The 144,179-nt window shown below is 40.6% G+C and overlaps 1 protein-coding gene and 1 long non-coding RNA gene across 8 annotated transcripts; both read left to right on the top strand.

Moving 5' to 3' along the window:
- The first annotated feature begins 33,909 nt into the window (after positions 1 to 33,909).
- On the top strand, positions 33,910 to 57,838 carry LOC117071581. Its single transcript, XR_004432364.1, has 4 exons — positions 33,910 to 34,084; positions 39,781 to 39,844; positions 55,128 to 55,222; positions 57,384 to 57,838. It is a non-coding gene; the product is annotated as an uncharacterized LOC117071581 (long non-coding RNA).
- Positions 57,839 to 59,503: 1,665 nt separating this feature from the next.
- ZFAND6 (zinc finger AN1-type containing 6) lies at positions 59,504 to 142,048 on the top strand. Of its 7 annotated transcripts, XM_033189237.1 has the most exons (8): positions 72,830 to 72,914; positions 101,341 to 101,503; positions 114,536 to 114,667; positions 123,951 to 124,121; positions 125,320 to 125,428; positions 126,287 to 126,387; positions 134,742 to 134,855; positions 141,147 to 142,048. In XM_033189237.1, the coding sequence occupies exons 4-8, from the start codon at positions 123,968 to 123,970 to the stop codon at positions 141,293 to 141,295; spliced, it is 627 nt and encodes a 208-aa protein (XP_033045128.1). In that variant the 5' UTR covers positions 72,830 to 72,914; positions 101,341 to 101,503; positions 114,536 to 114,667; positions 123,951 to 123,967; the 3' UTR covers positions 141,296 to 142,048. The 7 variants fall into 7 exon arrangements, with proteins under 7 accessions (XP_033045125.1, XP_033045124.1, XP_033045129.1 ...); XM_033189234.1 differs by lacking the exons at positions 72,830 to 72,914; positions 114,536 to 114,667 and adding an exon at positions 59,504 to 59,746; XM_033189235.1 differs by lacking the exons at positions 72,830 to 72,914; positions 114,536 to 114,667 and adding an exon at positions 59,882 to 59,900.
- Positions 142,049 to 144,179: the final 2,131 nt, after the last annotated feature.

Genomic DNA, 144,179 nt, shown 5'->3' with positions numbered 1-144,179 from the left:
AGTGAAACTCCGTCTCAAAAAAAAAAAAAAGAATAGCAGAATGTTGAGTTTTATTAAGGCTGGATGATGTATGGGTGGGAGTTTAATAAATTATTCTCTTTATCTTATATATGTTGAAATTATTTCTCCAATAAGATGCCTTTCCAAAACATGTGATTTACAATAGCATCAAAAATATCAATATCTAGCAATAATCTAACAAAAGATATGCAAAAGCTCTCTGCAGAAAACTACTAAATATTATAGAGAGAAATTAAAGAAAACTTACATAAATGGAGAGATATAATGTGTTTACAGATTGGAAGATTCTATATTTTAACAATATCTATTCAATGTAATCTCAATAGAAATCCCTGCTGCTTATTTAGTTGTGTAAATTAACAAGTTTAGGCCGGGCACAGTGGCTCATACCTGTAATCCCAGCAATTTAGGAGGCCGAGGGGGGCAGATCACCTGAGGTCAGGAGTTCGAGACCAGCCTGGCCAATATGGTGAAACCCCACCTCTACTAAAAATACAAAAATTAGCTGGGCATGGTGGCGCATGCCTGTAGTCCCAGCTACTTGGGAGGCTGAGACAGGAGAATCACTTGAACCTGGGAGGTGGAGGTTGTAGTGAGCTGAGATCGCACCACTGCACGCCAGCCTGAGCAACAGAGACTCTGTCTCAAAAGAAAAACACACACAAACACACACACATAAGTTTATTCCAAAACATATATGGACATGCAAATGACCTAAATAGCCAAGACAATGATGAAGAACAGAGCTGAAAGATTTGTACTACTAGATTTCAACGTTTACTGTGAAGTTATTAGGGCAGTGTAGCATTAGTACAAAGATAGGAGAATGAATAGACCAACAGAATAGAATAGAGTCAGAAATAGATTCGTACGTACACATCCCTTGATTTATAACAAATGTGCCACCACCACAATTCAATGGTGGAAAGGATGATCTTTTAATTCAATGGTGGTGGATAAGGTAGATATTGTATAGGGGGAGGAAAGGAGAACTTTGACTCTTACCTCATAACATACATAAAAATAACTTGAACTGGATCATCAACCTAAATATGAAAGGCAAAACAATAAGGATTCCAGAAGAAAACATAGGAGAATATTTGTATGTCATCAGGGTAGGCAAATATTTCTTAAATAGGACACAAAAAACTCTATAAAAAGTAAATTGACAAATTATACTGTATCAACATTAAGAACTTCTTTAATCAAAAGACACTATCAGGAGACCGAAAAGAGAAGCCATGGATTGGGAAAGTATATTTGTAAAACATATTTCCGACAAAGAACTCATAACTACAATATATAAAGAACTTCTACAAACCATTAAAAAAAAAATCAGCCCTAGCCGGGCGCAGTGGCTCACACTTGTAATCCCAGCACTTTGGAAGGCCGAGGCGGGCAGATCACGAGGTCAGCAGATCAAGACCATCCTGGCTAACACCGTGAAACCCCATCTCTACTAAAAATACAAAAAAATTAGCTGGGTGTGGTGGCGGGCATCTGTAGTCCCAGCTACTTGGGAGGCTGAGGCAGGAGAATGGCGGGAACCCAGGAGGTGGAGCTGGCAGTGAGCCGAGATCGCGCCACCGCACTCCAGCCTGGGTGACAAGGCAAGACTCTGTCTCAAAAAAAAAAAAAAAAAAATTAGCCCCATTTTAAAAAATAGGTTTGGTCAGGAACTTCATAACCAATAAATATATGGAAGAGTGCTTCACATCATTACTCAATAGGGAAACGTGAATTCAACCACAATATGATATCACTATACACCCCAGAAGAACAGCTAAAATTAAAAAGTCTGACAATATCAAGCGTTGGTGAGGAGTGGAGCAACAGGAACCCTCTTACATTGTTTTTGGGGTGTAAATTTGGAAATGGTTTGGCAGTATCTACAAATAAATCAATACCCCAGCCTGGCAATCCCATTCTTAGTATATACCCAAGAGAATCTGTGCTATGTGCATCAAAAGACACATACAAGAATGTTCACATCAATTTATTTGTAATAGCCTCAAAACTGAAACAACCCAAATATGCAACAACAAGGAGAAAAGATGAACAGAAGTTAGAATAGTGATGGCCTTAAGGATGGAGTTGTAATTGATTGGGAAACCTTATGGTTCGCTGTAAATATTCAACTTGTTCTGAATAGAGGTTCTCTGGGTACAGACGTATGTAAAAATCTACTGAGCTGCGCACTTAAGCTTCATACAATGTATGCACTTTCTGCATGTTATATTTCAATTTTAAATATTTTTATAAGCTTCTACTAGATACTATAAAAGAACATATTCATGACAAGTATTTCTTAAATAGGACATTAAAGCACTAATGGTAAGGAAAGAACTGGTAAAATTTGACCATGTTAACAATTAAAAACTTCCCTTTATCAAAAGATGATGTTAAGAGAATGACAAGCCTCTGAGTGGTGGGGATATTTGCAATACTTGTAACGGACAAAGCATTATATCCATATTATATAAAGAGCTGACTCTATGTACATGTTTGTGTACGTGTGTGTATGTCTACATAATAAGGAAAGAAAAATACAGAGCACACAGTAAATAAATGAGCAAAAGACATGAATAAGCACTTTGCAGTAGAGGATACTAAACGGCCAATAAACATAGGAAAACGTGCTCCATCTCAATAATCATCAGGGAAGTACAAATAAAAACCATTTACGGGCCGGGCGCAGTGGCTCACGCCTGTAATCTCAGCACTTTGGGAGGCCCAGGCGGGTGGATCATTTCAGGTCAAGAGTTCGAGAGCAGCCTGGTCAACATGATGAAACCCCATTGTGGTAGTGGGCGCCTGTAATCCCAGTTACTTGGGAGGGTGAGGCAGGAGAATTGCTTGAACCTGGGAGGCAGAGGTTGCAGTGAGCCGAGATCATGCTGCTGCACTCCAGCCTGGGCAACTGAGCAAAACTCCATCTCAAACAAACAAACAAACAAGCAAACAAACAAAACTATTTACACCCACCAAAATGACTAAAATTTAAAAGACCATGTTACCAAGTGTTGGGACAGATATAGAGTAGCTGCTTCTCTCGTATACAGCTGGTGAAGTGTAAACTGCTACAATCACTGCTTATGCTGTATTTATTAAAGTTGATGATATGCACACTCTTAAGATCAGAAATTGCACTCTAAGGTTTGTACCTAGCAGAAATGCATGCATGTATAGTGCAGGAGACACGCAAAAAAAAACATATTCATAGCAGTATTATTCAGAAACACCACAAACTAGAAATAATCAAAATTTTCAAAAAAAAAAGCAGGAGCTGAATATGGTGGTGTGTGCCTGTCGTCCCAGCTACTCAGGAGGCTGAGGCAGGAGAACTGCTTGAGTCCAGGAGTTTGAGTCCACCCTGGGCAACATAGTGAGATCATGTCTCTTAAAACAAAACAAAACAAAACAAAAAAACAGGAAAGTGGTAGTGGTTTCCTTAAAGGTCAGTGTTGGAAATAAGAGCTCGGAGTCACAGGGAAAACAAGCATTCAAACAAAAGGTTTCTCAGCAAAGCAAGCTTACTTCTGCAGAAGGCTGCCACTCCTCCTTCTGGCCACTGCCAGAGCACACCTAACAAAGGAGAGAAGGAGTTTTTATCCCTAAGGCAGTCCCTATTCCTGTGTCCTTCCCCTATTGGCTAGGACTGCACAATCTAAGCTAACCCCAGTTGGCTAAGACTTAAACTTTTCGGCCAGGCATGGTGGCTCACGCCTGTAATCCCAGCACTTTGGGAGGCCGAAGTGGGTGGATCACGAGGTCAAGAGATCAAGACCATCCTGGCCAACATGGTGAAACCCCGTCTCTACTAAAAATGCAAAAAAATTAGCCGATCGTGGCAGCACACACCTGTAGTCCCAGCTACTCGGGAGGCTGAGGCAGGAGAATTGCTTGAACCCGGGAGGCAGAGGCTGCAGTGAGCTGAAACTGCACCACTGCACTCCAGCCTGGCGACAGAGCAAGACTCCGTCTCAAAAAAAAAAAAAAAAAAAAGACTTACACTTTTCCAATTAGGGTAAACGTGTGAATCCCAAGGGAGGGTGGGTGTTAGGAGTGGTCCCTCTGCTACAGCAGAAGGCATATTCGGACCTGTCTGGGCAAGTCAGGGCACAACAAGAGCGGGAGGGCTGCTTGCAGGCTAGAAACAAGAAAGTACAAGGAGGTGAGGCCTCCGAACCAAGGACAAGGACATTACACAATTAAACCCTTTGAAGAGGAATTCACCACCTCTGGCAGTCGGAACGATGGAGGGAGAGGACTGCAGATAGGACAAGGCCTTTGGGAGAAGGGGGAGTTGAAGTGGAGGAGGTGATGCTGGAGTACTGGGAATGTTCCATTTCATGATCTGAGTGTGGATTACTTTGGTATTTGCTTTATCGCAGTTTATGGAACTGTGAGTTTATGTTTGATAACACTTCTCCAAGTAAGTGTTACATTTTGCAATATTAAAAAAAAGAAGAAACTTTAAAATTAACAGGGAAGGCGGGGTGCAGTGGCTCACGCCTGTACTCCCAGCACTTTGGGAGGCTGAGGCGGGTGGATCACCTGGGGTCAGGAATTTGAGACCAGCCTGACCAACACGATGAAACCCCGTCTTTACTAAAAACACAAAAAATTAGCCGGGCACAGTGGCAGGTGTCTGTAATCCCAGCTACTCGGGAGGCTGAGGCAGAAGAATTGCTTCAACCTGGGAGGCAGTGGGTGCAGTGAGCCAAGATCACACCACTGCACTCCAGTCTGGGCGACAAGAGTGAAACTCCATTTCAAAAAAAAAAAAAATTAACAGGGAAAAATCAGTCACATGTAGGACTTGACCAGATAGAGAAGGGAAGGAAGGCTTTTATAGACAGGGCAGAGAGCACAAGGGAGATACAGGGCCTGGGGCCTACCAAGCTAGTGGATTGGCGGAAGTATGGAAGGCTGTCTGAAGGCCCCACAACAAGGAAGGGTGCAGTGGGAGACAAAGCCAGGACAATTCAAGCCAAGCTATGAAGGACTGTGAATAGAACCACCACACATGACTATGAAATTCGTGCCCTGCATCCGGGTACCAGCCAAGAGGGCAAAGGCATGTGCTGGTTCTGCTGAAGGAAGAGTAATTCTTTTCTAATTGCACAAAACTTCACCTCATGGAGAACACAGTATTTCTTTATATGGTTTTTTCCTGTAATTTGAACGCTTAAAAAAACATATTTTATATACGTATATGTAATATATATTTATAGATGTATATATTATAGATGTATAAATATATGTATATATTATATATACATATATAATTGTGTATATACATATATAATTATATATGAATGCATATATTATGTATATTATATATGTATATATTATAGTATACATATACACATATTAATATATTATATATTTATATATTTAATATATATATATGAGAGACAGAGAGAGAGGAAGGATGTGGGACTTTATCCTGGAGGCACTGCTGAATGATAATATGCATCAGGCCTCCTCCCAGCATCAGACTCAAGTCCCTGTAAGGCTTCTTCCCTATCCAAATTAGAGGGCTGTGGAAGAGGAGCCACTACTAATTCTTTGCCTTCTTTCGCATACCCTCCAGCAGCCTCGGAGCACTCTGTGCCTGTGAGGTTGCTGAAACATAGCAGACTGACTGCCTCCAGGCTTCTACCCATCACCATTACTGAGGCTGAGCCAACAATGGCATTTTAAAGGATTCAGCAATTAAGGTCATTAGTGGGATAAGGTGATCTCACAGGTGGAGCAGGCCTCAGCTGCTTCAAAATACACAAGATCAGACTGTCTCCTGAGGTTTTACACAGGCAGGCTTTGCCGATTATGGTGTTGAAAGGGGCAGTAAAGTCTTAAACTGGGTGCCAAAGGCCTGTGGCAGTCCAGGTGGGTTGTTTCCTCAATTCCTCCTTCCACTCCACACCCTTGCATCTCTTTTTTTCTTCTCTTTTTTTTGAGATGGAGTCTCGCTCTATCGCCCAGGCTGGAGTGCAATGGTGTGATCTCGGCTCACTGCAACCTCTGCCTCCTGGGTTCAAGCAGTTCTCCTGCCTCAGCCTCCCCAAGTAGCTGGGACTACAGGCATGCACCGACACACCTGGCTAATTTGTATTTTTAGTAGAGTCGGGGTTTCACCATGTTGCCCAGGCTGGTCTCCATCTCCTGACCTCAAGTGATCCACTTGCCGCAGTCTCCCAAAATGATGGGATTACAGGCATAAGCCACAGCTCCTGGTCCATTCTTGCATCTCAATTCTTCACCAAAAAAATTCTTGAATTGGCTGAATATCTTGGAAAACGTCCTCTCACCTTCATCAGTGAGTAAGAACACTAATATAAACAAACATCATTCAAATTAGCTGGAAGGTGAACTAATGAGGACGAGTACTGGGCAGTAAGTGGGAAGTCCTATCGTGTTGACCATTTGTCCTGGAGCACAGCAGCACCTGCCCGGCTCCCTGCCGGCCTCCTTTCCTGGGCCTGTGATTCTCTGACTCTGTTCTACAGACCCTCTAACTGCCATGTCCCAGGCTTCAAGACTGGGAGAATTAGGGGGCTCCAGAAGCTTTGAGGGGCTTCAGCAACAAGGCAGTCTGGCTGCTGGTCCCTGTGTCATAGAGACCTGAGTCTCTGTCCTGAAAACCCATCTGGCCCTCAGCCTTCTTAGACCCAGTGTACTCAACCTGGGTTTCCAGATAATGCCAGCTCCGAACTTCCCATTCTTGTGTGCTCTTACTGATAAGGACACCTGCCATTTCTTGCAGGGCAAAAGATAATATTCAGAATTTGTCTCTGCTTCCAGTCTTTATCATGATTCAATAAAAGCAAAAATGTGATATTTACATACGCTGAACAATAGACTTCAGTTGCATGGCTGATACCATATTCTATCATGTTTAATGTCCAAACAATTTTTTTTTTTTTTTTTTTGAGACAGGTTCTTGCTCTGTTGCCCAGGCTGGAGTTACAGTGGTACAATCACAGCCCACTGCAGCATTGACCTCCAGGGCCCAAGCAATCCTCAGATCTCAGCCTCCCAAGTAGCTGGGACCAGACGCATGCACCACCACACCAGGCTTTTTTTTTTTTTTTTTTTTTTTTTGTAGAGAGAGGGTCTCCCTGTGTTGACCAGGTTGGTATCAAACTTCTGAGTTCAAGTGATCCTCCCACCTCCAACTCCCAAAGTGCTGGGATTACAGGCATGAGCCGCCATGCCTGCCCTCCCATCAAATTTTTTTGCCAATACATTCCATCCCTGCTCTGCAAAGTCGGGATATTGGTGTGACGTGAGTGAATTAAGCTGAAATACTGAGAAAGACACGTTATGAATACAAGGATATGTGCGGCCTCGTCCATGCTACACTGCTGTTCTCAGAGGTAGTTCCCCTGGAACTACCCCCACCATTTGCAAACATCCTCTTTGATTTCCACAAGCCAAGTGTCCAAAGAGCACATCTAGCTGCAGATTCCTGACCCTTTCAACTACTCCATTTAGTTGGAATTAATTGCTCCATGCTCCGTCATATCACAAGAAAAAAACCAGAGGTGATTATTATATAGTCCAAAAACCGCCCTTTTCTAATTTGATGTATGAACACGTTTTGTATGACATTTAGGAAAATGAGGCATAAGTGGCTCCAAATGAAGCTCGGTCATATATAATTACCACGTAACAAAAGGAATATAATTCAAAACTATTAAATAAAAAAATTGTCGGCCGGGCGCGGTGGCTCAAGCCTGTAATCCCAGCACTTTGGGAGGCCGAGACGGGCGGATCACTAAGTCAGGAGATCGAGACCATCCTGGCTAACACAGTGAAACCCCGTCTCTACTAAAAAATACAAAAAAAAAACTAGCCGGGCGAGGTGGCGGGCGCCTGTAGTCCCAGCTAATCGGGAGGCTGAGGCAGGAGAATGGCGTAAACCCAGGAGGCGGAGCTTGCAGTGAGCTGAAATCCGGCCACTGCACTCCAGCCTGGGCGACAGAGCGAGACTCCGTCTCAAAAAAAAAAAAAAAAATTGTCCACATTTGAGAGTTAAAGATCTTCCACTAAGGATAAATCCTCTTTAAAAATATGGGTTATTGTGGCACAGCGGTCTCACTTAAACCTCAACAAAGGTAAGTACAATGAAAAGTTCATTTTAACTTCACATTTTATCAAGCCCTTGACTGCATTAATATTTCTTTTTTTTTTTTTTTTTTTTTTTTGAGACGGAGTCTCGCTCTGCCGCCCAGGCTGGAGTGCAGTGGCCGGATCTCAGCTCACTGCAAGCTCCGCCTCCTGGGTTTAGGCCATTCTCCTGCCTCAGCCTCCCGAGTAGCTGGGACTACAGGCGCCCGCCACCTCGCCCGGCTAGTTTTTTGTATTTTTTAGTAGAGACGGGGTTTCACCATGTTAGCCAGGATGGTCTCGATCTCCTGACCTCGTGATCCGCCCGTCTCGGCCTCCCAAAGTGCTGGGATTACAGGCGACTGCATTAATATTTCTAATAGCTCATCTCTCTCATTTTGAACCTTTCAGGCCTTAGACCGCTTGAGGGTTTTTGTTTTATTTACCTCATATCATTGGAGACAGCAGTATTTTAGTGACATATAATAATGTCTCAGGCCAGGTGCAGTGGCTCACGCCTGTAATCCCCACACTTTGGGAGGCCGAGGTGGGCAGATCACCTTAGGTCAGGAGTTTGAGACCAGCCTGGACAACATGGTAAAACCCATCTCTACTAAAAATGCAAAAAACATCAGAAGGTGAAGTGATGCGCAACTGTAGTCCCAGCTACTCAGGAGACCGAGGTAGGAGAATCGCTTGAACTGGAAGGTGGAGGTTGCAGTGAGCTGAGATTGCGCCACTGCACCCCAGCCTGGGTGACAGTGCAAGATTCTGTCCCAAAATAATAATAATAATAATAATAATAATAATGTCCCACTGAAAGGCGAAGCCAGCTAAGCTTCTGGGCCAGGTGGGGACTTGGAGAACTTTTGTGTCTAGCTAAAGGATTGTAAATGCACCAGTCAGCAGCTCTGTGTCTAGCTAAAGGATTGTAAATGCACCAATCAGCACTCTGTAAAAACACACCAATCAGCACTCTATAAAATGGACCAGTCAGCAGGATGTGGGCAGGGCCAAATAAGGGAATAAAAGCTGGCCACCTAGCCAGCAGAGACAACTCGCTCAGGTTCCAGTTCCACAGTGTGGAAGCTCTGTTCTTTTGCTCTTCACAATAAACTTTGCTACTGTTCACTCTTTGGGTCCACACTATCTTTATGAGCTGTAACACTCACCGGGAGGGTCTGCAGCTCCATTCTTGAAGTCAGCGAGACCACGAACCCACTGGGAGGAACAAACTCCGGACACACCACCTTTAAGAGCTGTAACACTCACCGTGAGGGTCTGGGGCTTCATTCTTGAAGTTAGCAAGACCAAGAACCCACTGGAAGGAATAAATTCCAGACATCCCACTTCCCATTTTCTAGTCTGTCTCTGTTATTGTTAACTCTTCATCTACAGATGCTTAGATACAGCTATATTTTCTAAGATGAAGAAGAAGCCAATACTATCCTGACATTATGAGAAAAGAATAAGCTCAAAATATACAGACTTTTCTCATAGCTTAAAAGATAACATGAAAAAACTATTAGTCTCTTCAAGTGACTTTTTGAAATATGTTCACTGTGTGTCATATTTTCACATCCCTAACAGTAGCCAGCCACCCAACCTACGGAAGTGGAATCATGGGACCTCCTGACATTCTCTTACTCCTTGCAGCTCTCAGCCTGCAAGGAGTGAGTAGTGGGATGGGGAACTTCCATAAAGGCCCCTCAGAACTGGGCACAAACAGGATCAAAGGACCAAAGTGGTACTAAAGGGCTGGAGGCACAGCCAGAGACAGGAGATGCAAACAGAGGTGCCATGCCCAGGATGCGGGACAGTCCCAGCAGGCATGGAAATGGACTTCACAATGTGGAATATTAGACATAAAACCCCATGAGAACCTTCCTAGGGGCAAGTCAAGAAGCAGAATCAGAGGTCTGTGATCTTCACACCATATTTTTTTCTTCTTCTTCTTCTTCTTCTTTCTTTCCTTCCTTTCGTTTCTTTTGTTTCTTTCTTTCTTTTTTGACAGAGTCTCGCTCTGTCGCCAGGCTGGAATGCAGTGGTGTGATCTCGGTTCACTGAAACCTCCGCTTCCCGGGTTCAAGCGATTCTCCTGTCTCAGCCTCCCAAGTAGCTGGGACTACAGGTGCCCGCCACCATGCCCAGCTAATTTTTGTATTTTTAGTAGAGATGAGGTTGCACCATGTTGGCTAGGATTGTCTCAAACTTCTCACCTCAAATGATTCACCTACCTTGGCCTCTGAAAGTGCTGAGATGACCTCGTGATCCACCCACCTCAGCCTCCCAAAGTGCTGGGATTACAGGCATGAGCCACTGTGCCTGGCCTCTATTTTTTTTTTTTTTTTTTTTTTTTTGAGATGCAGTCTTGCTCGTTGCACAGGTTGGAGTGCAGTGGCATGATTTCAGTTCACTGCAACCTCCGCCTCCAGGGTTCAAGCAATTCTCCTGCCTCAACTTCCCAAATAGCTGGGATTACAGGCGTGCACCACCACACCTGGCTAATGTTTGTATTTTTAGTAGAGGCAGGGTTTCACCATGTTGGCCAGGCTGGTCTCAAAACTCCTGACCTCAAATGATTCACCTGCCTCGGCTTTCCAAAGTGCTGAGATTACAGGTGTGAGCCACCACGACCTGTCAGACACACCCTGTAACTTCTTTTTTCTTTTTTTTTTGATACGGAGTCCCGCTCTGTCGCCCAGGCTGGAGTTCAGTGGCGTGATCTTGGCTCACTGAAACCTCCGTCTCCAGGGTTCATGCAATTCTTTGCCCCAGCCTCCTGAGTAGCTGGGATTACAGGCGCCTGCCACCACACCCAGCTAATTTTTTGTATTTTTAGTAAAGACGGGGTTTCACCCTCTTGGCCAGGCTTGTCCTGAACTCCTGACCTCGTGATCCACCCGCCTAGGCCCCGCAAAGTGCTGGGACTACTGGCGTGAGCCACCGCGCCCGGCCAGACGCACCCTGTTTCTTCTATGAGTTCTGTATTTTTGTTTGCCACACAAGGTTGTTTTGCATTTGGTAGTACCAGAGGTTTAGGTTGGCACCCCCTCAGATGATGACTGAACAGCTCATTGGCACAGAAACCTGGGTGGCACTCTGGGAAGGATGCCAATGGACACTCAAACAATACTCCTGCTGCAGATTATTTTCAGCCTACTTGCCTGACACTTAAAAGTCAGCAGCCCCACAAGAAGAGAAAACCAAACACCGCATGTTCTCACTCATAGGTGGGAACTGAACAATGAGATCACTTGGACTTGGGAAGGGGAACATCACACACTGGGGCCTATCATGGGGAGGGGGGAGGAGGGAGGGATTGCATTGGGGAGTTATACATGATATAAACGTCATGCACATGTACCCTAGAACTTAAAGTATAAAAAAAAAAAAAAAAAGAACAAAAAAAAAAAAAAAGAAAAAAAAAAAGTCAGCAGCCCCACTTGACCAATGTAATGGTTAAAAGCAAGGAGCCACATTGTAAGGGTTTTAATCCTGACTCTGCCACTTACTAGTTAGTTGCATGACCTTGGGCAGGTTACTTAACCACTCTGTTTCCCTGTATGCAGAATGGGGATGATAATAGCAACTATTCCACAGTGGTGTTGTGAAGATTGCATAAGTTAATACAAACGAAGATCCTACAAGGCCTGAAACATAGTAAGCACTCACTAAATATTAATACTATATATTATTTTTGTTTCCACTCTTTTGGAACCTTCCACCTAATTTTTCCTGCCTCCCCAGGATCCTCCAAATTCCTTACCCACATTTCTTTACCACTGTTGACCAAAAGTCCTTATTCTCTCATGTTACCTTACAGTAGCCCTAGAATTCCTGACAGAAGAGCCTTTACAAAAAAAGCCAACCCATCTCATAAACTATAAAACAAAAAAAATTATAAATTGGTTCTATCAAACTTAAAATATTCAAAGGATACTGCTGAGAAAATGACAAGACGAGTCACAGATTGTGAGGGAAAAAATCAAAATCTGTATATCTGACAAAGAACTTGTGTCTAGAATATGTAATGAACTATTGTCCTCAGTAACAAAAGACAACTTTTAAACTCAACTTCTAAAAATGGGCAAAAGATGTAAATAGGCATTTTGCAATAGATATATAAATGACTAATAAGCAAATGAACAGAGCTCAACATCATTAGTCAACATGGAAATGTAAATTAAAACCACATTGAGAGGCTGGGCTAACTGTAATGCTAACACTTTGGGAGGCTCATGCCTGTAATGCTAACACTTACGGAGGCGGAGGTGGGTGGATCACTTGAGGCCAGGAGTTCAAAACCACCCTGACCAACATAGTGAAACCCTGTCTCTACTAAAAATGCAAAAACAGGTAGTCAGGCGTGGTGGCGGGCACCTGTAATCCCAGCTACTTGGAAGGCTGAGACAAGAGAATCGCTTGAACCCAGGAGGCAGAGGTTGCAATGAGCAGAGATCACACCATGGCACTCCAGCCTGGGCAAGAAGAGTGAAACTCCATCTCAGAAAAAAAAAAAAAACCACGCATTGAGAGACTGCCTCTCAATATACCCTCTAGACTGGCAAAAATAAAAAAGACTGAAAATACCAAGTGTGATGAACTCTCATACACTGCTGGTGGGTGTGTAAAATGGTACAATCACATTGGAAAAGAGTTTGGTAGTTTCTTATAAAGTTAAACATAAACTTACCATACAACCACACAATTCCACTGTCAGTATTCTACTCAAGAGAAATAAAAATATGTCTACCCAAGGAAGTCTAATCAAATTTTCATAGCATTTTTTTTTATAATAGCCCAAAGCTGGCAACAATTCAAATGCCACCAACAGGAAAATGGATAAACAAAATAGTATATCCATACATGGAATAATAATCAACAATAAAAAAGAATGACTTACTAATACATGCAACAACATGAATAAATATTTTTAAATAATGTTAAAGCAAAAGAAGCCAGACGCAAAAAAATTCCCTATCACATAATCCTGTTTATATGAATTTCCTGAATAGGCAAAACTAATCTTGTAATGGCAGAGAAAGCAAATGAGTGGTTTTCTGGGGCTGGGGTATGGGAATTGGCTGCACAGGGGCATAAGGGAACTCTTTGAGGTGATGGAAATATTCTATATCTTGATTGTGCTGGCTGGCGGTTACACAGGGGGTTTACGCTTGTCAAAACTCATTGAATTGAAAAAAAACCCCACATCAAATGGTACATTTAAAATGAGTGCATTTTTTATATGTAAATTTTTCCTCAGTAAAGTAACTTTTTAAAAACAATCAGCCCCTTTCTTTAGCAACAAAAAAATTAGTTCTGCACGCCCAGAGTAGCAGGGGACAAGATAGCTAGAGGCAAGAGAAGGAGTCAGTTGGGGCTGAGTCAGAGGGACTCTTTCTTAAATAGATTTTATTTTTTAGTAGTTTAGGTTCTCAGCGAAATTGAACAGAAGGTACAGAAATTTACCATTCACTTCCTGCTTTTATATCCTCACAGCCTTTCCCACTAACAACATTCCACTCCAGGATGATACATTTGTTACATCTGATGAACCTACATTGACACATTATTATCACCCAAAGTCTAAATTCACTTTTGATGTTGAACATTTTGAGTTTGGACAAATGGATAATAACATGCACCCATCATTAAAATATTATACAGAACAGTTTCACTGCCATAAAAATCCTCTGTGCTCTGCCTATTCATCCCTCCCTACTCATACCTCCCTACTCCCTAATCCCTGGCAACCACTGACCTCTTCACTGGCTCTATAGTTTTCCCTTTCTAGACTGTAATATAGTTGGAACAATACAATCTGTGGCCTTTTCAGATTGGTACCTTCCACTCAGTAATATTTAGGGTCCCTTCTTAATCTTTTTATGGCTTGATAAATCTTTTATCTTTATTACTAAATAATGTCAGTTTTTCTAGATGTACCACAGTTTATTTATCCATTCATCTACTAAAGGGCATCTTGATTGCTTCCAGGTTTGGCAATTATGAATAAAGCTGCTATAAACATTCATGTGCAGGTTTTTGTGTGGACATAGTTTTTAATCATTTGGGCAAATTAGAAGCATGATTGCTGAAACATGTAAGTCTATGTTGTGCTGTGTAAGAAATTGCCAAGCTCGGCTGGGCATGGTGGCTCATGCCTGTAATCCCAGCATTTTTGGAGGTCGAGGTGGGCAGATCATCTGAGGTCAGGAGTTCGACCTCACCTCACCAAAGAAGATATACAGGTGGCAAATAAATATATAAAAAGATGCTCACATCTGTCATTAGGGAATTACCAATTAAAACAACAATGAGATACCACTACACACCTATTAGAATGGCTCCAATGCAAAATACAGACACCATCAAATGTGGTGAGAATGTGGAGCATCAGGGGCTCTCATTCATTACTAATGAGAATACAAAATAGCACAGCTACTTTTGAAAGAGAGCTCAGTAACTTTTTTTTTTTCTTTTGAGACGGAGTTTTGCTCTTGTTGCCCAGGCTGGAGTGCAATGGGGCAATCTTGACTCACCGGCTCCACCTCCCAGGTTCAAGCAGTTCTTCCCTCAGCCTCCCGAGTAGCTAGGATTACAGGCATGCACCACCACGCCTGGCTAATTTTGAATTTTTATTAGAGATGGGGTTTCAGCATGTTGGTCAGGCTGGTCTCGAACTCCTGACCTCAAATGATCTACCAGCCTTGGCCTCCCGAAGTACTGGGATTACAGGCCTGAGCCACTGCACCTGGCCTGCTTCCCCATTTTGTAACCAGTTTGTTTGTTCCTATGGTTGAGTTTTAAGAGTTTTTTTGTTTGTTTGTTTTTATTTTGTTTTGTTTTCAGATGGAGTCTCACTCTGTCGCCAGGCAGGAGTGTAATGCCACGTCTCCGCTCACAGCAACCTCCACCTCCTGGGTTCAAGAGATTCTCCAGTCTCAGCCTCCCAAGTAGCTGGCATTACAGGCGCCCACCACCACACCCAGCTAATTTTTTCGTATTTTTAGTAGAGAAGGGGTTTCACCATGTTAGCCAAAATGGTCTCCATCTCCTGACCTCGTGATCCGCCCACCTCAGCCTCCCAAAGTGCTGGTGAGAGATGACAACGTGTTGGCAGCCCACCGTGGCTCTCAGCGCCTCCTCGGCCTCCGCTCTGGCCATGGTTGAGGAGCCCTTCAGCCCACCACTGCACTGTGGGAGCCCCTCTGTGGGCTGGCCGAGGCCAGAGCCGGCTCCCTCTGCTGGCGGGGAGGTGTGGAGGGACAGGCGCCAGCGGGAACCGGGGCTGCGCGAGTTCAGCGTGGGCGCGGGCTCGCTGGCCCCGGATTCAAAGCGGCAGGCCGGTGAGCAGGCCCAGGCAGTGAGGGGCTTAGCACCCGGGCCACCAGCTACAGAGATTGCGCAGGGTCCCCCAGCACTGCTGGCCCACCCGCACCCTGCTCAAATTCTCGCCGGCCTCAGCCGCCTCCCTGTCCGGCAGGGCTCAGGACCTGCAGCTCCCCATGCCCAAGTCCCCGCCTCAGTGGGCTCCCACCCAGATGCAGCCTCCCTGAAGGGCCCCGCCCCCTGCTCCAAGTGCTGAGGAGCGCACAAGCGTGATGTGGGACTGGCGGGCAGCTCTGCCCACCCCTGCGCGGGATCCACTAGTTGAAGCCAGCTGGGCTCCTGCGTGGGGAGGGGACTTGGAGAACTTTTATGTCTAGTTAAAGGTTTATAAACGCACCAATCAGCGGTCTGTGTCTACCTAATCTAGTGGGAACTTGGAGAACTTTTCTGTCTAGCACTGTGTCTAGCTAAAGGATTGTAAATGCACCAATCAGCACTCTGTGTCTAGCTAAAGGTTTTTTTAAATGCACCAATCAGCACCCTGTCAAAACGAACCTATTAGCGCTCTGTAAAAGGAACCAATCAGCAGGATGTGGGTGGGGTTAGATAAGCAAATAAAAGCAGGCTGCTCTGCCCAGCAGTGGCAACCTGCTGCGGTGTGGTTCCCTACTTTGGAAGTGTTGTTCTTTCTCTCTTTGCAGTGAGTCTTGTTGCTGCTCACTCTTGGGTCCACGTGGATTTTATGAGCTGTAACACTCACAGGGAAGGTCTGCAGCTTCATTCCTGAAGCCAGTGAGAGCACTCTTGAAGCCAGCGCGGCCACAACCCTACTGGGAAGAAGGAACAACTGCAGACTTGCTGCCTTTAAGAGCTGTAACACTCACTATGAAGGTCTGCAGCTTCACGCCTGAAGTCAGTGAGACCACGAACCCACCAGAATGAAAAAATGCGGGACACATCTGAACATCTGAAGGAACAGACTCCGGACACATCATCTTTGAGAACTGTTAACACTCACCGCGAGGGTCTGCGGCTTCATTCTTGAAGTCAGCGAGACCAAGAACCCACCAATTCCGTACACACCGGGATTACTGGCGTGAGCCACGGCGCCCAGCCTTAAGAGTTCTTTGTATATTTTGGATAACAACAGTTTATCAATTATGTCTTTTGCAAATATTTTCTTGCATCTTTGGCTTGTCTTCTCATTCTCTTAACAGCGTCTTTCGCAGAAGAGAACTTTTAAAATTTTAATGAATCCAGCTTATCAATTTATTTCACGGGTTGGGCCTTTGGTGTTTTATTTAAAAACGTCTTCGCCATACCCAATATCCAATGTCACATAGATTTCTCTTGTTATCTTCTAGGAGTTCTGTGATTTTGCATTTTACCTTTGGGCCTATAATCCATTTTGAGTTAATTTTTGTGAAACATGTAAGATCTTTGCCTAGATGTTTTTTCAAGCGTTTGGCCAGTTTTTCACCGCAATTTGTTGAAAAGAATAGCTTTGCATCATTGTATTGCTTTGTCCCTTTGTCAAAGGTCAGTGGACTATATTTATTTGGCTCTATTTCTGGGTTCTGTTTTGTTCCATTGATATATTTGTCTATTCTTTCACCACTACCATACTGTCTTGATTAGTGTAGCTTTAATAGTTTTGAAGTTGGGTAATGTCAGTCTTCCAACTGTGTTTTCCTCCTTCAATATTGTGTTGGCTATCCTAAGTCTCTTGCCTCTCCATATAAATTTTAGAATCAGTTTGGCAATATGCAGAAAATAACTTGCTGGGATATCGATTGGGTGTATTTGGCCATTCTTGCTTTGCTGTAAAGGAATACCTGAGACTGAGTAATTTTTGAGGAAAAGAAGTTTAATTGGTTCACAGTTCTGCAGGCTTATATAAAAGCATGGCACCAACATCTGCTTGGCTTCTGGTGAGGACTTCAGGAAGCTTACAATCGTGGCATAAGGCAAAGTGGGAGCAGGCATGTAACATGACTAGAGTGAGAGAAAGTGAGCCAGTGGCAGAGGTCCTAGATTTTTAAACAACCAGATCTTGAGTGAAGTAACTCAGCAAGAATTCACTTCTCACCAAGGGGAAAGTGATATTACGTCCCTCCCAGGCCCCACCTGCAACACTGGGAATCGTATTTTAGCATGAGATTTAAAAGGGACAAACATCCAAATCATACCATTGGGATTGCATTGCAATTATAGATCAAGTTGGCAAGAACCAGTATCGTGACAATATCGGATCTTCCTATGAATGACTATGGAATATATCTCCATTTATTTAGTTATTTGATTTCTTTCAGCAGTTTTATAGTTTTTCTCACATAAATCTTGTGCATATTTTGTTAGATTTACACTTTATTTCATTTTTTGAGGAGCTAATGTAAATGATACTGTGTTTTTAATTTCAAATTCTACTAGTTCATTGCTGGTGTATAGGAAAGTGATTGACTTTTTTGTATTAACTTTATATCCTACAAAGCTGCTATAAGCACTCATTAGCTCCAGGGAAGTTTTGTCTATTCTTTCAGATTTTCTTTTCTTTCTTTTTTTTTTGTTTTTTTTTGTTTTTGTTTGTTTGTTTGTTTTGTTTTAAATTCAGACAGAGTCTTGCCCTGTCACCCAGGCTGGAGTACAGTGGTGCAACATTGGCTCACTGCAACCTCTGCCTCCTGGGTTCAAGTGATTCTTGAGCCTCAACCTCCTGAGTAGCTGGGATTACAGGCACGCACCCTCATGCCTGGCTACTTTTTGTATTTTTAGAAAAGATGGGGTTTCTCCATGTTGGCCAGGCTGGTCTCGAACTCCTGGCCTCAAGTGATCCACCTGCCTTGGCCTCCCAAAGTGCTAGGATTACAGGTGTGAGCCACCACCCCAGCTCTTCTAGATTTTCTACATAGACAATCATATCATCTGAGAACAAAGATAGTTTAATATTCCTACTTAACCCATACATCTTTTCTGGTCTTATTACATTATTAGATCTTCCAGTATGACACTGAAAAAGAGAAGTGAAAAGGGATATCCTTACCTTGTTTCTGAGCTTAGAGAGAAAGCTTCTTGTTTCTCACCATTAATAGGTGTTAGCTATAGGGTTTTGTTAATGTCCTTTATCAAATCGAGAAAGTTCTCCTCCATTCCTAGTTTGGTGAGAGTTTTCATCATAAATGGGTATCGGACTTAGTCAATTGTTTTTTTTAATCTATTGATGTAATCTTGTGATTTTTGTTCTTTCTCTGTTGATGTGATGGATTTTAGCGATTGATTTTTTTGAATGTTGAACCAGGCCTGCATACTTTGGGTAATTCCATTCTTTTGTTTTGTTTTTGAGACGAAGTCTCGCTCTGTCACCCAGGCTGCAATGCAGTGGCATGATCCCGGCTTACTGCAACCTCCACCTCCCAGGTTCCGGTGATTCTCCTGCCTCAGCCTCCCGAGTAGCTAGGACTACAGGTGCGTGCCACCATGCCTGACTAATTTTTGTATTTTTAGTAAAGATGGGGTTTCACTATGTTGGCCAGGCTGGTCTTGAACTCCTGACCTCGTGATCTGCCCACCTCAGCCTCCCAAAGTGCTGGGATTACAGGTGTGAGCCACCACACCCGGCCTGTTTTATTTTGTTTTGTTTTGTTTTGTTTTGTTTTTTGAGATGAAGCTTCCCTCTTGTCACCCAGGCTGGAGTGCAATGGCACAATTTCAGGTCATTGCAACCTCTGCCTCTCAGGTCCAAGCAATTCTCCTGGCTCAGCCTTCCAAGTAGCTGGGACTACAGGTGTGCACCACCACGCCCAGCTAATGTTTGTATTTTTAGTAGAGATGGGGTTTCTCCATGTTGACCAGGCTGGTCTCAAATTCCTGACCTAAGGAGAGCTGCCCTCCTTGGCCTCCTGAAGTGCTGGGATTACAAGCATGAACCACCAAGCCTGGCCCTGGTTATGGTATATAATTCTTTTTACACATTGTTGTATCTGATTTGTTAATATGGTGTTGAGTATTTTTGCATTAATATTCATGAGAAATATTGGTCTGTAGCTTTCTTTTCTTTGTCTTGTTTTGATATTAAGGTAATATTGACCTCACAGAATGACCTAGGAAGTATTCCCTCTGCTTCTATCTTCTGAAAGAGATTAGAGAGTCAGAATAATTTCTTCCTTAAATATTTGGTAGAATTCACCAGTGAACTCATCTGGGTCTGATGGTTTCTGTTACAGAAAGTTATTAATTATTGATTCAATTTTTTTTTTTGAGACAGAGTCTTGCTTTATCACCCAGGCTGGAGTGTAGTGGCATGATCTCGGCTCACTGCAAGCTCCACCTTCTGGGTTCAAGCAGTTCTCCTGCCTCAGCCTCCTGAGTAGCTAGGATTACAGGCGTGTGCCAGCATGCCCAGCTAATTTTTGTATTTTTAGTAGAGGTGGGATTCACTATGTTGGTCAGGCTGTTCTCGAACTCCTGACCTTGTGATCTGCTCACCTTGGCCTCCCAAAGTGTTGGGATTACAGGCGTGAGCCACCCTGCCCTGCTGATTCAACTTCTTTAATAGATATTGGCCTATTCAGATTGTCTGTTTCTCTTCATATGCTTTGGCAGATTGTATCTTTCAGGGAATTTGCCCACTTCATCTAGGTTGTCAAATGCCTGGGCATAGTTGTTCATAATATTCCTTTCTTAGCCTCTTAATGTTCATGGGATATGGAAAAGATATCTCTTTCACTTCTGATATTAATTATTTGTCAACTCTTTTTTTTTCTTAGCCTGGCTAGAGGCTTATTTATTTTATTGATCTTTTCAAATAACTGACTTTTAATTTTGAAGTTTTTTGTTTGTTTGTTTTGAGATGGAGGTCGCCCAGGTTAGAGCACAGTGACATGATCTCAGCTCACTGCAACTTCTACCTCCTGGATTCAAGTGATTCTCCTGCCTCAGCCTCCCAAGTAGCTGGGATTACAGGCATGTACCACCACACCTGGCTAATTTTTATATTTTTAGTAGAGGCAGGGTTTTGCCATGTTGGCCAGGCTGGTCTCAAACTCCTGACCTCAAGTGATCTGCCTGCCTCGGCCTCCCAAAGTGCTGAGATTACAGGCATGAGCCACCACGTCCAGCCTTTTTTTTTTTTTTAAGAGTCAGGGTCTTGCTCTGTTGCCCAAGCTGGATGGAGCGCAGTGGCCCAATCTCGGCTTACTGCAACCTCCGCCTCTTGGGCTTGAGCGATCCTCCCAACTCAGCATCCTGAGTTTCTTTTTCGCTTTTTCAGACTATTTTTTCTTTGCTTTTTCATTTCAGAAGTTTCTATTGACATATCTTTAAGCTGAGAGAATCTTTCCTCAGCCTTATGCACATTACTAATGAGTCCATCAAAGACATTCTTTATTTCTGTTACAATGTTTTTAATCTCTAGCATTTACTTTTTATTCTTAGAATTTCTATCTCTCTACATTGCCCATCTGTTCTTGCATGCTTTCTACTTTATCCATTAGAGCCCTTAGCATATTCATCATAGTTCTTTTAAATTCCTGGTCTGGGCTGGGCGTGGTGGCTCACACCTGTAATCTCAGCACTTTGGGAGGCTGAGGTGGGCGGATCACGAGGTCAGGAGTTCGAGACCAGCCTGGCCAACATAGTAAAACTCTATCTCTACTAAAAATACAAAAATTAGCCAGGCATGATGGTGCATGCCTGTAGTCCCAGCTACTAGGGAGGCTGAGGCAGGAGAATCACTTGAACCCAGGAGGCAGAGGTGGTAGTGCGCCAAGATCGTGCCACTGCACACCAGTCCAGGTGACAGTGCGAGACTCCATCTCAAAAAATAAAATAAAATAAGGCCGGGTGCGGTGGCTCAAGCCTGTAATCCCAGCACTTTGGGAGGCCGAGACGGGCAGATCACGAGGTCAGGAGATCGAGACCATCCTGGCAAACACGGTGAAACCCCGTCTCTACTAAAAAATACAAAAAACTAGCTGGGCGAGGTGGCAGGCACCTGTAGTCCCAGCTACTCAGGAGGCTGAGGCAGAAGAATGGCGTAAACCCAGGAGGCGGAGCTTGCAGTGAGCTGAGATCCGGCCACTGCACTCCGGCCTGGGTGACAGAGCAAGACTCCGTCTCAAAAAAAATTTTTTTAATTTTTTAAAAATAAAATAAAATAAAAATAAATTCCTGATCTGATAATTCCAATGTCCCTAGCATATCTGAGTCTGGTTCTGTTGCTTGCTCTGTCTTTGCAAACTGTGTTTTTGCCTTTTAGTATGCCTTGTAAAAGAAACTGAGGTAAATAAGCCTTTAGTGATGTGGTGGCAAGGTGTGGCACTAGGGGAAGGGAAGCATTATATAGTCCTATGACTGGATCTCAGTCTTTTAGTGAGCCTGTGGCTCTGGATTGTGAACTTCACAAGTACTTCTCAGGTGTTTTTCCCCCTACCTAGGTGAGACAGCGTGGCTATAGTGGGTTGAGGTTGGGTATTTTTCTTCCATCAGATAGAAGGCTAAAGAGGGCTGGAGAGGGGCATTTTTCTTCTCCCTGATTGACTAGGCTCTGATAAAACCCCATTAGTTTAGACAATGGTGAAGTCGTTTCTCTGAGCTCAGGCCTTTATAAGGATAACAGAAGGCAGCCAGGCATGGTGGCTCAAGTCTCCAATCCCAGCACTTTGAGAGGCTGAGGCAGGAGGATTGTTTCAGGCCAGGAGTTTGAGACCAGCCTGGCCAATATGGCAAGACCCCATCTCTACAAAAAACATTAGCTGAGTGTGGTGGTGCACACCCATAGTCCCAGCTACTTGGGAGGCTAAGCAGGAGGATCCCTTGAGCCTGGGAGGTGGAGACTGCGGTAAGCCAGGATTACGCTGCTGCACTCCAGCCTGGGTGACAGAGACTTTGTTTCATTAAAAATAAAACAGAGAGAGAGAGAGAGAGAGAGAGAAAAGAATATTCTTATATATTTCAAAATGGTTTGTTTTCCCCTCTCCCTGTTAGAAGCACAAGGGGATTTTTCTCTTGATATTCATTTTGAGAACCTGTTAGAACTCCTGGAGGTAAAACTCAAAAGTGTAGGGCCCTCCCTGACTGAGTCTTCCTGGAGTTGTTAACTGTCAGACTTGCCACTCTTGAGTCTCCAGCAATTCTTTTTTTTCTTTTTTTTTTTTTGAGACGGAGTCTCGCTGTGTCGCCCAGGCTGGAGTGCAGTGGCCGGATCTCAGCTCACTGCAAGCTCCGCCGCCTCCCAGGTTTACGCCATTCTCCTGCCTCAGCCTCCCGAGTAGCTGGGACTACAGGCGCCCGCCACCTCGCCCGGCTAGTTTTTTGTATTTTTTAGTAGAGACGGGGTTTCACCGTGTTTGCCAGGATGGTCTCGATCTCCTGACCTCGTGATCCGCCCGTCTCGGCCTCCCAAAGTGCTGGGATTACAGGCCACCGCGCCCAGCCAATCTCCAGCAATTCTTGAATTACAATTCAGATTTTCCTATCCTGGTACAGTTTCCTGTGGAAGTTTCTATTACAGTGAGTTGTGATTCTCTGCATTTGCCTATCTCTCTAATTTTTGGGGCAGCAGTTTGCTATGTGACCTCACTTTTCTAACAAAACAAGAGAAGAGATTTTTTTTTTTTTTCAGTTTGTTCAGCTTTTTACTTGTTAAGACAGAGTGCTGACTTCCAAGTTCCATACATGTCAGACTGGAAACCAGAAGTCAGGAGTCAGTTTTTCAAAAACACAAGTGCTTCTTTAAAAAAAAAAAAATTGTATTTATTTAGAAAGTGTATGATGATTGAAATGTTAAAGCTAGAAAGAATTTATAAATGGGGAAATTGAACTCTGGAAAGGTTGTAACTTATCAGTCAAGGTCTTGGTGGAAACAGATGGTATACTCATTTTATTTTTATTTATTTCTGAGACATGGTCTCATTCTGTCACCCAGGCGGGAGTGCAGTGGCGCAAACACAGCTCACTGCAGCCTGGAACTCCTGAGCTCAAGCAATCCTCTTACCTCAGCCTCATGAGTAGCTGGAACTACAGGCACATGACACCATGCCCAACTAATTTTTCTAATTTTTTTGTAGAGATGGAGTCTCGCTATGTTTCCCAGGTTGGTCTCAGCCTCCTGGGCTCAAACAATCTGCCCACATTGGCCTCCCAAAATGCTGGGATTACAGGTGTGAACCACTAAACCCAGCCCTAGATGGTGTATTTTAACAGGGCAATTTGAGAAGAGTATAAAAAAGCAACTATATATACAAAAGGTATAAGCATGGTTTAAGAAGACATACAAGGCATAAATAGTGCAGTATGCCAGGGCTAGTAACAGCCTGGAGCTATAACCCCCGCTAAGGCTAAAGAGGCAAGGGTGAAGGACTAGTTATCAGAACACAGGAAGATTATCACGAGGAACAACTGATAGAAGCTATGACCCCTAAAAGGATGCAGCCAACTCACAACAATATGGTAGGGAGGAAACCTCCCACCTTCCCATCTCCTGCCAATATTGTCCACTGACCAAGCCCAACCAGAAGATGAAGGGCAAAGGTGCCATTGATGCCACCCATCCAGGGACACCAGAGTACAGCGAAGTGGAGAGTGGATCTTTATGCTGTGATATCCTTGTCTCCCAGAGAGGTATGTTTAAACCAGGATATTCTTTGCAATAAATAGCATTCAAAGTCCTTGTTTTGGTCACATCTGTTACTTTTAGAGAATACCTAATTTATACACCCTGGAGGAAAGATACCTTATTTAGTCCTGGAAAAGTTGTTCTATCCCCACCCCCTAAAAAGAGCAAATGATTTCTTCTAAGGAGCATTAAAGATAGGAGGGAGGAAAAAGGAGAAAAATCATGGCCCAACATTTATATCCTGTACCCCACAGCTGTTTTTCCCCTCTGGAACCCTCCATTCTGCTGGGGTGGCAGCAGAGGTAAGCTCGGGGTACAGGTCCTTGGTCCAAGTCTTTTCACGTCAGGGGTCTAGCGGCAGGCAGGGAAGCCAATCAACAGATGTTTTCCCACTTCTGCCAGCATCACTGAGACCCTTAGGACGAGACAGTCTGGGCTCAGGAGCTGGGCCTGGAGCTTCTCCAAGACTTGCTTCTCTGCTAAGTGTACAGCTGGTGACACAAGAAACTTGGGCCATATGGACCAAGAATCCTACTCCCCACATGCCTTGCAGAGGCTGCTGCAAGCCCAGGTTTAAACAGTGATGCAATGCAGCCTCCACTCCTCCCTCCCCAGCACTCAACAATCACCAGGTCTCGTCAATTCCAATTTCAAATAAATTTCAAATTCATCCAATTTCCTTGATCCCTCGTGCCCCAATCCCAGTCCACAGCTCTTTTGCACTTTCACACTTGTCTTCCTGTTGTTCTTCCTGCTCGCGTTTTGTCCCTTCTAGGCTTTCTCATTACTTTAAGGAAGAATTCAAAATCCATAAGATGACCTTCAAAGCTTTACATGATCTAGTCCTGCCACCCTCTCTGGAGCCATCTGATATTCACTTCTTAGTCTTGATCCCTTAGCTATCCTAACCCTCTTCTCTCTTCTAACACAACCTCTTTCCTGCCTCAGGGCCTTTGCACATGTTATTCTCACTTAGCTCATGCTTCAGATTTTGGTTTAGTAGCCACATCCTGTTTTCTTCTTTTTTTTTTTTTTTTTTTTGAGACAGAGTCTTGCCCCGTCGCCAGGCTGGAGTGCAGTGGTGCGATCTCGGCTCACTGCAACCTCCACCTCCCTGGTTCAAGCAATTCCCTGCCTCAGCCTCCCAATTAGCTGGGATTACAGGCGCACACCACCACATCTGGCTAATTTTTTTGTATTTTTAGTAGAGACGGAGTTTCACCATGTTGGCCAGACAGGTCTTGAACTCCTGACCTCAGGTGATCCACCTGCCTCGGCCTCCCAAAGTGCTGGGATTACAGGCATGAGCCACTGTGCCCGGCCCACATCCTGCTTTCTTATATTCACATAGTAACCTGTAGTGTTTTTCTTCATCTAATTTGTCGTATTTTAAAATTATATGGGGCTTTTAAAATTATTTGTTTCATGTCTGTCTGCCTACTTATACTTCTTTTTTTTTTTTGAGATGGAGTGTTGCTCTGTCACCCAGGCTGGAGTGCCGGATGGTGTGATCTCAGCTCACTGCAACCCCCGCCTCCCAGGTTCAAGCCATTCTCCTGCCTCCGCCTCCCAAGTAGCTGGGACTACAGTCACATGCCGCCACACCTGGCTAATTTTTGTATTTTTAGTAGAGGCAGAATTTCACCATGTTAGCCACGCTGGTCTTGAACTCCTGACCTCAAGTGATCCACCCGCTTCGACCTCCCAAAGTGCTGGGATTATAAGGGTGAGCCAACGCACCCAACCTGCCCTACTTATACTTCCTGTGTGTGTGTATGATGGAGTCTTGCTCTTTTGCCCAGGCTGTAGTGCAGTGGCGCAATCTGGACTCACCGCAACCTCTGCTTCGCGGGTTCAAGCAATTCTCCTGCCTCAGCCTCCTGAGTGGCTGGGATTACAGGCTCCTGCTACCACAACCGGCTAATTTTTGTATTTTTAGTAGAGACGAGGTTTCACCATGTTGGCCAGGCTGGTCTCAAACTCCTGAGCTCAGGTGATCCACTCACCTCAGCCTCCCAAAGTGCTAGGATTACAGGCGTGAGCCACCACACTCAGCCTGCCCTACTTATACTTCTTAAAGGCAGCTCCAGTGTCTGATTTGCTGATCACAGAATTCTAGATTCCTAGAATTGTGCCTGGCATTTAAGAGGCCTAAATAGATATTCTTTAAATCAGGAGTTCCCAGTCTCCAGGCCATGGACTGGTACTGTTCCATGGTTTATCAGGAACCGGGCCACACAACAGGAGGTGAGTGGCAGGCAAGCGAGCAAGGCTTCATCTGTATTTACAGCTGCTTTCCATCACTCATATTACCACCTGAGCTCTGCCTCCTGTCAGATCAGCGGCGGCATTAGATTCTCATAGGAGCACAAACCCTACTGTGAACTGCACATGCCATGGATCTAGATTTTGCTTATGAGAATCTAATGCCTGATGATCTGTCACTGTCTCCTATCACTCCCAGATAGGACCGTCTAGTTGCTGGAAAACAAGCTCAGGGGTCCCACTGAATCTACGTTATGGTTAGTTGTATAATTATTTCATTATATATAACAATGTAATAATAACAGAAATAAAGTGCACAATAAACGTAATGCACTGGAATCATCCCCAAACCATCCCCTGCACACACATACTCCATCCCTGGAAAAATTGTCTTCCACAAAACAAGTCCCTGGTGCCAAAATTGTTGGGGACCGGTGCTTTAAATGGATGGACTGAATGAATAAAGGTGCACTTTACAATGTAGGTTTTATTATTGTTTAGGTATGGCAAACCCAACAGACAACCACCACTGGAAAGATATTTTGTTATACTCCCAGATCCCATAAGAAGGGGGCATGCCGGCTGGGCGCAGTGGCTCATGCCTGTAATCCTAGCACTTTGGGAGGCCAAGGCAGGCAGATCATGAGGTCAGGAGATCGAGACCATCCTGGCTAACACGGTGATACCCCGTCTCTACTAAAAATACAAAAAATTAGCCAGACATGGTGGCACGCGCCTATGGTCCCAGATACTCGGGAGTCTGAGGCAGGAGAATTGCTTGAACCCGGGAGGGGGAGGTTGCAGTGAGCCAAGATCATGCCACTGCACTCCAGCCTGGGTGACAGAGCGAGACTCCATCTCAAAAAAAAAAAAAGGGTGGGGGGGAAGGGGAGCATGCCACACCATGGGGAACACACAGGAAAGCACCAGGGCTAGGCTGAAGGCAGAGGGAAAGAGAGAAAAATGTGGAGAAGAGCCTTTGTTGTGGTTTCCATAGTAAGGAATCAGGGAAACGGGGTAAACAGGGTTGGAATTGGCTGCTTTGAATAATTACAAGGGGTTCTGGGGTATAGGGGCTATCTCTAGCTATTTGGTACCTGGCCCTGGAGTTACTAGGACAGGGAGTGTGAGAGCCCAGTAAAGGAGATGGTTGGGAGGGGGGACTCTGGATTCGTTGGTTTGTATTTGAAAAACCCTAGGAGGGCAGTCCACCTAGAGTCAAGGAGGATCCAAGATGTCAAAGCATCAGAATACAGAAATAAAAGACATAGTTAATATAAGGGGCAAGACCCAGGACTTAATTCATACAAATGCCCCCAGGGATTGGTCTTTCATACACACACACACACACACACACACACACACACACACCCCTCCTAACCATGGGACTGCCGACTCAGAGAAAGGCGGCCTTGGGCAAGGGTTATTGAAAGAATTATTGAAAGAGGTATTCAAGTATGGTTCTCTACTTTCTTTCTAGTAACAGCATGAACACTTCATCCCTCTTGTTTCCTTTTTAACAGGGATATTAGGAAGAGTAACTACCTTCCCAGCTGAAAGCTGGTATATCTCCCAGCAGGGCTGGGCTTCTATTTCAGAAAGAACACAGCCACTTTACTGGAACCAGAGCAGTGGCACAATCCTAATCCTGGCGGAGGGGAGCAAGTCAGCTTCATGCTCAGAATGTGCTTCTCTGAAGGCCTGTGAGTTACCAGGAAGAATCTAAGCACAAGCAGATATATTTCTCTTGGTCATGGGGTGTGGGTCAGTGTTCTCAGTTGCAGACCACAGAATCTGCCCCAGCTAGTTTAAACAGAAAGGTATTTATTACGTGTTAAAGACAGATCACAGAATCATTGGAGGCCCTAAAGAAATAGACACTAGAATGAACCTTCCGGAAGGACTCCCAAAACCACAACACAGAACTGTGCAGCCAAGGGACCTTCTGTTTCTGCATGATCAAGAAGCTTCAGAAGCAGGAAGCTGCCACCCCAGCCACCCCCAGGAAGCTACCTCCCAAACCAGGAAACCACTGGCAGCCTCCAGTTCCACACAGCCTCTACCGCCATTGCTGCCACATGGCTCTCCCTACAAAATTCAGCACCACATTCAAGTACATTTGGTTGGTTGAAAGTAATTCCCATTTTGTACAGTAGTTACAAGGGGGTATGGAAAATGCCATTTGTAGTCCTAGCCTCTCAATTAGAATGGATGTCAGTATACCACACATGGTTTGGTCCTTTCCCCAGGCCTGGTGTTTTTTAAAGAAATTGTGAATTATTCAACAAAATTCTGTCCCTAAATCTCAGTGGCTATGGCTCAGCTGCTCACGGTCCAACTTTCTAGATATTCAAGGCCCACCTGCCTAGATGTCTAAAGGTTACTGTGCTCCTAGCTTCTGTTGGCATACACCATGGCTTCTAAAAACATAGAGCCAAACATTTGTCCAAACTTCGGCCTGGCACGGTGGCTCACACCTGTAATCCCAGCACTTTGGGAGGCCGAGGTGGGCAGATCTCTCTTTTTTTTTTTTTTGAGACGGAGTCTTGCTCTGTCACCCAGGCTGGAGTACAGTGCAGTGGCCAGATCTCAGCTCACTGCTTGCTCTGCTTCCCGGGTTTACGCCCTTCTCCTGCCTCAGCCTCCCAAGTAGCTGGGACTACAGGCGCCCGCCACCTCGCCCGGCTAGTTTTTTGTATTTTTTAGTAGAGACGGGGTTTCACCGTGTTAGCCAGGATAGTCTCGATCTCCTGACCTCGTGATCCGCCCATCTCGGCCTCCCAAAGTGCTGGGATTACAGGCTTGAGCCACCGCGCCCGGCCAAGGTGGGCAGATCTCTTGAGGTCAGGAGTTCAAGACCAGCCTGGCCAACATGGTGAAACCCCATCTCTACTGAAAATACAAAAATTAGCCGAATGTGGTGGCAGGTGCCTGTGATCCCAACTACTTGGGAGGCTAGGCAGGAGAATTGCTTGAACCTGGGAGGCAGAGGTTACAGTGAGACGAGATCGTGCCACTGCACTCCAGCCCGGGCGATAGAGCGAGACACTATCCCCTCTCCCACAAAAAAGGCCATGCATGGTGGCTCATGCCTGTAATCTCAGCATTTTGGGAGGTCGAGGTGGACAGATCACCTGAGGTAAGGAGTTCGAGACCAGCCTGATCAACATGGTGAAACCCTATCTTTACTAAAAATAGAAAAATTAGCCAAGCGTGGTGGTGCAGTGGCTTGAACCTGGGAGGCAGAGGTTACAGTGAGCCGAGATCACGCCACTGCACTCCAGCCTGGGTGGCAGAGCAAGACTCTGTCTCAAAAAAATAAAAAATAATAATACATTTTAAAAAATTATCCAAACTTCAAGGAGAGATTGGGATTTTGCAGTATTTTTATCTAGAACATAACATTTCCCAGCTACAGCAACCAGTACTGTCTGCTAGACCAGTGCAGGAGGCTTAGCAACTGTTCCTGACTTTCTCTGTTCCCTGAGACTTATTAAATAGTTCTCACAACTGAGAAGAAACACAGGTGGGAAATACCTTGTTGGTTTAGATAAAGGCTTAGAATTTACAAGCAAGAGTGCTAAGTTCAGATTCTGACTCTCCCATAATTTATATATGTAATTTTGGTCAAGTCATTTATCTTCATGAAATATACATTTTCTCATCTCTAAAACAGGCCTTTATGAAGTAGCAACTACTTAATAAAGCTGTTGAGAAAAGCAAAAGAGATAATGTATCTAAAAATGTTATGTAAACTGAAAAACTATTGTCCTGAGCTAGTAATCAGGCTCTATCTCATGAACTTACTCTCATGAATTTATTACAGCTGTCTGGAGAACTGTGTTGGGAAGGATTCTGAGGGGTACATCCATGTTCATTGGGAAAAAGTACTATTGTTGGGTAAAAATGCCTGCTGTGATTACCAGGGTTTGTTGGCATTGGAAGGGCACTGGTAAAGACCGTGTCACATATTTGACATTACCACGCTAGATAAGCAGGTGTTGTAATTAGCATCATAATGACAGAAGTCATCTGGAGCAGCCTTAAGAAGACAAAGAAGAAACAGCAGCATTAAAGAAGCAGAATATCAGCTAAAAGAGAATGTAGCCTAAAGAAACAAATGACTTACTTTGCTGGATGAGGAGTTTGCTGTTTCCCAAACAGCAAACTCCAAGCTGAGCCTTGGTGGATTAGGAATAGAGCTGAACATTTAGCTCCTTCTCCATCTCCTTTGTGAGTTCCCATTCATCTGCCATTTCTCAAGTATCCAGGCCAAGTCCTCTTCCATTGTCATGATGCCAACTTGCAGAGCAATCCTTTTGTTGTTGTTGTTGTTGTTGTTGTTTTGGAAACAAAGTCCCACTCTGTTGCTCAGGCTGAAGTGCAGTGGCGCAATCTCTGCTCACTGCAACCTTCACCTCCCGGGTTCAAGCAATTCTCGTGCCTCAGCCTCCCTAGGATTACAGGCACCCGCCACCATGCCCCGCTAATTTTTGTTATTTTTACCAGAGATGGGGTTTCGCCATGTTCGCCAGGCTGGTCTCAAACTCCTGACCTCGCGTGATCCACCTGCCTCAGCCTTGGGATTACAGGCATGAGCTACCGTGCCCAGCTGCACAGCAATTGTATCCACTCCCATGGCTTTAACCACCTCCATGAATATCTCTGCCCCAGATGTCCTAAGCTCTACAACTGCATATCCAAATGCTGTCTGTACATTTATATTTGGCCTATATGAGACCAAGTGTCTAGTTGCAAGCAACAGAAAACAACCTTCGTGAATTTACACAGAAAAAAAATATTAAAGATATTAAATAGTTCACAGAATCTCTGAAAGGGCACCAGGCAACACAGCAAAAAACAATGTCAAAGATCATGCCATAGAACTGTCATCAGTGGACAAAGTCATAGAATCCTGGGCCACTAATATCACCGACATTGAATACCAGATGCTGCAGCTGGAATAGCTGCCATGCCAGCCTCAGAACACTGGTAGGATAAACTCTCCTGCTGCCTCCCTCACCTGAACGGATTCGGTATGCCATTAGCTTCCAAATCAAAGTCTGAGGGAGAACTGTCTGAATGAGAGTGGCTAGGCCATGTGCCCATGCCTTGGACGCAAGGAAGTCTGAGAAAGTACCAGTTGGGCATTTTTCGCTTTATGGTAGGAGGTAGGCTCTGCCTTATAAAGTTTGGAAGAGGGTTTAAATGCTAGATGGCCCTTTTGGGATAAGATGGTATGGTGCAGCCACAAGAGGGAAGGAGTCTGGTCCCCTAAACCACCATGTCACCTTTTTGCCATGCTGATCTGAAATACCTGCATTGGACTGTCATGTGGAGCAAAGCAAAAATAAAATAAAATAAAATAAACCCAAAACATCTATTATGTTAAGTCACTGAAATTGTAGAATTTATTTCTTAGGGCAGATAGTAGTCGTATCTTAACTACCATAGTGGCCCAAAATCATTTTAAATTTCCACTTCATTGCCTCAGCAGATTCTTAAATGTAGGGGTCATCTTCTTTATCCTACACCTCTAAATTTGCTCTCCTTTGTTTCCAGCCTCCCTAGCCCTCAGTCAGAAGCTTGGCTGTCACCTTGCACTCCTTCCTCTGCTTCACCCCTGACATTCAACCAGAGACCAAATTCTGCAGATTCCTGCTGTCAATTCCCTCCTCAGCTTTTCTGCTTTTACTGTCTTGGCCCATTCACCAATTCTCATCTCTTTTCTGCCTTAACTACTGGATCAGTCTCTGAATTTGTCCTTGCCTTTACTCAGCCTCAGCTCCAGTTCATCCATTAATCCATCCATCCATCCATCCATCCATCCAACCATCCATCCATTCAACCATCCAACCATTCATCCATCTAAACATCCAATCATCCATCCCATCCATCCAACCTTCCAATCATCTATCCATCAATCTATGAATCCATCCATCCATTTATCCATCCACCCATCCCATCCATCCAACCATCATCTATCCATCCATTTAATTTATATGTATTAAATACATTACCAGGGTTAGACAGTATAAATGTTATAATAAATGAGTCCTTGACAGAGGACCAAGTGCTGGGGAGACCAACAATAATGAAATAGTCTCACTAATAAATTATAATTACAGGTGCTATGAAAGAAAATTACAGGTTGCTGTGAGAACATCATAATGGGGCTCTGAACTGGTTAAGAGGTCAGGGACATCCTCCTTGAGGAGGTGACTTTTGAGCTGAGATCTAAAGGCTAGAGTAGGTAACCTGGTCAAGTAGATGGGGACTATGATCTTTCAAGTAGAGGGAACAGTGAGTGTGAAGACTCTGAGGCAGGGAGGAGCTGAGCACATTTGGGAAGCCAAATGTCCAGTGTGGTAGAGGAACCAGTCTTTTTTATCACGGTATTCCCAGGACCTAGCAGAGTGTCTGACACATAATAGGTGTTTCAAGAGCTTGCTGAAGGAGCCAATTAATGAATGAAGAGATGGATGGTGGAGACAGATGGGTAAAGAAATGAAACTGTAATCATGGCACAATGTACCACTGAAAAATAGAGCTGCAGCCTCCTTGCTGGTCTCCTTACTTCAAGTTTGGCCATCTCCAATCCCTACTCCACCCTATGGCCCCAGGAGCTTAGGCCATTATAGCACTTATCACACTGGATATAACTGACTGGTTATTGTCTCCCTCCTCCTCCATAATGAGCTCCACAGAAACTTGTTTACCAATACAGTCCCAGCACCCAACCCACTGCCTGCAAAGAGGAAGCATTGCATATAAAAATTTAATGGGTTGGTAGGCATAGGAGGCAAATGCCCAGCATCAAAGTCAAGTGAGCAGGAGAGGGTGGAGTTGAGAATGAGTAAAACACAGTCAGCTGTCAGTGTCAGCCAGCACAGGAGGGGCTGAGAGCCAAGTGGAGCACTTACATGCCAGTGGCATTTGACAGTCATATATAGAGACAAGCCTAGAGCCTGCAGAGATGAGCAAGTAAGCAGGTGCAGGAGATGCAAGGAGGAGCTGCAGGGCAGGCCCACATCAACCAGGGGATGGCATCCTTCTGGCCTTTAAAGAGCTTGGCTTACACCTGTCAGGTCACACAATGCCCTTCAAAAGAAGGCACTCACACCTCCTGACACTTAACTTCTATTTTTTTTTTTTTTTTTTTTGAGACAGAGTCTCACTCTGTCGCCCAGGCTAGAGTGCAGTGGCGCGATCCCAGCTCACTGCAAGTTCCGCCTCCTGGGTTCACCCAATTCTCCTGCCTCAGCCCCCTGAGTAGCGGGGACTACAGGCGACTGCCACCAAGCCCCGATAATCTTTTGTATTTTTTTAGTAGAGACAGGGTTTCACCGTGTTAGCCAGGATGGTCTCGATCTCCTGACCTCGTGATCTGCCCTCCTCGGCCTCCCAAAGTGTTGGGATTACAGGCGTGAGCCACCACGCCCGGCCTTAACTGCTTTTTCTACTGCATCTTGGCTGTGTGTGTGTGCGTGTGTGTGTGTGTGTGTGTGTGTGTGTAATGCACCCCCTACGGGGACATCCTGTTTCTAGCCTCTGCACCTTGCCAATGCCCAGTCCAGTGCCTGACTCAGTGCCTGAGTAAATGTGCGTTGGAGGAATGAACAGCCAGCAAAAGAGAGAGGACACTGGGCCTGGCAGCCAGAGCAGCTGGAAGAGAGGCCCCAAAACAAACAGAACCTCTGCCAGGAAATCTAACAACACAAGGCCCCATGGACGATTGTGAGTTGTTGTCTGAATGCTTCCTGTTTGCTTGCTTGAAACCAGACTTCCTACAGTGTCTATTCTGGTCCTCTCACTTTGACTTACGGCCTTTCAAAATGATCAGTTTCACCATTCATTCTGCCCTTTTGGCTCCTAGTTTCTGCAACAGACAGATTGAATCTTTATGCATTTATTCACGAAACACTTCTGGAGTTCCTATGATGTGCGATACACTAAGTCACCAGACTCAGGATTCTATGAGAGAACCTGGTGGGAAAGTCAGCAAAATAATAAAAAATTCACAATCTAGAGTGATAAGAGAACGAAACAGCAGGGCGACACTGGGAAGCAGACACTCACACCAAAATAATACATGATTGTGTTTTTTCTGAATTCATTTCCTTATATATGAGTGACTAATGAACCGGATTGGAGGTATTTGGGTCAGGAATGCCACTAATTATTTCCCAAACACCCAGCTGTGTGGTCATTCAGGGCAGCTAGGAACAAACACCAGCCCAACAGCGTTCAAACTTGCCAGGACCAAGCTTGGGGGCTTTGCCACAGCACCAGCAATTACTCACTTGGCATGCAGCCACTCCTCACTCTTACCTGCCCAAGGACCTCAGTCCTGCACTAGAGGGGTTTCCTGGGACAATGCTAAAACCAAACCAGCCCTGGGCAAACTGGGACAGTTGGTCACACTAAAGTCTGTGTGCTTTGCTGAACTTATGGGTCTGCACACACACCAGGACAGCTGGTCTGGATTGGGGATAATAGAGGGAGAGGCGTTCACTGTTGTGTGGAATCATAGCCTCAGCACCTGCCTCTCCAATCTGGCACCCTGCCAGCCCCAGCTCCTAAGATGCAGGCCACTCACACTTCCTGCCTGCTGACTCAGCCACACGTCAGCTGCTTAGTCCTGATGGAGGCAGGACAGGTGACCTTGAGCTAGTGAGGAGGGTGGAGACCCTGCTGCTCTTCTTCATCACTCTATCCTTAGCAGCTTAGCATGGTACTCCATGGAGCAGGGGTTCAGTAATGAATGAGTTAAGAGTGGTCTTAGTCTATCTCTGTTCAGTGGGGCTTAAAGCCTCTGACTCCTGCCATGTACTTCCATCTACCCGCCTCCTAAATTCTCCTCTGTTGCAACTCACGGGACACCAAGAACCCAGGGACCAGCCCAGAAAATGCATGCTGCCTGAAACCCAGTCCTCTCTCACTTTCCCACTCCGTGGGGACTCTTTTAAGGCTGCCCAGGCCCCTTTGGCCAATTCTGACTACCGCCTGTCCCCTTTCACCCTGAAGTGGCCTTGCCTTGTACTTGCCAGACTTCCCATGTGCTGCAGTTTCCTGGGCAGATCTCCAGCATGTTGGCTGCTCCGCTGCCCACAGCCTCAGGTCTGGCAGCTGCCTAGATGGGGACCCTATGTTTTACATACGTCCTCCTGAGCAATCTGCATGCTGACTTTTCTGAACTTCTGAGCTGGCAACGCTTTTGGGTTCTATCCCTACTCCACCTGTCTGCACCCTCAAGGTCAGTCACCATCAGTTGGGTGATGAGGGGGAAAACAAGGTATTAAGGGAAGTTCCAATCTTTTATTTTTCCCCATCAACACATTTACCATCAGCTACCACCTGAGTCCCTGGAGAGCTGTGAGGAGGGTGTAGGAGGAGCACGGGGCTATTTGTAGACTCACAACCTCAGAGCTGGAGGGAACTGTCTGGGTCACTGAGCCCAGCCTCCCACCTGAGCAGGAAAGCAGATTTGCTGTATTCTGTCAATAAATGGGAATTATGCTTTTGCTTCAATCTGCCTTCATGGGTCGCTCACTCCCTTTTGGGGGGTGTGCTTTGTGGTTAGATTGTGCCTACTGTTAGGACATTTTCCCTACATCTCTTGTAGTAAAATGAGCCCCTTGTTGTACATGTCATATTCCAATGTTGCACTCTTGGATTCTGGTAAGCTTACCCTGTCGGTACCACTGTGGGTTGAGATGAGATCTCCCCCTAAAGATGTGATGTTTCCCATCACTGATCCATCGTATCAGTCAGGATCCCGACAGGTGCACTCAAGTTAGGATAACGTGAGGAAAATTTATTTACAAAAGGACTACTTACCAAGTTATGGGTGGGATACACGGGAACCCCAGAGACAGTGCAGTGATCTGCCTTCACTAGCAGTAGAGATCTTACTCGTTAGGCCTTATGGATCAGGGGATAGACTGGTACTTTCTGGAACCCACAAAGTGGAGTCATGTATAGGAGCTGCCTATCAGAACCACCTAGGGGCTTTCCAAATGCACTCTCCACTTCCAGACTCCCCAGGAGAGATTCCTAGAGCAACTGCGGGGAATGCAGGCTGGTTACCAGGGCCTGTGAAGCAGAGAAGCTGAATTTCCTCACCAGATGTGAAGGCTGAGTTTGGGGCTAAGAAAGAGCAAAGTTGCCAGATTATAACATTGGTGAAAATATGAAAAACACATGAATACAAAAGCCAATAGTAATCATCACCTATAATGCCATATATGTAAATATGTAAATATATATACACATATATAAATTTATATTGCATGTGTATATATAAATATAAACATCTATTTTCCTAGGCATATATATGTGTTTACATTTACACATGTGTATGTGTATATATTTAAATATGTATATATATTTACATATATAGGAGATATTATAGATATTTTTACATACACATATTTTTATATATACACACATACATGTGCTTATATAAACATACTTTATATCTGTTTATATATAATTTATTTTTATTATAAAAAATATATCTTCATTATAAAAAATTCAAATACTCATAAATAAGCTTTCTCTTACCACTCAAACCCATCCCTTAGAGATAATAACCCCTATTTTCTTTTTTTGTTGTTGTTGCGATGGAGTCTGGCTCTGTTGCCCAGGCTGGAGTGCAGTGGTGCTAACTCGGCTCACTGCAAGCTCTGCCTCCCAGGTTTACGCCATTCTCCTGCCTCAGCCTCCCAAGTAGCTGGGACTATAGGCGCCCGCCGCCACGCCCAGCTAATTGTTTGCATTTTTAGTAGAGACGGGGGTTTCACTGTGTTAGCCAGGATGGTCTTGATCTCCTGACCTCGTGATCTGCCCGCCTCGGCCTCCCAAAGTGCTGGAATGACAGGTGTGAGCCACCACGCCCAGCCTTGGTATCTATCTTTACAGGCATTTATTTCATTTGTAGGTATACATGTGTCTACATTTTTAACACAGGTAGGATCTTAACATAGTACTGTTCTGTGACTTCCCTTTTCACTTACAATATTATTGGTATATTCATAGAATGTTCTCTCCTGCTTTATTCACTTAACTTTCAAAGATAACTTCCAGACTTTTTATAAACTGAAATATTTTACTGAATGGCTATAGTTGTTAAACCTCACCTTTGGCACTTCTTTGTTATTCCTGATTTTAACTTATTTTTTAAATTATACAAGTAGTATGTGGATACATTCACATTTTAAAAAATTCAAACTGTAAGGAAGAGGCCAGTCACAGTGGCTCACACCTGTAATCCCAGCACTTTGGGAGGCTTAGGTGCCTCGATCACCTGAGCCCAGGAGTTTGAGACCAGTCTAGGCAACATAGTGAAACTCCATCTCTACTAAAAATACAAAAAAAACTAGCAGGGTGTGGTAGCGCGCACCTATACTCCCAGCTATTCAGAAGGCTGAAGTGGGAGAATCGCTTGAGCCTGGGAGGCAGAGATTGCAGTGAGCTGAGATCCCACCACCATACTACCACGCAGGGATAGAGCCAGACCCTCTCTCAAACACACAAACAAATTCAAACTATAAGAAAGAAAAAAGAGCAGTTTGCCTTCCTCTTTTCCCCACCCATATTCCTGTCCAGCAATAGCCACCGTAACAGTCTCTCTTTATGCATTTACATGTATGAACATATTTACTTACTGGAATCACACTGTACCTATTGTTCTGCAACCTGCTTTTTACATACACGTAGACATCTACAGTGCCTTCACCAGCCTATTCAATGCCTTTACTGAGTTTGGAAAAAGGCACTCCTTTATCAAATAAATATTTTTTAAGTTAGCACAATCTGGTAAGCTCTGCCAAGGGTGCTTTCCAGAGTGTGGCCTGGCTCTGGCACGGCCTGGCTGTGCACCACACTCACACCCACTTATACTCTGAACTCCCTGAATGCCAGTGTGCTCGAGCCTCCAAGAGGGCACAGTCCACCTCCATATGAGGAATCTATGTCAGATTTGAAGTTGGGCAGGAGGCAGGGATTGGAGCAGCAGGTGAATAAGAGACTTCAGTGGGCTCTTAGAATACATGTGGGACTGGTTTTAACTACGTATGCATGTGTGTGCCAGTGAGAGTGAGTGCATGCTCTGCCAAGTGTTTGCATGGCTATGTGTGACAGTACTAAATTATATGAGGACAAGCAAGCTGTCACATCTCAGTATATGTCTAAGATGTCAATGAAGTTCCCTCGGCAGTGGCTCCCTTGTGCAGTGAACAACCCAGACAGCAGTAGGCAGCATCCCTGGAGGTGGACTTGTTTTTAACAGCTACATAGCAATGCATAAAATGGCTGTATCATAATTTAGCTACGTGTTCCCTTTCTGATGGATATTTAGCTTCCCACCCTCCCTTCCTCCCTCCATCTACCTACCTGTCTATTGTTATTACAAACAATGGTGTTAGGAATTTCGTTGTACTCACTTCTTTGATTATTTCTGTAGTATAGACTACTAGAAGCACAATTAATAGGTCAGAGGTAGGTGCACTTAAATTTTAAACACTATTGCCTTCTGGTATTTTTGTGCTCCAAACTGAATGATTGACAGTCCTTGTTTCATCATGACCTTTCTGGCTTTAAGTATAGTTAAAACAATTTTCTAGCTTTGGAGGCAAGATGTGGTATCTCATTGTTGTTTCCATTGCATTTCTTTGCTTACTAGCTAGGTTGAACATGTTTACATCTTTGCTTGCCAATTACTTTTGGTTGCTTGCTAATTATCTATTTGTGTCCTTACTCATTTATCTATTGCAAAAGACCATCTAATTTTAGCCATGACTGGATTAGATAACTAATTAGGTAACACTTATAATTATTGTTTACTAAGCATTTTTTTTGTGTGCCAGACATTATGCTAAGCACTTTGCACAGACTATTTTTCATTTAATTAACTTAGCGAAGAAGATACTTTGATCTCCACTTTAAAGATAAGAGACTAAGGCTTAGAGAACTAGAACAACATAGATCACTCACCTGGGTAAGTTGAAGATGCCACAGTTTGAGCCCAGCACTGACTACTTAGTCCTCTAACCACTCAGTTGTATTGTCACAAGGGTGTCTTGCAACTTCTTTAACATGTGATTCGTTGACTGATCCATTCATTCAACGAACACTGATTTCCCACACTGGGGCAAGCACAGACCTTTCTGGCACCCATGCCACAGTGGGTTTGCAAGGTGCTACCTATAAGCTCTACACATGTAGTGTGGCATGAGGGCTAAGCTTTGGACTGATAGGGACAAGGAGAGGGAGCTGTTACTAGAAACTGGAAAGAGTGGCTGGGTGGAAAAGGCCATTGACAGGAGAGTGGCTTTGGTAGAAGTGTCACCAATTTTATATGACCAGCAGCGCTAGAACTGAGAATAAACACCCTATCCTGACACTCCTCCCTCTCTCCCATCTCCTGCCAGTGCTTCCCATGGACCAGACACAACTGGAGGCTAAAGGATAAGGATACTCACTGAGGAAGTCCACGTGGGTCAGCCTCTCAGGGTAGAGTTGGGGAGGGCATGATAAAATATATCTAGGCTGGTTGTGGTGGCTCATGCCTGTAATCTCAGCACTTTGGGAGGTTGAGGAGGGTGGATCACTTGAGGTCAGGAGTTTGAGACCAGTCAAGACAACATGATGAAACCCCATCTCCACTAAAAATACAAAAATTAGCCAGGCATGGTGGCAGGTGCCACCCAGCTACTCAGGAGGCTGAGGCACAAGAACTGCTTGAACCTAGGAGGCAGAGGTCACAGTAAGCTGAGAATGTGCCACTGAACTCTAGCCTGGGAGACAAAGCGAGGCTCTAACTCGAAAAAACAAAAAGAAAGAAAAAGTATATCTAGAGGGACAAACAGAAGACATCCATCACCCTGTCTTCTGCACGTGTGCTGGATTCCCAGCAACAGCTGGGGATCCAACCATTTTGCTCACTGAACCAGGTACACCTTAATAGTGGCCACTTATGGGGTCTACTGGCCCAAGGCCTAGACAAGGCAGGTCACTGATGCAAGTTCATTGGAGAGAAAATGGGTTTGCAGGAGTTATGGGGTTACTGAGAATTTTAATTTATTGTAATTTTTATTTTAGGTTCAGGGATACATATGAAGGATTGTTATATGGGTAAACTCATGTCGCAGGGGTTTGCTGTACGCATTATTTCGTCACCCAGCTACTAAGCCTAGTACCCATTAGTTATATTTATTTATTTTTGAGACAGGGTCCTGCTAACTCTATGTTGATCTTTGTAAAAAAACTGCCAAACTCCCTTCCAAGGGGCTGTATAATTTTGCATTTCCCATCAGCCATGAATGAGAATTCCTCTTGCTCCACATTTTTGCCAGAAATTTGTGTTTCAGGTTTTTGGATTTTAGCAATTCTAATAGGTACATAATGATATATCTTGTTTTAATTTGCATTTCCCTAATGACAAATGATGTTGCACATTTTTTTCCATATGCGTATTTGCATATGGTCTTGCTATGTTGCCCAGGCTGGAGTGCAATGGCATGAACATGGCTCACTGCAGCCTTGACCTCCCGGGTTCAAGTGATCCTTCTTCTTCAGCTCCCAAGTAGCTAGGACCACAGGTCTGTGCTACTATACTTGGCTAATTTTTAAATTTAGCAGTATACATTTAAAATTAATCCATCTTTTCACACTTTGATAGCTCATTTCTTTTTATTGTTGGATACTATTCCATTGTACAGATATATCACATTGTATGTATCCATTCACCTATCAAAGAGCACCTTATTTGCTTCCAGTTTTTGGCAATTATGAATAAAGCTGCCATGAACATTTGTGTGCAGCTTTTTGCATGGATATACATTTTCAAATCAGTTGGGTAAATACCAACAGGTGTGATTGCTCAATCTCCTGGGCTCAAGCAACCTTCCCACCTCAGCCTCCCAGGTAGCTGAGACTACAGGTGCACAACACCATGCCTAGCTAATTTGAAAATTTTTTGTAGAGACGGGCTACCACTGTGTTGCCCAGGCTGGTCTCGAACTCCTGGGATTAAGCAAATCCTCTTGCCTCAAACTCTGAAGATATTCACTTTGCGATTTTAGGAGAACAGGGGAGGGAAATGTACTGATGGAACTATTAGGAGGAAAGTAATTAACATAAAGTAGGTTTTTTTTATGATTTATTTATCTATTTTTTTGAGATGCAGTCTTGCTCTGTCACCCAGGCTGGAATGCAGTGGGGCGATCTTGGCTCACTGCAAGCTCCTCCTTCTAGGTTCATGCCATTCTCCTGCCTCAGCCTCCCCAGTAGCTGGAACTACAGGCACCCGCCACCTCACCCGGCTAATTTTTTGTATTTTTAGTAGAGATAGGGTTTCACTGTGTTAGCCAGGATGGTCTCAATCGCCTGACCTCATGATCCGCCTGCCTTGGCCTCCCAAAGTGCTGGGATTACAGGTGTGAGCCACTGTGCCGGCCCTATTTCGCTCATTTTAAAATTTAGTTGTTTCTTTTCTTTTTCTTTTTTTTTTTTTTTTTTTTTTTTTGAGATGGAGTCTTGCTCTGTCACCAGGTTGGAGTGCAGTGGTGTGATCTCAGCTCACTGCGACACCCATCTCCTGGGTTCAAGTGATTCTCCTGCCTCAGCCTCCTGAGTAGCTGGGATTACAGGTGCGCACCACCATGCCCAGCTAATTTTTGTATTTTTAGTAGAGATGGGGTTTCACCATGTTGGCCAGGATGGTCTCGATCTCTTGACTTTGTGATCCGCCTGCCTCAGTCTCCCAAAGTGCTAGGATTACAGGTTTACAGGCGTGAGCCACCGTGCCCAGCGTTTTTTTGTTTTTTGTTTTAGATGAGAGTGTTGCACCCAGGCTGGAGTGCAATGGCGCGATCTCAGCTCTCTGCAACTTCTGCCTCTCGGGTTCAAGCGATTCTTCTACCTCAGTCTCCTGAGTAGCTGGTATTACAGGTGCCTGCCACCATGCCCAGCTACTTTTTTGTATTTTTAGTAGAGACAGGGTTTCACCATGTTAGCCAGGATGGTCTTGATCTCCTGACCTCGTGATCCCTCCGCCTTGGCCTACCAAAGTGCTGGGATTATAGGCATGAGCCACTGCGCCCGGCCCAGTTGTTTGTTTTCTCATTGTTGAGTTTTTAAGAATGTTTTTTGCGTTTCTCAGATGTGTTTCTCAATATTTTCTCCCAGTCTGTGGCTTGTCTTATTCTCTTAACACTGTCTTTCACACAGCAAATGTTCATTTTAATAAAGTGCAATTACATAAAGTCCAGCACATAGACTGTGCTTTTGGTGTTATGTCCGAATGGATTTTCCCTTATGTTTCCTTTTAGAAGTTTTATAGTTTTGTTTCACACTTAGATCTACAATCCATTTGAGGAAATTTTTGCAAAAGGTTTAAAGTCCGTGTTTAGGTTAATTTTTTTTTCCATATCAATGCCCAATTGTTCCAGCACCATTTATTTTAAAATTATCCTTTCTATATTGAAATTGCCTTTGCATCTTTGCCAAAAACCAGTTAACTATATTTATGTGGGTACTGAGATAGTTTCATTAAATAATACAACTAAAATGCTTAGCATAGGGCCTATTGTAGAATAACCAATTAGTGTTAGCTTTTATTAGCCTATGAACCTATTTCTTTGGTAGTGTGTTCAAATTAAAATAGAATAAGAAAATTAAGCTATATCATGGAATATGTGGATGTTATTTGGCTAAGTCCCATTTTAGACATGGTTTTAAAGCACACTTTTTAAAAATTTTAATCAAGAGAAGGGTTTTACCTTATGTATAGTACTCTGATGGACACTGTGTGTTGTGATGATAAAAATTATGAGATTGTTATTCTCTAGACTACGTTTCGATTTGGTAACAATGAACATCTTTATTCAGGAAAATGGTTTACACAGCAAAGTGACAATTATTTGCAGTATTTTTAACCAAGCTCTTTTCACATGTCACTTAATATCATAGATTTTCTTGATGTTTGAATTTCTCCACAACTTCGGAAAAACTTTTTTATATTTTAAGCCAGTCAAATTTAGCAGTGGGGAGTGGAAAAACTTAAAGGACCAACATATGGGGGTATAAAAATACGGTTAGATAAAAGAATAAGTTCTTGCTTTTGGCAGCAGGAAAATTATAGTTAACAATAATTTATTGCGTATTTCAAAATAATTACAAGAGAAGGTTTGGAATGTTCCCAACACAAAGAAAACATAAATGTTTGAGGCAATGGATATCACAATTACCCTGATTTGATCATTACACATTATTTACAGATATCAAAATATCACATATACCCCCAAAATATGTGTATTATATGCTAATGAGAAAATAAAAATAGCACCCATTTTACAAGGTCACTATGATTAACTCATTTATTAGATATAATATGCTTAAAATGGTGCCTGACACATTCAATAAATTTATTACCTTTTTAAAAAATAACCAACAGACAGAGATGTTAGGAAATGATTAAACCTTTCATTATTAGCAAAAGGTAAATAGACCCTGAAAGCTGCAACCAACAAAAAGATGCAGTTGGTGCTACAAGGTCAGGAAACTTGAAGATGCCTGTCCTCTCATCTTGGAAAGCCAAATAGACTTGACTCTAATCTAGACTCTAGAAATATAGATTTCTATGTGAGACTCTGGGAACAAGAACTTAAGTAGAAGACAAAAAGCCTGGGTGGGTTCTGTTGTGACTTTGAGAGTGATCTTGCTGTTTGTAGGTATGTGTTCTGGTTTTGTGACAAGACAACTAGCTTCATTGTATTTTAAGTTGTCAAGTTTCAAGGGATAATAATACCTGCGGGGTCAACTTCAGAAGGCTGTTAGAAAAATCACCTAGTATATGTGAATATATTCATAAGGTGTAAAATGATATTCAAACGTTAGATATTTAAGAGAATCTAGCTCTAGAAAAAGCCAGGCTAAAATTCTGAAAACACAGAAAGAGGAACCTCGTGTAGAAGAAACAAAACCAATATGAAAATCAAATAGGGAGGGACCTTCATACAGAAGAAGCATAGCTCAGAGGTTAATTCTTTATCATAAAAGCTGCTGTATAAGACAGCTATAATAAGAAACAAGATAGTCACTCTGTGAATTTAGGACAACAGGGGAGGGAAATGTCCTGATGAAACTATTAAGAGTAAAGTAATTAACATAAGGTAGTATTTTTTTATTATTTATTTATTTATTTATTTTTATTTTTATTTTTTTGAGACGGAGTCTCGCTCTGTCGCCCAGGTTGTCGTGCAGTGGCGGGATCCCGGCTCACTGCAAGCTCCACCTCCTGGGTTCACGCCATTCTCCTGCCTCAGCCTCCTGAGTAGCTGGGACTACAGGCACCCGCCACCAAGCCCGGCTAATTTTTTTGTATTTTTAGTAGAGACGGGGTTTCACCCTGTTAGCCAGGGTGGTCTCTTCTGACCTTGTGATCCGCCCACTTCGGCCTCCCAAAGTGCTGGGATTACAGGCGTGAGCCACGCGCCTGGCCTAAAGTAGTATTTAAATCAATTAGAAGCCATAAGAAAGAGTAGAATTGATAAGTAAATACAAGATGGTGGCTGGGTGTGGTGGTTCACACCTATAATCCCAGCATTTTGGAGGCTGAGATGGGAGGATTACTTGAGCCCAAGAGTTTGTGACCGGCCAGAGCAACATAGGAAAACCTAGTCTCTACAAATAAAAATAAAAATAGGCAGGGTGCTATGGCTCATGCCTGTAATCACAGCACTTTGGGAGGCCAAGGCATGTGTATCACCAGGTCAGGAGTTTGAGACCAGCCTGGCTAGCATGGTGAAAACCCATCTCTAATAAAAATACAAAAAATTAGCTGGGTGTGGTGGTGCACACCTGTAGTCCCAAGTACTCAGGAGGCTGAGGCAGGAGAATGGCCTGCCCTGGCAGGTGGAGGTTGCAATGAGCTGAGATTGTGCCACTGCACTCCAGCCTGGGCGACAGAGCGAGACTCTGTCTCAAAAAAAAAAAAAAAATATATATATATATATATATATATATATAAGTTACCTGGGCAAGGTAGTGTGAGCCTGTGGTCTCAGCTACTTAGGAAGCTGAGGTGGGACGATCACTTGAGCCAGGGAGGTCGAGGCTGCAATAAGTCATGATTGCATTTCTGCACTCCAGCCTGGGTGACAGAGTGAGATCCTGTCTTAAAAACAAAAAAAAGACGAAATTTTTTTTGTTTTTGAGACAGAGTCTGGCTCTGTCGTCCAGGCTGGAGTGCAGTGGCACAATCTCGGCTCACAGCAAGCTCCACCTCCCAGGTTCACACCATTCTCCTGCCTCAGCCTCCCGAGTAGCTGGGATTACAGGCACCTGCCACCACGCCTGGCTAATTTTTTGCATTTTTAGTAGAGACGGGGTTTCACCGTGTTAGCCAGGATGGTCTTGATCTCCTGACCTCGTGATCCACCCACCTCAGCCTCCCAAAGTGCTGGGATTACAGGCGTGGATGATCTTATCTCCTGACCTCGTGATCCACCCACCTCAGCCTCCGTGCTGGGATTGCAGGTGTGAGCCACCGTGCCCAGCCCGAAATGTTTTCAAAAAGATAATGTAAACAGATAATCCTTTGAATCCTAGTCAAGAAGCAGGAATAATTACAATTAGAATGAAGAAAAGGCTATATGATTAGGTGTAGGATAGTTCTATGTGTTGAGGGTAGCTAGCCTGGTCATCACAATAATGCTGTTAGATGTCCTGCCTGAATGAACCCAGTGGGATGTTCCCTGAGAGGCATTATGGGGCAGCATTCCCTATCCTCATTTGGTTGATTTATCAAGTGCTCGGTTTTGCATCTCAGAATGCTGATTTTTGTCTCAGAGCCATTTCTCACAGGCAGACTCACAATAGCCAAGTTCATAAGACTGGTGTATAAATCCAAGTACCAATTTATAAATTAAAAATGAGAAACATAACTGAGGCTGGAAAACAGCCCAATCATATTAACTCACAACAAAGGAAGTCTGTTAGATAAACTGAGCATTTAATAACAAGATATCCTTGTGAAGAATGTAAACTAGATAAAAACGTTCATTTTACAATAAGGATCACCTTGTCAGCTAGACCAGCATATGTGAAATTCAGCCACTGAAACTGCCTATCCCCTGGACCGTGCTGAGATGAACACTGCTGATCACTGCATCTCTGACTCTCCTTTGATTCTGCTTCTACGAGGACCAACCTTCCCCTCTTTATGATTGACACTGGCTTGTTTCAGATAGGTCAGTGCATTCAAAAGTCAAATGAACAATGGCAGTCCTGGGAGTGGCTCCATCATTTTAGTTACAGAGCTCAGGGACATGGATCCATGGTCTGCAGACAGGTTCTGGGAGATACAGGAAGTTTCTCAACTAGATGGAAAACTTTAAAATCTAGTTTTTGCAATTTTCTGACGAGAGAATCTACAGGCTTCATGAGACCCTCAAAGAGGCCCACACACTAAAAACAACAATTACAATCTTCAAACATCTCTACTATGATCCTTTTGAGTTGGGTTTGCAGTTTAATTCTCAGTAGATTATTTTATCCTCGCGCTCAGAAGAAACTCACATTTGCCCCAGAGTGCTGACAGCACAAGTATACATTAACAAATAAATTTGAGGCCAGGTGCAGTGGCTCACGCCTGTAATCCCAGCACTTTGGGAGGCTAAGGTGGGAGGATCACAAGGTCAGGAGTTCAAGACCAGCCTGACCAACATGGTGAAATCCTGTCTCTACTAAAAATACAAAAATTAGCTGGGTGTGGTGGTGCATGCCTGCAATCCCAGCTATTCAGGAGGCTGAGGTAGGAGAACCGCTTGAACCCGGGAGGCGGAGGTTACAGTGAGCTGAGATTGTACCATTGTACTCCAGCCTGGGTGACAGAGCGAAACTCCATCTCAAAATAATAATAATAATAATAATAATAATTTGAAAAATATCAATGAAATAGGCAATTTTCTATAAAAATATGTATTATCAAAATTGATAAAACATAGAGTAAAAAACCTGACTGGACCAGTAAGTCAGGCAGAGACTGAGAAAGTTTTCAAGAATAATATTGGAAAGCAATCTCACACATGAAAATATGCAGTATGGAGACTGTAAGCATCATGGGGAAGACTGGAAGTCATAAACATGCTCATTTCTGGAACTGTCTATGGGCCCATGGGGCAAAGCAATGGGTATGCCTGCATCCAATCATCTTGAAGTAGGGGGAACTTGGGACCTGGAGAACAGGGGAGAAGGATTTAGTCCAAGTGAGCCTTTGAGTCCATCTTGCCCTCTTGCTGCTGGTGGAGGGAGAGTGTTTGAATACTAATCCTTTCAGGAGCAGATCTTCTCAGTCCCTCCCTCTCTTGCCCAGAGGAGCTACTGCTAAACAAGACACATGAGTAAGACTGCCGGGGACACCAGCGGATGAAGCAACAGAACTAACAACCAAACAAACAGCATAGACTCCCATGTGACTTAGTTGGCATTCTGGTTTTCTCTCTTTGAGCATAAGTATCCTTTGGCCTGAGTAAATTTCCAGGAATTATCATAAAAGGGAAGATAAAAGAGGGTAAGGGAAGGTAAAATGGGAGTTTAGAATCATTTAATGTAAGCTCATTTGATACTACTGACGAAATGGGCTCTATCAGGTAGATATAGATGAAAAATCGAAACTAAAACATTAGCAGATGTAATTAAACAAATAATGAAAGAAAAACTCACTATAGTTGTGCTACGCATATCAATAATGTAAGAAAAATTCAATAAGTAAGCCTATTAATATACTACTTTAAAACTATAGATCAAATGTAAAAATGATCATCTTTGGCTGGGCATGGTGGCCCACACCTGTAATCCCAGCACTTTGGGAGATGGAGGCGGGTGGATCACAAGGTCAGAAGTTTGAGACCAGTCTGGCCAACATAGTGAAACCTCGTCTCTACTAAAAATACAAAAACTAGCCGGGCATGGTGGCACACGCCTGTAGTCCCAGCTACTCGGGTGGCTGAGGCAGAAGAATTGCTTGAACCTGGGAAGCAGAGGTTGCGGTGAGCCAAGATCGTGCCACTGCACTCCAGCCTGGGTGACAGAATGAGACTCCATCTCAAAAAAAAAAAAAAAAAAAAGATCAACTTTTTTGGAAGGGGAAAATCAGTCAATACAATTCAATAGCCATTTCTAACAAAAATTAATTATAAAAATAGATGGTACCTCTTTAGCATCACTTTTCAAAAAATTGCAATAAAATATACAGAGTCTAAAATTTACCATCTTAACCATTTTTAAGTGTACAGTTTGGTGGCATTAAGAACATTCACTTTCTAGTGCAGCCATCACCACCATCTATCTCCACAATTCTTTTCATCTTGCAAAACTGAAACTCTGTACACATTTTTTTTTTTTTTTTTTTTTTTTGAGACAGAGTCTCACTCTGTCGCCCAGGCTGGAGTGCAGTGGCGGATCTCAGCTCACTGCAAGCTCCGCCTCCCGGGTTTACGCCATTCTCCTGCCTCAGCCTCCCGAGTAGCTGGGATTACAGGCGCCCGCCACCTCGCCCGGCTAGTTTTTTGTATTTTTTTAGTAGAGACGGGGTTTCACCGTGTTCGCCAGGATGGTCTCGATCTCCTGACCTCATGATCCGCCCGTCTCGGCCTCCCAAAGTGCTGGGATTACAGGCTTGAGCCACCGCGCCCGGCTGACTCTGTACACATTAAGCAATGACTTTTCATTCCTCCCTCCCCTCAGTGCTTGGCAACCATCATTCTACTTTCTATCTCTAAGAATTTGATAACTCTAAGTACCCCAATCTAAAAAGTCATACAGTATATATCTTTTTGAGACTGGTTTATTTCACTTAGCATAATGTCCTCCAGGTTCATCAGTGTTGTCGTATGTGTCAGAATTTCCTTCCTTTTTAAGGTGGAATAATACTCCATCTCATATATATACACCACATTTTGTTTATCCATTCATCTGTCAATGGACACAAGATACTTCTACCTTTTGGCTATGTGAATAATGCTGTTTGAATATCCATGTATAAATATCTCTTTGAGACCCTGCTTTCAATTCTTTTGGTTATATGCCCAGAAGTACAATTGCTGAATCATACAGGAATTCTAATTTTTTGTGGCTGTACTATTTTACACTCCCACCATCAACACACAAGAGTTCCAATCTCTCCACATCTTTGCCAACACTTATTGTTCTGTTTATATAGTAGCCATCCTTAGAACACATTATTATTATTATTATTATTGAGACAGAGTCTTGCTCTATTGCCCAGACTGAGTGCAGTGGCACGGTCTTGTCTCACTGCAACCTCCGCCTCCCAGTTTAAAGCAATTCTCCTGCTTCAGCCTCTCAAGTAGCTGGGACTACAGGTGCATACCACCACACCTGGCTAATTTTTTTTGTATTTTAGTAGAGACGAGGTTTCACCATCTTGCCCAGGCTGGTCGCGAACTCCTAAGCTCAGGCATTCCGCCCGCCTCAGCCTCCCAAAGGGCCGGGATTACAGGTGTGAGCCATCACGCCCGGCCAGAACACATTTTTTTTTTCTTTTTGAGACAGAGTCTCATTCTGTTGCCCAGGCTGGAGTGCAGTGCCTGCGATTTCGCTCACTGCAACCTCCACCTCCCAGGTTCAAGTGGTTCTCCTGCCTCAGCCTCCTGAGTAGCGGGACTATAGGTATATGCCACCATGCCCAGCTAATTTTTGCATTTTTAGTAAAGATGAGGTTTCACCATGTTGGCTGGGATTACAGGTGTGAGCCACTACGCCCAGCCCAGAACACAATTTTTTAAAAAGATATTCCAACTAAATCAGCATTTGCCAGAAACTAGTCTACAATGGAATGTCATATCAATATTATCATATCAACATGATATAATATCATATCAATCAATATTGTCATATCAGTAATATCAATATTATTTAATTTTGCTTTAAAACTCGGGCTACATCAGTAAGACATGAAACATAAATAAAAAATATAAATATTTTAAAGGAAGATAGAAAATACTATTTTAGTTATAATAACAAAAAACAAAGCAGGCTGGGTGCCTGTAATCCTAGCATTCTGGGAGGCCGAGGTGGGCGGATGGCCTGAGGTGAGGAGTTTGAGACCAGTCTGACCACCATGGTGAAACCCTGTCTCTACTAAAAATAGAAAATAATTAGCCAGACATGGTGGGGTGCGCCTGTAATCCCAGCTACTCGGGAGGTTGAGGCAGGGGAATTGCTTGAACCAGTGGAGTGGAGGTTGCAGTGAGCAGAGATCCTGCCACTGCACTGCAGCCTGGGTGACAGAGAAAGACTGCATCTCAAAAAACAAACAAACAAACACACAAAACCACAAAAACAAAGCAATCAACTGAAAAATTATTTAAAAAAATTTTAAGGACAGAGTGTGGTGATACACATCTGTAATTCCAGCACTTTAGGAGTTTGAGGCAAGAGGATTTGCTTGAGCCCAGGAGTTCAAGAGCAGCCTGGGCAACACAGTGGTAGCCCGTCTCTACAAAAAATTTTCAAATTAGCTAGGCATGGTGTTGTGCACCTGTACTTCCAGCTACCTGGGAGGCTGAGGTGGGAGGACTGCTTGAGCCCAGGAGATTGAGGCTGCAGTGAGCTATGATTGTGTCACTGCACTCCAGCCTGGGAGACAAAGCAAGACTGTCTCAAAATATATATATATATAAATGTATATGTACACATTTTTTTTCTAAAGACCAGTTTACAATAGATATATAGAATTAAGGTATACAATAGATATATAGAATTAAGTAGCATTGTAATATATTATCAATGACTAGCTTGAAAATATAAAAAAATTTCATCCACAGTTTCAATAAATCATAAGTGAATTATTAACAAAAAATATAATGCTCATAAGCATTTCTCTTTAATATTTCACTGTTAAGGAAACAAAAATATGAGAAGTGTTTTTTGTAAAGCTGAATAAATGGGGAAAAAAGACAGCAGATTTCTTTCTTTTTTTACTTTTTTGGGATGGAGTCTAGCTCTGTTGCCCAGGCTGGAGTGCAGTGGCACGATCTCGGCTCACTGCAACCTCTGCCTCCCAGGTTCATGCCATTCTCCTAACTCAGCCTCCCGAGTAGCTGGGACTATAGGTGCCCGCCACCATGCCTGGCTAGTGTTTTTTTTGTATTTTTAGTAGAGACGGGGTTTCACCGTGTTAGCCAGGATGGTCTCGATCTCCTGACCTCGTGATCCGCCTGCCTGGGCCTCCGAAGTGCTGGGATTATAGGCGTTAGCCAGGATTACAGGTGTTAGCCACCGCGCCTGGCCCGACAGCAGATTTCTTAATGGGCCATCCAGATACTGTGAAGATGAAAATATTTCTCCCTGCTTCCCCAAATTGTTTCTGGCAAATGCAATTCCAATTAAAATCTTGGCAGGATATTTCTTAAACAACTGACGAAATTATTCTAGTTAACCTAGAGGCATAAACAGATCAGATTTTCAAATAAAATTCAGAAGAAGAGCAATGAACAGTAAAAAGACAAGCTCTAGTAGATACTAAAGCATATTATATAGCAATGAGATTAAAATGTCATGGGTCTTGAATAAAAACATGCTGTTGAAGCAAAAATAGCAAGAATAGTGGAAAAGCTCAGATCTAGAATCTATTATGTATAAAAAGTTGACATATGGTAAAGAAGGCCTCACACAAAACCATGGGGAAGAGGAGAGTTGATATATTTGTTAGAACAATTGATTAGAAATGGCTGGGTGCAGTGGCCTGTAATCCCAGGACTTTGGGAGGCCAAGATGGGTGGATCATGAAGTAAAGAGATCAAGACTAGCCTGGCCAACGTGGCGAAACTCCGTCTCTACTAAAAATATGAAAATTAGCTGGGAACGGTAGCACGTGCCTGTAGTCCCAGCTACTCGGGAGACTAGGGCACGAGAATTGCTTGAACACAGAGGCCGATGCTGTGGTGAGCTGAAACTGCACCACTGCACTCAAGCCTGGGTGACAGAGAGAGGCTCTGTTTCAAAACAAAACAAAACAAAAGAACAGTTGGCTAGAGACTTGGAAACGGAGCAATTTGCATGCTTATCATATACCAACTTTTTTTTTTTTTAAATCACACTTCAGAAAAACAAGTTTCTGGTCTAACTAGGGAAGAGGCAAACAAATTTCTTCCTTCCTTCCTTCCTTCCTTCCTTCCTTCCTTCCTTCCTTCCTTCCTTCCTTTTATTCCTTTCTTCCTTTCTTTCCTCTCTCTCTCTCCTCTCTCTCTCTCTCTCTTTCTTTGTTTCTTCTTTCTTTCTCAGAGTCTTGCTCTATTGCCCAGGCTGGAGTATAGAGGCACAATCATAGTTCACTGTAACCTAAACTCCTGAGGTCAAGTGATTTTCCTACCTCAGCTTCCTGAGTAAGGCACGTGCTGCCACACCTGGCTAATTTATTTTTAACTTTTAGTAGAGAGGGTATCTTTCTATGGTGCCCAGGCTATACTGACAAATTTCAGTGTAACAAGGGAAGTACTATTGCAGAAGGAAGAATAAAGTGTGTGTAACACAGAAGAGGGGCGTCCTAATTATACCCAGAGGAATCAAGACAGCCTTGACCAATGAGCAGGCATTTATACTGGAATTTGAGGGATGAGTGGGAGTTTGATAGAGATAAGAGAGAACACCCACACAAAGGTGAGGTCATAAAAAGGCCCAGCATCCTGAATGGAATGAATAGAAGGAGGTGGGCAGAAACATGTCCATGAATTGAGGGAGCTGCTTGCCTGAACGCCTTCCACAAGTGTAGTACCCTTCCAACAATTTTAGGAGACTGTGTCAACATGATGATAGTTTAGACCAGCAGTCCTCAAAGTGAGATTCATGAACCCCTGGAGGCCCTTGAGATCTTTTTAGAGGGTCTGCAAGGTCAAAATTATTTTCATTGTAATGTTAGGTCATTATTTCTCTTTTTCACTGTTATTGTCATGAGTGTACAGTGGAGTTTTCTAGAGACTACATGATGTGTGATATTGTAACAGATAAAATGTAGAGGACTGGTGCGGTGGCTCATGCCTGTAATCTCAGCACTTTGGGAGGCTGAGGTGGGCATATCATGAGGTCAGGAGATTGACACCATCCTGGCTAACACGGTGAAACTCTGTCACTACTAAAAATACAAAAAATTAGCCGGGCGTGGTGGTGCATGCCTGTAGTCTCAGCTACTTGGGAGGCTGAGGCAGGAGAATTGCTTGAACCCTGGAGGCGGAGGTTGCAGTGAGCCGAGATTGCACCACTGCACTCCAGCCTGGGCAACAGAGCAAGACTCCATCTCAAAAAAAAAAATGTAGAGGAAAATAGGGGACTCAATCAAGCTGTCTTGTGCTGAGCCAAACACTAAGGATGGGCCGTGAAACCCAAAGTTTGAGAACTTTGATTTAGACTCTGATGGAAAGTTATTAGAGGAAACACTATTAACAGAAGTCAAGTTCATGAGAAGTTTTCCTAAAAGTAGCTCCTTCCCCATTAACCAGAGCCTCAAATTCTGTTTTGGCCCTATCCTTCCCTGGGGTTATGTTAGAAGTGGGTATGCCCTTGGAGATAGTTTTGAAAAGGTAAATTGGTAAAGTGAATTAAATGACCATCAATTCTTTGAAACCTGTTTCAAAAGATAGAATTTATCTCCCTACCCCTTGAATCTAGGTCAGTTTTGTATCATTCTTTCATAAAATATAGCAGAAGTGTTATCATACAACTTCCAAGGAAGACCAGGCTCATGCTATTGTATTCCTGAAAGTACTGTGCTCTGAAAGACTATGAGGAAAGAGAGGACCCAGCTAAACAGCTATCTCAGCTCATCTGTCACCTACAGCTTCTCCATAAGAGAGTCCAGGCAACAGTACCAGAAGGATTGCCCAGTCCACCCACAGAATCAAGAAAAATAATAAATTGCTGTTTTAAGCCACTAGGTTTGGGGCGTTTCTTACGGAGCAACAGATGCTTGATAGAATTGGGGACTAACTGCCTGGCCTCAAATGCATAAGTTTGTATTTTATCTTCTGGATCAGGGTTTCTCAACATGAAATGATTGACATTTTAGGCTGATAATTCTTTTTCTTGTTTGTTTTGAGACAGAGTCTCACTCTCTCGCCCAGGCTGGAGTGCAGTGGTGCGATCTCGGCTCACTGCAAGCTCCGCCTCCTGTGTTCATGCCATTCTCCTGCCTCAGCCTCCCGAGTAGCTGGGACTATGGGTGCCCGCCACCACGCCTGTATTTTTAGTAGAGACGGGGTTTTACAGTGTTAGCCAGGATGGTCTCAGTCTCCTGACCTCATGATTCGCCCGCCTCAGCCTCCCAAAGTGCTGGGATTACAGGCATGAGCCACCGCGCCCAGCCGAGGCTGGTAATTCTTTGTTGAAGGGGGCTGCCCTGTGCATTACAGGATGCTTAGCAGCATTCCTGCTGCCACTAGATGACAGTGACAGCTCCATCCAGTTGTGACAACCAAAAATATCTCCAGACATTGCCAAATGTCCTCTGGGGGACAAAATCGCACCCCTCCTTTAGAACCATAGGCTAAACCATTCTGAGAATAAGAATCACCTGGGGGGTTATTAAAACTAGATTTCCAGACTCCTCCCCTAGAGATTCTTATCTATCGTGTCCAGATTATGACCTGCAATGTGAATTTTTTAAATGCTCAAGGTATTCTTATCAGAGGAATGTGAGAACTGCTACAGTACAGACCAGGAACCAACAGAGGTCTGACCTGCTCATTTTGTGTTTCAGGAAGATCCTTCTGGAAGCAGTTGGAAGATAAATCGGGTAGGATGTGGGGGGATGCAGAAAAGAGAATAGAATTGGAGGCTATTACTTAAATTCAGGTGAGAAATAACAAGAAGGTTGTATAGGGCAGTGGTGGTGGGGTGCATTTCAAAAATATTTCTAAGGCAGAATCAGTGAAATTCATGATGAATTGGATATTGGGGAGAGGAGGGCTTAAGAAAAAAAATGAGGCCAGGCGCTGTGGCTCACGCCTGTAATCCCAGCACTTTGGGAGGCTGAGACGAGTGGATCATGAGGTCAAGAGATCGAGACCAGCCTGGCCAACATGGTGAAGCCCCGTCTGTACTAAAAATACAAAAATTAGCTGAGTGTGGTGTTGCACGCCTGTAGTCCCAGCCACTTGGGAGGCTGAGGCAGGAGAATCACTTGAACCCAGTAGGCGGAGGTTGCAGTGAGCCGGGATTATACCACTGCACTCCAGCCTGGCGACAGAGTGAGACTCCATCACAAAAAAAAAAAAAAAAAAGAAAAAGAAAAAAAAAAAAAAAAAATTAGCAAAAAGTAAAGAACTTTTATACTTCAAGTGATATCATCAAGCAAGTGAAAAGACAATGTGCAAAATGGGAGAAAATATTTGCAAATTATAAATCTGAAAAGGGACTTGTATCCAGAATATGTAAGAACTCTTATGACCGACAATAAAAAGACTAACAACCCAATTAAAAAATGGGCAAAGATCTGAATAGACATGTTTTCAAAGAAGATACCCGAATGGCCAATAAACACATGAAAAGATGCTCAACATCATTAGCCATCAGGGAAATGCCAAGCAAAACCGCAGTGATACACCACTTCATACTCACTAGGGTGGTTATAATCAAGAAGACTGATTATGACAAGTGTTGGCAAAGATGTGAAGAAATTGAAACCCTCACTCATTGCTGGTGGTTACGTAAAATGGTATAGTCTCTATGGAAAACAGTCTGGCAGTTCCACAAATGGTTAAACAGAGTTACCATATGACGCAGTGTCTACCTGCTCCTAGGTAGATACCCAAGACAAATAAAAACAAGCTGGGCACAGTACACCTGTAATCTCAGCACTTCGAGAGGCCAAGCTGGGAGGACTGCTTAAGCCCAAGAGTTTGAGACCAGTCTGGGCAACATAGTGAAACCCCATCTCTACAAAAAATAAAAAAAAAATTAACTGGGCATGGTGGTGCATACCTGTAGTCCCAGCTACTTGGGAGGCTGAGGTGGGAGGATTGTTTGAGTCGAGTAGTTAAAGTGTCAGTAAGCTATGTTCATGCTACCACACCCTCACCAGGGTGACAGAGTGAGACCTCATCTATTAAAAAAAAAAAAGTCCCTATAAGAATTTGGATACAAATATTAATAGGAGCACTAGTCACATAATGGGCAAAAAGTGGAAAATGTCTATAAAGTAATGAATAAATGTGCTATATTAAATATCAATACAGTGAAATATTATTCAGCAATAAAAGGAAATAAAGTGCTGATACATACTACAACATGATGAACTTTGAAAACCTTATGCTAAGTGAAAGTAGCCAGTCTCAAAAGACCACATATTATATGACTACGTATTTATGAAATGTCCAAAATAGGCAAAACTGGCCAGGCATGGTAGTTTGCGCCTGTAGACCCAGCTACTCAGGAGGCTGAGGCCAAAGGATCACTTGCAAAACTAAAGGGACACACAGTAGCTTAATGGTTACCCAGGGGTGGAGGTGGGACATGAATTGGGGGAAAGGGGAATGTGACTGCTAAAAGGTACAAGGTTGTTTCTTTGTTTTTTCTTTTTTTCTTTCTTTTTTTTTTTTTTTGAGATGGAGTCTTGCTCTATCACCCAGGCTGGAGTGCAGTGGCATGATCTTGGCTCACTGCCACCTCTGCCTGCTGGGTTCAAGTGATTCTCCTGCCTCAATCTCCCAAGCAGCCGGGACTACGAGTGTGCACCACCAAGGCTGGCTAATTTTTGTATTTTTAGTAGAGACAGGGTTTCACTGTCTTGACCAGGCTGGTCTCTAACACCTGACCTCAAGTAATCCACCTGCCTTGGCCTCCCAAAATGCTGGTATTACAGGCATGAGCCACTGCACCCTGCCAAGGTTTCTTTTTAGGGTGACAAAATGTTCTGAAACTGATTTGTGGTGATAACTGCACCACTGTGAATATACTAAAAACCACTGAATTGTGTAATTTATTTTATTTTTCTTTTTGTTTTTTTCTTTAATAGGAGACAGAGTCTTCCTATGTTTCCCAAGCCGGAGTGCAATGGCCACGATCTCATTACTAATCAGCACAGGAGTTTTGACCTGCTCTGTTTTGGACTTGGGCAGAGTCCTCTTTCTTAGGCAACTTGACGGTCCCCCCAATCCTCATGGACACCCGTGGGTACAGTGCATTACTGCCCAGAATTCCTGGACTTGATCAATTCCCCCACCTAACCCTCCTGAGTAGCTGGGACCACTGGCATGTGTCACTGTGCCCAGCAAATTGTATTCTTTAAAAATGGGTGAGTTGTAATGATATGTGTGTTAAATCTCAATAAAGCTTGAGTTTCTAGCTTTAATAACTGGAAACATGGTGTCACCATTAGCCAAAATTGGGACTATAGGAGGAAGAATGTGTTTGGGGGGAAAATGAGCCTTGGACCTATTGAGTGGCTGTGATAAGCACACAGTAAATGTCTTGCTCTGGAACACAGGAAAGAAGATGGGGCTGGAAATAATAATGCAAATAAACAATCATTTATCGTGCATTTGTTTACATTCCAGGTGCTGTGAATATGTTGTTTACGTACACTGCCTGGTAGGTTGCATACGTATACTGTTTATTGTTTCTGCTCCCTCTTCCCCTGTGTAAGTCAATGAGAGGAGGGCCTTCATCTCTCTTACCTAATGCTGTCTCCAGCACCTACAGCACAGGCTGGCAGAGAGTTGGCATACAGCATTTACTGGGTGAATAGAAATGCAGTATCTTTTAACTTCATAACAATCCTTTGTGGTAGGTTTTTGTTCCCATTTCACACGATTTTCTTAAGACCAAAAAGCTAGTAAGTGACAGTGGTCTGTCTGCATTCCAAGTCACAATGCAATGCTATAATCTCTCAATCTCCCAGAATGAATCTGGAACAAAGGAAAGCAGTAAAGGTCATGTAAACCCAATTTGTGCAAATTCATAATAACTGTATATGAAAATCCAACTGGGTTAGGTGCTGGAGTTAATACAATGATAAACTGGACAAGAATCTGAAGAAAAATACATTTAAGACAAAATCCATAAGACTTGGCGCATAACCTTGCTAGTTCAAGAAGCTCTTTCACATTTATTATCTTAGTTAACCCCCACAAATAGCCTAATAAGTAGGTTTTATTACCATTCCAATCAGGCTTTTGTCCTCCACTGAAACTGTACTCCCCAAGGTGACTTCTGTGTTGCTAAATGCAACAGGTACTCGCTTCAGGCACAACATTTAAGGGAGCACCAAAAAACTAAGTGATCAAGATGAATAACATTTTTATTTTTTAAAATTAAAATTAATGGAAAAAATCCATGAATAACAAAATACCAACATTTAAAATAAAGAGGATCCTCAGGACTGGGCCTGCCTACCTGAAAGCCCCAACGGAACCCCTCATTCACGATAGGATTGAATGACCTCGAACTAAAGTGTCACATACTTCCTGCTTGTGATGCTCGTGAGCCCGAACGAAGGCTGAAAAACTTCAGGGGGAGCCATTCTGCCCATCATCCCTAGTTCCAGCGCAGCGCAGCATGCACCACGCAGGTGGAAACTGACCCCGTGCTTTTGGAAAAGGCTGGAACTGAGGGTGCTTGTGCCCGTGCATGTATGTATTGCACACGTGTGCATGCACGTTTCTCGTCTTGCTTCTATTTCCAAGTCCCAGTTCAGGACAGGGCAGAGTACTGCTTTCCAGTATGCGCCCTGAGCTCGGACTTCGCGCTTGCAGACCGAGGCGCCGGCCTGCATGTGAAGACAGAAGCGCAGAATTCCTTCCTGCACAAGTGGCAGGTGGACGGCAACTCTCTGGTGCCTCAATCCGGGACAGGGACACGCCATTCCCTGCGAGGTAGCAAAGGTACCTGAACCTATCAAGCCCTTAAAAGTCTCCGCAGCACCTCTTAATCGCTTTCCCGTAGCTACTGGAGGTAGGGAAACTGCAGCCCAGAGACCGCAGCGGAGCAAGCGACGGTGGAGGCGCAGAGGGAGGAGGAGTATCTCCTTTCGCTCCGCCCCGCCTCTTCTCTCGCCTCCGGCCAATTGCCGTGCGCCCCGAGCCTTGACCCCGCCTCTCCCCGCCTCCTCCGGCCTGCGGCCCCGCCCGCGCCGGTAATAATTAGGATGCGGGCGGGGCCCACCGCGTCAGCCCCGGGAGCCGGCCAATCCAGTGGCTCTCCTCCGCGGTCGCGTCATAGGCCGAACAACCAAACAGAAAAGTTTAATAAACAGCAGACGGAGGGGCCGGCGGTGGCGGAGCCAGAGCGAGCAGGGGTTCGGCGGCCTTACCTGTCCCCATTCACCAGCGGCTACCGGCGGCGGCGGGCAGCGCGTCAGGCGGAGAGAGCCGCCGCCAGGTGAATAGCGCGGCCCGCGGGGCCCGACCTGGTCGGCCCTGCCCCTCCCCCGCCCGCTCCCTTCCCCCACCCGGCTGCAGCCAGGCGAGGCCCGCCCCCGGCCCCTCCCGGCTCCCGGGAGCCGGAAGCGGAGGGCGGCTGGCCGGCGCAGCAGGTGGTGGGCCCGCGGGGGCCGCGGGCGAGAGGGCCAGGACTCCCCGCTCCGGGGGCGGGGACCGGGGATCGGCGGGTTCACCTCAGACGCGCGCGGGCGCCCGCAGCCCGGGGCCACTTCGTGTCAGGGTGGTCGCGCTGGGGTCGGGAGCCTCAGTTCTTCAGGGCCGCGGAGGCCGCGACGCGCGCCGCCCAGAGCGGGTTCGGAGCGGTTGGCGGGTGAGGGTCGGAAGGGCCCTGGGCACCCTGGGGCGCGTCAACTCCCCCTTACCCCCCCACAGTCTCAGGTCTTGTTCGGGATGTTTTTCCACCTGCCGTGTTTTCGGAAACCAGCCGGAGGCAGCCCAGTGTTTCCAACTCCTGACTGGCACCGGAAAGGGAATCGGTCTCTTTTTTTCCGTGCTTGGGTTTAGCTTGCTTAGGATTCTAAATTTTTCGTCTGCCCTTTTGAAATAGTTATTTTCAAGTTTTAGCCACCTAAAGAAGTACAAAAGAATATTGTGTTTGAAATCTTTTAAACTTGGTTTCGAAGTCATGTGCTAACCCACACAGTTGGGACGCTATGATTTACCTTCACAACTCGGAAGTTGTGACCAGTTGTGAGGAAGTTAGGGCCTTGGGGTTACCTAAAGGTCATTTATATTAGGTTGTTGGGCCATAAAAACTGGGCAGAATTGGCCACGCACGGTAACTCAACGCCTGTAATCCCAGAACTTTGGGAGGCCGACGCAGGCTAATAACGAGGTCAGGAGATCGAGACCATCCTGGCCAACATGGTGAAACCCCGTCTCTGCTAAAAACGCAAAAATTAGCTGGGCGTGGTGCCCAGCTGAGGTGGTGCTCGCCTGTAGTCCCAGCTACTGGGAGGCTGAGGCAGGAGCATCGCTTGAACCCGGGGGGTGGAGGTTGCAGTGAGCCCAGATCGCACTACTGCACTCCAGCCTGGCGACAGAGGGAGACTCCGTCTCAAAAAACAAAACAACAAAAAAACAAAACTGGGCAGAATTAATGATTTTGATGCTCCGAGAAACAGGATTAAATTCCTCTTTCAAACCAAAGTCGGAATTTGATTTTTCAAAAGTGTAAAATACCATAAACTTTTAAGGTTAGTTGTTCAGTAACTATGTCACCAAGTTTAAGGCACTTTCTGAGTTTACGTATAGTTTCTCCAGAGCCCTAGGGGAAATGTTTTGCAAAATGTGCAAGTTTAAGTTTCCAAAACAGGTTGTCTTTTTTATTTTTACTTTTGTAAGTTTTAAAGTATATTTAAAGGGAGACAGATCACAAATGTGCAGGAGAAAATACAGGGGTCGATGGATTTATTATCTTGTAGTGATAACTTTCTGGGTGTATGCATATGTCAGAACTTACACGTTTTACAGTTCAAATATGTGCAGTTTATTGTCAACTATATGTCAGTAAAGTTTATAAGAAGTAACCAAAATATATTTAATACCACAAAAAAAAATACAGTGAAGTATAAACAGATAAAACGTCATAAATCCTTGACTCCTCCCCCCAAACCCAAAACTGGAACATTAGTAAAACTTGCATTTGTCTATGAGTTTATCTGTGCAGTGGATTTTGTGTATGTCACTTCCTTGACTTTTTGAAAAATAATTTTATCATATGTGTTTGTATGCCGAAACTGTGGCATTTAATTTGCTTTTCTTTTGAGCTTTATAAAAATAGTATGTGGCTGTAGTTTATTTCATTGCTTTGTGACATGTTAATCTGCCGTAACTCATGGGCACTTAGACCGTGTTTTTATTGTTTTTTATTTTGTTTTGCTGTAAACAGTCTTGCTCTATGAACATTTCTTGTTTCCGGCTCTTGGTACACATGTACAATAATTTCTCTAGAGTAAATACTTAATGTGGATTGCATTAGAAGGTATTAGGTAATCAGGACTAGAATAGATTGAATAACTTAGAAATAAAATGAATGAAAAACGTTAGGATTCTCTATTATGTTTAAATAGAAGATTCATAGCCATAGTGATTGAACTAGTTCAACCTATTTGAACATTTGCATGAAAACATAAAATTCCTATTAACCTATGTGTAATGACCCTCTTACTTTGAAGTCACATTGTAAAAAGTCTGGCACTGTTTGGTATCTCCTTTTCAATGCAAAAATAATAAATATAGTAGAAAAAACGCTGGATTGTATGTAAAATAAATCACCCTTTCTGCTGTTCCTCTCCTCCCCTCTAATCTCTAGCAAATTGCTTAAGAATTTCTCTTGTGCCTTAGCATACTCATGTAGAAGAAACTTGTCCTAAGCTTATTCTTCCAGTTTTGCACAGACTTTAGTTAAGGAAAACACCTGTCAAATGGCACACACCCTTTAAGGGAAAGCATTAGGACCAAGGTGTTATTCTGTGGAATTACATTTTGTATCCTTTGGAATACTTTCGAAAATGTTGTGTGGTGTTTCAGGATTTGTTAACTGAATATTTAAATATCTTTTAGATTAGAGAATGCCCACAAGGTGTGCTTCTCAAGGATCTGTTTCATTATGCTAACAGAGACACAGTGACAAATTAGGGAATAGTATCTCCTTAATATCCTGAAGATAGGTGTGTTTGTGTGTGTTTCATGTTTCATTCATGTATGTAAGTGTGAATTTACATGTAGCGTTGAATAACCTTTTTGAAGGCGTGGGAGTAAAAGATGGTTTCATTTTTTCTATATGTAGCTTGCAGACAAATATCAGGATGCTTTGTTTTGGTAGGGCTGTATTTTGCTTTTAAAAACCTCATTTTTTATTTGATTGTAAGGACAATGTGTATATGGGGTTTTCCCCCTCAAACTTTGAGAAAGAATAGAAAGTTACTAAGAAAAGCCACCTATAACACCATCATAGATAACTATTGTTAACATTTTGTCAGGTATATCCCTGGTCTTTGTGTGTGTTTTCTTAATATCCTAAACTATTAAGAGTGAATTTTTTTTTTTTTTTTTGTAGAGGGAGTCTCGCTCTGTCACCCAGGCTGGAGTGTAGTGGCACCATCTCGGCTCACTGCAAGCTCCGCCTCCCGGGTTCACGCCATTCTCCTGCCTCAGCCTCCTGAGTAGCTGGGACTACAGGGGCCTGCCACCACACCCGGCTAATTTTTTGTATTTTTAGTAGGGACGGGGTTTCACCATGTTAGCCAGTATGGTCTCGATCTCCTGACCTTGTGATCCGCCCACCTCGGCGTCCCAAAGTGCTGGGATTATGGGCCGGCGCTCATGCCCGGCCTATTAAGAATCAATTCTAAACACTCTCAGGCTGGCTCTTAAGAAATTACCAAAATGTAATCTGCCTCACCATCTTGTTTTATATAAGATGGTAATAGAGGTCATCTAACTGGTACCATTGCTTCAACTTTACTACTCTTCTGTTTCATTTAAGTGTGTAAATTAGAGTATCTTATTCTCTGACTCAAAACTCCCCAGTAGCTTTGCAATATACCAAATAAAATGGAAACCTCTTACTGTGGTTTGTATACCTCAGACCAGCAAAGTCCACTAGAAATACAATGTTAGTCACGAATGGGAGCTACATTAAGTAATTTAAAATTTTCTGGTAGCCACATTATGAAAAGAAGAGAAACAGGTGAAATACATTTTATTTAACCCAAAAACTATGAATTCAACATGTAATCAGTGTAAGAAATTGTTGATGGGATAGTTTTCTTTTTTAGACTGTCTTTATAATTTGTTGTGTATTTTCCACTTAAAGTACATCTCAATTCGGACTAGCTACATTTCTTTTTTTTTATTTTTATTTTTTTTGAGACAGAGTCTTGCTCTGTCTCCCAGGCTGGAGTGCAATGGTGCCATCTCAGCTCACTGCAACCTCCGCCTCCCAGGTTCAAGCGATTTTTGTTCCTCAGCCTCCTGAGTAGCTGGGACTACAGGTGTGCACCACCACGCCCGTCTAATTTTTTTTTTTTTTTTCTGAGATGGAGTCTTACTCTAGTATACAGGCTAGAGTGCAGTGGTGCAATCTTGGCTCACTGCAACCTTTGCCTCCTGGGTTCAAGCGATTCTCCTGCCTTAGCCTCCCCCCAGTAGCTGGGACTACAGGTGCATGCCACTACACCCAGCTAATTTTTGTATTTTCCGTAGAGAGGGGGTTTCACTGTGTTGGCCATATTGGTCTCAAACTCCTGACCTCAGGTGAGCCACCTGCCTTGGCCTCCCAAAATGCTAGAATTACAGGCGTGAGCCACCGCGCCTTGCCTAAATTTTTATAGTTTTAGTAGATACCGCGTTATCGCCATGTTGGCCAGGCTGGTCTTTTCCTGGTCTCAAGTGATCCACCTGCCTTTGCCTCCCAAAGTGCTGGGATTACAGTTGTAAGCCACCGTGTCTGACCCAGACTAGCCACATTTCAAATGCTCAGTAGACATGTGACCAGGGTTACCCCCAGGGACAGTTCCATCTTATAAAAGTACTATAACCTAATTAGTTATCTGTTGGATGTAACTTACGTTTATTATTTTTTTCTTCTTATAAGTAGTGTGATAAATATCATAAGAGCTACTTCTGTGTATTTGTCGTTGTGTCCTTAGGGTCTAGTCTGTCTTACAATCACTGAATCAAAGCATATGAACATTTCTTAAAGTCTTTTCATAAATATTGCCAAATTTGGTTCTTAAATTTTGACTGACATCAAACTTTAATATCAAATTTGACTAAAAATATGACAGAATACACATTTCTTGTATATCTTTACCAACATTATCTGTCTATCCATCTACCCACCAACATTATCTGTCTATCCATCTACCCACCAACATTATCTGTCTATCCATCTACCCTCCATCCTTCCTTCCCTTTCTATAGGAATCATTATATATTTCTTTAATTAATTATGATGGTAAATAAACATGGATCTTGGACATCTGGTTTATCTTTTGCCCATTTTGGATGGTGGTTTATGTTTGTGATACCCTTTTAAACCTTTTATATTTTTAGGGTTTAGGATAGCAACTCTGCCATATACTACAAGTATACATATACACATTTGTATATACACACGTATACATATACACACACACACACGTTTGGTTTTTTTAAAATGTTTTTTGAAACACGTCTTGCTCTCTCACCCAGGCTGGAGGGCAGTGGTGCAGTCATGGCTCACTGTGGCCTTTACTCCTGGGCTTAAGTGATTATCCCACCTCAGCCTCCCATGTAACTGGGACTACAGGCATGGTGGGGACCATGCCTGGCAATTTTTTGTAGAGATGGGGTTTCACCATGTTGCCCAGAGTGGTTTCAAACTCCTGGGCTCAAGTGATTCACCAGCCTCGGCCTCCCTAAGTGCTGGGATTACAGGTATGAGCCATTGGGCATGGCCTACAAATATTTTTCCTAACTCTTCATTTACCTTACAGTGTTTTCTTTTCTCTTGCTCTCTTTTTTTTTTTTTTTTTTTTTTTTTTGAGACGGAGTGTGGCTCTGTCGCCCAGGCTGGAGTGCGGTGGCCGGATCTCGGCACACTGCAAGCTCGGCCTCCCGGGTTTACGCCATTCTCCTGCCTCAGCCTCCCGAGTAGCTGGGAGGCGCCCGCCATCTCACCCGGCTAGTTTTTTGTATTTTTTAGTAGAGACGGGGTTTCACCGTGTAGACCAGGATGGTCTTGATCTCCTGACCTCGTGATCCGCCTGTCTCGGCCTCCCAAAGTGCTGGGATTACAGGCTTGAGCCACCGCGCCCGGCCTTTTTTTTTTTTTTTAACAAAACAAAAACAGGCAATGGCTTTTACCTTTTAAGAAAATTAGGTTAATACTTTCTTTCATGGCTTCTACTTTGCTTTTATATTTAAAGGTTTCTCCTGCCCAGATAAATTTTTTTCTAGTTCTTTTACAGTTTCATATTTCACATCTGTCTTTTTCTGTTCATCTGGGATTTATTTTGATATATATGAAGTGAAATAACTTCCTTTATTTTTTCTTAAACATTTCGGCCCCACTAAAAAAAAAAACAAAAACTTGTCGCCTTGAAATAAAGCTGCCTTTATCATATGTTAAATGCACATATTCTTGGTTCTTTTTAGGTTTTATTGAAATATCAATGATTTGGTACCAGTGCATACTTGTATACACTGGGCATAGTATTTTCATTTTGTAAACAAATGTGTGGTTTTTTTTTGTTATTTAAGTCTGTCCTCTATCCCCTTTTTTTGGTTGTTGCTATGTTAGTCCTCAGATTTTTTAGTTTATTCTTTTTGGGCTTCAAATTAGTTTTGGTTTTGATTTTTTTTTTTTTTTTTTTGAGACAGTGTCTTACTGTGTTGCCCAGGCGGGAGTGCAATGGCATGATCTCGACTCACCACAACCTTTGTCTCCAGGTTCAAGTGATTCTCATGCCTCAGCCCTCTGAGTAGTTGGGATTACAGGGGTGTGTCACCACACCTGGCTAATTTTTGTGTTTTTAGTAGAGATGGGGTTTCACCATGTTGGCCAAGCTGGTCTTGAATCCCTGACCTCAGGTGATCTACCCACCTCGGCCTCCCAAAGTGCTGGGATTACAGGCGTGAGCCACTGTGCCCAGCCAGTTTTGAATTTTTTAACTTAAAAAAATTGCAACTTTTACAATATTTTATGTTTTATAATGAAAATATGTAATGCTGTTGAATGTTCTTCTGAGCATAGCTTTAACTATTACTTAAATTTTGATGAGTAATATTTTTATGTTTATATATTTAAAAATCCCTACAGTTGCAGTTTTTATTTTTTCAACAAGTATTTAAGTACCTGCTGCATCTAGACGTTGTGCCAAGTACTGAGGACACAATTGTGTGCAAGACAAGGTCTCTTGACTTAATGCAGTTAGTCTGTCAATATAGACAAACCAACGAATAAAGAATTTCAGATTTCGACAAGTGCCTAGGAAGTAAATAAATAATAGAAGGTGCTAATCGGATGATCTGTGACTGTCTCTCTGAGGATGTCACATTTAAATTGATCAGTGGCACCAAGGTGTGTATGGGAGTTTCTTTAGCTTTCCCAATCTATCAAAACATTAAAAAAAAAAAAAAAGAAAAACGAGTCTTGCTCCGTTGCCCAGGCTGGAGTGCAGTAGTGCAATCTTGGTTCACTGCAGCCTCTGCCTCCTGGGTTCAAGCAATTCTCCTGCCTCAGCCTCCTGAGTGGTTGAGATTACAGGCATGTGCCACCATGCCTGGGTAATTTTTGTATTTTTAGTAGAGATGGGGTTTCACCATGTTGGCCAGGCTGGTCCCAAATTCCTGACCCCAGGTGATCCACCCACCTCAGCCTCCCAAAGTGCTGGGATTACAGGCGTGAGCCACTGCACCTGACTGAAATGACTAAGTTTTTTTGGCAAAATATTTTGTGAAAATTGCTTTGCAGGCGTGGTTGAGATCATCTGAGGTCAGGAGTTCAAGACCAGCCTGATGACCAACGTGGCGAAACCTCATCTCTACTGAAAATGCCAAAATTAGCTGGGTGTGGTGGCCGGTGCCTGTAATGCCAGCTACTCGGGAGGCTGAGGCAGGAGAATCACTTGCATCCTGGAGGCAGAGGTTGCAGTGAGCCGAGACTGCACCACTGCACTCTAGCCTGGGCGACAGAGTGAGACTCCATCTCCAAAAAAAAAAAAAAAGAAAAGAAAGATTGCTTTGCAAACAGTTTCAGGCCTCTTCCCCATCTTCCAACTGGATCACTGCTCCAAAACTTGTCCTGTGTAGAAAATTTGGAACTGTGATTCTGAGTTCTAAAATCAAGAAGTTGGAGGAAGTTTCCCAAGTGAAGGGATCTGCTGGCACAAATGGCACGTATGCAAAGTGCTTGACTTGACTTTGAATTTGACAGAAGATTGGAATGACTACTGAGTGAGGACAGTGGGACAAGCTTTGTTTCAGGACTTGTTTGGGAGACTTTTATTTTTTATTTCCAAATGGTAGGGCTGCTTCCACCCCTCCTGCCTTCCTGTGGAGTTTCGATTTGTGATCCAAATCAGTCTCCTACAAATAGCATATATTATTTTACCCCTTTTACTTTTCTTCATTATTTCTACTGTGTTTTCAGTTTTCTCTACTCAAGACCTTTGCATATGCTTTTGTTTTGGTTAGTTGTGATTTCCTTGAGGAATCCTTCCTTGATGCCACAAAATAGGTTAGGTCTTTCTGTTGGCTTCATGTGCTCATTTTATATTGGGCTTTTCTTTCATAAACATTTGTAACAACTCCAGTTCATTAAGTTTGTGTGAATTGTTTTAGCGTCTATTTCTTCTTTCAGATCCATACACTCCTGTAGCTGCCAGCCACTTGTGGCTATTTAAATAAATTTAAATTTAATTTAATATTAAAAATTCGGTTCCTCATTTGTGTTAGTCACATTTTAGGTGCTCACTCAGTGGCCTTATGTGGCTAGTGGCGATTGTGTTGGACAGCAGAGATACAGAGTCTTCTGCAATAATAGATATTTATCTTAATTTATAGTCCTGTGGCTAATGGCTACCATGTTTTATTTAAATAGTCACATTTGACTATTGAGATGTGGCAAGTCTGAATTGATGTACTGAGTATGAAATAGGAACTTGATTTCTAGTACAAACAATGAAAATATCTCAATTTTTAAAATATTGATTACATATTGAAGTAATGATATTTTAAGTATATTGTGTTAAAATATACTATTACTGTTTTTGTTAATTAAAACAATTTTTTTTTTTTGAAACGGAGTCTTGTCGTCCAGGCTGAAGTGCACACAGTCTCAGCTCACTGCAGCCTCTGCCTCCTGGGTTCAAGTGATTCTCCTGCCTCCGCTTCCCAAGTAGCTGGGACTACAGGCGAGCACCACCGCTCCTGGCCTATTAATTTTTGTTATTGTTGTTGTTTGTTTGTTTTTGAGACATGGTGTTGCCTTTGTCGCCCAGGATGGAGTGCAGTGGTGTGATCTTGGCTCACTGTAGTCTCAACCTCCCTGGCTCAAGAGATCCACCCACCTCAGCCTCCCAAGTAGCTGCGACTACAGGCGCAGCACCACGCCCGGATAATTTAAAAAATTTTTAAAACTTTTTTGTAGAGATGGGGTTTCACTGCGGTGCCCAGGCTAGTATTGAACTTTTGAGCTCAAGTGATCTGGCTGCCTTGGCCTCTGAAAGTCTTGGGATTACAGGCGTGAGCCGCTGTGCCCAGCCAATTTTTATATTTCAATGTGACTACTGGGAAATAGAAAATCACATATGGCTCTCATGTTTCTGTGAGACAGCACTGGTCTGACTTGACCATAAGTTTCTACCATGGTAGGGACTATATCCATTTTATTTACTGTGGTATCTTCAGCACATAATAGACGTTCAAAAGATTTGGTGAATGAATAAACTAACTCTATTAACTTTTGAATGTTATTGTATAGTTCACAGAGAATGTTACCTATTCAACTTTTGCTTTTCAGAATTGTTCGTTTTCTTTGTGACTGATTAAACTGGTTGAGAAAAGCTCTTTTGGTAGCTATATGAAGAGTTAGCCTTTGTCTTTTATGTAATATTTTTTTTTTTTTTCTGGTTTAGGCCTCCAAGGAGAGAGAGGGAATTTAAAGTTGGCCAGTCTATTTTCTCTTCGTTTTTGTATGTCTAGCACTTTTTCTTAGATGATCTGTGGTATGTTATTTGGCACATGAAAATGTATGACTCTTAAAATCTTAATAGTTGAGTATTATAAATGTCTTCTCTTTTACTTTTGTCTCACTATTGTGATCTGGGTTTCTTTTTATTTTGTATGAATCGTAACCTTGTTTATCCCTTGAGACCTAAAACAAAGCAATTTACTGTGTTTTTTGTAGAAAGATACCTTATCCTATCAGCTTGGTTTATGCTTTCTTATCTGTATGTTTCCTTAATGTTTCCTTTGTGTTCAGTGTTGACTGAATGGCCTATTCAGTCAAACTCCCCAACTCCTCCTACACACCTTGTAATCTTTTCCCTAAGGAGTCAGGAGACAGACACCAGGAATTGCAAGCTCAAATGTATCTTACTTTTGTAGGCAATGTGTATTGGCCAGGGAAATATTTTTTATTTTTATTTATTTATTTGAGACAGAGTCTTACTGTGTCACCCAGGCTGGAGTGCAATGTCTGCAACCTCAAGCAAATCTCCTGCCTCAGCCTCCCAAATAGCTGAGATTACAGGCGCCTGCCTCTGCGCCCAGCTAATTTTTGTAGTTCTAGTAGAGACGGGGTCTCACCATCTTGGCCAGGCTGGTCTTGAACTCCTGACCTTGTGACCCACCTGCTTCTGCCTCCCAAAGTGCTGGGATTACAGGCTTGAGCTACCACACCCGGCCATTTTTTTTTTATTTTTTATTCCCGATTGAGGTGTTTTTCAGTTTATCCTTAGTGATCCCAGTCATGTTTTGCTAATGTCAGGGTGGTCTTTTTATCAACTACTACAATAAACCACCAGCTGTGCCAGAGAAAGTGCCCAGGATTAATTTCTTTTGTAGGAAGAGCAATTTGAACTATCCGGAATCCTTCAAAATTCTAAGAAAGTGTTTGCCCTGCTCTGTATATATTCTGCTAAAAGTTGTTCCTAATAGTCTAGATACTGATTCTTTATATAAGTAGGGTATTTTTAATCAAAAGTGAAGTGGGACCAAATTGTTCAGTGGCTTGTTCTCTTCTAAATTGTTTTTAGCTGATAAGATTTGGGAAACTTTCTGGGCTCCCACAAATAATGTACAATACATCCTTTGAATACTTGATGCTTAAAAAGTGTTGTTACTGCATGCAGTCAGGGAGCTCCAGAGCTTTTTGCAGGCTCCTTGTTTTCATATTATCTCGGTTATAAATTTTATGGTTGTGACATTGCTTTCTTTTTATTTATTTTTGCTGTTGTTTTCTGCTGCTGCTGATTTAGAAATGGAATAAACTACTCTTAACTTTAACCTGTTTGCTACCTAAAATGATAATCACCTTGATGTTCTTTCAAGCAGGTCCCAGAGATCTTTAAACAATCTGGATTCACTAAGTACACAGTTCTCTTTTCTCTTGGTTGTATATAGATTGGGAGTGGTCTTGGTGTTATATTAGTGTACGATTCATGTTTGTTTCGTAATTAACTTCGAAGTGAAAAATTGATGCGAGAGCAAAGGTTTATTTGGTTTCCATAGCTGTCTACTAATTTTATGCTTGCCAGATTTTAAGATTAAAATGTTTGCCAACTCTTTTTTTTCTTTTCATAAAACTTTTGGCCATCTACAGTCACTTTTCCTCAAGTCTTATGCTGTAATTCAAGCTGTGTATTCTTTTTGCTGATTGCTTCTGTGCCTCCACTGCTTCCAGTGTTCTTTTGCAAGAGTGTCCACACAGTGGGAAGAAAACCTGAACTTGACTCATGAAGTGCTGGGCATTCAAAACAGTGAATCCTTGCAAAGGATCCTGGGACTAGACCTCTGTGAATTGGCTCTTTCAATTTGTCCACTTAAAGGGCATTAATAGATTATGCAGCTGTTTGGGCTTCAGCAGGGTATTGCTCCATATTCATGTCTAGTTGCAATTATGTGAATTTTCAGTTTGTTACAAAGACTTCCCTTTGTATTCAAAACAATTTTGTTGGCTTTGTGTTCTAATATGTGAGTTTTCTCTGGGGAAAAATAGTTGCAAGATTTTGAACTTTGAAAACTTTAAAATGTTGAAAGGTTTTGTCACCGTTTTTATTTTCTGATGCAAACCAAACATTGAAAGCATATTTTAAGAAGACGTCACTCTAATATGCTTTAATTTCGAGTTTATGAATCACAGGATTTTTGGTAGAGGTAAAAAGTATACTTACACAGTTAATTAGACGTAAAAAGCCATTGAATCAGTCAGGTAATGATAAATGTCAGAGTAATATTTGATGGGCCAAGCTGCTAAAAACATAAGCAGTTCTAATTAAAATATATAAACTTACAATGTAAAAATAGCAAACCTAGTAGTGTATAAAGTGACAGTCTGTCTTTTTTGCTTAAAAATCAGAGTTCCTGGATAGTATCTCTTTAGGATCTCTGTAGTGAAAATACAATTTAATGTAGCTTAGTGAGACGTTTAAGAGGAATATACCTTTCACTTTAGGGTGCCCATGCCACTTTGAAGTTATAGAGTGCAAAGTAGTTTCCACACATTAAAAAAATATATGAAAAATACTTAAACTTTTCTAAATTTTATACCTGAACAGGTCATTAGAACATGTGCCTTTTGCTTTTAGATCTCTGTTTGCAAGTGGTTAAGCATTAATGTTGGCAAAATACTCACATGTCGTATCTGTTAAATGTAATATTTCTGCCCAGTCTTCAGTTTTAAGTAGAAATATCAACCTTTGATGTCACTAACATTTCTACTCTATTGTGATACTGAGAACATAAGTGTCAGTGAATTTGATAGACAGCTTAGAAATGAATCTTTTGCATTCAATATTTTAGTGCTGTATATTTTCACTTGTTATAGTTTTCTAAGTCTTAGAAAAAACATTAGTTTGTTCCTCTTAGCAACATATTGTAATGAATTTTCTGTTGCCCTTTTACAATTTTCAGGTAAAATGTGAACTCTATTAAAAATAATCTGTCTTTAAAGCATAACTTCACCTTCATTGCTCCAAAAAAAAATCAAATGATTTAGATTAAAAGCGTTGTATTTTAAACAATTGGTAACAGCTGCTTCTGTGAGATTTTCATTTATGTTACTTAGTTTATTTTTCACCTAGAAAAGGGTAAGCAAACAGTATATGATGGGAAAACTGAAACCTTATCTACTGTTTCTTTAAGAAACCAGCTTATCCAGGGGGTTTTAGTGTGTCTAACCTAACCTGCTAGCAAGGAAAAGTTCTTTAAAATAATGGATATTAGCAGTATCCAATCACAATTATCAGTTTCACTAACAGGGAGGAGATTTTACTCTTCAGCCACTAGAATTGGAGAAGGTGGAGCTTGGTATTCAGGTTTGGTTGCTTTGGAGTACAGCTTCAAGTGAAGTTAATCTGAGGTGAAGCAAACAGAAAATTGTGGAGGTTTTGTTGGTAGGATTTTTGTTCTAATCTTTTTATGATCCTTTATTTTATAATTTTGCTTCTTTATGATTCTGTGTGTGCTAGGTTTTGTCATTGTTTTTATTTTCTGATGCAAACTGAACACTAAAATTAAGCAGGGAAGCAGAACAAAAGGGCTGTTTGGACAGGAAATAGGTGTTCAGAGAATCAAACTTGACTTTCTCCTATCATTATTTTTAGTTCAGAATATGAGTGTCATCAAAAAATCTTAGACTCCAAATCATCTTCAATAACAGGCTTTTCTTTGGGATTGGTTGTTCGAACAGTCAGTTGTCAGTTTTCATAAATGACATCTTGAGAAGGTTCATTTGATATGTCATTTTCCTTAAACTTAAAATGTTAAGTTGCTGAAAGATAAATGTGATAGGCTTAAATAAGTCTTTTTTAATAAATTGAAATGCTAACTGTTTAATTTTTTTAACCCCAGCACAATCCCCCCTTTAATTTCAGTGTGTTTTAACAATATGTTGACATTTTTAATATGCTCATAATTTTAGCTTTGTTTTTAAAAAGGCCATTGATGAACAAAGTAAAACTGCTTTCTTCTTCATTCACTCTTCATTTCTTTCAAAGGTGGAGATAAGTAATTAACATTTTGAAACAGGATTTATATTTTTAAAAGCTATAGGTAGGCTACTAAAACTTTTTTAAAGTATCTGATTCTATTTACATTTCTTATTTATGAAGTAATTGTAGTGTATTTCAGTACAAGAATATTTTTTTAGAGACTGTTTTCTTTATATTGTTGCTCTTTGTTCTCACAGAAATTAAGGTATAAATTGCAATAATCATTGCAGTAATCAGAACAAATGCCGGCTAAGCATTTTCAGCTATTGTATTTGCTATGCTGCTTGTTCCGGATCATGCAAAGGTTTTTAAATTAATGCTTTTCTGCTCTATCTGTTGCTTAAACAATAGTGTAATAATAATGAAATCGAGAAAAGTTACCTATTTACCCACCAGAAGATCATTGTTTGGTCATCTCATTTTTTTCCTGTTCCCTTCTCTATCTTATATTCTTGCATTTTTCCAATAATTATGAATTTGTGCAGTTTTATGTTTTCACTTAACTAACTGTTGAAATTGTTTTCATTTCAGTAACTCTGTAATTCTCCTAAATTGATGTGACCTTAATTAACCTAGTTTTTTGACTTGTCTACTTTTAGGTTACTAATTTTTTTGTCATTTTTAGTAGTATTACATTGAACACACATCTGTGTGTAGCTGCAAACTATTTTCCTTTTTAAAAAAGATTTCTTTTGGAAAAATCCTGGAGTGGCCTTACCTAGATCAAAGGATATGAACACTTCACTGGCCAAATTGTTTTTCTAAAAAGTTACACCAGTTTATATCGACACCAGCAGAATGTGCTTCAAAGTTTTTCTAATGTGTAGCCTGAAATGTTCTGTTAAAGTGTGCCTATGGAGCTCTCTGACTTGTTGATTAGTTTCTGCCTATTTTCAACACCATTTTCCAATATGTAGATGGATATAAATAAATTTTTCTGGATATGAAAATCAGCTGAAGGAACTTGGAAAAACTTTACCCACTTAAGTGAGCAATTGTATCTCTGTTAGATATTTCATATACTTATTTGTATGTATTGCTATTAGTAAGTATGGGACTTAATGTTTTACACTGGCTTTGTTATTCAGGCTGGCTTTTCTTTTTCTTCTGGTAAGCACATGTCAGAAGAAATATTTTCTTTCAAGAAAATATATCAGAAACATTTTTAGGAGGAGACTGGAGTAGCACCAGTTAACCTTAGTTTACCTGCCTCAAAAACATGTCATTATTTGTGCATTTCTTAATTTTGAGTTTTTAAAACTATGCTTCGGAAACAGATAACTGTTATGAATAATTACAGGCTTTGAAATGGTATATCAGCATCTTTCCAGTATTTTATAGGTTTCAGTTAAAGGTAAGAACTTAACTTTACACACATACAGTGGTGCTAGACATACGTTGTTTCTATTTGTCTTTAAGAGCATGCTTTGTTGGCATTGACCACGGATTATGTATACTCTTACTAGCTAGTCTGTTAAATGAAATAGGCGTAACTGGCTTATAAATGAGTAACGTTCCAGAATAAACTTAAGTTGTGTTAAAATCAAAGACAATCCTAATTTTTCTTAGAAATGGGGCGTAATGATAAGCCATGGGCTGAGCTATAACTCATTGATACAACCAGTAGTTGAGCATGTATGGTATTGAGTTAGTCTAGCTCATTTTGCAATTTAAATAATTTAACTTACTTTGTGTCAACTTTTATTTCAGTTAACTGATAATTTAGTATCTCTGACTTTCAGAGCCAATGCTGGTATGTTGTTGTGTTTGTTTCAGGGGAAGGTTTTTTTTAATGTCTACTTTTATGGTTTGATTTTTTTTTTTTTCCAGATACTTTGGTGTCTGGAACATTTGAGATAGAGAGAAGTTTAAAATTTTCCATATTTATATCATGAATATTGGTAATTTGACATGTAATTTGTCTTCATAAAATGTAATGTTATTGCTATCAAATAGAGATAAAGATAATTGTAAATACTGTAGTGAAAGTTATTTCAAGTTTAGCTGTTGATGACATTTTGCTGGGTACCCCAGGGTAAAGAAATTATGTTCTTTTAGTGGTTTCTGTAACTGTAACTCTGCAATACTACTGATCTTATGTTGGCAGATTTAGGGAATATCTTCTTGGTTTCGTAGGGAGAGTAGAAACTAGTTTTCTACAAGGAGAAGAAAACTTTTAAATTGACCTAGGTATTTGGGTCAAGATACGAAGAGTGATGGTTGCGTTTTATTCCCTTACATTGGAGATGAAATAATGTATTCGAAGTCTGTGTTAGTTGCCATTCAAGAGGAACATAGTGATTTCTTTCCCTCCAAGTAATACGAGGAAAAAATTTAATGGGCAGTAAGTTGATAAAATTTGAAAGAACCCAGAGCCATTTTTGTCGAAACCTGTTAATGCTAATTTTTGAACTGATGTGTCTGTGAACTTGTTTGACTAAATATGGCTTTCCGTGTTTGTATGCCATTAGAGAAAATGAACTCGAGACAGTTTTGTGGTTAGTAGCGCTTTGGTAGAAGAGAGAAGATCCATCTATCACTGTTTATACCTTTTTTTCCCCTCCCCAGTATAAATACCCTGTGTCATGTGCTACCAATAGATTTTTGTAAGTACTAGATTTCTCAGCAACATTTAGTGCCATTGACTACTTTTCCTGCTTGAAACTCTTCTCATTAGTTTCATGATACCATCTATGCTTTCCTCATTAGTGATTTGTGTCCTTTGCAAATTTTTCTTCTTTACAGCCATTAAGTAATAGAAGTTCATAGGATTTTGTTCTTAACTCTTCTCTAGACTTCCCTTTTGATAATCTCCAGTCCCATATCTTTAATTAACATACTATACATATTAATGGTTCCAACGTCTGTATCTAAAATCCAAAATTTTTTTTTGTACCTGAGAGCCATATTTATCCAGCTCACCAAAAGTCACAGTAAATGGGTGATACTACCACCCAAGCCAGAATCTGATTGTCATTCTGATTCTTCTCCTTCATCACCAGTTGGCCACAATTAGCCTATACATTTTAAATTTAGTGTCTCTAGAATCGATCTTTTTTTTTTCTTTCACATGTTAGCCTAAGGCCACGGTATGATTTCTTCCTTAGATGACTAAACAACCCCCTAATTGATCTTCATTTCCATTTTAGGCTCTATATAATACATTCTTTACTGTGCAGTCGTATTTGTTTTTCTCTGCTTCATATTCGTCAGTGAATACTAGCATACTAGCTAGAGTGAAGAATAACACCAGCTAATTCTGTGCTAAATGTTCTTTCAGATGGTCCCCATGCTAAGTACTGTTACTATCATTGAACCAGTAAGTCAATTTAGAAAGGTTAGCTAATTTGTCTAAGGTCTCCTTGGCTGGTAAATGGCTAGCATACTTTAAAACTGAGGTTTGTCAGATCAGAAGTCCTTTCCCTTACGCACTGAGCTGTGTGCTTTCCTGAGCTTACTTCTCTATTCCTTTTTTCCCACACATCATTCCACTTTACTCTTTAACCAGCTATTTGTAGTTCCTTCTTCTAAGGCATACTGAAAACTTGCTGCCTGTCTAAAAATGCTTTAAGGGAAACAAACATTTAAAAAAAAGTATTTCTGACAGTTTTTGAAACACTTTGAAAAAGGATATTAAACATTTTAGCATCCCCAGAATGTAAGAAGATAAAGAATGAGAGACAGGGAAAGGAAAGGTAGTTTCCCTTATGCACATAGTTTTGAGTTTCATAGCTGTTGAATTCCTCACATTTAATAAAAGCTTGAGACCAACCTGTGTAGTAGGAAGATCAGGCAAAGTGCAAAAGCACTTTAAGCTATTTGAAATGCTAACAAGTCCTTAAATAACTATTGGCTTGGACCTTGTGCTCATTCTGCATGCAGATATATAAAGCACCTGTGAACAAAAGTCAGCTAACTTACTAAGTAACTTATACATAGGGTAGAGAAGCTACATAGGTTATTTTGCATCAAATATTATATCATCAAAAAAGTTAAATACTGCAGCCAACATTACTTGCAAATGAAATTGACGTGAACTGAAAAATAGTTGATTTGGAATCATTTTCATTTAAAATATTTTCTCTTTGTCCTCTGTGCCATTACCCCTCTAACATATTTTAAAGCAAAAGGACCTCTATTGGACCAAAAAAAGAAAAAGTAGCCTTTCTATTCATAGCTTTGAAAGCAACTTGGTGGTAAAGGAAAAAGATCAAATTGATGAAACTTTTGAAATGGAGGTAAATATTACCAGTATTTCTTTATTTAAAGGGATCAAATTCTTAACTATAGTTGGGAATTAAAGGTAATTATAAGCATAATAAAAATCCATGAATTATCCATTATAAGAATAGGAGTGGTTTTCCTTTCTTTTTTTTTTTTTTTTTTTTTTACCAATTACAATTTTTTTAGAGGCAGGAAGCGCCATGCTGTCGTAACTCTTTATCTTTTTTTTTTCTTTTTTTTGAGACAGAGTCTTGCTCTGTCACCCAGGCTGGAGTACAGTGGCCTGATCTCGGTTCACTGCAGCCTCCACCTCCCTGGTTCAAGTGATTCTCCTGTCTCAGCCTCCTGAGTACTGGGACTACAGGTGCCTGCCACCACACCCGGCTAATTTTTGTATTTTTAGTAGAGATGGGGTTTCACCATATTGGCCAGGCTGGTCTCGAACTCCTGACCCTTGTGATATGCCCACCTCGGCCTCCCAAAGTGCTGGGATTACAGGTGTGAACCACCGCGCCCGGCCTTCAAAACTTAATGTGACATTATTTACTATCCAAAATAGTCTTTTGCTATATTTTAGTTTTTTAACTTTTATTTTAGGTTCAGGGGTACATGTGCAGGTTTGTTACATGGGTAAATTGCCTGTCACTGTGGTTTGACGTACAAACGATCCCATCACTCAGTGAACATAGTACCTGATAGGTATTAATAGTTTTTCAACACTTGTCTCTCCCCCGCCCTTCCCTCTAATTGTCTCCAGTGTTTATTGTTCTCATCTTTATGTCCTTGTGTACTTAGTGCTTAGCTCCCATGTATAAGTGAAAATGTGATATTTGGTTTCCTGTCCTGCATTAACTCAGGATAGTGGCCTCCAGCCCCATCCATGTTGCTACAAAGAACATAATTTTGTTCTTTTTTATGGCTACATATAGTATCCCATAATGTATGTGTACCACATTTTCTTTAGGCCACTGTTGATGGGCACCTAGGTTAGTTCTGTGACTTTGCTATTGTGAATAGTGATGAAAATAAATGAGTGCACATGTCTTTTTGGTAGAATGATTTATTTTCCTTTGAGTATACACCCAGTAATGGGATTGCTGGATCTAATGGTAGTTGTGTTTTAAGTTCTTTGGGAAATCTCCAAACTGCTTTTCGCAGTGGCTGAACTAATTTACCTTAACACCAACAGTGTATAAGCATTCCATTTTCTCGGAAACCTCGCCAACATGTGTCATTTTTTTGACTTTTTAATAATAGCCATTCTGACTGGTGTGAGATGATATTTTGATTTTGATTTGCATTTCTCTAATAATTAGTGATGGTGATGTTGAACATTTTTTCATGTATTTGTTGGCTGTATTTATGTCTTTTGAGAAATAATCTGTTCATGTCCTTTGCTCATTTTTTAATGGGATTATTTGTTTCTTGCTTGTTGAATTGTTTTATAGATCCTGGATATTAGACCTTTGTCAGAGGCACATAGTTTGTGAATATTTTCTCCTATTCTGTAGATTATCTGTTTACTCTGTTCTTTTGGTATACGTTAAATAATAAAAATGTAAAATAATGACTTAATAGATTTTGAATGTTATAATAGATTAATAGGATATTTGAAAAGAATGTTTTCCTTAGCCTTTTTTTTTTTTTTTTTTTGAGACAGTCTTGCTCTCTTGCTCTGTTGTCCAGGTTGTAGTGAAGTGGCGTGATCTCTGCTCACTGCAAGCTCCGCCTCCTGGGTTCACACCATTCTCCTGCCTCAGCCTCCCGAGTAGCTGGGACTGTAGGCACCCACCACCACCCCCGGCTAATTTTGTTGTATTTTCAGTAGAGTCGGGGTTTCACCATAGCCAGGATGGTCTTGATCTCCTGACATCGTGATCTGCCTGCCTTGGCCTCCCAAAGTGCTGGGATTATAGGCATGAGCCACCACACCCAGCCCTTAGCTTTGAGAAATAGAATACACAACCTTTTTTATGGGTTTTTTTTCTTTCTTTCTTTCTTTTTCTTTTTGAGATGGAGTGTCTTACTCAGCTGCCCAGGCTGGAGTGCAGTGGTGCAATCTCGGATCACTGCAGCCACCATCTCCGGGGTTCAGGCGATTCTCCCATTCAGCCTTCGAGTAGCTGGGATTACAGGCACCCACCATCATGACCAGCAAGTTTTTGTATTTTAGTGATAATGGGGTTTCACCATGTTGGCCAGGCTGGTCTTGAACTCCTGACCTCAGGTGATCCACCCACCTTGGCCTCCCAAACTGCTAGGATTACAGGCAGGAGCCACTGCACCTGGCCTACACAACCAGTTTTCTTAAATTTTTTTAGATAATTATTTCAAATATATACAGTAATTGCCCCTTATCCGTGGGGGATATGTTTGAAGACCCTCTATGGATAGTACCAAACCTATATGTGCTGTGTTTTGTCCTATGCATACATACATACCTATGACATAGTTTTATAAATTAGACATAGTAAGACATTAACAATAATATAAGAATTATACTGTAATCAAAGTTATGTGAATATGGTCTCCCTCCCTTTTAAATATCTTAATATCTTCAGGCTGTGGTTGATCTCAGGTAACTGAAACAGCCAACAATGAAATCTTGGATGTATTCGGTCATTCTTGCATTACTCTAAAGAAATAAGGGAGACTGAGTGTAAAGAAAAAAGGTTTAATTGGCTCATGGTTCTGGAGGCTGTGCAGGAAACATGGCACCAGACATCTGCTCAGCTTCTGATCAAGCCTCAGGAAGCTTACAATCACTTTGGAAGGCAAAGAGGGAGCTGGTGTATCACATGACAAAAGCCAGGCGCTAAAGAGAGAATGAGGTTGGGGGAGGTGCCACACACTTTTAAGCAGCCGGATCTTGTGAAAACTATCTCAAGGACAGCACCAGGGGGATGGTGTTAAGCTATTCATGAGAACTCCTCCATCCCCATGATCCAGTCACCTCCCGTCAGGCCCCACCTCCTACACTGGGGATTACAATTCACCCATGAGATGTGAGTGGGGACAAATACACAAACTGTATCAGTGGATAAGGGTGGACTACTGTAAGATTATCTTTTCTCTGAATGAATACTGAATCTCAGTAGGTTAGGAATTTTAAAAATACGTTTACTTTTTGTAGAAAAATTTGTTCTTTGCAGACTTTCAAATGAAAACCTACATTGAAAAGGTGACATTGATTGCCTAAAATAATTGTTTCAGTAACAAATTTGTATTGAGTTGTGTGCATATAGCCTAGTCAGGTAGTCAAACTAGTTACATAGTCAGATGAGCTTGCAGAGTACTGTAAAATGGTCCTTTTCTGGAGGAAATTCACTGTTTGATAAAACTAGGGGATATGAATATTTCCTATCTGATAAGTCAGTGTTAAAGACTTTAGACAAATTTAATGGAATTTAGTTGAGCAAAAAGCAATTCAAGAACCAAGAAGCTCCCAGAACCAGAACAGTTCAAAAGGACTCCAGAGTGTACTGTATTGTCAGATAACATTTATGGTCAGAAAAGGGGAAGTGACATACATACAGCAAAGGGAAGTGAGGTGCAGTAACAGCTGGATTGGTTACAGCAGCCTTTGCCTCATCTGAACACAGTTTGAACAGTTGTCCACCTGTGATTGGCTGAAACTCAGCTACTGTGATTGGCTGAGACTTGGCTACTTGTTACAAGAGTAGGTTACAGTTTGCTTACATATCAAGTTAGCTTTATAGTTCACTATGTAGGGAGAAACTTTGGGCCAAACCTAAAATATGGATGGAGGCAGCCTTGGGCCAGACTTAATTCAGTTTAATGTCAGGATCATGTATTACTGAGTGCAAAATTGTATTTTGTTATAGATGATTGCTGTAGAAGTTCAAGTGGGGAGAAAGGTAAGCAAAGATCATAAGAAAATTAGAAAAAGTAAAATCTGAGACATTCCTTGAAGGTTTGCCAGATAGGTTTGAGACTAAATGTACACTAAAAGCTTTATTTTATTTACCCGGAAAGAGGCAATCCTGGAATGGCAAAATGGAAGGAGTAATAGATTCTGGATACGCCAACCAAAATTTTGCTGGTTTAGCAGGTGCCATTTCATTTCTCACTTTTCCAGTAAGCCCAGGTGGGGAAGAGGCATGGAGTACATACAGGATATGGGAATGGTGTGACTGAGCAGTGGTGAATTATGAAGGCTTCTATGCAAATAAGTGGAAAAACAGAGTTTGGAATATTAATTTAACTGCATCTCATATTAGACATTGTGAGACACGTTAACTTTTTAAGTTCTTGCAATATCATGAGGTGGATATTATTATTGTGCCTGTTTCACAGATGACATTGCTAAGTTATAGAGAGATGGGACAAATTAACAAAGGTTATGTGGCAGAGCCTAGATTGAAAATGGGAAGGCTAACACAGAGCATGATCTTGCTATTCAGGTTTACTTGGAGAGGGAAGGTTTACTTGGGAAGAGGAATTCAAGGCAGGGAGACTACTGGTGGCTGTTTTTGAAGCTGCATGATAACCTGAGTAATTTTACGAATGTTCCTAAACCTTTGGGTTTGGTATCTCAGTATCACTGTCAAGTGACTTTCTGGGAAAGGTAGGAAAGATGCATGTAACAGGGATTATTCATTCTTATTTTAGTGAGTGTCAAATGATGGAAATTGGTAAGAGTTCCAGATACTTAAGGATTTTATGAGGATTGGACCATGCTTCCCTCCTTGTTTTGCTGAATTTATATTTTCTGGTTCTTTGATTTCCTATGAACTAAAAATCAGAATTCCATCTTAGAAGTTTGTTATTCAGTTGAACTGTCCTCACCTCCCTTAATTTTCTTTTATAAAGTCTTCTCTGAGGTGGATATGGTATAGAAAAAATGGTGGACTGAGCACCTGCTATGTATCCTATACATATATACGTATTTTATTTATTTATTTTTTTGGAGACGGAGTCTCCCTCTGTCGCCCAGGCTGGCGTGCAGTGGTGTGATCTCGGCTCACTGCAAGCTCCGCGTCCCGGGTTCACGCCATTCTCCTGCCTCAGCCTCCTGAGTAGCTGGGACTACAGGCGCCCACCACCATGCCCAGCTAATTTTTTGTATTTTTTAGTAGAAACGGGGTTTCACCATGTTAGCCAGGATGTTCTCGATCTCCTGACCTCGTGATCTGCCCACCTCGGCCTCCCAAAGTGCTGGGAATACAAGCGTGAGCCAGTGTGCCCGGCCTATACATACGTTATTTTAAACCTCCCAGCCCTGTGAATTGATGGTGGTATTATCCACAATAATAAATTCTTCACAAGTTTCTTAACCACCTACTAACTAGGTACTATGTTAGTAACTTATATGTTGGGGAAACATGCAGAGAATTTATGTTAACTGATAATGAGGGGAAAAAAGAGACCAGATTATCACTGGAGCAGAGTCAGAGAAGACTGTAAAGTGAATGTGCTAAGACTTAGAAAATAAAAGTTAACCAGAGTGAGTGAAAGGGATGATAGGTAAGCCTTGTAACTTGAGAGAAAAGCCTGTTCATGGAGATGATTAACCATGAAAGGCCAGGCACGGTGGCTAATGCCTGTAATCCCAGCAGTTTAGGAAGCCGAAGCAGGAGGATCACTTGAGGTCAGGAGTTTGAGACTAGCCCGACCAACGTGGTGAAACGCTGTATCTACTAAAAATACAAAAATCAGCTGGGCATGATGGCAAGCATCTGTAATCCCAGCTACTCAGGAGGCTGAGGAGGTTGCGGTGAGCTTAGATCATGCCATTGCGCTCCAGCCTGGGCAACAGAGCGAAATTCCCCCTCAAAAGCATGGAAGTTGAGAGCTTTAGGGCCTAGGAGGAAAAGTGGCAGGAGAATGAATCTGGATAGACAAGATGAGCTAAGCCTATTCTCTTAGTGATGGGAAGCCTTTTAATTATTGATCTGGGGAGTGGTCTGATCCTCCTGAGAGGATTTAAGTATCCTCTTAGGCAGTAAAGTGATGTGGGTTCAAGATTGCACAGCTAATACGTAACAGCTGGGATTCGAATCCAGGCCTTATCAATATTATAGCACTCTGCTTCTTACAAAGTCTGTTTAAGCCTAGATCAGGGAACACAGGCAGGGGGAATGATTACAGCACACACATAGTTACTGCAAATCAGTTCAGAGAGGCAAGAGATTAAGTGAGATTTATGAAGTGTAAGTCAATCATCCCAAATTCAAAATTTGAAATACTCCAAAATTGGAAACTTTCTGAGTGCAGACACGATGCTGAAAGGAAATGTTCATTAGAGCATTTCAGATTTTGGATTTTCAGATTAGGGATGCTCAACTGTTAAGTATTTAATGCAGATATTCCAAAATATGAAAAAAATTGAAATCTGAAACTCTTCTGGTCCCAAACATTTTGAATAAAGGATATACTTCCTAATAACTGAGGCCTAACTGGACAAGAAGTGGGAGGGAGGAGGGCCTAAACCAGATGTAATGGCATAAAAGGGTTAGATGAGGAGTATTGATTCAATTACTAATTTACATGGGGGCAGTGTGTCAGAAATGACCAAGGCATTAAGCCCGGTTGGCAGAGGGATGGTAGTGTCCTTGAAAACAACACTAAGTTAGGCAAAGCTATTTCTTGGAGCAAGTTGCTGAGCGATGCTAAATTTTGCTATTTAGGATTTTCTCTTCAAGTCAAGTCATTGACGGTTTTTGCTTTTACTAACCTGCAGATTTGACTCTGCTAGACTCTGAGGATACAGTGATAAATAATATATGCTGTCCCAGCATCTGGGGACCAGGTGATTGTCATCTTGCATCATCATCAAGCCTCAAAATGCCTTGTAAGCTGCAGTCTGAACCTAGTTAAGAATTTTGAAGTCAGTTAATCCTGCCACGCTCCCTTGGTTCCTATACCAAATATAGTTTACTACTCATCCTTTTTGCTCTAAAGCTCTATTCTGTAGTGAACAAGATACTTAACTCCTCACAGAATCTTTGTCTCCTGCCCTAACTGAAGCTTTCATCTTTCAAAGGATGCCACTTTACTTCTAGTCCTCAAGTGTTGGTTGCTGATTCTTCCATACTTCTTACAAGGAAGTTAAAAAGGGAGTGAGGTCTGTGTTTTCAGGCCGTTACTCTTCTGTTAAGTATCAAGGCTATTCCTGTTCATTATCTCTTTTTTTTCTCTCTATCGTTCTTTCACATTCATTTAGAATTTTTGTACCTGGTTTAAGTTCTTCACCCCGTTCAAGTGACTTTCCACTTCTGTGAATGCTGGGATTTGGGTCTGTTTTATTCGTTGCTGTATCCTCAGATCCTAGAACAGTAGCTGGCACATAGGAAATGCTTAATTTTTATTCAATACATAAATTCATTTAAATTTCAAAGTAAATTAATTTTTTTAACTCCTATGACCGTTGTCTCCAGAACTTTCGCAATCAGCTCCCAAAATCAAGACCTTATCGTTGCTTAAAACAATTCCACTTCTGAACTTTTCTGATTATACAATTAAAATACATATTAATTGGCTGGGCGCGGTGGCTCATGCCTGTAATCCCAGCACTTTGGGAGGCCAAGGTGTGCAGATCACAAGGTAAGGAGATCAAGACCATCCTGGCTAACGCTGTGAAACCCCGTCTCTACTAAAAAAATATAAAAAAGTAGCCAGGCGTGGTGGCGGGTGCCCATAGTCCCAGCTACTCAGGAGGCTGAGTCAGGAGAATGGCGTGAACCCGGGAGGCAGAGCTTGCAGTAAGCCGAGATCACGCCACTGCTCTCCAACCTGGGCGACAGAGTGAGACTCCATCTTAAAACAAAACAAAACAAAAAATACATATTAATTATGGAAAATTTGGCAAATGGATAGGCAAAAACAAAAAATACTCATCATCTACTTAGCAATAAAAATGAATAAAAATTTCTATGTATCTGTCTAGCCTTTTTTCTATAAACATGCATACCTAGGTTTAATTTTTTTAATGGGGGATCATATTGTACATACTGTTATAAAAATCCTGGTATATTTTGTGTGTGTATTTAACTTAAGGATATTTTGTGAAATCTTTACATGTATAGTCATGTGCCACATGATGTGTTGGTCAGTGATGGACTGCATATAGACTGTGGTCACGTGTGATTATAATACTGTATTTTATTGTACCTTTTTTATAGATACACAAATACTTACCGTTGTGTAAGTACTATACTCTCCGTCTCCGGACCTATAAAAAAAAAGGTGGTTCATCTGCACCCATACCAGTAGATATACTAATTTTTTTTTTACTGATTGGCAATTCGATCAGTGAAAAAAAATTTATTTTTATTTATTTATTTATTTTGATATTTATTTTTGAGATGGAGTTTTGCTCTTGTTGCCCAGGCTGGAGTGCAATGGCACAATCTCGGCTCACCAGAACCTCTGCCTCCTGGGTTCAAGTGATTTTCCTGCCTCAGCCTTCCAGGTAGCTGGGATTACAGGCATGCACCATCACACCCAGCTAATTTTGTATTTTTAGTAGGGATGGAGTTTCTCCATGTTGGTCAGGCTGGTCTCGAACTCCTGACCTCAGGTGATCTGCCTGCTTCGGCCTCCCAAAGTGCTGGGATTATAGGTGTGAGCCACCACACCTGGCCTAAAACTTCTTATATTGAGGTATAATTTACATACCACAAAATTCACCTGTTTCATAAGTGCTCAATATTTTTTAGTAAATTTATAAAGTTACGTTGTTACTACCACAATCCACTTTTAGAACATTTCTCTCACCCAAAATATCCCTTGAACCAATTTGTAAACAATCCCCTTTCCTACCACCCGTCATGGGTAACCAGTAATCTATAGATTTACCCTTTCTTGACATTTCATATAAATGGAATAATAAAATACATGACCTTAAAATGTTTTTGAGGTACATTCATGTTGCACTGTCTGTCATTAGCTTAATCTTTTATTGTGATAAAATATACATAAAATTTACCATTTAAACTGTTTTTAAATAGACTGTTCAGTAGCATTAAATACATTCACATTGTTATATAACTATTAACCACTCTCCATCTTCAAAACTATAAAAATTGTCCCAAACCGAAACTACCCATTGAACTATATAACTCCCAATCATGTCTCCCCCAGTCAGTGGTAACCAACATTCTTTCTGTCACTGTGAATTTGACCATTCCAAGTACTTCATGTAAGTGGAATCATACAATATCTGTCCTTTTGTAGTGTGGCTTATTTAATTTAGCATGTCTTCAGGGTTCATCCAAATTGTAGCATGTATCAGAATTTCATTCCTTTTAAAGGTGGAATAATTATATATATACATACCACATTTTGTTTATCCATTCATCTATCTATGGACACTTGGCTGCTTTTATGCTTTGGCTGTTGTGAATAATGCTGCTGTGAACATTTGTGTACAAGTGTGTGGCATATGTTTTTGTTCCTTGTGGGTAGAAACCAGGAGTGGAATTGCTAGATCTTAGGATAATTGCGCGTTTAACTGTAGTTTTTTACATGCCCACTAGTTGTACGTGGGAATTCTGTTTCTCTTCACCCTCACCAAAAATTGGTGTGGTCAATCTTTTAAATGTTAACCATTTTAGTGGATGTGGGGTGCTATTCTGCTGTGAGATTAATTTGCGTTTCCTAAATGACTAATAACAACTCTGATTTGGAATGCTTAGTATCCTACCTTTCTGACTGTAGCCTCCTGTCATGCCAGTGCTCATTCTCCTTTTCCCACCACATTTATTCTTAAGCTTTAAGCTTTATCAAGATCTCCAGTCCTAGCACCTGTTTCATTCTCTCCTCTAGCTTCAGTTCCCTCTTCAATCGCTTTTCTTCCCAGTATTCTTAGCTTTTAATCTTTGACCAGGTTTGCCATCTACTCTGCTTCTAAGTGCTATCAGAGAAAATCATATAGTTTTGTTTTGACACTGCTTTGAATTTTTCTGTAACTTTTAATTTGTATTTATTTTCAAACTTTTACATAGTTATTGCATGTATAGTACAAGGAGCTTTCATATATCATTTTTCTAGAGTCCCAATTGTTAATACTCTGTCCTGTTTGCTTTATCATATTCTTACTTTCCTTGGGTGTGTATTATACATGCTTATATAAAAATTAAATTAGTATACACATATATGTGTGTTGTATATATAAATATATGCATACTGTGTTTTTCTGAATCATTTGACAGTAAGCTGGAGACTTTTACCCCTACCTAATTCAGTATGTGTTTCCATAGAACAAAAATATTCTCTTACACAGTGTGATTATTAAAATCAGGAAATTTAACTTTTATGCAATAGTATTATTTAATGTACTGTCCATATTTAGTTTTGTCAGTTGTCTCAACAATACCCTTTATAGCTTTTTTTTTTTTTAAGTTTTACTACATACTTTATACTTTACAACTCCAGCTTGGACTTGTCCATCCTGTTCATCCTAACCCTCTACCATTTTTCTTTGTGCTTATTTTAAACCTTCTCCATTCTTTAAGACTTTGGCCGAGCACAGTGGTTCATGCCTGTAATTCCAGCACTTTGAGGGCCGAGGCGGGTGGATCACTTGAGGTTAGGAGTTCGAGACCAACCTGACCAACATGGTGAAACCCCGTCTCTACTGAAAATACAAAATTAACCGGGTGTGGTGGTGCATTCCTGTAATCCCAGCTACTCGGGAGGCTGAAGCAGGAGAGTCACTTGAACCTGGGGGACGGAGGTTGCAATGAGCTGAGATTGTGCCAGTGCACTCCAGTCTGGGCAATAAGAGTGAAACTCTGTCTCCAAAAAAAAAAAAAAAAAGACTTTCACCTCACTCCTCCTTTATACTTTATTGTTATCATTGACATAATTTTGTGAGTTTTCTCAATTTCCTGCCCCTTCTTTTCCTTAACTTACAAATGCCTGTATCTTCATTTACCCTCTTTTCTTTGTAGAAGATAAATTATTTCTGGATAAGAAAATTCCCTTACGTGTGCTTAGATCATTGCTGTCTAATATGGTAGTTAGTAGTGGCTGTTTAAATTGATTAAAACTTAACTCCTTAGTTGCACCATTCCAAGTGCTCAGTATTCCACGAGGCTGGTGGCTACTTAATGTATTGGGTAGCACCTTTCTAGATTCCCTTCTTTCCCAACATTTGCAGGATTTTTCTTTATTGCATCTTTATCCAGAACAGACCCACCATGATCATGCCCTTGCTTGTCTCTGTATCCTCATCTCACTGCTTTCTCAATGTGTACTGTACTTCAGTCACAGTAAACTACCAGCATTTTCTCCAAATACCTTGTTTTGGGCCCTTTTCACTTTTACAGCTGTTATCTTCCCGCATCTTCCTGAAAGAGCTACTCGTAATTGGCAACTCCTTCTGTTCTTCACTGATCACACCATTTGCCTTAATAATTCAACACATTTGCCTTTTGTACCAAAGCTGTGAAATCCTGTATGAGTAGGGGCCATATTCTATCTTCGTGTGTGAGTGTGTGTGTGGTGTTTTGTTTTGTTTTGTTTTTTGAGACAGAGTCTCTGTCACCCAGGCTGGAGCAGTGGCATGATCTCCTCACTGCAACCTCCGTCTCCCTGGTTCAAGCAATTCTCCTGATTACAGGAGCTAGGATTACAGGCTGTGCCACCACCTGGCTAATTTTTGTATTCTTAGTAGAGATGGGATTTTGCCCTGTTTGCCAGGCTAATGTTGGAACTCCTGAGCTCAAGTGATCTGCCTGCCTCGGCCTCCCAAAGTGGTGGGATTACAGGTGTGAGCCACTGCTCCCAGCCTATCCTCTGTGTTCTCTTGACCTAGCATTCAACTGTATGTTGAACTGAAATGAAGATGTAATCTCTGCCTTCTAGCTGCTTACCATAGGCTAATTGATGATCACTTGTATAGACTCCCATGCCCAAGGAAATGGAATAGCTTTCCTTGTAGTACTGCCTGAGCTCTGCTTTCCACCCAGTCCATTTTAGCCTGCTTGAGCCTTGGACCTTGACTTCTGTCTGGATGCTTGAACTGTGTTTTCCTTTTTATTTTTCTAATCATCTAGAATCCAGCCTAACTCTCCAGCTTCCTAGGTATTTATATTTTAGGAGTATCAGTCTACTTGTGACCCTGTTGAGTGCACTATGTAGAATCATGGTATCATGTTTTATTTAGTCTGGAATATCCTTCATCCTCATTCAAAATATTAAGGTGAGTCTCCCACCATAAACCAAAACAATCCCTTCCCTATGACAAAGCTAATCACTGTATAAATTCTTTTCCTTGTTTATATTTGTGTTGTTTCATATTGTATTGTGACTTGTTAATTTGTCTGTTTTCCTGAGTAGCAGCCATTCCTTATTTAAATCATACTGCTCAGAAACTTTTTCATTTCAGTTTACATAGCTATTAAGTAGTAAAGCAAAAATTTGAACCCAGATGTACTTTTTTTTTTTTTTTTTGTATCCTCAGTGTCTGGCAGTACCTAAGTACTCAAGAAATACCTCTTGAATTGACCAGTGACCACAACTCTGTCAGAATCTGCATCTCATTCTTTTTGGTGTCTTAGCATCTTCAGGTGCTTGGGCTTTGGAGTCAGACTCTTGGATTCAAATCCTTGCTTTACTGCTTACTAGCTGTTTGACCTGAGCAAGTTCCATAATCTTTGTAGGCCTCAGTTTCCTCATCTCTAAATAGTTGCTGCTACCTTTAAGGGATATTGTGAAGATGAAAGGAGACAATGCAGATAAAGCATTTATCATGGGACCCCTCAATTTTGTTCTTACTATTTGTCCTGCAGTTCTGACTGACTTACTAGCTCTTAGTCAATCCTGCTCCATGCTCACCCGATGTTTTTTGTTTGTTTGTTTACTGGCAGAGCCGATGAAACATCTAAGTAAATTTCTAGTAGGCAGTTAGCAAAAACAGAACCCTGGAGAAAGGTCTGAGAAAGAGTCATATTTGGGAGAGATTTGCTCAGAACTCCTATTTAGAACTTTGAAACCTGAGCTAACGTATATAAAAAGACAAATAGCCGGTGATGGGATTTTGAGATACCGTTCTAGGAGCCATGTATCTTCAGGCAACCCGGTTTTCAAATATTTTTTATTGGCCTTCTAAATTTTTGGAATATTTTAGAAATACTAACTTTTTGACATCCTTAAAATACAGAGCCATACATTTGGAAGTAGCACAAAAATTTGAACTGCCTCTTTGCCGCAACCCACTAGAGGTTTATGTTTTTCTACTAAAATATTCTATCTTGTTGAATCATACATCCTAAGTTTTGATTTAGAAGATATGGTCACCGTAGGTGTTACTTGACTTGGCCAGTAGGAGGAAGAGAAGTTGCCAAAGGAAATACTTGCAAAGAAAGATTTCATTAGTATCATATTGTCTATTTAGTCATTAAGGAGTGTGTGTGTGTGTGTGTGTGTGTGTGTGTGTTTTGCACACACGTGCGCATGCATAGTTTCTCACTGTTAGGTGATTTTGTATCAGAATGGGGTGAGAAAGGAGGAGGATATATATGAAAATCTAGGGGTGTTATTGAGAAGACAGAGCACCACAGAAATCTCTGACTCTGGATACCTAATGGATTATTTGTATGTCATTAAACTCCAAGCCATATTTCATTCTTCTAATCATTTTGGTAATTTTCTCAGAATAATCAAATGCTCTTTTGAAGGAAAAGGTTGCCAGGACCTTTTGTTCATTTGCTTTTGCAGAGTTCCATTTAGATAAGATGGTTAATTTTTATAATGTGATGAAAACTGAAGAGTGAACTATTTTAGAGAAAAGTAACACTGAAGATTGCAAATTTGCCATAGGTATCCTTGATTTGCTCTTCGTCATCTCTAATAACAGATACAAATTTTTAATATATTTACTGTTAAAAACTTTTTTAAGAGACAGGGTCTTGATCTTGTCACCCCAGCTGGAATGCGGTGGCACGATCATAGCTCACTGTAACCTCAAACTCCAGGACCGAAGCAATCCTCCTGCCTCAGCCTCTTGAGTAGCTAGCACTACAGGCACACGCCACTGTGCCTGGCTAATTTTAAAATTTTTTGTAGAGGCGGAATCTTGCTGTATTGCCCAGGCTGATCTTGAACTCCTGACCTCAAGCTATCCTCTCATCTGAGCCTCCCAAAGTGCTAAGATTACAAACATGAGTCTCCATACCTGGCCAATACATATATTTAATATCTCACTTTGACTGTTAACGTTAATAGCTGATAACATTCTTGAATGTAAACATTTGCTCCCTGATAATGATGAAGTGCTTTGTTTCTGAGTAGAGGTGATAGTTTTGTATTTAGTTTTCACTACATGTATCTGTCCCACTGGCAACGGATAGTATTTATCTGCAAAATAACTAATTGTTAACGGGAATGAATTATCAAAGAGGATTTATAGAAAAAATTTGGTTTGTTGATGGTTGGGAAACAAAAAAAAATTAACTGACCAGCACGATGGCTCACACGTGTAATCCCAGCACTTCAGGGATCAAGGTGGGTGGATCCCTTGATCCCAGGAGTTCTAGACCAGCCTGGGCAACATGGCAAAACCCCGTTTCTACAAAAAAAAAAAGCATTGCTTGAGCCCGGGAGGCAGAGGTTGCAGTGAGCCAAGATTGTGCCGCTGCTGCACTCTAGTCCAGGCGACAGAGTGAGACTCTGTCTCAAAAAACAAAACAACTGTGTATCCTCGTTAAACAATATGATAAACTGAATGTGCTATTTCAAACATATCAGTTATTCATTGTTAACATGTTTTATTAGAGGGGTAGTAACATTTTAATTTATTCAAAGTTCTAAATGGTAAGAGATGGGGAAAAAGTTCTTGACTCATCATTCAGGCTGAATTTGTGTCTTACATTTTGTATCCCCCAAGGCTGTACACGTAATCAGTGGTGAGTGAGTGGGTTCATTGACAGTGTTACCCTGGAGTATTTGGCAACATTGACACACTACAATACCAATAGAATTTTAAAAATTGCTTAAATTGGAAGGCTACTCTTAAAAAATAGCTATTATTTTGAGCATTTTAATTTTATGGTAAACAAGAAAAAAGGTTTTAAATGAATTATATTAAAAAATGCTTTTCTATTTAGCTCCTGAAGAAGTCTTTTTGGTCTCAAAATACCCAATTTACTGTAAGTTACTATTTAGGTTTTGTATTTAAATATTGGCCACTACAATTATTATTTTTTAATTTTGTTTGAGACGAAGTCTCGCTCTGTCACCCAGGCCGGAATGCAGTAGCACGATCTCAGGTCACTGCAACCTCTGCGTCCTCAGTTCAAGCAATTCTCCTGCCTCAGCCTCCTGAATAGCTAGGATTACAGGTGTGTGCTACCATGCCCAGCTAATTTTTTTTTTTTTGTATTTTTAGTAGAGTTGGGGTTTCGCCATGCTGACCAGGCTGGTTTTGACCTCATGATTCGCCTGCCTCGGCCTCCCAAAGTGCTGAGATTACAGGCGTGAGCCACCACGCCCAGGCAGGACTTTTTTTTTTTTTTCTTTTAATGTGCAAGTTTTTATCTAGAAATTGGAACTCTTTAGGAACTTGAGTTATTTTGTAATGTAAATGTAATAGATGAGCAAGAAGTTGTATCTGAGGTGTGGGAAGGGAGGTTGCTTTCTCTATATTCTTTCAAATAATCGGAAAACATTAATAAGTGATTGCTGCTTGAAGAAATAAGCTATGCTGCCTTTATTTGAGAAGCATCTTTTATTGAAATGCAGTAAATTAGTTAATGGCAGTTACACTTTAAAATCTAAGATTAGCAAAAAATGTTTAGTAGAATTACAAGCTTTATTTATTGTAAAATAATGTGTTAAAAAGGCAGTCCAAGTTAGTCTTGTTTAAGGTACCAAATCGTTTTCAGGGTATTGAAATGATGTAAAAGTGGATATAGAGGTAAAGGAGGGAAAAATGTGTTTCTGTGCTTACAGCTAAATGAAGAGAATTAGGCCGGGCGTGGTGGCTCACACCTGTAATCCCAACCCTTTGGGAGGCCTTGGTGAGCAGATCACTTGAGGTTGGGAGTTTGAGAGCAGCCTGGCCAACATGGCGAAACCGCATCTCTACAAAAAAATACAACAATTAGCCAGGCATGGAGGCGGTACCTGTAATCCCAGCTACTCATTAGACTGAGGTACGAGAATCGCTTGAACCTGGGGGACAGAGGTTGCGGTGAGCCGAGATCGTGTCACTGTACTCCAGCCTGGATGACAGAGCAAGACTCCCTCTCAAAATTATAAATAAGGAGAATTAGAAAGTTATTATTATTATTTGTTGAGACCAAGTCTTGCTCTGTTGCCCAGGCTGGAGTGCAGTGGCGTGATCTTGGCTCACTGGCTCATGGCAACCTCCACCTCCCGGGTTCAAGCGATTCTCCTCCCTCAGTCTTCCGAGTAGCTGGGATTACAGGCATGTGCCACAACACTCAATTAATTTTGTATTTTTAGTAGAGACCAGATTTCACCACAGTTACTACTTCTTCGAACTCCTCACCTCTTGATCTGCCCACCTCAGCCTCCCAAAGTGCTGGGATTACAGGCATGAGCCACCGCACCCAGCCTAGAAAGTTATTTTAAGACATCTTTTTAAAAATACTTAGTGAAAAACTGATTCTAGGTGAAACTTGAACTCATTAGTTTTGTGGCTTCTCTTGGTATAGTTTGAAATTTCTAATACTTATCTTTTACTGATTTAACTGAATAGTACTTTAAGTCAAAATGACTGTTTCCACTCCTTTTTCCTATTTTGTCTTTTAAAATCAGCTTTATTAAGGTAAGTTTACACAATGAAATATACTAATTTTTGGTGTGCAGTTTTAGTTATGATTTATGTAGTTGTTTAACCACCACCACAGTCATGACAGTATAATATTTCCATCACCCTGGAAAGTTTCCTTGTGTACTTTTGAAGTGAATGCCATCTCCCTATCCTGTGGTCCCTGGATCTGCTTTCTGTTATAGTTGCATTTTAATTACATTTTAAGAGATGAGGGCCTCACTATATTGCTCAGGCTGGACCCAACTCCTGAGCTCAGGCGATCCTTACCCTTCCTCCTCTGCACGCCGTCATGCCTACTCAGTTTATAGTTGTATTTTTGTAACTTTTCCTGTGAGTAGAATCTCATTGTGTAGTCTTTTTTCTTTCACTTAGCATAATAATTTGGGATTCACCCACATTGTATTATCAGTAGTTCTTTACTTTTAATTGCAGAATAGTATTTCATTTTATGGTCATGTCATAATTTGTTTATCTGTTTACCATTAGATGGATAATTTGGATTGTTTCCATTTCTTGGCTGTTAAAATAAGGTTACTATGAACATTTCAGTACAAGTCTTTGTGTGGACATGTGTGTAAATACCTAGGAGTGGAAACTTTGCTGTCTTTTAAATCTATCATTTCACTCCTGGCCAGGTGCTGGTGACTCACGTCTGTAATCACACACTTTGGGAGAACGAGGTGGGAGGATTGCTTGAGCCCAGGAGTTCCAGACCAGCCTCAACAACGTAGTGAGACCCTTTCTCTACAAAAAATAAACATCTTTTTTTTTTTTTGAGACGGAGTCTTGCTCTGTCACCCAGGCTGTAGTGCCGTGACGTGATCTCGGCTCACTGCAATCTCCGCCTCCCAGGTTCACACTGTTGTCCTGCCTCAGCCTTCCCAGTAACTGGGACTACAGGCACATGGCACCATTCCCAGCCAATTTTTTGTATTTTTTTTTTTTGTAGTGACGGAGTTTCACCATGTTAGCCAGGATGGTCTTGATCTGACCTCGTGATCCACCTGCCTTGGCCTCCCAAAGTGCTGGGATTACAGGTGTGAGCCACAGCACCAGGCTGCAGTCTTTTAAATTAGTGGGGTGTAGTGGGTGTGCCCCTGTAGTGTATGCAACTACTCAATAGGCTGACGATAGAGGCTTCATTGAGCTGTGGTCATTCCACTGCACTGCAGCCTGAGCAACAGAGTATGACCCTGTCTCAAAAAATGACAACAAATACAATGCTTAGTTTTGGTAGAGAAGATAGAAAAATTTAATTAAACCGGAAGCCTTTTGTTTCAGGGAAAGAATTGAATTGCCAGTTGTTGTTCTCTTTTATTATTATTTCCTACTCACCTCTGCCAAAAAGCTACTGCCTTTCCTTTAAACCTCCCCTAAGAAGGTATTCCTTATTTAAAACTCTTGTTTACAAGAATATGCTAGATTTTGAATGGGTTACTTGAATCTTGTCCATGTCGCAACACTTCTGTCCCCCATTCCCTAGTATTTTTCTAACTTATACTTGGATTTATTGTTTGGAGCCTTTTTTTGTTTCTTTCCATACTACCTCCTTTCATTTCAGGGTTTGGGACTTAATGCAATTTAAGTTAAGGGGAATCTGTAGAGGAAGCTACAGATCAAGGTTTATGATTTGTAATGTCATATTAGGGATTTGCTAGAAATTCAGCTGCATGACCATGCTGATTTGACTAATGACTTAATGAAAGCCTTTGAATTGAGCTATAATTGCAGACTCATATGCCTAAGTCTTCTTAGAAGTGTAGGTATAAGAGTTAATTTGGAAGATGATGGATACTTGAAAACTTGCTCCCTGCGCCCCCAAATATATTATGTTTGTATACACACACGTCCATTGATACATCTTTTATTTACTAAGTTAGTGATTTTAGGTTTAAATTGGTTTACATTTTAGGTTTGAATTGGTCAAGTTTCATTCACAGTGTGTGTTATTCTGATCCTTTTATTCGGAGAATTGGAGTTTAAATTGAGATATGTGGGGAAAAAAATTGGAGAGCTAATAGAGAGATCTGGCAGAGGCAGAAGAGTTGATAGCTTGGTACCTGAGCAAATAGGAGAGAAGGCAGGGATTGGGATTGAGATAAAATGGTTTTGCTTGTTTTGTAGTTTGGCATTCAACAAGAACCTGTTAAAATGCTTACTTTAAACAAGGCAGTGTTGGTGCTCTGTAGTCAGAAAGATTAACCTGATAAAGAGACTGTCTGAAAGGAGGCCACAGCTTAGCAGCAGGGCCCAAGGCCTGGAATTAGCTAAACGACCAGTAAATACTGTGTCAGCTTGGCACGGTGGCTCACGCCTGTAATCCCAGCACTTTAGGAGGCCGAGGTGGGTGGATCATGAGGTCAGGAGTCCAAGACCAGCCTGTCCAACATGGTGAAACCCCGTCTCCACTAAAAATGCAAATATTAGCCGGGCGTGGTGGTGCATGTCTGTAATCCCAGCTACTCAGGAGGCTGAGGCAGAAGAATCCTTTGAACCCAGGAGGCGGAGGTTGCAGTGAGCCAAGATCGCGCCATTGCAATCCAGTCTGGGCAACAGAGCGAGACTCGGTCTCAAAGAAAAAAAACAATTGTGCCATAAGTTGCTGATACCTGATGTAGGATGTATCTAGATTAGTATAGGAAGCTAAAATAATTCATTTCATTCTTCCCAGAGTTAGAAGATTTGGAAGGCTGTTGGAATTAGGTGATGTGAATTAGATGATGTGTTCTGACACTCCACTCCTTTCCAATGTGAATTGTTTGTGAGAATTTCCTAGTAGACTGCTGTTTTGGGCCGCTCAACAAGTTAAAAAAAAAAAAAAGCATCATCACAAGATACAGTCAAAGCTGTGCTCTTAACAGTTCTTAACATTTCTTGCAGTCTTACAAAGATGGACTTTTATATTTTATAGTAGGTGAGGTGAACAACAGTGGAAGATAAAATGTGTGGAAGAAAAATCTGTCTAATCATTGAAGAAGAACTCAAAATAATGTGGTGATGTGTAGCCATCATTATTTCTTCTTGAATGTTTTCTTTAATATTCATTCATATTCTACTTCTGTTTGTTTTCTTTTTCCATCTTTCTGTTCTTCATTTCTTTTTTTTTTTGGCAGCTGAAGTGTTTGTGTATTAACCATTTGTATGTTAGTCTCGGTAATTAACATTCTGGACTCTTGTTTTTGCCAGGTGCTCTGTAGTATGTAGTGTACTTTGCCAGCTTTTAATTGGCATTAGAGTTTTGTTTAGAGTGAAGTTTTTAAAAATATTTTCCATATAGGTTATTGATTGCTCTCAAATTGGGTCTGTTTTGCTACCTGGCATAATCAGAAAATAACTTACTTTGGGCTGGCCATGGTGGCTCATGCCTATAATCCCACCACTTTGGGAGGCCAAGGTGGGCAGATCACCTGAGGTCAGGAGTTCGAGACCAGCCTGACCAAATGATGAAACGCCATCTCTACTAAAAATACAAAATTAACTGGGCCTGGTGGCACATGCCTGTAATTCCAGCTACTCGGGAGACTGAAGCAGGAGAATTGCTTGAACCCAAGAGGCAGAGGTTGCAGTGAGCCAAGATTGCACCATTGCACTCCAGCCTGGGCAAAAAGAGAAAAACTTCATTTCAAAATAAATAAATAGATAGATAGATAACTTAATTTGGAGTTTTTAGCAAGGAGACACACTTGCTACTGCCTTCTTAATGAAAGAATAGCAGTGCTTTATTGGAGATAAAGCAGTGCTTTATAAAGCAGTGCTTTATTGTCTCTGTTCTTTAATTCCAGTGTTTTTTGGGGAAGGGTGCAGTAGAATAAAACAAGATTGGGAGGAGGTAGACATTCACCTGTCTTAGATCTCTGAGTCATATCTTATCGTCAGTGGAATGGTACATGTCACTTGGCACTTATATTTGGTATTTTAAACTGGAGCACTCTTTATTATAAACTCATTTGATCATCATAAATCAGTTTAGACTGCTGTTGGATTGGAGTTTGTGTGTGGAGACAAGATAGGGAATCTGGTTCTTTCAGGTATTTAGAATCCTTGGAACATCAGGTTCAAATATTTACCAGGTTTTATTTTGAAATAATTCAAATTTATGGAAGATTAAAATATACATGTATTTCCTATCCCAATCCCCGGGCTGCTGACTGGACTAGTCCTGGTACTAGTCTGTGGCCTGTTAGAAACCTGGCTGCACAGCAGGTGAGCGCTTGGGAGGAGCTGGCATTACCACTTGAGCTCCGCCTCTTGTCAGATCAGCAACATTGGATTCTCATAGGAGCACGAACCCTCTTGAGAACTGCTCATGAGAGTGAACTAGGTTACACTCTCCTTATGAGAACCTAAGGCCTGATGATCTGAGGTGGAACAGTTTCATCCTGAAATCATCCTGCCCACCTCCCCCACAACTGTAAACACATGGAAAATTTGTCTTCCACAAAACTGGTCCCTGGACCTCTTAGTAAGATTAACCCATTGTTAACATTTTGTGCTATTTACTTATTCATTCTCTGTCATGTTATTTTTTTCTGAATCTTTTGAGGTTAAGTTGCTTACATCATGTTCCTTTACCATGTAATATTTCAGTGTATAGTTTCTAAGAACAAGGACCTTCTCTTGTTTAACTACATTACAGTTATTAGATTAAGGAAATAACGCAGTTATCTAATACACAGTCTACATTCACATTTTACTAGTTTTCCGATTAATTTTTTTTTTCTTTTGTATGTGAGACGGGGTTTTGCTCTTGTATTCCAGGCTGGAGTGCAATGGCTCACTGCAACGTCTGCCTGTCAGGTTCAAATGATTCTCCTGCCTCAGCCTCCTGAGTAGCTAGGATTACAAGCGTGCCACCACGCCCGGCTCATTTTTGTATTTTTAGTAGAGATGGGGTTTCACCATGTTGGCCAGGCTGGTCTCAAACTCCTGACCTCAGGTGATCCACCTGTCTCGGCCTCCCAGAGTGCTGGGATTATAGGCGTGAGCCCAATAATGTTCTTTAATGATTTTTTTTTCCTGTCCAGAATCCAACCCATAATCATTCATTGCATTTAGTTGCCACATCTCTTTATTCTTCTTTAATCAGAAGCGTTTCTTCAGCCTTTCTTTGTCTTTAATGACATTGACATTTCTGAAGAGAGTGACAGACCATTTATTTGTAGAATCTCCCTCAATTTGGGTGTATCTGATGTGTTCTCATGATAAAATTTAGGAATGTAGTTTTGGCAGGAATGTTACACTTGTGTGCTTTTCAGTGCATCACATTAGGAGGCACATGTCCACTTGTTCCCTTATCAGTGATACTTACTAGATCTTTAGGTTAATGTGATACCTGCCAGGTTCCTCTACTTAAGTTAATATTTTTCCTTTTGTAATACATAATTTGTGGGAAGACACTATTAGACTCAGTGTATACCAGTCCTCATCAAACTTTCTCATTCACAAAGAGTTTTAACATTCTTTGGTGACTTTGTCTGAATCAGGTTATTACTATGATGGTAATAATTCAGATATTTAATTGGGTTTAGATATTTAACCGGGTTTAGGTATTTAATTGCAGGAGCTCAGTACTATAGTAGGAACTGCTTTGAGCTCTTGGATTCCTTAGCTTTATAAAGTGCTTTGTGTTGAACAAGAATGTCTCCTGAGACTTCTATACACTGTTTCAAGTTCTGTACTCTGTACCACACGAGATGAGCCTGCTTTTTTTGTGTCTCTCTAACTGCCCTTCAAAATGTGTTCTTTTTTGTCTTTTTGCTAGGTTACTTGCTTTAATTTCATACAGTCACTTCTTGTAAGAGATGACTTTCCTGAAGTTATAACCATCCTGTTGGTTTTCTGATAGCACTCATTCATCAGTATCACACTTAACGTATGGTATCCAAATCAGTATACTAATTCCAGATACAGTTTGATCTATTAGTACAAAGCATCACTGTTTGCCTGTAATCTAGCTTTATGCTCAAGAGCATCAGGTTTTGGAGACAAATAGATCTGGCTTCAGGTCCTAGCTCTGCCACTTAACTAGCTCTGTGATCTTGAACTCGTTCCTAACATCTCCGAACCAGTTTTGTCATCTGTAAAGGGTTGGTAATAGTAGCACCTGACTTTTAAGGATGGAATGAAGATTAAGTGTGCATGTAAAACTCTCAGTGGTGTCTGTTATATTCTAAACACCTATAAAATGTTAATTATTATTATACAGAAAGCATGCTTCTGTTTTATAGCCCAAGATTGGTACAGTTTATGTTTTAGCCGTTATACTGCAGACTCAGTTAAGCCTACAGTGAAATCAGAAAGTTTTAGTCAGTTCTACTGAAGCAAAGTTAGACTCTTAAACAAATATTTTAACTTTTTGTGATAGAATACCTTTCATACAACTCTTACGAGTTACAACATGTCTCCTCCTGCTGTCACAAAACAATCTCATTCTCCCTAGTCTGGTGCTATGATATGTGTACTTGGGACTCTAAAGGCATTCCATTGACTATCTGTTTGTAAAAGTGTTCTTTAGTTGGTAGCTGTTTATTCTAAAGAAATTAGCTAGACTTAAGGAAAACAGAAAAATACCTACTTTTGCTTACTTTGGACAAAATGATTATATAAAGTAATCCTTACTCCACCTAGTCTGTGGCCAGGTATAGAAAAATCTATGAATTAGTTATATGCGTATTAATAACGTCAAATACGAATTGGAATGTTTTTGTTTTTCACTTTTCCTTTAGCCACCCTTTTAACCTAGCTATAATGGCGAAAGCACTTCTTAAAATTTTAGATGATTAAAATGTGGTACATAAATTTTATATGTCTCAACTCTGTTTCATGTTAAATGTGTTACAGGAATGAATCTGAAGTCTGCTGCAGTAAAACACTGAAGGCTTTAAAATGTTTTCTTGCATAAAACTCAAAACTTTTAAGTAGCTGCTTATGAGGATAGGGAAGGCAGAAAGCTAATGTCTGTCTCAAGATACAGGACAGCTGTTTGCTCATCAACCTCAACTGTGTGAGTAGAGACTTAAGCCTGTAACCATGTAATTGGGCATAGTAACTTAATTTTTTTTTTTTTTTAATTTAAAATGCTTGAAGATAGACCTAAGTCATCATGATGAGACATTTTTAGGGTGTATTTTTTCTGGTGGGTAGGATACTGAGGGTGGAGTGGGTGGTAGACTTTTATTTATATAATATTTTGTGCAATAACATTTATAACTAATGTTGTTAGTGACCACGCATCTTTTATCAGAATTATTATAAGCATTAGAATCTGCATTACTAATTTTATTATTGTGAAGCAAAAGATTGTAATTCTTTAGATTGCTGTTTATTTTGCAGTTGATTTCAGCCATTTAAAGTTAATATTTTGACCAAACAACCGTAAAAAAATTGCTTGGGATTATGATGTTTGATATTAATATAGAAAATTGCTTCTGGAAATAATAAATTATAATAATTTTGGAAACTAATATTTTTTTAAATTGCTTTATTTAATCAAAGAGTGTATCAAAATACAAGCACCCTGGTTCCCTAAATGCAGTTGAAAGTTTTTTAAATTTGCCAATTTTATTTTTTAAAGTACTTTGAAAAATAGAAATGCCATTGAAGAAAAATTTCTCCTTTTCCTTCCTTTAAGGTGTTAAAGTTATTCCTTAAGAATCCGTGGTGGGGTGGTGTCTGTTTTTTTTCTATCCTCCTCCCCCCACTTTTTCTTTATGGATTTAGGAGTGAGACTCTGAATTGGATATTTTTTTCTCTCTCTTTAGAAGAATGCATTGTTTGTATAGATGGAGTGATTAAAATATAAAGCATTGTAGTGAGCAAAATGATGAGCATGTAGACAGAGACTTATAAAATCTTGTTAACTGTTCACTGAAGCATGGAGTAGAAGGAATGTTACGCATTTGTATGCACTAAAATGAAATTACTTTCTCTTTCATAACACAAATGTGTTGACTGAAGGAAAATCAAAATGGACTATCTTTAGAATCAGTGAATGAGAAAACATTTAGAAAATGTGAAGAATACACATTGAATATGGATATCCTTTTTTCTTTTTTTTTTTTTGAGGAGTCTCACTCTGTCACCCAGGCTGGAAGCAGTGGCACCATTTCTGCCCACTGCATCCTCTGCCTCCCAAGTTCAAGTAATTCTCCTGTCTCAGCCTCCCGAGCAGCTGGGACTAAAGGCATGTGCCACCATGCACGGCTAATTTTTGTATCTTTACAAAGAGGTGGAGTTTCACCATGTTGGCCAGTCTGGTCTCAAATTCCTGACCTCCAGTGATCTGCCTGCCTTGGCCTCCCAAAGTGCTGAGATTACCAGTGCAAGCCACCTTGCGCGTCTGAATATGGATATTCTTAATGAAGGTGGTCAAAGGATACATGGTAGAAATGGAGAGACACACGTTGCTGCATTCAAAACTAGTGAAAATCCCAAAGGTTTCACTTTGCCCCATTATTTTCTTTTCTATATTGGTCAGTAGATATATAGCCCACTGTATAAATCTCCAGAGGTTATCTAGTTCCTAATCTTTCAGTAGTTCTAGAGAAGAAATATTTATAATCTTGTTTAATGATGACAAGCCTCACTTTAATGCAGTTTTAGGGTCTGTAATATGAAATTTAATTCTTCATTTACAGCCATTTGGCATTTCCCTTGAAAAGCCACGTTTAATTTGGTGCTGCTATTCTGTGAACAGTACTTCAACACCCTTCCCTCCTCTTTTTTGATTAGTGTCAAAAATAAGGAAAATTCAAGGTGAGAGAAGCCTTTGGAACATTCTAATGAAACTTTGATTTTTAAAATGAGATTAGGAGAGAACACACAATAGGGTAGAGAGTTGCTTTTATCACTGTAGAGGGTTTAGGGGGAAATTGTATGATAGTAAATTGGTCCCAAATTTCTTTTTATCTCTCTGAGATGATTCTCTGTGTTCTGTTCTATATTACTCTTCTCTCAAGGGGGTAAAGTTAGAAGCTAATTAACTTTACTGAGATAGAAAGTACATGTAGGAATATGTGAGCACCATATATAAAACTCGTCTACTTTATTCCCTCTGCCTTGCTCTACCCTTTACCTTACCACAATAGTGTAGGCTTCTCATTGATCCTGTAGCCAATTCTATAATTTGGTTTTGCTTAGATTTGTAAAGGTATTTGAGCTTCTTTTACTGTTGTATAATGCAGTGTATTAAAACGAAGATTTTGGGCTATGTAAGGCCATGTAACATGGTCATGTATGCAGGCTATAGAGTCTGGCTGCCTGAGTTCAGATCCTAGGTGTCCCTTCTGACATCTCTGTGATACTAAGCAAATTACTTAAACTTTTCTGGGCCTCAGTTGTATAATCTGTAAAATAGATACGGTAATTTGCTACCTGGTGGGATATTGTGAGGTTGATTGAATCATCAGTGCTTGCAAATTATTATCATTATTAAACCTGTTTGTTCTTTGAGAGGAGGAATATTAGGTAGCATATTATAAATGCTCAAAGTAATAGATTTTAAGGCTTTAGGATTAAGAATTTGAACATCACAAAGTAGGGTATTTTCTATTAAGGTATCATGAGAAACATCTACAGAAGAGTAGAATAGAAATCTTTACTCCTGGCCTGGCGTGGTGGCTCACCCTGTAATCACAGCACTTTGAGAGGCTGAGGCGGGTGGATCACGGGGTCAGGAGTTCAAGACCAGCCTGGCCAACATGATGAAACCTCCATCTCTACTAAAGATACAAAAAATTAGCCGGCCTTGGTGGCAGGCGCCTGTCATCAAAGCTACTCGGGAGGCTTGAGGCAGGAGAATCGCTTGAACCCGGGAGGCAGAGGTTGCACTGAGCTGAGATTGCACCATTGCGCTCCAGCCTGGGCGACAGGGAAAGACTCCATCTCAAAAAAAAGAAAAAAGAAAAAAAATCTTTACTCCCTGCCTTCCTGTCTCAGTCTGCTGTATGCATTAGCCCCATTTCACATTCTTAGTAGCTACATGTGGGTGATGGCTGCTGTATTGGACAACACTGTTCTAGATAGTTGGTTTTACTAGGTAATGTATTTGCATTAAACATGACATTTATTGATGACACAATTCTCTTTGTCTGGAACATGAAAGATTGGCTCTTGCATCAGATAGAACTCCACCAAGAGGAGAAGAGGAAGCAAAAAATATTTCTTTAAGAATCTTGTTGAAGGTTAGGTGTATTTTCTCTGGGTTTTATATAACGTGATTTTTTTTTTTTTTTTTTTTTTTTTGAGATGGAGTCTCGCTCTGTGGCCCAGGTTGGAGTGTAGTGGCGCAATCTTGGCTCACTGCAAGCTCTGCCTCCTGGGTTCAAGCCATTCTCCTGCCTCAGCCTCCCAAGTAGCTGGGACTACAGGCGCCCGCCACCACACCAAACTAATTTTTTGTATTTTTTAGTAGAGATAGGGTTTTACCATGTTAGCTGGGATGGTCTCGATCTCCTGACCTCATGATCTGCCCGTCTCGGCCTCCCAAAGTGATGGGATTACAAGCGTGAGCCACTGCACCTGGCCATAAAGTGATTTTTAAACAATTTATAAAATGTAGTTATTTTTATTTTTCATTTTTATTTTTGAGATGGAGTTTCACTCTTGTTTGTTGCCGAGGCTGGAGTGCAGTAGCACGATTCTCATGCCCAAGTAGCTGGGATTACAGGCATGCACCACCATGCCCAACTGATTTTGCACTTTTAGTAGAGACAGGATTTTACCATGTTGGTCAGTCTGGTTTCGAACTGACAGGTGATCCACCTGCCTTGGCCTCCCAAGTGCTGGGATTACAGGTGTGAGCCCCCTCACCCAGCCTTGCAGTTATTTTTGAATAAAGATATTGACAGGTGAGTCAAGCAGTGTTGCAAGTATTGAAGTCTGTCAGTGACTGCTTCTTAGATTAAAGTGAGCCATCTGTTTATATGCGATATGGAAATGAAAACTAATTTTTACATTTAAATGCTAGTAGATTTCTTATCTAGACGCATCTTTGAAGACGAGCAATGTGATGGGTGGTACATTAATTTAGAGTCAGGAAGGACTAGGTTTCAGTTAGTAGTTTTATTGTGAGATAAATTTATCTGTTTGAGATGATTCCACTAAAGGTTAAAAGTAGTTTAGATTTCAGCACTGATAATCACTTTTACTTTGTGCTTAGAAATAGTGTAGGTGTTAGGGGAGATACCAAAGGATAGGAACAAGGTGTTAATGTTATGTTCTAAAATAAATCACTGTTTACTGGATTCTAATCAGGGACCAGAACACATGGAAATAGAAATCAATTCTAACTAAGGAAAGAAAAAAGGATTATTTTGAAAATCTTTGGAAAATCGTATGTAATTGAATTGCAAGTATGTAGCCTTGGTACTTTTTATGTGTGTGCTATTCTGTCTCCTCCCCACCTGCACTCATGACTTTAGACAGGTTCATTGGGTTGGTGTTGTTCATCCAGGTCTAATTAGCTTGTCTGGAGGGTTTATTATCCCATGGTACTAAAAGGGCAGCAAGAGCTGATTTATAGGTATACAGATTGTCTTAGAAGGGAATTTTAGCAGGGAGGCAGTGAATGGCATGTGTAACTTCAGTTTCTTTAACTGATTACAAAGGAACATGTGTGAGAATGTCACCTCCCTTATACAGATTTGCTGAGGCCTAAGTCAGATAATCTATATAAAGTGCTTAGCCCAGGGCCTAGTACATAATAATGAGTAGACGTTTTCAGTGAGCACTTACTATAATATATACCTAATTATATAGTTTTTCTGACCTGATTTTTTTAATTTAGGGAAAAAATTTGGAGAATTTAGTAGAGTTAATTGGTGACTTATGGATATTCACTCAAAACATTTCAATTCAAAGTGGGGTGGCTGCCTAACTGAAATTTAACTCTTACAACTAGTGGCCTAGATATGCTCTAAAGTGTTCATGGTATAATATATCAACCCTACCTCAGATTGGCTTACTGTTGACCATTGTTGAATTTGCTGTTAATCAAGAACTTAAGAGTGTCCAAATTTTTTAGCTGTTTGAACCCCTTTATTTAATTGAAATCTTTTACAGAAACCAGGTATGTGAAAAGACCAAAAACGAACTATTCTGTTTGAAGCAGAAATTTGTAACCCATTCTGCCTTCTCAGTGTGCTTTCTCTCTGCCCTTTTCCTCTGCCTCAGCAATCTTTGATAGAACAAAAGCACACACTTAGAAATAAACTTTATGAAGGATTGCCTAAATGATAAGCCTGGATGATAAGTTCATTATTATTATTGTTTTTTTAAGAGACGAGTCTTGCTGTGTCGCCCATGCAGGGATGCAGTTGTATGATCTCAGCTCACTGCAGCCTCAATTTCCTAGGCTCAAGCGGTACTCCCACCATACATAGCCTCCTGAGTAGCTGGGACCACAGGTGTGCACTGCCACATCCAGATAATTTTTTTAGTTTTTGTAGAGATGGGGATCTCACTTTGTTGCCCAGGCTGGTCTTGAACTCCTGGCCTCAAGCAATCCTCTTGCCTTGGCCTCCCAGAATGTTGGGATTACACACGTGAGCCACCACCCCTGGCCGGATTTTATTTTTAACTCTGGCTCCATGAAGACTGGCTGTTAACTGAAGGTGGCCATGAGACTATTGATTTATATTAGAACTAAAAACCCAGAGGCTGGATGGGTGGCTCACACCTTATAATCCCAGCACTTTGGGAGGCCGAGGCGAGTGGATCATTTGAGATCAGGAGTTCAAGACCAGCCTGGCCAACATGGTGAAACCCCATCTCTTGTAAAAATACAAAAATCAGCCGGGTATGGTGGTGCGCAAATGTAATCCCAGCTACTTGGGAGGCTGAGGCAGGAGAATCGCTTGATCCTGGGAGGTAGAGCTGGCAGTGAGCTGAGGTCGCGCCACTGCACTCCAGCCTGGGTGACAGAGTGAGACCCTGTCTCAAATCAGTCCATCCATCTATCCATCCATCCATCCCGGAAACTTACATTTTACTTTACAGATATTATTGACCTTATCACGCTGTGTTTTACTTGTAAACTATAGATGAAATCCTCTTACGTTACTGGGGGTAAGATTTCATTGTACTTCTTTGCATTAGCTACTTGAAAGAATAGAGTCAAATGAATGGCTTCTAATTAGCAAATAGGCCTTTATGGGCATACATTTTATTTATTGACAGTATTTCTAACTTTTTTTTTAACGATTTTTCCTTGGATTGACTATTTTTGCTTACTTTTGATACCATACAGCATGCATTTTTAAAGTTACCTTGAATTATTTTCAGAGCAATTCAAAGTATATAAAAACAGTAGTATTTAGTGAATAGCACTTGTTCTGAAAAGCTCCCCTTTTCATCCTAAGATGGTGGGATTCCCTGTTGCCTGTGGGTTTAAGTTCCGACTCCTTAGCATGGAAACACAGATTTTGTGATGTGGCCTTATTCTAAGATCATTTCCCACTATCCTATATTCTAGGCACACAGAAGTCTCCCCTGGTAGAACACATACTTGCTTTTATCCCTCCTTTACAGTTATAAATACGGAGCATAAGCACGTAGTAAATTTTTGTTGCCAGTTATCCAGAATAATTGATACATCATTTTATAAACTTTTGAGAGGAGGATATTAGAAACCGTTCCATCACGCTTTTAATAAAAAACGGTATCATCTCAGGTGGAAGTGAGGCCTACTCACAGATCTCCTAACAGGTGATTAGTGTCTCTGTGGCAAGGAGAACTTTTATGAACCTGTCCTTTGTGAGTTATGGGTAAATAAGGAGTCTTGGATTTATGACTGCAGCTATTATTAAATACCTGACAGTTTGCAACTCTCCCTCTCATGATGAACTGCAGATATGTGACTTAAATAAGCCACCCAATTCTGAACTGAGCTTTATATTGCAACTTACGGGTTAAAGTATTTTCGCAATCACCTCCCAGCTGACCCCCTCAAAGTCCTATGAGTTAGAAAGGACAGGCATCATACCTATCTTAAATGAAGTACTTTAGGCTAGCCATTTATCTAAGTAGGAAGTTTATATTTACAACCAATTTGAAGATGAGTCAGTTCTTTTTTCTTTCTACTACACATCAAGTTGTCCCTGTATATATAGCAGTTGTTTTGCAGTGATTTATAGTTATACTTCCTTTCATGATGCATTTGTTAGTCATCCCCACAAGGTGTGTTACATTTTAACTGAAAGAAAATCAGTTTCTGAAATACCTTGCAATCATTTCTGGCATTCATTTTTGTATACCTCTATGAAGTGAGAGTGGTATATTCTAAAACTTTGTGGTTTTGGTACTTCTTAGCATTTGGTGGTTTTGTGGCTAATGAAGTTGTAATTTTGGAGTTAGATGTGATGTTTGTGCAGAAAATCAGACATTAATATTTCTGTTCTTGTACCTACATTAATGAGAGCAGAACTGTGTGTCCTAAATGTCTTTTACAGTGTTTAATAGCTAGCAAAGTGATAGGTATCAAGATATCCTTGAACAAAGAGCTATGACAAAAGAAAGTAATACTTGCTTATAGTCATGGAATTTTGCTATGTCTTTCCTGATAATATTTCTAACCAAAATAGTCGTGAAATCATTTATTCATCCAGCATGTATTTGAGTACCTCCTATGTGCCTGGCGTTAATCTAGAGCAGGAATTGGCCAACTGTGGCGCACTCACCAACTCCATTCCAGTCACCCCTTATTGTAAATAAAAGTTTTATTGAAACACAGCCATTCCTATTCATTTACTTGTTGTCTATGGCTTCTTTTTTGCTATAAAGGCAGAATTGAGCAGTTGTGACAGACTGTATGGCCCACAAAGCCTAGAATATTTGCTATGTGGTGCTTTAGAGAAAAAATTTGCCAGCCCTAATCTAGAGTGCTGGGAATATAACTCTGGAAAAAACAAATAATTGTTCTGTGTGTTAAATTTGTTTTTTTGCTTTCATGTGCTCTTTGTGCTTAGAAACTTATTATTTGTTCATTATTCATATTTTAATTCATGTTGAAGGACAGTGTTGATTATTACAAGTAAGTTTTTTCCTCTGAATTTGTGTAGGTATCTTTTTCCTCAGTAACACTTTTTCCTGAAAAGGGAGACTGATTAGGAACTATGTGCCCCAAACCTCTCTGAGGATAGAGGCTTTAGTTTCCAGTATGTGGATGAGAAACTAGAATGAGGAAGGCTTTACTCTGGGGTGACGTATCTCAAAATAGTTGAAAGAGGAAAAATACAATGAAGTGTAATCAGAATCAAGATTTAATAAAAGATCCTGGCACAGTGGCTCACACCTATAATCCCAGCATTTTGGGAGGCCAAGGCAGGTGGATCACCTGAGGTCTGGAGTTCGAGACCAGCCTGACCAACATGGTGAAACCCCATCTCTACTAAAAATACAAAAAAAATCAGCCAGGCATGGTAGCGGATACCAGTAATCTCAGCTACTCAGGAGGCTGAGGTAGGAGAATCACTTGAACCCAGGAGGCAAAGGTTGCAGTGAGCCAAGATTACGCCACCGCACTCCAGCCTGTGCAACAAGCGCAAAATTCCATCTCAAAAAAAAAAAAAACAATAGATTTAATTTAAAAAATTTGTTTCATCAAGAATACTCACAAGTAAAACTGGTTTTTTTGTTTTTTAACTGTGAGAGTATGGTGATGAATATAATGACTACTATTAGGTAGTCATTACCTAATGACATCACCATATTATATGACATCCTCTTGTCATATAATGACAACTATACTCTTATAGTATGGTTTGGTGCCACTGCCTTGATGGCATGTTAAAGCTCTAGCTGTTTTACCCTTCGTTGCGTTTACACTGCCAGTGCAAATGTCAACACAGTGAATAAGATGAATAACAAGTTATTGTTATTATGAAAATAGGGACTGGGCGCAGTGGTTCATCCCTGTAATCCCAGCACTTTGGGAGACCGAGGTGGGTGGGTCACCTAGGTCAGGAGTTCAAGACCAGTCTGGCCAACATGGTGAAACCCTGTCTCTACTAAAAACACAAAAAATAGTGGTGGTAGGCACCCGTAAATCCCAGCTACTCAGGAGGCTGAGTCAGGGAAATCACTTGAACCTGGGAGGCGGAGGTTGCAGTGAGCCGAGATTCTGCCACTGCACTCCAGCCTGGGCAGTAAGAGCAAAACTCTGTCGAAGAGAGGAGAGGAGAGAGTGGAAAGGGGGGGAGAAGAGGGAGTTGGGAGGGCAGGGAGGAGGGGGAGGGACCTCTGAAAGGCTCTCAGGAATCCCCAGGAGTCCACAGATACGCTTTGGGAACTACTGATTTAGAGTGTGGACTCCAGCCAACTGCTTGGGTTGAATCCCAGCTCCTCACTTACTAGCTGTGTGTCCTTGAACAGTTTACTTGTCTGTAAAATGAGAGTGGTAATAGTACCTACTTCATAGGACTATTATGAGGATTAAAGTGGTTGGTATTTATAAGTGCTTGGCACATAAAGTACTCAATAAATAGTAAAGCAAGTTTTCTTCTGTAAAAAATGTGCAGAGTTTCATGAGCAGAAAAGATACAAATTTAGAGAATGACCATATATTAAACTTTAAAATTAGGGAAGGACATTCATTTACAATTGAAGATTTGCCTTAGGGGGAGAAGAGATTTTTTTTTTTTTTTTTTTTTTTTGAGACGGAGTCTTGCTCTGTCGCCCGGTCTGGAGTGCAGTGGCCGGATCTCAGCTCACTGCAAGCTCCGCCTCCCGGGTTTACGCCATTCTCCTGCCTCAGCCTCCCGAGTAGCTGGGACCACAGGCGCCCGCCACCTCGCCCGGCTAGTTTTTCGTATTTTTAGTAGAGACGGGGTTTCACCGTGTTAGCCAGGATGGTCTCGATCTCCTGACCTCGTGATCCGCCCGTCTCGGCCTCCCAAAGTGCTGGGATTACAGGCTTGAGCCACCGCGCCCGGCCGAGATTTTTTAAAAGGTTTTGGGCAGGGGTGTGAAGCACAAAGTCTACATGATTGAATTAAAAGCTTTAAGGGCAAAGACGAATAAAAAGGCATCGATAGATTGATCTGTGGTAATCTTGAGAAGAAAAGAGAATGAGTGTCCATGAATGTGGAAGCCAGTGGGAAAATTTGAACGGTTTTCCTCTTTTTGCAAATAGGAATATTAGGTGGCCTTGTGCTGGTAAAAACTATGCCTTGCTCTTTAAGGTATGCGATATGGAACCTAGGTCAGTTTGAGAACATGAAATTCACTGCAACTTAATTTTACTAATAAAATTACCATTGGGTATGCTAAATTAGTCACATTGCTAAATGAACCTCTTTCTGAGTAGGCCGAATGGAAAAGATGCCCAAAAGCTTGGAGCATGAGGCCAGGCATACTTGTTTTTTTGTTTTTTTTCTTTTTTTTTGGAGTCTTGCTCTGTCGCCCAGGCTGGAATGCAGTGGTGCGATCGTGGCTCACTGCAACCTCTGCCTCCTGGGTTCAAGCACTTCTGCCTTAGCCTCCTGAGTAGCTGGGATTGCAGACGCCTGCCACCATGCCTGGCCAATTTTTGTATTTTTAGTAGAGACAGGATTTCACCATGTTGGCCAGGCTGATCTCGAACTCCTGACCTCAAGTCATCTGCCTGTCTCAGCTTCCTAAAGTGCTGGGATTGCAGGCGTGAGCCGCTGCGCCTGCAGACATCTTTGTTCAGTGCACAAACTATATAGTCATATGTGGCGCACCTTGCTGAGAGATCTAGCTCTCTTCTTAAACAGCAAATTCCATTTCTTTAAAAGGAGCCTTCTAGTTTTTTACCTTGGGATACATCCTTGGCTGCTAGTGGTGGTGTGCAGGTAAGGTGGCAGTGCAGTTTCATTCATACATTCAATCAATATTGAATGCCTACCATTTACCAAGCATTTTTCAAAGCATCAGGGAACAAAATGGACAAAATCCCTGCCCTTGAGGTAACATTTTAGCACAGGGGAGACACAATACAACAGGAAATTAAAATTAGGATAAGGGCGTTGAAGAAAAATAAAACTGGAATTGATGCTGGGGACAATTTTAAATAGGTGGCAAGGGAAGTCCTCCTTGAAAAAGGTAACATTTGAGCAGAGACTGGAAGGAGGTGAAGAACCTAGTCATGAGGATTTCTGGAAAATAGAAGGAATAGCAAGTACAGAGGACTCAGGCAGGAAAATACCTGTCATACCCGCCAGTGTGTATGATAGGAAGAGGAGTAAAAGAGGAAGTCATGTAAGGGGGGACCGGATCATGAAGGGCCTTTAAGTCATGGTAAAGAATATGGCTTTTAACGCTTTGTAAGTTGGGAAGCTACTGGAAAATTTTGAGTAAGCAAGCAGTGTGATTGGTTTAGATTTTAATAAGATCACTGGCTGCTGTGTTGAAAATAAACTATAGCGGGGCGAGAAGCAGGGAGACATATATACCAGAAACTGTGCCATCAATTGCGTAAGAAACTAACCCAAAATTGACTGGCTTAAACAACAAATATTATCTCACACAGTTTCTGTTGGGAATATGGAAGGGCCTCAGCTATAGTTTTGGCCCAGGGTGTTTCATGAGGTTGCAGTTCACGTATCAGCCAAGGCTGCAGTCATTCAAAGATTTTATCAGGGCTAGAGAAAATCCGCTTCCTGGTTCACTCATATAGCTGTTGGCCAGAGACCTCAGCTACTCATCACATGAGCCTTTCTCTATGACATGGCTCTCAGCCTCGCCAGAGTGAGTTACCAAGGAGAAAGCAAAGCAGAAACCACAGTGTCTCTTATGACCTAGACTTGGAAGACATGCCATTACTTCCGTGGTATTCTGTTGATCTCCCAGACCAACGCTGATAAAATGTGGGAAGGAACTGCATGAGGCCTGACTACCAGGGGGCTCAGGGAATTGGTACAGGCCACCTTGGAGGCTGGTAACAGACAGACAGAAAATGAGATTTAAAAATATGATACACCCTTTATAGTAGATTTTAAACAAATACCTAGGAGTATCTAAAAGATATGCAAGACCTCGTCACAGAACACTATAAAACATTATTACGAACCTAAAGGAGAACTAAATAAACTGAGAGATATACAGTAGTAGTTGCACATCTGTAGACTCAACACAGTTCCAATAAAAATCCTATTGGTTTTTATTTTTTAAGTAGAAATTGACAAACTGAATCTAAAATTTGTGTGGAAATGCGAAGAGCCAAGAATAGCCAACACAGTCATGAGGAAGATTGAAACTGATGCTAGATACCGAAAAAAACTGTAGTAATTTAGAACAGGATAGAGAAATAAACCAGTAGAATAGAATAGAGAGCCTAGGAAAAGACCCATACATGTATGAGGCCTAATGTGTGGGCAAAGATGAGACTGTAGGGAAAAGATGATCATTTTAATAAATGGTTTGGAGTTAATTAGATATCCATATGGAAAAAAGCATTAATCTTAACTCTTCATTCCATACCAAAAAAATCAACTCTAGATGGATTGCAGATATAAAAGTGAAAGGCTCAGCTTGTCACATGCCCAGACTTGGCTCAGGTATTCACCCCGAGACAGGGCTGGCCCTGGGATGGGAGGGGTCAGGCCTACCCAAGCAAATGAAATGGTCTTCCTGCAAGAAATAGATTTTCTGTTACCTAAAAGCGCAAGGAAAGAAAACATAGTAGGCAGATTGAAGCTGTCAGCTTCAGTAATACAGATACCGTTCAGATTCAGTTGTTGAGTAATTTCATAATTAAGACACCACAGATATGTTTAGCTTGGTGTGCTAAGTGGAGATGGGATTGTACCAAAAGCGTTACTATCATTTATCACGTCATGGCTATAACTCCATATAAATCATGTCTGGGGATACATTTGGATGGGATGTACTACCTTTCTAATCCTTTCCCTTCACTGGGTGATGAACATACATCAGTCATCCCTCAGTATCTGCAGGTATTGGTTCCAGGATCCCCCTCCTGCCACTCCTGCAGACACCAGAATTTGTGGGTTCTTAAGTCTTGCAGTCAACCCTGCGATACATTTGGGTATGAAAAGTCAGTCTTCCTTATTGACAGGTTTCACATTCTGGGAATACTGTATTTTCAATCTGAGGTTGGTGGAGTTGCTGGTAGCCACCTAAGATAGGAATGCCCATCAGAAGTTTTCTGGAATATATCTTCAGATGCACACAATACAGTGACCTCTTGGTGAGATTTATTTTACCAGTATAACTATATAGCAATATAGGATAAGTATATAGTGATGATATATTGCTATAAGGAAATTTTTCTCATAAGTTTTTTATAAAGTTTTCTTATAAGTGGGAGGGGCTCATCTTACCACTTTATACTGCGGTACTAGTTCAAAGTTTAATGTGCATTCTTAATTAACTAGGTATGTGTATTTTTTTCTTCTCTTGAAACTAATAGTGAAGATTCCCAAATTGAAAAGGCCAAAGATTGCTTATAAGATCAGTCAGGTAGCTAAAATTGAAGGTGGTCTTGAATTGGAGAGTACAGGTTCTGCCTAATAGGGCCTTAGCTGATGGGTTTTAATTTGGGGGACATGAGTCCAGTATTGTCAGATCTTCCTATTTTTCAACAGAAGAAATCTGGAAAAAACTGCTGTATAGGCCAGGCATGGTGACTTACACCTGTAATCCCAGCACTTTGGGAGGCCGAGGGAGGTGGATCACCTGAGATCAGGGGTTCAAGACCAGCCTGGCCAACATGGTGAAACCCCGTCTTTACTAAAAATAAAAAATTAGCTGGGCATGGTGGTGCATGCCTGTATTCCCAACTACATGGGAGGCTGAGGTAGGAGAATTGCTTGAACTTGGGAGGTAGAGGTTGCAGTGAGCCGAGATTGCACCACTGCAGTCTGGCCTGGGCAGCAAGAGCGAAACTCCGTCTCAGAAAAACCCAAAAAACTGCTGTGCAAAGAAACTACAAAGCACAGTCAGTACAGTAGTCCAAAATCCCTATACTTTTATCAGAGTGAATAGCAATCATCCCAAGTGTTTTGTATCAAGTCATACTTTCTGATCTGTTGGCTTTATGAGCTTTGCTGGATTTTTTTGAGATGGAGTCTCGCTCTGTTGCCCAGGCTGGATTATAATGGCGTGATCTTGGCTCACTGCAACCTCCGCCTCCTGGGTTCAAGCGATTCTCCTGCCTCAGTCTCCTGAGTAGCTGGGATTACAGGCAGTCGTCACCATGCCCGGCTGATTTTTATATTTTTAGTAGAGACGAGGTTTCACCGTGTTGGTCAGGCTGGTCTCGAACTCCTGACCTTGTGATCTGCCCACCTCGGCAACCCAAAGTGCTGGGATTACAGACATGAGCCACCACGACTGGCGGGATTTTTTTTTTTTTAAATCATCTCTGCAAAAAGGTTACTGCTGCCCCTTACCATCCCTCATATCTGTTTATTATCCATGTGATAATTGGAGATCCAAAGGCTTAGAACTGGGAGTTACTGTATGCAGCCAGGAAACACTAATCTCAAGCACCTATGCCAAGTTAGGTAATTCCTCTTTTGATCAGTTAATAAAAAAAAAATTAGAGTGTACCATAAATCCTATTTTGCTCTCTTCTGGGATCCATTTGATACAATTGCAAAGAGAATTCACCCATTCTGAGTGGTTAGTTTTCCAGTGAGCTAAAAAAAGGCAGAATGTGGCAGGAGCTCGTCTTACCTTTGTGTAACACTGTGTTGCGGTGTGGTACTAGTTCAAAGTTTAATGTGCATTTTTATTTAACTAGACATGTTATGTGTATTTTTTTTCTTTTCTTGAAATTATTAGTGAAGGTCCCAAATTGAAAAGGCCAGAGATTACTTACAGGATCAGTCAGATAACTAAAATTAAAGGTGGTCTTGAATTGGAGAGTACAGGCTCTGCCTAATAGGGCCCTAGCGGATGGGTTTTAATTTGAGGAACATGAGTCCAATATTGTCAGATCTTCCTATTTTTCAACAGAGGAAATCTGGAATTATGTGACATTCCCCAATTTTTGAATGCTAACAACTAATTTTTAAAAAAAGTAATAGATACTGGCCAATCAAATATGGCTATGGGTCAGACTTAACTCAGGTTTGCTAGTTCACAACTTCTTTGGACTAATTCATCATTATAAATTATATTTTCTCCCTATTTTTTTCAGGAGGAGGGAGAAAAAGAATGAAGTGAAAAAAAGTATGCGTTTTATAACTGCCTTGGGCTATTGGTCATTGTTGCTGAATTAACTGTTTCATTATATGAATTATGAATATTGCACTGTGAAACGTTCTTCATCAGTTTTCTCCCCTTTTCAACAGAATAACGGTTTTTTTTGCCTGACATGAATACTTGTGACAATGATGGAGTGTGTTTACTCAACAAAATATTTTGTGGGATTCATGTTAGGCATAAAGAGTGTTTGAAGAAGAAACTTAAGAGTTTAGCTGGTAACAGAGTTGTATACCAGTGAAGTATTTGAGTAATGGTACAATTAAGTGCCCCGAAAGAGTGGTGCAAGAAGCTTCCTTAGGAATAGAGTAGAAGAGGCTTGAGGTGGTCATGGTCAGAAATGGGCCCAGAAGAAATAGAATTTAAGTTGATTTCCTGAAATAGATAGGATTATTACAAGCAGAGTACAAAGGTAGGCGGGATATACTCATAAAAAGGAGCAATACGAGCTAGAAGCTCGTTTCCAGGAGTGAACATGATTTGTTTCAAACAGAGGGAAGCAAAAGACCTTCTGCTTTTACGAAGAGTAGAGTAAGAACAGTTACTGAGACTTTGCTGTGTGCCACATGCTATTTAGATGCTTTTCATATGCATTATTTAATCTGGTTTGGTAGATGATGTAAGTGCCCCTTAGGGAGTTGAAACCAGGGAAATTTAGCAACAAGTCCAAGCTTTTACAGGTAATAAAATGACAAAGCTGGGATTCCAGCTGCAGGCAACCTGACTCCAAGCCCATTCTGTTTACAAACAGCATATTTTCTAGGGAAATTAGGCTGCTCGGGTTAAATTATGTGAAGCACGAATGCTAGGTTGAGTACTCCTCTCTGGGACAATTACACAAACTAAAACAGAAGTAATATGATGAGAACTGGGTGTTTTAGGAGAATTTCAATAAATGTATTAGGAAGAGGGGTAGTAAACTGTTAAAAATAACCCAGGTATGACAAGCAATGAGAACCACAGTTGGGATGGAAAATAAGAGGATGAAACATTTCAAAATGAAAATTATTGGAACATGATGACTTACCTTTAGGGAAGGAAGCACAGGAAAGTAGTTTTGATTGACATGTATATGCTGTTATACTTGAGTTTATGTTGCCATCGTTACTATTCTTTTTGTCAGAATTTTAATAATTGGTAATGAATTTTCTTTACAGTCTTAAAGCATTTAATTTTGAATTTTTAATCCTGCTAAGAACTTCCTAGGTAAAAAGACACAAAGGAAAAGCAAAGTTTTTCAAGAGCATGATTTTAGCCAATTAAAGCTGCATAATATGTTAAGATTGAATAAATGGAATTTTAAATGTATACTTAAATGAAAGTAATAAGAATTAATGAATGCTCAGAAAATTATAGGCTTTCAGGGATATGGTGGACTTTGACAGTTTTTGTTTTTTGTTGTTGTTGTTGTTATTGTTTTTGTTTTTTAGATCAAAAGACACCGACTTAGCTGCTTACCAGATAGGGGAACTTGGGCAAGTAACTAAGTCTTTTTGAGTATCATTTTTTTTTGTTTTTTAAATAGGGATTTCAACAGCACCAACATCATAGGGTTCTTGAGAGGATTAAACGAGATATACATAAAATAATAAAAACAGTTCCTAGCACATAGTAAACTCCAAATAACTGTTAAGTATTGTCTGGAATGTTAGAGGGAGTAATAAGTTGGAGGTTTGACTGTGAATGTTATGAACAGTCAAAAGTCACATTTTATGAATTCAATTCATAGGCTTTTGTTTATTATACCATGCTAATCATTTTTAAAATATCTGGTAGAGTGATCTTACTCCCTGTCTCTGGATTTGTGGTTTTATAATTCCACAATGCAGCAGTTAAGGAATTGTTCTGCCTTTTCTCCCCTTATCCCTTTTCCTCCCTGACCATTTGAATGCCGGACTGATTGCCCCAAAAAGGTATAGTAGCAGAGGGAGGGAGGCAGGACTTCCAGTTTCTTCATAGCTACCCCATCTGTGCCGTTACACATTCAGATAAAGTAAATTACCCTTTTATGGTTTTTCGTCTTTTTCAGTCTTTCTGACTCTTCATGTAAAGGTACATTTTACGGCCTAACCGATTAATGAATAAGGTTGATTCTTTTTTTTTTTTTTTTAAGAATTCTAAGAAAAAAAAAAACAACCCCATCAAAAAGTGGGCAAAGGATATGAACAGACATTTCTCAAAAGAAGACATTCATACAGCCAACAGACACATGAAAAAATGCTCATCATCACTGGCCATCAGAGAAATGCAAATCAAAACCACAATGAGATACCATCTCACACCAGTTAGAATGGCAATCATTAAAAAGTCAGGCAACAACAGGTGCTGGAGAGGATGTGGAGAAATAGGAACACTTTTACACTGTTGGTGGGATTGTAAACTAGTTCAACCATTATGGAAAACAGTATGGCGATTCCTCAAGGATCTAGAACTAGATGTACCGTATGACCCAGCCATCCCACTACTGGGTATATACCCAAAGGGTTATAAATCATGCTGCTATAAAGACACATGCACACGTATGTTTATTATGGCACTATTCACAATAGCAAAGACTTGGAATCAACACAAATGTCCATCTGTGACAGACTGATTAAGAAAATGTGGCACATATACACCATGGGATATTATGCAGCCATAAAAAAGGATGAGTTTGCGTCCTTTGTAGGGACATGGATGCAGCTGGAAGCCATCATTCTTAGCAAACTATCACAAGAACAGAAAACCAAACACCGCATGTTCTCACTTATAGGTGGGAACTGAACAATGAGATCGGGGAGGGGGGAGGGATTGCATTGGGAGTTATACCTGATACAAATGATGAATTGAGGGGTGCTGACGAGTTGATGGGTGCAGCACACCAACATGGCACAAGTATACATATGTAACCTGCACGTTATGCACATGTACCCTAGAACTTAAAAGTATAAAAAAAAAAAAAAAAAGAATTCTGTGAGAATCCCTTTGTGCCTCTTGAGTTATGAGTATCATTGTTAATTTGATGCCATGCAGGCAGTTTGACTTGGGAAAATTGGTAGTGTTACATGTTTTCAAACTTTAACCTTAATGTTTTGAAGTAATTGTAATGGAAAGCTTAGTGGTCATATTGTACTTTCATCTATGACTTTTTACTTGAGTTTTTATGGAAATATGGTATTTATCTCTTCTACAGTTTTGTTGCTAGCCATGTATTTATCATTATCATTGGGAAAGTTCCTTTAATTCCTCTCTTGTACTTTAATATTGTTAATAGGCAGTGTAGCATAGTTGGTGGTTTAAACCTGAGTTCCTCAGTCTTTTTTCTCTCTTTTTTCCCTAAGGAACCTTTTTAGGTTTTTGTTTTTTTTCTAAGTGGCCCCTACCTCCAGAGATTTTAACTCCAGAGAGATATTGCACGTCTGTTTATGTATTTTATGTATATCTGTGTTTTATATAAGAGTAAGGGTTTTTGTGACCCTTTTCTCCAAAAATCAGTGTTTTCCCCCTTGAGGGGCAAACTGTCTATACTAAGAGTGCATGTTTTATAAGCAGTGAATTCTCAAAATTTTGGTGTCAATATCCCGAAGGGCTTTTGTGTATAAGAGTTATATCTAGTTAAATAAATCATATTAAAAATTAAAGCTGAGAAAATATTTTAAGTACTAGTTTATTTTAAAATATTTTATGAAAAATAACCACTTTCCTCTCCCCCACACTTGTTAATGAGAAGAGTGGCGTTATTAACACATTTTTGCAGATTTTTTTAAAAAGTCTGCCTTAATTGCAAGATTCTAGTAATTGCTTTGGCATTCAGTCTGTTAACAGTGTTACAAAGAAAATCTGAGCTCATGTATTTGGAAAGAATATTTTAATAACATTTTCAGGTAATAGAGGTTCTTTAATATTACACCAAAACTTGACAATTGATAGTTTCTTAAAGGATAGCTGCAGTGTGAAATTGAAACCATTCAAAACAAGCTTGTTGAATTTGTGGCCCCAACACAAACTCATAAACTTTCTCAAAACATTATTTATTTATTTATTTATTTAATTTATTTATTTATCTATTTTAGTTCATCCACTTTCATTAGTATTAGTGTATTTTATGTGTGGCCTAAGACAATTCTTCCACTGTGGCCCAGGGAAGCCAAACGATTGGACACCCTGATATAAAACTTTTTGTCCTGTTACATTAAAATTCATGGCCTTTCACTTTGAATGGATCTTCTGTTCATGAGTAATTTCTTACTATTTCTTGCTAAGCAACCAACATTGGTTGCTGAGAAAATACTTGATTCACTGTCTTATGATGATATTTCAAATATTGATACCATATCAACTAATCACATTTCATTAATATCACCAGGAATCTTATCAGAAACTCTCAGAATATTGGAGATACTTATCAAGGTTTTTTTCACTTGACTGTTGTCTTTAATGACAAATACTATTAGATGTTTGAAGTGATGAGTGCACTTTGTTCATTTTCAAAAATATCTGCTGAATACTCAAGTCTTAATAACCAGTTTATTAGTCATTCTTTCAAATAAAAAACATGTTCCATGAAAAAGGCAATTCAGTCAGCTCACAACTCAAACAATTGCACAGTGCTTTTACTTCAGTCTTTATACTGTTTTACACAACAGGAGTGCTTCATGCATGCCTCCCAGTTTGTCACATAAAAGGTTAATAAGATGTGTATTCGGGGTCAAGATTTAGTAAAATTAATAATTTTTACTGTGAGAGCATGGTGATGAAGAATTGACTGCTAGTACAGTTGGGTGCCACTGCTTTGATTTGGCTCCTTGATAAGGCTTCAGGTGTTTTTTTTTTTTTTCCCCACAATTGCTATAGCACAATTTGTGCTCATGTCCATATGGTGAAAAAGGCAAATAACTCACTAGTATTATGAAAACAATTTTGACCTCTGTAGGGGTATGTGAACCATACTTTGAGAATCATTGATGACTTAATAAGTGATGGAGCTGGGATTCATTCCAGGTGTTGTGTGTGTGTGTGTGTGTATAATCCCAGCTCCATCACTTATTTATTTATTTATTTAGGGACGGAGTCTTGCTCTGTTGCCAGGCTGGGTTGCAGTGGTGTGACCCCTGCTCACTGCAACCTCTGCCTCCCTGGTTCAAGGGATTCTCCTGCCTCAGCCTCCCGAGTAGCTGGGACTACAGGCACACGCCACCACACCTGGCCAATTTTTTTGTAGTTTTAGCAGAGACGGAGTTTCACCATGTTAGCCAGGATAGTCTCAATCTCCTGACCTCGTGATCTGCCTGCCTCAGCCTCCCAAAGTGCTGGGCTTACAAGTGTGAGCCACCGCGCCTGGCCTCCATCACTTATTAACTACATGACCTTGAGCAATTACTCTGATACCAAAATCAGGTAAACATAAAGGAGAAAGCTGCAGACCAGTATTCTTCACAAAATAGGCAAAAAAGGGAAAAAACCCAAAGATGTTTGACATTAGCATTTCTATACTGTCATTGTTTATTTTTTAATTTGATGTGTGTGTGTATATGTGTATATATATATTTTACAGGGCTGTAGAAGAAAGAGGGTTCTAAAGTAGCATTTATAAAAAAGAAAGGTGGCAAAGATGGGATTCTGAAATGACTCGTCATCACGGAATAAGAAAGATGCTTGCCAGAATCCCAAATTGTATTCATAGGCTAAAGGTTTAACTATCCTCAACAGTTTTAGGACTTTTTTTTTTTTTTTTAAGGCAAATGCTAAGCCTGCTGTCTTGTTTTGTAGTTCAGTCAAGTGCATTATTGCTATTGATTCTGAAATATGTATAAATCCTCACTACCCATCAACGGTCTTCAGATAATGTAGGGGAAGAAAAATCTAGTTGGTAACAGTAAACCGTGAATGCTTTCCTTGGGTATTTACCAGTTCAAGGAAATTTCAGTGGCAAAACATTTTCCTTCTTTGGTTAGTCTCATTCTTCATGATCTTTGAAAATAAACTCATCTGTAATACATATACACCCATTTCAGAGTAACCTTCACTTAGGAGATTGCTGTTTTTTAATAAGAAAAAGAGCCTGTTAGTACCGTCTGTCATGTTATTCATGCCAAAGAACCAATTGCTTTATGGGAGAAATGGCACATGGGGTTCTTCCATCTGTTGTAATTGATTATTGCTTTCATGTGGTTCCCAAACAATTCCCTCAGTCCCAGCATCAACTGACTAATGCCTCTGTCCTTTAGTTTTTAATATTTTTTAGTTTTAAATATTTAAAAAAATAAAAATTTCCACCAATTAGGCAAGAATATCTTCATTTTAGAGAATTTTATAAGTAAAGGTACAAATCAGGGAAAACACTAGCTTCACCATCCTGGGATATGTTCATTACTGTCCTTTTTGATGATTAATGGATGCTGCTTTTTTCCTAATTGGCAAAATATTGTATACACATTTCATATTGTGCCTTTTCATTTATTACCAGTATTTCCCTCCATCAAAAAGTATTCTAAAATATTTTTAATGACAGCATAACTTTTGACATTAATATATATCATGCTTTAAAAAAGAAAACTACATACATTCTAATGTTATTATCAGTTTATAAAATTTATAAATACGCTGTGAAGCACATCCCTTATATTTTATTATTTTTCTGATTATACTCTAGTCATTTTGTTGAAGACCTTTAAAGGGGAATGACTGGTTCAGATAGCAATATTTGTCTTTTTTAGGGTTCTTGAAGTGAATTGCTAACTTGCTTTCCAAAAAGATTGAACCAATTTATTATCATTTTTTACAAGCATTCAGCCCAGTTCTTCATATCTTCACCAGACATGATACTATGTGAAATGCTTTTAAAACAGAATAAATAACACACATTAGCACATGAACTTCCAGCAAAAGTTTAAAAGCTTAGAAATTAAATAGTATAACATACATCAAAACTTACAATGTATATCTCTTATTACTAGGAGGGTCCAAACTGAGCTAGACTTAATGAGTTATCCTTAACCTTCTGGGGGTAGAGTCTTCAAAACAGATTTATTTCTCTAGGAGTTATTTGTACTTTCTGAGCCTGTACAGACTTGCTTATGTAGAGTGGGTTGGAGATAAAAAGTTCAGTATGTGTCCTTCTGGTTTTTATATTTTCCTCTCCTTTAGCCCTATGTCTTGGTTCAGTTATATAGAGTAGTTTGGTATATGTGGGTTTTTTTTCTTTATCTTATAAAGCAGATTTGGATAATGTGTGATTGGAAGTTTTGTGTCTGTGTTCCTTGCTAATTTTATGTAAATTTCAGGTGTGCAACGGAGGAACATGGCTCAAGAAACTAATCACAGCCAAGTGCCTATGCTTTGTTCCACTGGCTGCGGATTTTATGGAAACCCTCGTACAAATGGCATGTGTTCAGTATGCTATAAAGAACATCTTCAAAGACAGAATAGTAGTAATGGTAGAATAAGCCCACCTGGTAAGTAATTCTAGTAAAACCCATCTGTATTCGTAATTGAAATACAAGTGGATAGTTCAGTATACCCAATATCTTTTTCTGCTCTCACATTGTATTTATATTACCATATTCATATCAGTAAAATTTCTCATTACACGTTCTGATTATAATCAGTAGTGAGGAGTTAGGAATGAGTATCATCACTCATTGAAAATACTGTAAATTCATACCATAATCTTACTTGCTGTGGCTGCGGAATTCTATTACATGATGAAAATAGAGGGGACACCTCAAGTGTCTTGGAAAGTAAGGTAAGAGAGTGATAAAAGAACCTTGTTCTTTTATCTGGTGTGACTTTTACAGCTCAAGTAGTTGTTGAAAGAGTGGATTATTGATAACCACAGCTCAGTGGACTTTAGAGGAAGCTTTACTCCATTAGGAAGGTGTAGTATTGTGGATTAACTCATAGTAAGGGATATTCAACCCCAGTTCATTAGGGTTTTTTATGCGTTTTTGTGTCAAAGGCTATTCTTGGTCTTTTGTTTCAGTAGTTGTATAAGAAGGATCATGAGAATTCTGAGTGTAAGCTTTGCAAAATAGGAAGTGTTTATTCATTTAGGATAGTTTTCATGTAGGTTAATGCCTGCATATATAGATTTTTGTGGTTAATGAAAGTGTAGGCTATTAGTTCATTTAATATTGTATATGAGATCTTGTCTGTTTCTGTTCAAGCCAAAACCTACAACCATTTAACTAAAACTCCAAATTTTCTTAAGGCTAAGATCAAATGAGTATAAACTGTTTCAAAATTAAATCATCATCTACATGTGTAACCTAATGTACTGAGCATAGATTTTAATTCTGAACCTATATTCTTCACTGCTGTGTCATCTTATTTAAATATCTCATTTGTACTGTAGTACTTGGAAGATGTTTTTGAATTAAAGAATTTGGGCTTGGATGCTATTCAGTCCTAAGAAATAGGAGTTTATTAATGTATACAACTTGTATATGGTTTCCTTCTTGGTTTAAAATTAACATATTTTTCACTGGCAAACCATTGAAAGAATTTTAAGCAAAAATAATGAACCAACATACTACATATTAAAAGAAAATCTCTATACTGTGTTCTGTGGAAAATGGATTTTGATTTTTTTAGATAAGGTCTTAGACTGCTTAGCATATAGAATCACTAATAGGAAATGTGGTACTGTTACAGCAACCTCTGTCAGTAGTCTGTCTGAATCTTTACCAGTTCAATGCACAGATGGCAGTGTCCCAGAAGCCCAGTCAACGTTAGACTCTACATCTTCATCTATGCAGCCAAGGTAGGATGTAGTGTCTGAATTATAATGGGAATGCCAACAAAAACTAAAGAGTATATTCTGTGTTTGATTACTTCTAATGAGGAAAACTGCATAAAGCTACTTTTAGATTAACTGGCCTAAAATTTTATCTGTCTGATTATAACTAGTTAGAAAAAGCGATTTCTTGCTTTTACCTTGGGGGAATCGTGGGTTATCGTTTAAGTCTTAGATTTCTTTTTCAGGCATCTTTTTGTGTCTTCTTTCTCATAATATATCCTGACCTACTCCTGAAGTCCTTTGGAAGCATGTTAAGTGAAATGTTAGTCTTATTCTGCAAGTATTACTACCTTGTATTAAAAAAAATACAGTCTTGTCACACATTATCTTTGTTTAATATCATGGTGTAGTACTCATATTTGTTTATATTGTACTGTATATATATATTTTTTAACTCTGAAGTCACATCATTTAGAAGCCTGCATACAGCAATACTGGTTTCATTTTTATTCCGCTGTTAGGAACCACTGTATTAAGTTCCTACACTAGGGTTTCTTTTCTCCAATTCATGATAGGAGATGATCAGTTTTACTATGCCGGAATATCATTTACAGCTTTGTCTTAGGGTTCTTTAAGCATGTCTTTGTCATGCTAGTTTTCATTTAGTGGATTCATGTGGTACTTGAAATACACAAAGGCAGTAAAATTCTGGTTCAAATTGGTCTCTAGTTTTAAAACTCTATGATTATGTTGTTAAAAAAAAGTACCTCTGTGTTCTCATCTTAATCATCTACTTAGATATGTTGAACTTTTACTGTGTCACATTAGTTAATATTCATGTGTAGAGATCACCTTTTAAAATGAAATGTTTTGCTTTTCTAGCTCTGTATCAAATCAGTCACTTTTATCAGAATCTGTAGCATCTTCTCAATTGGACAGTACATCTGTGGACAAAGCAGTACCTGAAACAGAAGATCTGCAGGGTTTGTATATGAGCTAGCATGTATTTTGTTATTTGAGTGTTATAGGCCAGACGCTATCCTAGGTGCATGTATAAAAAAATTGCCAGCTTAAAATACATAGTTTTCTGTTTTCCCTATGAACACAATCTTTATATTTTTAAGTATTTAATTAACATGTTGGGGAGCCATTTCACACTTACATGTAATTTTATCATCAGCATAAACGTTGCAAATTCAAAATTTGTTTATTATGAAAATATCATTAAATGAATGGCAGTGTGACACTGTTCTCCTTTACTATTTTGGCCGGTTCAGTCTAAATACTACTCTCTAAGAAAACTGGGGCTGCTGGTTTGAGGGGTGTATCTTTCTTTTGTGTTTTGACTCATTATCTGAGAGACTGTGTCCATCTTGCCTGGCAGTTCTGCCCCTTCTTCCCCATGTATGCGGTAGTCACATTCAGTTGCTTGTATTCACAGCATGGTATCTATCGTGTTCTTGCCCATGCTCTTCATATCCCCATTATGTAGCTCAAAATGATATAGGAAGACTTGAAAATTTGTAGGAAGGCTTTGTAGTAGGGAGAGAGAATGCGGAGTAGGCCATTTAGGAGGCTATTAAATCTCTGCTTAGTTTGTATTCTAGCAGTGTGTGGAAGTAACGTGGTAATAAGGAAAGATGTCTGGAAAGATAAGCCTAATGAAGAGCAGTGTGTCATTCTACCTGTGGGATGATTTACCAGTGAAACTTCATTGCACGTGGTGTTCACGTGATGGTAACAGATACATCTGCCAATCCTAGTTTAAGTTTGCTAAATTTTTAATTTAGGCCAAGCGCAGTGGCTTGTGCCTATAGTCCTACCTACTTGAGAGACTGAGGCAGGAGGATTGCTTGAGTCTGGGAGTTTGAGACTAGCCTGGACAACAAAAAATTAGCCAGATGAGGTGGCACATACCTATAGTCACAACTACTCAGGAAGCTGAGGTGGGAGGATTGCTTGAGCCCAGGAATTCCAGGCTGCGATAAGCCATGATCATGCCACTGCACTCCAGCCTGGGTGGGCGCCAGAGCACATCCCCCACCCCCGGTCTCAAGAATTAAATAAATTTAAATAAGCTAGGTAATTCCTCTTGCTTTTTTTTTTTTTCCATACCCAGCAAATACTTGACCCAATTTGTTTGTTTGTGTAGATTTTGCTGTAATGAAAGAATATACTGTGTGGTCAACATAAATATTGTGTTGCATCTAGCATATTGTGATAGATTCATAAATGTTTTAAGTGAATAATTTTTATTTCTTAGTTACATCAAAACATTTAAGGAAGGGCAGAAATGAGGAATATTATTAAAGAAATAAGGAAAAGACTGGTCATGGTAGCTCATGCCTATAATCCTAGCACTTTGGGAGGCTGAGGTGGGCGGATTGCCTGAGCTCAGGAGTTCAAGCTCAGCTTGGGCAATAATGGAAATCCCCATCTCTACAAAAAATACAAAAAATTAGCTGGGCGTGGTGGCACACACCTGTAGTCCCAGCTTTTCGGGAGGCTGAGGCATGAGAACTGGGAGGCGGAGGTTGCTTGAACTGGGAGGCGGAGGTTACAGTGATCCAGGATCATGCCACCGCCCTCCAGCCTGGGCGACAGAGTAAGACTCTCAGTAAATAAATGAATAAGAAATCTCAAGATTTAGTTATTTACCAGACATAGGAAATGAGACAAGGGTATTGTCAAAGCTTTCAGTTTTATCATAGTGGCAGCGGTGTAGTTAGTTGCTTTTTAGACAGGGAAGCTGAACAAGGTGATTTGGTTAGACAAAGTTTTAGGTATAGTGAGTTTTAAATGATCAAATTTCAAAGTTGAAAAAAGCTCATTTGGAGATTGTATAGATAGTAGGTATTTAAGTGTGTGTAGTAGTCGGTATTATGCCTGAAATTTAGAAGCCCTTGTCATAGGTTGAAAAATGAAGAGTTTAAACACAAGGGAGTAAGCAGGAGGATGAGCCAGCAAAGGAGCTGAGGAAGAAACCATCTAGATCCTGGTTAGTTTTGGGTCATAGTTGCCGAAGGATAATTTCAAGAAGCAAAGATTACATGACAGTTTTGAGCAGTTTTGACAGAGATAGGAAGGAAGAAAACAGGATGCTAATCATGAAGATGTCCTTTATGTCTTATGATAGAACAAATTTTAAAATATTGGCGGTGAAAAAAAAGTATAAAGCTTAAGAGTACAATAGTACTTACAGAAGTCTGACAAAGAATAAAGGTCATAGATTGGCAGACTATCATAATACATATGAAGTGTTTTTATACCATTTGTGTATAAAAGTGTTTTTATTTCCATTTGTGGTGTATGGAAAACAATACTGTTTTCTCCACTTAGCCCTGAGTATATCACTTCAAAAGGTGGTCCTGATGCCATATTAGGAGAAATTGTATAGGCCCCATTTTTCGTACATGATTTGAATGATTTTTAGGTTAAAAAGTACTTAGGTACTTTTTAAAGGTACTTAGATTTTTAAAGGTACTTACAAGTTAATACTTTTAAAAAAAGATGACTTTTAGGTTAAAAAGAAAACTATAATTGAAGCATTTTGGTACACTCTAAAATTGTTGTAGAATACGCTTAAATTTGGTCAACCTCTTAGTCCCTCAGATCTTGAGTCATAGTAGAAAAATACTGGCCGGGTGCGGTGGCTCAAGCCTGTAATCCCAGTACTTTGGGAGGCTGAGACGGGCAGATCATGAGGTCAGGAGATCGAGACCATCCTGGCTAACACGGTGAAACACCGTCTCTACTAAAAAATACAAAAAACTAGCCTGGCATGGTGGCGGGTGCCTGTAGTCCCAGCTACTTGGGAGGCTGAGGCAGGAGAATGGCGTGAACCCGGGAGGCGGAGCTTGCAGTGAGCTGAGATCCGGCCACTGCACTCCAGCCTGGGGGACAGAGCAAGACTCCGTCTCAAAAAAAAAAAAAAAGAAAGAAAAATACTGAATTTGGATTCATAAGTTCTGTTTTCCTATCTTGATATGCCTGCTTAACTTCACTGAGCCTTACTTTTATTACTCTTAAAAGAGAATGATAAGTATGTCCCTCTTACCGGGTATTAAAAGATACTGAGATAATGGAGGTTGGATGAGCTTTGTAAGCTGCAGAAGGTATTCTTTATATTGCCCAAGTGATTTGGGAGTTGTAGGAGGCTTAGAGTAAGAGAATTTTGAAGCTTTCCAACACTAGAATGATGTCATATGTTAAGCTGGTAAGGTCTACATCACTGAAGCATTCTAGGAAAAATGAGTTGATGTTAGGGAACGTATAGAGGGGAATTCTGTGCTAAGTGGCAGAATGAACTAGAATTCTCAGGCTCTTTCCTACTCTGAGGGTTTCTGACTTTATACAAAGTTGAATTGTCAAATCATTGGTTCAAGAAATCAGAGGGGGAACAGTCTCTTTGGACTGATTTAGGAAGGCTGTATAGGTTTAAAAAATCAGGCAGTTCTTCTGATTCTAAAGAATGAGTGAGAATAGCCAAAGCTATCTTGAAAAAGAACAAAGTTGGAGGACTAACAATTACTGGCTTCAAAATTGAATACAAGCTACAGTAATCAAGACTGTGTTGTACCAGCATGAGGATAGTCATAAAGGTAAGTGGAATAGAATTGAGAGTCCAGAAATAAACTCTTATTATATTTATGGGCAATTGACTTTCAACAATGGTGCCAAAATCATTTGATGGGAAAAGAATAATCTTTTAAACAAATGATTCAGGAACAACCTCATATTCACATTCAAAAGAATGAATTGGACTCCTGCCTCATACCATATGCAAAAATTCACCCGAAATACATCAAAGACCTGAAACAAATATAAGAGAACTATAAAACTCTTAAAACAGGTATAAATTTTTGTGATCTTGGTTTAGGCAGTGGTTTCTTAGATATGACACCTTAACCACAAGCAACCAAAGAAAAGATAGATAAATTGAGCTACATCAAAATAAAGATTTTCACTTAAAAGAGTGGAAAAACAGCTAGGCGCAGTTATTTATGCCTGTAATCCCAGCACGTTGGGAGGCCAAGGTGGGCAGATCACTTGAGCTCAAGAGTTTGAGACCAGCCTGGGCAACATGGCAAAACCCCGTCTGTACAAAAAATAGCCGAGTGTGGTGGTGCTCGCTTGTAGTCCCAGCTACTGGAGAGGGAGGCTGAAGTGGGAGGATCACTTGAGCCTGGGATGTTGAGGCCTCAGTGAACTGTTAATGCACCACTGCACTTCAGCCTGGGTGACAGAACGAGACCCTCTCTCAAAAAGTAAGATTGAAAAACCAGCCTATAGAATGAGAGAAAAATACTTGCAAATCATATATGTGATAAGAATACATAAAGAAATAATTACAATTCAACAATAGAAAACCCATTTTAAAAATAAGCAAAGGATTTGAATAGACATTTCTCCAGAAAATATATACAAGTTTCCAGTAAACACATTGAAAGATGCTCGACAGGGCCGGGCACAGTGGGTCACATCTGTAATCCCAGCACTTTGGGAGGCCGAGGCAGGCGGATCACCTGTAGTCAGGAGTTGGAGACCAGCCTGGCCAACATGGTAAAACCCCATCTCTACTAAAAATACGAAAATTAGCTGGGCATGATGGCATGCGCCTGTAGTCCCAGATGCTTGTGAGGCTGAGGCAGAGGAGAATTGCTTGAACCTCGGAGGTGGAGGTTGCAGTGATCTGAGATTGTGCCACTGCACTCCAGCCTGTGCAACAGAGCAAGACTCCCATCTCCAAAAAAAAAAAAAAAAAAATGCTCAACATCATCAAATATGAGGGAAATGGAAGTCATAAGGCACCACTTCATACCCACTCACGTGGCTCTAATCAATGACTAAGTATTGTCAAGGATGTAGAAAAATTGGAGCCCTCCTGCCTTGGTGGGGGTATCAAATGGTGCCAGATACTCTGGAAAACAATCTGCTAGCTCCACAAAAAATTAAAAAGAATTGTTATATGACCCAGCATTTTGCTCTTGATTCCTGGGAGAATTGAAAACGTATGTCCACACAAAAACTTGTACACAAATGTTCGTAGCAGCATTATCCGTAATAAATAGAAGCTACTCAGATGGCTGTAAATAGATGATTGGATTAAAAAAATGTGGTATATCCATATAGTAGAATATTCAGCCACAAAGAGGAAGGATATTCTGATACATGCCACAGCATGAATGATCCTTGAAAATATGCTGAATAAAGGAAGCTAGGTACAAAAGGCTACATGTTGTATGACTTTATTTATATAGAATGTCTAAAATAGGCTAGTCATACAGAAAGATTAGTGGTTGCCAGAAACTGTGGGAAGTGGGGAGTAATTGCTGATGAGTAGAGTTTTCCTTTAATGTGACTTAAATGTTCTGAAAGTAGATAGTGGTGATGGTTTTATAACCTTGTGAATATAATAAGAACCACTGAATTGTATACTTTTTAAAGGGTGAATTTTATGGTATGTGAATTATATTTCCTCACCACCCCAAGACAGCTTTTGCTGGAGGATAACTTGTGAGTGCAAATGCATATAGGTAGGAAAAATGAAATTTGAGAAAGAGTGAAAAGACCCGTTGCTGAAGTGGTCAGTTCAGGCAGTTATATGTTGAAACTAAAGCTAGAAAGGTTGTTTGGAATTTGATAAGGTATTCTTTGGTCTTAAAACTCACATAAAAACTGAGGAAACTGGATAATTTCTGGGAATCATAGACTTTTAAAAATAGTACTATATCATCTTGTCCGTGAATTCATTTGGTTGGTGACTGTTGAAATTCAGGTTGTCAGCTATTAGTTTCAGGTAAGCTGAGGTTACCTTAGCCTCATGGGTATATAATCAACATTTATTGGTCCCACATTTTAGCTGTAGCATATAAGCTTTTAGATAGCCTTCCGATCCTTCACTATAAAGACTGTGCATTTGCCTCAGTTAAAAAGAAACCATTCGCCACCTTTGGGGCTTTAGGGTTAAAACTGTGAAATGTCTTTTGAGATATGCAGTAGCATTTGTATGCGTAGAAGATAGATGTATTTTCACTTCTCCATTTCCAGTTCCCATTCAGATTTGTGTCTCAGTAGTTAAACCAGTTTTGTTAAAACTATAATCTTGTGATAGTGTTACTGCCATTAAATGGGTCTTTTTGAATATCAGACTGTTTTTGGAGAACAGGTTAGATATTATGGCTTATAGATTTCAAAACCAATAAATACAATAGGTTCATTTCTGATTGCAAATTAAGCTGTTTTTTAGTTTATATGCATAGCCAGATAGGCTTATCTGATACTGTTGTAGGAGCTGGGGATAAACAGTAAACAAGACACTCAGCCCCTGCCCTCTTGGAGCTTACATTCTAGGAATGTTTATTCATTGAAAATAAAAGGTTTGATGTGTCTGTATTCTGTTTCAAAAATAATATGTTCACAGGATATTACCAGAACTGTCTCCTGTCTGGTTTCAGCATGTCTGAGTGGAGTAACATGCTATAGAGTTTGTCATTAGCACACATTTACTTGTTTGTGGTATTTGCCTTTTGTCATCTTTTGTTAAAATATGAGATAATGATGTTAACATAAGCAGGTTAGAATCACAGTAAATGTCTGAGCATGTATTATGTGTCGTTCACTGTGATGGGACTGGAGATTCAGATGGGGAATAAGGTAACCATCCTTCTTCTCAACGGCCTTACAGTGTAGTTGGGGAAATGAGGCACATATAGGTAAGTAATTCAGTTCAACAGATACTTATTGTTGAGTGCCTGCTATGTGGTTGGAAACACTGGGATAGGCACTGATAATGGGATAAATAGGAGAGATGTCTCCTGTCAAAGAATTCAAAGTTAAACCAGGTTAAGCCAGTGAGGGAATTTTAATATGAAAAGTGCTATACATAGTAGGATTTCCCACCCCAAAGTTGTGGGAGAGGCAGTGGAGGAAGAGCTGATTATATAAGCTTAAACAAGAAAAACAAGTTAGAGTTAGCCTGGTAAAAAGAGGGACAGAAGGGGCATAGAAAGAGTATTTTGTATGGAAAGCACAACTTACCCAAGAGCCCAGAGTTTGGTATGTCCAGGGAAACTGCAAGTACTTCCGTATGGCTGAATCATGGAGTACCATTGAGGAATAGTGAGAGATGAGGCTACAGAAAGAAGGATGAAGAAAATCATGAAAGACCTCTGGGCTTTATCCTGAGAGTTAGTTGGGAGCCATTGAAGAATTCTAAACATCAGAGGGAACACCATTAGATTTTCACTTAAGGCACATGATTGGGTGCAATGTGTGAAGCATGGATTGAAGAGGGAACTTGTGAGGTATCTGGTGTTTGGAAAAGGTGTTAAGGAAAATCAGAGTGAGAAGCTCCAGAGAATTGAGATAAGGAAAGGGTATTTGACCTTGATCTTGAAAAAGAAGAGGACCTAGATCAAATGGGGAAAAAAAGGAAACCCTTTGGAATAGATTATAAGAAGTGTGAGCAAAGGTACATAGCGTATTCCCAGTGTAGATTAATGGAGAGTGGATTCCTGGGGAAAGTCTAGCTAGTGATGAAACTGAAGAGGTTAAGAATTTGATCCATGGCAAATTCCACCATTTTAGAGCAAAATGACATGTCTGCAAGGTCATATTACATGATTCTGACTCTGGCAGCAGCGTTTATGAGGGCCAGAGTGGTTAGCAACGGGAGGGAGTCATGTTAAGATTTCAGAGTAGTAATTTAACCCAAATCTTTGTAAATCTGGCTTTGGTTTCCATACATAAATGCATCAACTTACTATCTTATAACATTTTAAAGCTGCTTTGCTTCAATTTGCCTTATTTCTAACATTTAAAGTGCTTTATGTGAAACATTCTGGGAACTTTAAACATACTTAATATTCCACAGAATCTTGGTTTCACCTTTTCCCTCCTTGTTCTCTGAGAAACCTATGTCATTCTGACCCCGAACAATATTAAGAAGTATGCATATGGCTATTTTCTTGCACACTCCCTTAGAATATTCAAGTAGAATTTGTTTATGTGCCTTTTATTGATTAAATATGTAGTTACTAGAAAAATTAGAAAATACAGTTAAAACCTAAAGAAGAAAGTCTATAAAACCACTGTTAATATATCATTACATGTTCTAGATTATTTTCTAGATAGAAATGCATGATTTATGCATTTTCTATACATAAATTTAACAAAAAGGGGTCATATTTTTGTAAACAACTTTGTAATTAAATGACTAGTTTCCTGTGCTAGTTAATTCCTCAGTATCCTCTGAATGATAGACTGGGGGGGTGAGATGAGGAATAGCAAAATCTTACAGAATAATTAAATTTTGCCACCTTCCTATTTTTGTCAGCTTCAGTATCAGACACGGCACAGCAGCCATCTGAAGAGCAAAGCAAGTCTCTTGAAAAACCAAAACAAAAAAAGAATCGCTGTTTCATGTGCAGGAAGAAAGTGGGACTTACTGGTAAGGACCTAAATCAGATGTTTAAAATTAAGATACTGTTTTATAGTAATGCATAGCTTACTATTATTGACTTCAATTAAGATTGTTCCTGTTCCCTTGAGAGCTAATACTGGATATACTTCAGCTTCTGAATTTTCTTAAGGAAATAAAAATAGCTTTGATTATACACCTAAAAGTGAAATGAATAGCTTTAAAAAAAAAAAAAAAGTTTATTTCAGTTGAATTTAGAAATATTAGACAAGTAAGGTTAGTGTGCCAGATTCTGTGAAAGGTCAAAGATGTGGCTCCTGCTTTCAAGGAGAGAATATTTTGAAGTACTTAGTAAACTGGAAGTACTTTCTGTATATAAAATAGGGCTAACCATACATTGTTCTGTGGGTTCAGTGAGTTAAGACATGGAAGCAGTTAGCCCAGCCCAGTGCTGCCACACAGTAAGTAATCAATATATGTTGGCTACTGTAACATAGCTATCAGATGCAGATGGTGGTGGGAGGGAGAAAGAAATGTTCAAAAGCATTTAGCAAAGAAAGTACATGAAGTGCAGTCAGATTGCTCTGGGAATTCAGGGATGAGAGTAACTAATTTACAGTTTAAAATGGTGGTTCTTAGAGGCCCCAGCAAGGAAAGGATCATGAAGGCAAAATGTTTCAGCGTGTCTTGAACAGTGAGTAGGACCTATAACTGATGGAAATAGGGGCATTTCAGGCAGAAAGAATAACTTGAAGAAAATGAATAGGGCATGTGCAGGAACCATAAATAGGGGAATGTTGCTGAATAGCACATAATATGTGAACAAGAGTGTTGTGTACTGCAATCCAACAGGAACAAAGAAATAAGACTAAAAACATACAGTTGACCCTTGAACAACATGGGACTGTTGTAGGGGTTCACTTATAGTTTTTTCTAATATATTGGAAAATTTTTTGGAGATTTTGCAGCAATTGGAAAAAACTCACAGATGAACTGTATAGCCTAGAAATATATGTTTTTATTAAGAAAAGTTAGACAAGTCTTGAATGTGTAAAACATGTGTAGATACTTGTGTATTTTATCATTTGCTACCACAAAATATGCACAAATCTGTTAAAAAAATTAAAATTTTATCAAAACTTGCTTATACAAATGCAGATCATACATGAAGCCATTCAGTCGAAAAATGTAAACAAATGTAAAGCAGTATTAAGCGATAGTGGCAAAAAGTTACTGTAGTATATACTGTACTTCTCTAATAATTTCATAGCCACCTCCTATTGCTATTGCAGTGAGTTCAGGTGCTGCAAGTATCCACTTAAAATGCCATGCATTTTAATCGTCACTGATCACCTCTGTTTCAGCAGTTTGTCTCTGTAGTAAATTGCCTACCACAGTAAAAGGTAATCTCTTACGGTTCTCATGTATTTTTCATCGTGTTTAATACCATACTGTAAACTTTGAATAATATCATAAGACTCATACAAAGTGCCACTAGTGATACTGGAAGTGCTCCCAAGAAGAAGAGAAAAGTCTGACATTACAAGAAAAAGTTGAATTGCTTGGTATGTACCATAGATTAATGTCTGCAGCTGCTATTCTGCCATTTCAAGAAAAAATGAATGATGTCTGCCATTTCAGTATAAATGAATTCAGTGTAAGGACTATTGTTTTTTTTTAAAAAAAAGGAAATTTGTGAAGCCGTCTCTGCAGCTATGCCAGCAGGCACAAAAACCTTGTACTTTTTTATACAATACCTTTTTATTTTGTATTGACAATGCAGCTTTTATGTGGGTGCAGGATTGCTATAAAGAAAGGCATACTATGATTCAAGAAAAAGTGAAGTCATTACGTGACAACTTTTAGATTCTAAAACTGGAGATTTCAATGCCAGCAAAGGATAGTTTGATTTTTTTTTTTTTTTTTTTTTTGAAATGGAGTCTTGCTCTGTCATCCAGACTGGAGTGCAGTGGCACTCTCTTGGCTCACTGCAACCTCTGCCTCCTGGGTTGAAGCAATTCTCCTGCCCCACCCTCCCAAGTAGTTGTGATTACAGGTTGTGCGCCACCATGCCTGGCTACTTTTTGTATTTCTTTAGTAGAGACAGGGTTTCACGACATTGGCCAGGCTGGTCTCAAAAACTCCTGACCTCAGGTGATCTGCCTACCTCAGCCTCCCAAAGTGCTGGGATTATAGATTGGAACTGCCGCACCTGGCTGGTTTGGTAATTTTAGAAAAAGGGTTGGCTTAAAAAAAGTCAAGATAACAGGAGAAACATCTTCTGTCAAAAAAGAGGCAGCAGGTTCCCAAACTACATTAAGAAAGTTTCCAAACTATATAAAGTTGTTGGAGAAAGAGTATCTGCCTGAACAAGTTTTTAATGCAGACAAAAGTGCCCTATTCTGAAAGAAAAAGGTCACAAAGACATTTATAAATAAGGAAGGAAAGTGAATACTAGTACTTAAGGCAGGAAGAGATAGTCTAACTTTACTGTTTTGCGCAAATGCAATTGGGTTTATGATCAGGACTGCCCTTACCTATAAAGCTGCTAACCCGAGTCTGGAAGGGAAAAAGATAAACACCAGCGGGGCCAGTCTTTTGGTTATACAACAAGAACACCTAAACAATATGAACTCTTTCTCATAATTGGTTACATTAATGTTTTGCCCCTGAAATCAGAAAGTACCTTGCCAGTAAGGGACTGCCTTTCGAAGTTGTTGGGCTTGTTTTGTTTTTTTTGTTTGTTTTTGAGATGGAGTTTCACTCTTGTCGCCCAGGCTGGAGTGCAGTGGCACAATCTCCGCTCACTGCAACCTCCTCCTCCTGGGTTCAAGTGATTCTCCTGCCTCAGCCTCCCTGGTAGTTGGGATTACAGGCGTACTCCACCATGCCCAACTAATTTGTTTGTATCTTTAGTAGAGACAGGGTTTCACCCCGTTGGCCAAGCTGGTCCCAAACTCCTGATCTCAGGTGATCCGTCCACCTCAGCCTCCCAAAGTGCTGGGATTACAGGCATGAGCCACAGCTCCTGGCCTAAAGTTGTTTTGATTTTGGACAGTTGCCCCTGGCCACCCAGAACCTCATGAGTTCAGCACTGAAGGTGTCGAAGTGATATGCTTGCCCCCAGAGAAGCATCTCTAATTCAGTCGCTACGTCAGGGGTCATAAAGACCTTTCAGGCTCATTACACATGGTACTCTATGGAAAAGATTGTCAGTGCTATGGAAGAGAACCCCAATAGAGGGAACATCATACCATTGAAGATACCATTATTGTTTAGAAAAATATGTGAAAGCTATCAAGCCTGAAACAAATTCTTGCAGGAGAAAACTGTGTCCAGATGTTGTGCGGGACTTCACAGTATGGAAATCATGGTAGAGATTGTAGATATGGCAAGAAAGGTTGGGGGTTAAGGATTTCAAGATAGGGATCTTGGAGACATTCAGGAGCTAATAGACACCAAACCAGAAGAATTAACAGAAGATGACTTGATGGAGATGCCTGCTTCCAAACCACTGCCAGACAGTGAGGAAGAAGACATAGGAAAAGCAGTGCCAGAAAACAAATTGACACTAGACAGTCTGACAGAAGGGGTCTGATTATTCAAGACTGCTTTTCACTTCTTTTGCAACATGGGCTCTTCAGTGATACGAGAACTAAAACTAAAGCAAATGGTGGAAAAAGGATGTCGGTACCAAGTAGAAACATTTTTAGAGAAACAAAAAAGCAGGAAAGTCAGAAATTACATTGTATTTCCATAAAGTTACACCAAGTATGTCTGCATCTCCAGCCTCCCCTTTTACCTTCTCCACTTCTGCTAACCCTGAGACAGCAAGACCAACCCCTCTTCTACCTGTTCAATGTGAAGACAAGGATGAAGTCTTTTATGATGATCGACTTTCACTTAATGAATAGTAAATATATTTTCTCCTCGTGATTTTCTTAATAACATTTCCTTTTCTCTAGCTTACTCTGTTATTAGAATACATTATATATTAATAATATAACATACAAACATATAACACAAAATATATGTTAGTCGACTATTTATGTTACCAGTAAAGCTTCTGGTTAATAGGCTATTAATAGCTCAAGTTTTGGGGAAACATAAAATTATACATGGATTTTTGACTTGTAGAGGGGTCTGCATGCCTAAACCTGGCATCCTTCAAGGATCAACTGTACTGTAGTTAGTTGGAAAGTAGTTGCAGCTATAGATGGTTAAAATGTATTATTGACTATGTGCCAGGCATTGTGCTGAATACATTGCATAAAAATTGAACTTAAGAAAACAGTAGGTAAGATTTTCAGCAGAGCTTTGCTTTAGGAAGATTATTTCTGGTTAAGGAATAGGTTGGAGATGAAAAAGAAAGGAAGTTAGAGTTTAATATCAAAGATACTTCAAGATCAGGCATAGTGGCTCACTCCTGTAATCCTAGCACTTTGGGAGGCCAACGTGAGAGGATTGCTTGAAGCCAGGAATTCGAGCCCAGCCTAGGCAACATAATGAGACCTCATCTTTAAAAGAGAAAATTTAAAAAGATGTTTCAGATTTACCCATACCTTAGCACATGTATATTTAAAGAATACAAATATGGCCCAGTGCAGTGACTCACACCTGTATTCCCAGCACTGGGAGGCCAAGGTGGGAGGATCACCTGAGGCCAGGAGTTCAAGACCAGCCTGGACTACATAGTGAGACTCAGTCTCTACAAAAAAATTTTAAAAATTAGCTGAGCATGATGGCATGTACCTGTAGTCCCAGCTACTCAGAAGGCTGAGGTGGGAGGATTGCTTGAGCCCAGGAGGTCGAGGCTGCAGTGAGCTATGATTGCACCACTTCATACTAGCCTGAGTGATAGAGTGAGACCCTGTGTCAAAAAAAAAAAGTGTGTGTGTGTGTGTGTGTATAGCCCCCAGAGAAGCAATATATATATAAGCAATATATATAAGCAAATATATATACACTATATATATATACAAGACATTTAAATATATATATATATTTAATATTAAAGATAGCCTTTCTAGGGCTGGGCGCAGTGGCTCATGCCTGTAATCCCAGTACTTCGGGAGGCTGAGGCAGGCGGATCACAAGGTCAGGAGACCTAGGCCATCCTGGGCAACATGGTGAAACCCAGTCTCTACTAAAAATACAAAAATTAGCTGAGTGTGGTGGCATGCACCTGTAATCCCAGCTACTCGGGAGGCTGAGGCAGGAGAATGGCTTCAACCCAGGAGGCGGAGATTGTGGTGAGCTGAGATCGTGCCACTGCACTCCAGCCTGGTGACAAAGTGAGACTCCGTCTCAAAAAGAAGAAGAAAAAAAAAAGCCTTTGTAAATCTCACAAACCCTCAGACTTCATGATTAGAAGGGTGAGATTTAGTAATTTTCATCTTGTCCAATTTGTCAGTCTAATACGTTTGTTGTTTACTTCATTTTTAATTCATTATTATTAAGTTACAAATATGTCTTTGAAGTTAAAAATGTGGCAATGGAGGTTAACATCAAATATTAGTGTTTAAAATATTAATTCCTTTGCTCCATTTCCAACAATTGTATCATACCGTAAAATTCTAATTTGGGGGATTAGGACCAGTTTTTAAAAGACTGGCTGCACCCATTACACCTTGATTTTGGCTTTAACTCCAGGCGTTTTCTTAAAATTAAGTAACATTTATTGTGTGTTTTACCATATGTTCAGCATTAAATTCATTCCTCATTTAATCCCTACTTATTATTATTCCAAAATTACAGATGCAGAAACTCAGGCTAAGAGAGGTGAATTTGCCTTCATTATTAGTCAGTAGGTTCACACTGAGGCAGTCAGATTCTAGATCCCATGCTCTTTACTTCTCAACTGCAGTACAGTTCACATCTCCATTGGAGGTTAGCAGAGTAAAGCAAATATTGAAGCTGTGTTCTTTGTTAACAGTTCTTTCAGAGGCATTATTTGATCTTTCTTAAATAAATGCCAAGACTACCTTCTGACAATGGGCTTATTCTCACATTGTAGTGTCTGGATTTGAAAAATGTTTTACATGTTCAACCTAGCAACTGTGTTTTTGTTAAGAAGTAATTGTTGCCATATCACAGGTGAAGAAACCAGCTCAGAGGAGACTTGCACTGGGGCAAACCTACGTTTGTAGATAGGAACAAGAAATGAAGCTCTCAGGTAGTGAATAAGAATGTAGTTTGTGAGACAGTGTATTTAGAATGATTCTTTAGTTTACATTGCTGCCCTAAATATATTGTGCTGTTCAGTATTAAGTATGCCGAAGACCTTAATCAACTCATGTATGTGCATTACTCCATTTTCAGGGTTTGAATGCCGGTGTGGAAATGTTTACTGTGGTGTACACCGTTACTCAGATGTACACAATTGCTCTTACAATTACAAAGCTGATGCTGCTGAGAAAATCAGAAAAGAAAATCCAGTAGTTGTTGGCGAAAAGATCCAAAAGATTTGAACTCCTGCTGGAATACAAAATCCTTGAGCATCTGCAAACTAAAAATTGACTTGAGGTTTTTTTTTTCCTAGTCATTGGGAATGTAGAGCAGTGTGTCTTGCATGTCATCGGAAGAATAGATTTTTGTTTTGGTTTTGTTTTGAAAATGACTCTGAACATTTATTTCCATTGCAGTTTCTGTGGCTGAGAAGACTTAAACTTTACAAGTATTATCCTTTTAAGATCATTTTAATTTTAGTTGAGTGCAGAGGGCTTTTATAACAAATGTGCAGAAATTTTGGAGGGCTGTGATTTTTCCAGTATTAAACATGCATGCATTAATCTTGCAGTTTATTTTCTCATTGTGTATGTATATATCGCTTTTCTCTGCAGCACGATTTCTCTTTTGATAATGCCCTTTAGGGCACAACTAGTTATCGGTAACTGAATGTATCTTAATCATTATGGCTGCTTCTGTTTTTTCATTAACAAAGGTTATTCATATGTTAGCATATAGTTTCTTTGCACCCACTATTTATGTCTGAATCATTTGTCACGAGAGTGTGTGCTGATGAGATTCTAAGTTTGTGTGTTTAAACTTTTTTTTGAGTGAGGGAAGAAAAAGCTGTATGCATTTCATTGCTGTCTACAGGTTTCTTTCAGATTATGTTCATGGGTTTGTGTATACAATATGAAGAATGATCTGAAGTAATCGTGCTGTATTTATGTTTATTCACCAGTCTTTGATTAAATAAAAAGGAAAACCAGAATGCTCCCTTGTGTTACTTTTTCTCTTATTCTTTCTGGTAGTTAATTTTATTTTTTGGTCTTTTAGTTTTCTGCTTTCCTCATTTTGTAAGAGAACTACCATTATTTGTCTCGCATCTATTTGTGACTAAGCTAATGATCATAAATTGTAATTTTGTATTCCTCTGAATTGAAGACCTCAGCATATCTTCAAAGGCAAGCACTCCTCTCTGTTACTTAAATGTATTTTTTAGTCCTTGTCTGATTCCCTTTTCTACACTGTCATACTGAATTAACATCTAATAGAAGCTTTTTCTTGTAGGATTAGAGAAATTTTAAGAGTATAATTCAAGCTGCAGGGCAGTTGTAGAATTGTCGAGTAGAAAGACCCTGTGAAAGATCATTTGTCCTATGGTTTTCAAATGTGTCTGGTAGCCAAACATTTTTAAACATGAAATGTCATATGAAACAGATGAAGGCAATAATTTACAATATAAATTTCTCAGTTTAAAATTATTGGCATGTTCTATTTAAATAAACAATGGTTTAATTATCAAAATCTGTAAATTGATCACATTAACATTATAAAGAGAATAAACTGTTAAAACTATCTTAATAGATTCAGGTAAAGTAATAGAATTTAACACCCATTCGTGATAAGAAAAATTAAACTTGATAAATTAAGACTGAAAGGAATTTCCTTAAGCTGAGTTCTGTGTGAAATAAACTAGCCAAACAAACTCAAAACCAAGCATCAATTAAAAAGAGGAAACTTCCTTTTAAAGTCAGAAACAAAGATGACTGCCCACTATTACTGCTTACTATTCAAAATTGTGTTGGAGATTATAATCAGTGGAGCAAGACAAGATAGAAAAATGATAAGAGGTAGCACTTATTTGCACATTGTTGTTTTTATAGAAAACTTAAATCATGAAATTACTAGAAATAATAGGGTTTAGTTGGGTAGCTAGATACAACATTAGTTTTTAGAAGACAGTTGCATTTCTTTACACCAGTTACCTAGAAAACCAGGAAACACCATTTAACAATAATATCAGAATCTTGGTTACCTAGGAAATTTACAATATATGTTGATGGCCTCGTCAAGAAAGAATTCTAAAACATTAAGGGATAAGAACTCAGTAAATAGATGTTAGTGGATAGGAAGACAGTATCAAAAAATGTCGTTTGTCCCTCAATAGGCATAGATTCAAGGTAATCCCAATCAAAATTCCACTTGTTTTTTTTCCTGGAGCTTGTTTAGTTGATTCTAAAAGTAAAAGTTAAAAAGAGCAAAAGGCTAGAACATTTCAGAAAAGAGCAGGGAGACAGGGACTTGTCCTGCTAAATGTCAGGACTCACTGTGAAGGCTTGTTAGTTAAAATAGCATGTTACTAGCTGATGGGGACAGACAGATATCCAAATTGAATAGATTTCCCGTGCATGGACTGAACTTTGGAAAGAGAGGGGTGGCATATTACATTCAGGAAAGGAGACTGTTCGATAATTAGTGCTAGAAGAATTGGTTTTCTGTATGGAAAAGGAAAAATCCTGTTATGCCATAGGAAAAAAGTACTTAAATGTGAAACAAAACTTGAAAACTCTCAGAGAAAAAAGATGACTGCCTGTTAGATCTTAGGATAGAGAGATTTCTTGGCCAGACACAGTAGCTAATGGTAATCCCATCATTTGGAGGCCGAGGTGGGCAGATCACTAGTTCAAGACCTGGCCAACATGGTGAAACCCTGTCTCTACTAACAAATAAAATTAGCCAAGCGCAGTGGCACATGCCTGTAATCTCTACTACTTGGGAGACTGAGGCAGGAGAATCGCTTGAATCCGGAGGCAGAGGTTGCGGTGAGCCAATACCGCACCACTGCACTCCAGCCTAGGTGACAGAGCAAGACTCTATCTCAAAAAGAAAATTCTCAAGGCACAAAGCATACTATAAATGTATTATCAATGAATTTGTCTTTTAAAAGAAAAGGATATTTTATTCTCTGAAATGCATTAAAATATCTTCAAAGAATGTGGACAAGTTACAAGGTGGGAGAAGTTCCACTGCAAATGAAGACTACAATTTTATGCCCATTCAAGTATCAAAAAATTAAAAATCTGTCAATATATAGTGTTGGCAGATTTCTGTGTGTTCTCTTGC

Source organism: Trachypithecus francoisi, unplaced genomic scaffold, assembly GCF_009764315.1.
Source record: "Trachypithecus francoisi isolate TF-2019V2 unplaced genomic scaffold, Tfra_2.0 Lachesis_group3, whole genome shotgun sequence".
NCBI lineage: Eukaryota > Metazoa > Chordata > Mammalia > Primates > Cercopithecidae > Trachypithecus > Trachypithecus francoisi.
Note: the sequence above shows the minus strand (reverse complement) of the source record. Positions and strands in the feature narration are given on the sequence as shown.

Coding starts and splice junctions, on each gene's coding strand:
- ZFAND6 (XM_033189234.1), top strand. CDS start 123,968: ATGGCTCAAGAAACTAATCACAGCCAAGTGCCTATGCTTTGTTCCACT. Junction 124,122..125,319: donor TGGTAGAATAAGCCCACCTG/GTAAGTAATTCT, acceptor GTACTGTTACAG/CAACCTCTGTCAGTAGTCTG. Junction 125,429..126,286: donor TCTTCATCTATGCAGCCAAG/GTAGGATGTAGT, acceptor TTGCTTTTCTAG/CTCTGTATCAAATCAGTCAC.